Source organism: Chiloscyllium plagiosum, unplaced genomic scaffold (assembly GCF_037043375.1).
Source record: "Chiloscyllium plagiosum isolate Xiang-an unplaced genomic scaffold, Cpla_swu_hap1 HiC_scaffold_9, whole genome shotgun sequence".
NCBI classification, from domain to species: Eukaryota; Metazoa; Chordata; class Chondrichthyes; order Orectolobiformes; family Hemiscylliidae; genus Chiloscyllium; species Chiloscyllium plagiosum.
This window is the reverse complement of record NW_028270147.1, coordinates 23,664,593-23,786,488: the sequence shown is the minus strand read 5'-3', so window position 1 is coordinate 23,786,488 and position 121,896 is coordinate 23,664,593. Positions and strand designations below refer to the sequence as shown.

General features: G+C 43.3%; 1 protein-coding gene and 1 pseudogene across 3 annotated transcripts; one reads left to right on the top strand and one right to left on the bottom strand.

Moving 5' to 3' along the window:
• Window positions 1-1,500: 1,500 nt before the first annotated feature.
• On the bottom strand, window positions 1,501-91,826 carry LOC122554200 (choline transporter-like protein 3). Of its 3 annotated transcripts, none has more exons than XM_087990482.1 (15): window positions 91,709-91,826; window positions 82,948-83,052; window positions 71,625-71,767; window positions 67,784-67,920; window positions 64,349-64,442; window positions 62,068-62,237; window positions 58,722-58,811; window positions 52,369-52,493; window positions 49,029-49,215; window positions 39,412-39,577; window positions 35,863-36,019; window positions 28,943-29,026; window positions 9,145-9,282; window positions 4,495-4,731; window positions 1,501-2,283 (listed from the first exon to the last, which is right to left on the bottom strand). In XM_087990482.1, exons 1-15 carry the CDS (start codon window positions 91,730-91,732, stop codon window positions 2,152-2,154), a joined length of 1,989 nt encoding a protein of 662 aa, XP_087846608.1. In that variant the 5' UTR covers window positions 91,733-91,826; the 3' UTR covers window positions 1,501-2,151. The 3 variants fall into 3 exon arrangements, with proteins under 3 accessions (XP_087846608.1, XP_087846609.1, XP_087846610.1); XM_087990483.1 differs by lacking the exon at window positions 91,709-91,826 and adding an exon at window positions 91,569-91,657; XM_087990484.1 differs by lacking the exons at window positions 49,029-49,215; window positions 52,369-52,493.
• LOC148149101 (uncharacterized) lies at window positions 19,402-24,805 on the top strand (annotated as a pseudogene).
• Window positions 91,827-121,896: the final 30,070 nt, after the last annotated feature.

The window sequence follows — 121,896 nt, the reverse complement described above, 5'->3', positions numbered from 1 at the left end:
GAAAAGCATTAAAAAAATGTACATCATTTTCTTTAGTCCTGGGCTTTTCTGCTGTATGTCCACCACCACCACCATCATCACAGTCAGCCAGTGCTATTGTTTTTTGGATGGTGTTCTTTAGGGGATAGCTGTTTCATGTTATAGGTTATTGAGAGTACAAAGGATATGCAAATTAGTGTCAGGGTACCAATATTGCTGCAACAGTAGAGCTAGGACAAGAATGTTCTCTCATTAGCCTCTTCAATAGCTTTCTACATCTTGTTTTTCAAATATATACAAATGAGAATCATGTCCATTAGAAAATACTATTTGGGGATTCCATTAGATTGGACACTTAGATTTTACAATTGAAAAAATCTGTATATATCATGTAATCTGAAATTAATATGCATGCAATTTGCGAGATGGTTAAAACAAATCTGTTTAAGAACAGTGTTTTTCAACCTATTCAGACACTCGCCCTATATCTTTTGTATATGCAGCATAAAGCAGACTGACTTTGGTCCAACTGGCATTTGAATGTTAGTTTGTAAATTTTAAGAACTTACAATTCATCATCCAGTGCAATGATGGTAACTTTTAATATGACCCAAATTTAATTTTGCAAATAGATTTGCTGTAGTACAAAGTGTTTTAACAAATTGTTCTGTTCAATGATAAAAAGGGCTTCATTCAATTAGTATGAATTGGTTCTAAAAAAAATACATTACTCACTTGCATCTCTTAAATGAACTCTTGTAGTGCATGAATTGTAACGTCTTTGAAACGAAAGGCTTATCCATTGTTTCGTTTATGAAATGTAAAATCTTCAAATTATTCATACAAAATGGCTAACATTGGGTTACTCAATCTAGGAAAGCGCTTCTGCTCAATTGAGTGAAATTATTTGTAATGTAGACAAACAAATAGAAGTGACTCATTCATTAAGTATTAGTACCTAAGGCAGTTTTATAAGTGGAAAAATCTTTAATGTCTACATCTCACCAAATGTATTACTTTCTTGTTTAGGACTAGTAAGCACATAGGTTTGATGTCAATTTAACATTAGTGTCTTTAAGTTTGAATTACACACAATTCACAGTACAGACGTACCATTTTGCACAGCAGGTCAAGGCTGTTACAAGTTCTTCATGTTAATCTCATAGGAAATGTAAGAACAGGATTAGGCTATTCAGCCCCTTGAGTCTGTTTTGCTATTCTCAGATTGTGGCTGATCTGTAGTCCAACTGTATACCTACCTTTGGCCCATTTCGCATAATACCTCTTACTTAACAAAAATATATCTCAGATTTAAAATTAACCACTGATTTAGCATCAACAGCCATTTGTGGAAAAGAGTTCTAAACCTCTACCACCCTTTGTATGTATTTCCTCCCTTCACACAGGACAAAAAAAAAGCGCGCTGCTACAGTTCAAACAGGGATTCAAGACTTGAGCATTCACCTGACCAGGAGGTGTGGGAGAGTGGTGATGTTCATAGGGTTAGAAGGGATCAGAAAGTAATGTTAATATTTTATTACAATATTATATTACAGATACAAAGACTTCAATGTTAATCTTACAACTTTCAAAACAACTTTTTTAAACATTGAAGTCAGAAGTCTTATTTCTTGGATTTTTTTGAAATAGTGAGTAATGAAAGCATTTATGTATTTAATAGGATAATCCATGTTCTTTTTTATATTCATTCATGGCATGTGGGTATCACTAGCTGGTCCAGAATTTATTGCCTATTCCTAATTTCCCAAAGGACAGATAGGAGTCAACCACATTTCTGTGGGTCTGGAGTCACATGTGGACCAGTCCAGGTAAGGATGGCAGATTTCTTTCCCTAACGGACATTAGTGAACCAGATGGGTTTTTCATGATCATCATGAAACTTATTTCCAGATTATTATTGTCAATGGTTGGATTTGAACTCGAGTTCCAAGAACATTACCTCGGTCTCTAATAGTATAGCGTAGTGATAATATCACAAGGCCATTCTTACCCTATATTTGAAATCAATCCATAGATATGTTAGCTCAATTAACAACACATTTTAAAAACAGATAAAATTTTTATCCACCTCTTCTATAATATTTTAAATACATGGAATATACAACATACATCATGGGAGAGGATTTGGAAGTGAAATGTCAGTACAGCAGTTTAACATACTCTGGAACAATTTGCTACACTAACCATTGGCAGTAGTTGTGTTGCATTTTGATTATTTTCCAGGTTGTCTTTGTTATTTCGATCAATCCTCTTATACTTTTGATTGCTTTTGCCTATAAATTCCTAGAAAGCAGTAAAAGAATTAGAAAAAATGGAGTTCTTAGAACAATTAATACATATGGATTATTTCATGCTTATAACATGACAAAATAAACATGTAATTGTTATAGCAGCATGATGACCAGACACATACACAAACACACTCAATGCAGCTGCTCAATTATTAAATGGGCCTTCACCCCTGACATCTCTTTTCCTTGCAGAAAACCAACACAAATATTTCAAGGTCCTGAGGACTATCCTGCAGGGCATAAATCAATCATTTAATAAAAAGCAACTTCAGCAAAGTTGCTGATAGGATGCCTTGCCCCAGAAAGTCTCTCATTCCTCAAATTAATGAGCATGAGCTAAGTGCCGGTCATTAGTTACAGTTCATAGCACAGTAACTTTGTTTGTTTCTTTGAGTTATTGAAGTAGTAAGTCAGTGTTTACACATACAGCTGGTCTGATCATTCTTAATATGCTCATCTGGAAGGAATCCAGACAGCTACAGGAAAATTAGCTTTTGCACTTATTAAAAATCCAAGCAATTTCAAGTTGAGGTGAACTAACATTTCATGAAATTATAACTGGATGTTTGTGAGCTCTCAATGTTGCCATACAATATGCCTTTCTAAAGTGCAACATTTACGATGTTACATTGCATTCGATTTGTGAATGCATAATGGTTTTGAATAGCAAGTTAATATTTGAACACAGATTATGGGTATTTTGAGAGATTTTGTAGGGGCTACCATTTGGTAATTGGGGCTCCTTTTTCATTCTTATGAACGTATTAGGCTATGTAATCAATTAGTAGCAATACCTTTTGTATTTATGTTGACATGCAAGAAATTTAAACTCGCCTCAGAGGATGTTGGAATAAAAAGTAGTAGGAAAGGCTGAGACGCTACACGATCCTGGATCTCAGGCTTAAAACATTAGACAGCAGCTGAAGAAGTCTATTAGGGAGATGACTTGGAAATTTGCTTCTCATTGGACATAGCCACAAGTGCTAGTCATTGACTATATTACTTGTCAGCCCAAACCTGGATATTGTCCAGAACTTGCTACACCAAGCATGAACTGCCTCATCATCTGTGGAGTAGCGAATGGTGCTGAATATTGCACAATCAGCAGCAAACATCACCACTTATGACCATATAAAGGAGGCAAGGTCATTGATGAGTATCCAAAGGCAGTTGGATCTAGAACACTGCCCTCAGGAACTTCTACATCGATATCCTGGAACTTGACCTTTTATGACATACATCGTAGCCACTAGGAGTTTAAGTTGTGATACAAATACTTGTTCAGGATAATCTGGTTTTCAGTTCAAAAGAATAATTGCAGCTGTGCAGAACAGCAGGTCATTGGTGAAGTCTTCAAGCTGACAGAAATTAAAACAGGGTTAAGGCCATCAAAACTGGATAATATATTTTAGAACATGAGACTTGAAAAGGAATTCAAGCCATCTGAACTAAAAAGGGTTTATAGTTTTGTTTTACTTAACTGGCTAACATAAAAGTATTACTGCACTGGGACTGAGTATCTGTACAGAATACTGAAATAACTGACACACTTCAGTATACAAATACCCATTACCGTAGACAATTCTTCTAGCAATCAGTGAGGTCACAATTAATGCACTCCAACAGCTTATGGACAAAGTTGTAAAATTTTAGCCAGTTACTATCCTTCTACATCTCAATCTCAATTTCACATTTAAACTTAACAATCAAGAGTGTTCGTTATAATAGCATCCACATCATGATTTTCCGATATTGTAGCTTCTGAAAACTGGAGCCTCCACATTTCTTTGCAAGGAAATAATTACTTCACTGAATTACAGTTTCACCAGTTCCTAGTTAGCTCAGTATTTCTTTGTTGATCGATTTAAAACTGTCCTCTCTCTTTTGCAAGCCTCTCTTTCTTCCCCTTCTTTCTCCACCTCTATCAGCAACTAGTGTAGGAGAGAAAGGACTTGTGATTGGAGGAACAGTTCCACAGAAATTCTGACGGTTGTGCATGTTGCTGGTTTTTCTCTGATGAGTTACCCTGATCATTAGATTTTCCCAGCTGTTTTAGGGACTTTCGAGTCAGAATTCACCTGGCACCTTTAGGTTTTGAATGCTGCAGAAGAAGACAATATAACTCCCCTTGCCCTGCTTCATCTCCAACCCCACTTTGACTTATTCCAGAATGAGAAAGTGGAAATTTGTCTGTAATACTCACCATTAACTCCTTGTCCATGAAGTAAGGCTTTTCAGTTGACCCATCGTTTGTTGCCAGATCAACAGCATAACACATGAACAAGACATCCACCACCATTTCAAACACAGACAAGAAGCAGTGTGCCATCAAATAGGCAAAAAAGGACACCATTATAAGTGGGACTACCCAAACATTCAGATCACGATTGTAGTTAAATGCCATGAGGCCTCCAAAGACTGTGAAACACACTACAAATACCTGAAAAGAACAAAACATATTGATATATGTTACTTAGACAAACATCATGCAAAGTTCTGCTATTCACTGAAGATGACTATTTCACCAAAGATGATTTTGCATAACAAGGTTTGTGTGGAGTTTGCACATTCTCCCCGTGTCCTTATCCCTATTATAGTTGGTGCTGCTCTGGCTGGCTTAATTGTGATTGTTGTGATTGCTTATGTGATCGGTAGAAGAAGAAGCTATGCTGGATACCAAGCACTCTAACGATTTTGATTCTCCAAATCTTAAGACATGATTTTTAATTTAAAAGAAAGGGGCTGCACGGTGGTTAGCACTGCTGCCTCGCAGCGCTAGAGACCCGGGTTCAATTCCTGCCTCAGGTGGGTAAAAACAATGACTGCAGATGCTGGAAACCAGATTCTGGATTAGTGGTGCTGGAAGAGCACAGCAGTTCAGGCAGCATCCAAGGAGCAGCGAAATCGATATTTCGGGCAAAAGCCCTTCATCAGGAATAAAGCAGATCCAGATCCTGCCTCAGGCAACTGTCTGTTTGCACATTCTCCCCGTGTCTGCGTGGGTTTGCTCCGGTTTCCTCCCACAGTCCAAAAATGTGCAGGTTAGGTGAATTGCCCATAGTGTTAGGTGAAGGGGTAAATGTAAGGGAATGAGTCTGGGTGGGTTGCGCTTCGGCGGGTCGGTGTGGACTCGTTGGGCCGAAGGGCCTGTTTCCACACTGTAAATAATCTAATCTAAAGGTTTTATTGGCCAATTCATTTTCTCCTTATTGGGTCATAGCTAGCTGGTTGTACCTCACTGAAATGGCCATTTTTCCATGTGAGCTTTTACAGTAAATCTGTGGAAACTAAACTCATTGGAAACATCACTTCACATTTTTAATTGCGATGTGGAGGAACCGGTGTTGGACTGGGTGGACAAAGTTAAAAATCACACAACACCAGGCAGCAGGGTGGCTCAGTGGTTAGCACTGCTGTCTCACAGCGCCAGGGACATGGGTTTGATTCCTGCTTGAGCGACAGTCTGTGTGGCGTTTGCACATTCTCCCCGTGTCTGCATGGATTTCCTCTGGGTGCTCTGGTTTTCTCCCACAATCCAAAGATGTGCAGGTCAGGTGAATTGGCCAAGCTAAATTGCCCATAGTGTTAGGTGCCTTACTCAGGGGTAAATATAGGGTCTAGGTGGGTTACTCTTCTGAGGATCGGTGTGGATGTGTTGAGCCAAAGGGCCTGTTTCCATACTGTAGTCAATCTAAATCTAAAAAAAAAACAGGTTATAGTGCAACAGGTTTATTTGGAATCACTAACTTTCGGAGTGCCACTGCTCCTTCATCAGGTGGTTGTGGAATGGGATCATAAGACACAATTTATAGCAAAAGCTATAAATTCTGTGTCTTAAGATCCTGTTCCACAGCAACCTTATGAAGGAGCAGCACTCCAAAAGCTAGTGCTTCCAAATAAACCTGTTGCACTATAACCTGGTGTTGCGTGATTTTTAACTATGTTTAATTGCCAAGTGGATTTATCCAGTGGAATCACTTCAGATCATGAAGAGTTACTGATTTGACACCCTACAAACCTTCCAATATTCACCCCCACACCTCTTTGGTTTTTGTTGAGTTAGTTGATATCAGTCTGAGACAGCACTTGAATTGCTACATTTAACATGAGTTAGCAAGGGAAGGGCTCGCCTTTACTGACATATCTCTGTCAACTATCCAGGAAACACAATCAAGAAGGTTTTGGTTAAGAGCAGGATCATTGTGGAACCAGTCTTAATTAAGAGCAAAAACAAAAGCCAGGATAACTGGCAAACATGTGTCTTCCCTAAATTATGTCGTAGTAATTTCTAAAATTTACCTGAAATACTACAGACAGTTTCAATTCCTCACTTGAAGCAGACACTTCGGAGAATGTGACATTCCCTCAGGGCTGTAATAGTCTGGCCTTCAGGTTCTAGATTGTTATTGGTGATATAAATAAATTGCAATCCCAGGGGCCTATAAAGTAATCTTTCTCTGATTAGCTTTAAAAATGATCCAAAACATCCTACTGAAGAAGAATACAGCAGGTTAAAGCCAAAGAAGTTTACAGTATGGAAACAGGCCCTTCGACCCAACTTGTCCATGTCGAACAGTGTTTACAATTAATCCAGTCCCATTTGCCTGCACTGGTCCATATGCCGGATTAGTGGTGCTGGAAGAGCACAGCAGTTCAGGCAGCATCCGAGGAGCAGTAAAATCGACGTTTTGGGCAAAAGCCCTTCATCAGGAATTCCTTTTTACCTGGTCCATATCTCACCAACCTTATCTCATCCATGTCTATGTCCAAATGTTTCTTAAATGACAAAATTGTACTCCCCTCCACCACTACCTCTGGCAGCCTGTCCAGACACTCACCACCCTGGTCTGTGTGAAATAATTATCCCTGTGGACCCTTTTGTGTCTCTCCCCTCTCACGTTAAACCCATGCCTTCCAGTTTTAGACTCTAGTACTGTGGGGAAAAGCTGTTGGCTATCCACTCGATCTGTGCTTCCTATGATTTTGTAGACCTCTACAAGGTCACCCCTCAACCTCCTATGCTCCAGAGAAAAAAGTCCCAGCATATTCAGCCTCTCCTTATCACTCAAACTTTTCAGGAGAAAGTGAGGACTGCAGATGCTGGAGATCAGAGCTGAAAATGTGTTGCTGGAAAAGCGCAGCAGGTCAGGCAGCATCCAAGGAGCAGGAGAATCGACGTTTCGGGCATAAACCCTTCTTCAGGAATGAGGAAAGTGTGTCCAGCAGGCTAAGATAAAAGGTAGGGAGGAGGGACTTGGGGAGGGACGTTGGAAATATCTGCTGCACTTTTCCAGCAACACATTTTCAACTCAAACTTTTCAGTCCAGGTAGCATTGTAGTAAATCTTTTCTGCACTCTTTCTATTTAATTATATCCTTTCTATAGTAGGGTAACCAGAACTACAAGCAATATTCTAAAAGTGGCTGTACCAACATCAAGCTATATTACTTTACTCAACAGACTAATTTTACCATCAGTTATTGTTATTATAAATTGCTACACAACCAAAGAAAAGATGCAATTTACCCTAGGTTACAGTCCCATCTGGATTACAAACTGGACCATGATTCACAACAATATCCTGCTTTATAAGCAGCCTTTAATATAAAAATTCCAAAGCTTCTCATGTTATTAATATAAATTAAACCTGAGTCAAATGTATCACATAAGTGATATTGGATTAGTTTAGTTATCAAGTATTCAATGGGACATTGATTTGCCCAATATAATTAAAAGTTTTGAACTCTGAAGTAGTAGGGAATGTCACAATGATCCCAGTAAGAATTACACTTTGCCAACAGCGTGGGTTCAATCCTCACATCAGCTGAGGTTACCATGAAGGACTGTCCTTCTCAACCTCTCTTCTTGCTTGAGGCATGGTCACCCTTAGGTTAAATCACCACCAGTCACCTCTCTCTAATGACACACTAGACTATGACGACTTTACCATTTTACCGGAAACATATTCTTAGTTGTGAGAATAGCAAAGAATGATTCACAATAAACATCAATATTTAGCAAATCCCTTCACCGCTACAAACCTGAAAGGGTTCAGAAAAGATTTACAAGGATGTTGCCGGGGTTGCAGGGTTTGAGCTATAGGGAGAGGCTAAATAGGCTGGGGCTATTTTCCCTGAGCTTCAGAGGCTGAGGGGTGACCTTATAGAGGTTTATATAATCTTGAGGGGCATGGATAGGATAAATAGACAAGGTCTTTTCTCTGAGGTGGGGGAGTCCAGAACTAGAGGGCATAGGTTTAGGATGAGAGGGGAAAGATATAAAAGGGAACTCAGAGCCAACATTTTCACACAGAGGGTGGTGCGTGTATGGAATGAGTTGCCAGAGGAAGTGATGGAGGCTGGTACAATTGCAACATTTAAAAGGCATCTGGATGGGTATATAAATAGAAAAGGTTTAGAGGAATATGGGCCGGGTGCTGATAAATGGGACTAGATTAATTTAGAATACCTGGTCGGCATGTTTCCTAAATATCAAAAATTGTACTCGCCTGCACCACTACCTCTGGCGGCCTGTTCCAGACACTCACCACCCTGTCTGTGTGAAATAATTACCCCTGTGGACCCTTTTCCGTCTCTCCCCTCTCACCTTAAACCCATGCCCTCTCGTTTTAGACTCCTGAACCATGGGGAAAAGCTGTTGGCTATCCACCCTATCTATGCTACTCATGATTTTGTAGACCTCTATAAGGTCACCCCACAACCTCCTACACTCAGAGAAAAATGTCCCAGCATATCCAGCCTCTCCTTATCACCGAAGGGTCTGTTTCCATGCTGTCCATCTCTATGACTGCAGCATGGAAGTGGCAGCCTCTCAGTGGTATTAAAGTACTTACTTTGCCAAGAAACAGAAGAAAGTCTCCAAAGCAGTTGATCGCTGCCACATTCAGCGCATTGTTTACAATTAGAAAGAAAGCTTCCTTGGCTGAGGTGCAGAAATTTGTCCCATTGATTGCAGTTGCGATGTACGCATTCTGAAACACAAAAGTTACAACTGGGCTACATACTAAACAGTGATGCACCAGTTTTTGCAGTACGTTTAAAGCAACATGGTGAAAATTGAAGTTTTTTTTACCCCCTTTAATTCTTTTGTCCTTCCCATGAAAATGTATAATCTGGAATTACCCTCACTGCTTTACCCACACAACACCCATGCTCCCCCTTAACATCCTCTTGTTTATTTGCTGTTCAGTTCACATCAGTTTACCACACAAGTGCCCAATTTACTTGCCAGAACCAAGACAGTGAATATGATTGAACCAAACTGTGTCAGATATCAACCCTTGCATTCCTTGCTGGATATGTTCACTTTTCAGAAAGGGTCACTGCATAGCAGTCTGCAGTGGGATCCTGGGCTGACTATAGCAACTTCACTCTCAGAAGCACCATCAAGCAGGTGGTTCCCTAGATTGGGCTCAGAGGAATATACTTTCATCTATTCACTGTCAAGTAGAAAAGGTTAAATGGACTCTCCCCATTACGCCCAAACTGAATTGTTAGCAACTTAGCTCACATTAATTGCAATACTATTATTAAGTTTTATTAATTGTAATTTATAACTGGCTTCTGATAATTGTCTCTTATTGAATCTTACCCAAGACAGGGTCAGATAGAAACCAATACTAAGGCATAGTTTAAAAAAAAAATTGGAATCCTAGCCTTTTGCAACTGATGTGTTTAATCAAGTGTTTGTAATTGCAATCATAACATTTATTTTAAGGCCAAACTGACAGGTAATGTAAAGTGTAACTGACAGGTACTATTAAATGTAATGACAGTCGCAAAGTGGATACAAAATCTTCTGAGTGATTGGAATCAGAAAGGAATAGTCAACAGATTTTTTTAGGCTGGAGCAAGGTTTGTTAGAGAAAGGACCTCGAGGGGTCGCTACTCGGAGTCTGGTTTCTTCTGTTTTATATTAATGAACTGGATCATGGTGTGCTGGGGACAATTTCAAAGTTTGGAGATGACACTAAATTTGGAAGAATTTTCAATTGAGGAGGACAGTGTGGAACCCCAGAAGCTTGTCGTCAAGTTGGTGGAGTGGGCAAACAGTGGTAGATGAAGGTCCTAGCAGAGAGGTGTGACATGGTCACTTTGACTGGAAAATCAGAAAGCCAAAATAACATAGGGGTACAATTCTATTTGGGCTACATGAGCATCGGGACTGAGGCGAACATGGATACAGATCACTGGAGGTGGCAGGACAGGGGGAAAGAGCAGAGAATAAAGCATACAGTGTTTTAGCTATATTAATAGGGGCATAAAGTAAAGGAGCAGGGAGGTGATGTTAAACTTATATAAGACACTTGTTAGACCTAGGCTGGTGTATTGTCTACAATTCTACATGCCACATTACATTGAGAATGCATTGGAAAGAATGCAGAAGTGATCCAAAAGAATAGTTCCAGGAATGAGAAACTTCAAGAGGAAGAAGCAGGCTTATGTTGGGATGAGATGTGAAGGCTCGGTTAGGGCGCTTGAGAGTTACAAGTTAGCCAGGAAAGACCTAAAGAAAGAGCCAAGAAGAGCCAGGAGGGGACATGAGAAGTCGTTGACAGGTAGAATCAAGGAAAACTCTAAAGCTTTCTACAGGTATGTCAGGAATAAAAGAATGACTGGAGAAAGATTAGGGCCAATTAAGGATAGTAAGGGAAGTTGTGCGTGGAGTCTGAGGAGATAGGGGAAGTGCTAAATGAATTTTTTTTTGTCAGTGTTCACACTGGAAAAAGACAATGCTGTCGAGGAGAATACCTGAGTTGCAGGCTACTACTCCAGAAGGGATTGACGTTTTCAAGGAGGAGATGTTAGCAATTCTGCAAAGTGTGAAAATAGGTAAGTCCCCGGGGCCGGATGGGATTTATCTTAAGATTCTCTGGGGAGCCAGGGAGGAGATTGCAGAGCCTTTGGCTTTGCTCTTTATGTCATCACTGTCTACAGGAGTAGTTCCAGAAGACTGGAGGATGGCAAAAATTCCCTTGTTCAAGAAGGAGAGCAGAGACAACTCTGGTAATTATAGTCCAGTGAGCCTTATTTCGGTTGTGGGTAAAGTGCTGGAAAAGATTATCAGAGATAGGATTTATAATCACCTTGAGAGGAATAAGTTGATTAGGGATAGTCAACATGGTTTTGTGAAGGGTAAGTCGTGCCTTACAAACCTTATTGAGTTCTTTGAGATGGTGACCAAACAGATGGATGAGGGTAAAACAGTTGATGTAGTGCCTGTGGATATCAGTAAGGTTTTTGATAAGGTTCCCCATGGTAGGCTATTGCACATACGGAGGCAAGGGATTGAGGGTGATTTAGTGGTTTGGATCAGAAATTAGCTAGCTGAAAGAAGACAGAGGGTGGCTGTTGATGGGAAATGTTCATCCTGGAGTTCAATTAATAGTGGTGATATTTAGTGAGTCTAATGGTTTAAAAACCTTAGTTCAGGCATCTGAGCCTCCATTTGCCGAGAGGTGCAAGGGAGGAGCGAAGGACATCTAGGGAGGCTGAGGGGGATGCCGCCGATCGGGTTTACAAGATTCTGAAGGGGGAGGGGGAGCAGCCAGAAATCATGGTACATATTGGCATCAATGATATAGCCAGGAAAGGGATTGAGGATCTGAAAAGTGACTACAGAGAGTTAGGTTGGAAGCTGAAGACCAGGACGAGTACAGTAGTGATCTCAGGTTTGCTACCGGTGCCACGAGATAGTGAGATGAGGAACAGTAAGCGAATGCAGCTTAACACGTGGCTGCGAGGCTGGTGCAGGAGGGAGGACTTCAGATACCTAGACCATTGGGATACCTTCTGGGGAAGGTGGGACCTGTATATGAAGGACGAGTTGCACTTGAACTGGAGGGGTACAAATGTCCTGGCTGGGAGATTTGCTCGTGCAATTCGGGAGGGTTTAAACTAGTTTGGCAGGGGGGTGGGAATCGGAGCCACATGTCTCAGAGGGGGTCAGTTACAGACGGACAGTGACAGGATATATTGAATCTATCAGGAAGGTTTCTCACATGATGAAACAAAGGGATCAGTTAAACTGTGTCTGTTTTAATGCAAGGAGTGTCCAGAATAAGAGTGACGAACTTAGAGCATGGATCAGTACTTGGGGCTATGATGTTGTGGCCATAGCGGAGATGTGGGTTTCACAGGGGCAGGGATGGTTGCTTGATGTTCCAGGGTTTATAACGTTTAAAAATAACAGGGAGGGTGGAAAAAGAAGAGGGGGTGTAGCATTGCTGAACAGAGAGTGCATCACAGCTACAGAAACAAAGGTTGTTGAGGAAGGTTTGTCTGCTGAGTCAGTGTGGGTGGAAGTTAGGAACAGCAAGCCACTGTATTGGGGGTTTTCTACAGACCACCTAATAGCAGTAGAGAAATTGAAGATCTTATTGGCGAGCAGATTCTGGAAAAATGCAAAAGTAGCAGGGTTGTTGTTATGGGTGATTTCAACCTTCCCAATATCGACTGGAACCTCCTAAGTGCAGATGGTATGGATGGAGCCATTTTTGTCAGATGTGTTCAGGAGGGTTTCCTTACTTAGTATGTAGACAGACGGACAGGGGAGAGGCCATTTTGGATTTGGTGCTCGGCAACGAGCCAGGAGAGGTGTCAGATCTTGCGGTGGGAGAGCACTTTGGTGAAAGTGATCACAACTGTCTCGCATTTAGCATAGTCTTGGAGAGTGAAAGGTCCAGCTACTGAGGGAAGATATTTAATTGGGGAAAAGGAAATTATGACGCTATCAGACAGGAGTTGGGAAGTACAGACTGGGAGCAATTGTTCCACAGAAAGGGCACAGCAGACATGTGGAGACTATTTAAGGTGCAGTTGTTGCGAGTGATGCACAGATTTGTTCCATTGAGACAGGTAAGAAGGTATAAGATTAAGGAACCTTGGATGACGAGAACAGAGGAGCTTCTCGTCAAAAGGAAGGAGGCAGCTTACATAAGGTGGAGGAAGCAAGGATCTAACACAGCTTTAGAGGATTACATGCTTGCGAGAAAGAAGCTCAGAAATGGACTGAGGATAGCGAGGAGGGGGACACGGAAAAGGGTTGGCAAGAAGGATTAGGGAGAACCCAAAGGCGTTTTACTCATACGTGAGGAATAAGAGAATGATCAGGAGAAGGTAGGGCCGATCAGGGATAGCGGAGGGAACTTGTGCGTGGAGTCTGAGCAGATAGGGGAAGCGCTAAATGAGTTTTTTGCTTCGGTTTTCACCAAGGAAAGGGAACTTGTTGTAAATGAAAACATAGAGGAGCTGGGATATCGATCAAGATTGATGAAGATGATGTACTAGAAATTTTGGAAAACATTAAGATTGATAAGTCCCCAGGACCAGACCAGATTTATCCTAGGCTGCTCCGGGAAGCGAAAAAGGAGGTTGCTAAGTCGCTGGCGAGGATATTTGCCTCCTCACTCTGCACGGGTGTCGTACTGGAGGATTGGAAGGAGGCGAATGTTGTTCCACTTTTCAAGAATGGTAATAGGGAAATCCCTGGCAATTACAGACCAGTCAGTCTCACGTCTGTGGTCAGCAAAGTTGTGGAAAGCATTCTGAGGGATAGGATTTATGACTATTTGGCAAAGCATAGTGTGTTTAAAGGCAGTCAGCATGGCTTTGTGAGGGGCAGGTCATGCCTCACAAATCTTATTGAGTTCTTTGAGAAGGTGTCAAGACAGGTCGATGAAGGTTGAGCAGTGGATGTGGTGTATATGGACTTCAGCAAGACATTTGATAGGGTTCCCCATGGTAGGCTCATTCATAAAGTCAGGAAGTGTGGGATACAGGGAGATTTGGCTATCTGGATTCAGAATTGGCTGGCTGACAGAAGGCAGAGAGTGGTTGTAGATGGAAAATATTCTGCCTGGAAGACAGTGTTGAGTGGGATCCTGCAGGGCTCTGGTCTAGGGCCTCTGTTCTTTGTAGTTTTTATAAATGACTTAGATGAGGAGGTTTAGGGGGTTAGTAAATTTGCAGATGACACAAAGGTTGGAGGTGCCGTCGATAGTATAGAGGGCTACTGCAGGCTGCTGGGCGACATAGACAGGATGCAGAGCTGGGCTGAGAAATGGCAGATGGAGTTCAACCTGGATAAATGTGAAGTGATGCATTTTGGAAAGTTGAACTCGAATGCTGAATATAGGTTTAACGACAGGATTCTTGGCAGTGTGGAGGAACAGAGGGATCTGGGTGTGCAAGTACATAGATCCCTCAAAGTTGCCAGTTCAGGCAGCATCCAAGGAGCTTTGAAATCAACGTTTCGGGCAAAAGTCCTTCACCCGAAACGTCGATTTCAAAGCTCGTTGGATGCTGCCTGAACTGCTGTGCTCTTCCAGCACCACTAATCCAGAATCTGGTTTCCAGCATCTGCAGTCATTGTTTTTACCTCAAAGTTGCCACCCAAATGGATAGGGTTGTTAAGAAAGCATATGGTGTTTTGGCTTTCAGTAACAGGGGGATCGAGTTTAAGAACTGCAAGGTTTTGCTGCAGCTCTACAAGTCCCTGGTGAGACCACAATTGGAATATTGTGTCCAGTTCTGGTCGCCCTACTATAGGAAAGATACAGAAGCTGTGCAGAAGATGCAAAGAAGGTTTACCAGAATGCTGCCTGGACTGGAGGGCTTGCCTTATGAAGAAAGGTTGAATAAGCTCGGACTTTTCTCTCTGGAGAGAAGGAGGAAGAGAGGAGACCTGATCGAGGTGTACAAAATAATGAGAGGAATAGATAGAGTCAATAGCCAGAGACTTTTCCCCAGGGCAGGATTGACTGGTATGGGGAGTCATAGTTTGAAGATATTAGGAGGAAGGTATAAAGGAGACATCAGAGGTAAGTTCTTTATGCAGAGAGTTGTGAATGCATGGACTGCGTTGCCAGCTGTGGTGGTGGAAGCGAAGTCATTAGGGACATTTAAGCAACTGCTGGACATACACATGGATAACAGTGAGTTGAGGGGTGCATAGGTTAGTGACTATATTTTACATTAGGATCAAGTCTCGGCACAACATCATGGGCCTAAGGGCCTGTTCTGTGCTGTACTTTTCGATGTTCTATGGTATACCACAAGGATCTGTTTTGGGGCCACTTCTGTTTGTCATTTTTATAAATGAACTACATGAGGGCATAGAAGGACGGGTTAGTAAATTTGCGGATGACATTAAGGTCAGTGGAGTTGTGGATAGTGCTGAAGGATGTTGCAGATTTTACAGAGACAAAGATAAGCTGCAGAGCTAGAATAGTGATGGAAAAAGATAGACCAGAGCTAAAAGTTGAAGTTCTAAATTGGAGAAAGGTCAATTTTGATGGTATTAGGCAAGAACTTTCGAAAGCTGATTGGGCGCAGATGTTCGCAGGTATAGGGACGGCTGGAAGATGGGAAGCCTTCAGAAATGAGATAACGAAAATCCAGAGACAGTATATTCCTGTCAGGGTGAAAGGAAAGGCTGGTAGATATAGGGAATGCTGAATGACTAAAGAAATTGAGGGTTTGATTAAGAAAAAGAAAGAGGTATATGTCAGGTATAGACAGGATAGTGAATCCTTAGATGAGTATAAAGGCAGTAGGACTTTACTTAAGAGGGAAATCAGGAGGGCAAAAAGGGGACATGAGATTGCTTGGGCAATAGAGTTAAGGAGAATCCAAAGAGTTTTTACAAATACATTAAGGACAAAAGGGTAAATATGGAGAGAATAGGGCCCCTCAAAGATCAGCTAGACAGTGTTTGTGTGGAGCCACAGGAGATGGGGGAATATACTAAATGAATATTTTGCATCAGTATTTACTGTGGAAAAGAAGATGGAAGTTATAGAATGTGGGGATATAAATGGTGACATCTTGCAAAATGTCCATATTACAGAGAAGGAAGTGCTGGATGTCTTGAAACACATAAAAGTGGATAAATTCCCAGGACCTGATCAGGTGTACCCTAGAACTCTGTGGGAAGATAGAGGAGTGATTGCTGGGACTCTTGCTGAGATATTTGAATCATCGATATCACAGATGAGGTGCCGGAAGACTGGAGGTTGGCAAACATGGTGCCACTATTTAAGAAAGGTGGTAAGGATAAACCAGGGAACTATAGACCGGTGAGCTTGACCTCGGTGGTGGGCAAGTTGTTGGAGGGAATCCTGAAGGACAGGATGTACACGTATTTGGAAAGGCAAGGACTGATTAGGGATAGTCAACATGGCTGTGTGCATGGGAAATCATGTCTCACAAACTTGATCGAGTTTTTTGAAAAAGTAACAAAGAAGATTGATAAGGTCAGAGTTGTGAATGTGATCTATATGGACTTCAGTAAGGCGTTTGACAAGGTCCCCTGTGGGAGACTGGTTATCAAGGTTAGATCTTATGGAATACAGGGAGAACAAGCCATTTGGATACAGGCATTGGCTCAAAGGTAGAAGACAGAGGGTGGTGGTGGTAGTGAGCATAAGAGATATAAGTTAGTAAGTTTGCAGATGACACCAAAATTGGAGGTGTAGTGGACAGCGAAGAAGGTTACCTCAGATTACAACAGGAACTTGATCAGATGGGCCAATGGGCTGAGGAGTGGCAGATGGAGTTTAATTTAGATAAATGCGAGGTGCTGCAATTTGGGAAACCAAATCTTAGCAGAACTTATACACTTAATGGTAAGGTCCTAGGGAGTGTTGTTGAACAAAGAGACCTTGGAGTGCAGGTTCATAGCTTCTTGAAAGTGGAGTCGCAGGTAGATAGGATAGTGAAGAAGGTGTTTGGTATGCTTTCCTTTATTGGTCAGAGTATTGAGTACAGGAGTTGGGAGGTCATGTTGCGGCTGTACAGGACATTGGTTAGGCCACTTTTGGAATATTGCTTGCAATACTGGTCTCCTTCCTACCGGAAGTTGTGAAACTTGAAAGGGTTCAGAAAAGATTTACAAGGATGTTGCCAGGGTTGGAGGATTTGACCTATAGGGAGAGGCTGAATAAAATGGAGCTGTTTTCCCTGGAGCATTGGAGGCTGAGGAGTGACCTTATAGAGGTTTACAAAATTATGAGGGGCATGGATAGGGTAAATACACAAGGTATTTTCCCTGGGTTGGGGTAGTCCAAAACTAGAGGGCATAGGTTTAGGGTGAGAAGGGAAAGATATAAAAGAGGGGCAATGTTTTTACACAGAGGGTGGTACGTGCATGGAATGAGCTGCCAGAGGAAGTGGTGGAGGCTGGTACAATTGTAACATTTAATTGGCATCTGAATGGGTACATGAATAGGAAGGGTTTGGAGGGATATGGGCCGGGTGCTGGCAGGTGGGACTAGATTGGGTTGGGATATCTGGTCGGCATGGATGAGTTGGACTGAAGGGTCTGTTTCCCTGCTGTACATCTCTATGATTCTTTGATTAAGCTCGTGATTTCCAGGCAGAGTTATGTTTTTACCTGCTCCCCAGATAGGCTTCCTAATTATAAATTTGTTGACACAGTGATTGATGGATGTCGTCACTACAATAAGGAACGACAAGATGTTGGCTGCTGTTTTGCTAAATCACTCCAAGCCTTCTTCTAGAAGGTAATCTGCCTTGAGCATATCAAATTAAAAGGCATTCGCGCCAGTGGACTCAGCTGTTGCAATCTGTGAAAAGTTTAATGCTGGGGACTACTGCTAACAGCCTCTAGGCTCCAAGATAATCTCTGGTCCGTGGAAAGTGTTGCTGAAACTCAGTACATTCTTCCTTGACCGGCTTCCAGGAGTTCAAAATCTGGTCCCGCTGAACCGAATTGTATGAAAGCTGCAGCGATCCTTGACAGTTATTCATTCCTACTCATGTTAAACTGTGAAATGGGCTGTTCTTCCAGCTGTGCTGGGCCTCTGTCTCTGACAGGTGCCGACAGAAACTGCATGTTGCAAAGTTATCATCACAAAGGTGAAAGGCTGAACCAGACACTAATTGCAATAATTGGCAACTAGAACGTTATCCTAACTTTGAACTTTGAAACTAGGAATTAAGTATTTTCCATTCATATTATGAAGTTAATTCGAATAAAAGAGAATGCACAAAACAAGGAAGCTCTGCTAATCCTTTATAAATCGCTGGTTAGACTTCAATCTAGCATATCTAGCACCACATTATGGGAAGGACCTCAATGCTTTGCAGGGCTGCCAGATGAGATTTACTAGAATTGTACAAAGTTAAAAATCACACAACACCAGGTTATAGTCCAACAGGTTTAATTGGAAGCACACTAGCTTTCAGAGCGACGCTCCTTCATCAGGTGATAGTGGAGGGCTCGATCGTAACACAGAATTTATAGCAAAAATGTAAGCCCCCTGTGTTCTCTGTCTATGCCATGATGTTTAGATTGATTCTAATCTAAAAAGTAAGATAACGGAGTTTTACATAAATTCATGCAGTTTTTGAGCTCACAGTTCTGCATGAATGCATGCAGTTTTTGAGCAAAGTACAATGTACAAATTCACCCCACAACATATATGTGTGCATGTGGGTCTTTGTCTGTCTGTGTGTGTCTGTCTGTCTGGGGTGGGGGTTGTGAGTGTGAGAAAATGTGTGTGTGTGTGTGCTCAAACCGTCAGGAAATATATAAATGGCAGATTCATCAGCCGTACCAACAAGGTAGAGCAAAACATCACCCGTTCACAACGCAATGCCATCCAGGCTCAGAACCAATCACAACATTGTCATCAAACCTGCAGATAAAGAAGGAGCCATTGTCATTCAGAATAGAACAGATTACTGCAAGGAAATGTACTGACAACTGAACAACCAGGAACACTACAGGCAACTACCAGTTGATCCAACCAAAGAACACTCCTGAGAATTAAACACACTGATCAGAACTTTGGATCCAGTCCTTCAGAGCTCCCTATCTGCCCTCATCCCACGTACTTCTCGTGTAGGCGACTTCTACTGCCTTCCAAAGGTACACAAAGCCAACACACCAGGACGTCCCATCGTGTTGGGCAATGGGACCCTGTGTGAGAATCTCTCCGGCTATGTGGAAGGCATCTTGAAACCTATTTGTACAGGGGATCTCCAGATTCTGTCGTGACACTAGCGATTTCTTACAGAAGCTCAGCACCCACGGGTCAGTCGAACCGGGAACATTCCTCGTCACAATGGACGTTTCCGCACTCTACACCAGCATCCCCCACAATGATGGCATCGCGGCAACAGCCTCAGTACTCAACACCAACAACTGCCAATCTCCAAACACCATCCTACAACTCATCCACTTTATCCTTGATCACAATGTCTTCATCTTTGACAACTAGTTCTTCATCCAGATACACGAAACTGCCATGGGGACCAAATTTGCACCCCAATATGCCAACATTTTTATGCACAGGTTCGAACAAGACTTCTTCTCTATGCAGGATCTCCAACCAACACTGTACACCAGGTACATTGACGACATTTTCTTCCTCTGGACCCATGGCGAGGAGTCACTGATAAAACTACACAGTGACATCAACAAGTTTCATCCCACCATCCTCAAACTCACCATGGACTACTCTTGACTGTCTGTCTCATTCTTGGACACATGTGTCTCCATCAAGGATGGACACCTCAGCACCACACTCTACCGCAAACCCACAGACAACCTCACAATGCTACACTTCTCCAGCTTCCACCCAAAACATATTAAAACAGCCATCCCCTATGGACAAGCCCTACGCATACACCAGGTCTGCTCAGATGAGGAGGAACGTGACAGACACCTGGAATTACTCAAGGATGCCCTCACAAGAACTGGGTACGATGCTCAACTCATCGACTGCCAGTTCCGATGTGCCACAGCAAGGAACCGTAATGACCTCCTCAGGAGACAGACATGGTACAGGGTACCCTTCGTTGTTCAGTACTTCCCAGGGGCTGAAAAATTACGCCATGTTCTTCATGACCTGCAACACATTTTCAATGAGGATGAGCACCTCACCAAGACCTTCTCCCTACCTCCACTACTTGCTTTTAAACAACCACCAAACCTCAAACAGATCATTGTTCGTAGCAAGCTGCCCGGCTCTCAGGACAACTCCATACAACCCTGTCATGGTGGATGCCGCAAGACATGTCAGATTGTGGTCATAGATACCACTATTACGCGTGGGAACACCTCCCACCGTGTACATGGCAGGTACTCATATGACTCAGCCAACGTTGTCTATCTTATACGTTGCAGGCAGGGATGCCCGGAGGCATGGTACATTGGGGAAACCGAGCAAAGGCTACGACAACGGATGAATGGGCACCGCACAACAATTAACAGACAGGAGGGTTCCCTCCCAGTTGGGGAACACTTCAGTGGTCCAGGACATTCAGCCTTGGACATTCGGGTGACCATCCTCCAAGGTGGACTTTGGGACAGGCAGCAGAGAAAAGTGGCCGAGCAGAGGCTGATAGCTAAGTTCGGTACCCATAGGGAGGGCCTCAACCGGGACCTTGGGTTCATGTCACATTACTGGTGGTCACCATTGCACTGTACACACACACACAGATATTCCTACACACACACACTCTCACATACACACGGACACAGGTACACACAGACACGCACACAGACACCCACACACACCCTTATAGACACACACACTCCCACATGCACCCCCCCACAGACTTAAGACACTCTGCACTCACTACACACACACTTTCTCACACTCACAACCCCCACCCCAGACAGACATACACAGATAAAGACCCACATGCACACATATATTTTGTGGGGTGAATTTGTACTTGCAGGGTTACATTGTACTTTGCTCAAAAACTGCATGCATTCATGTAGAACTCCGTTATCTCACTTTTTAGATTGGAATCAATCTAAACATCATGGCATAGACAGAGAACACAGGGGCCAATACCTTCAACATATTGTCTAGCTATCACCATTGTTAACAGCTAACCTGAGAATGCAACTTTAAAAAAAAGGTTTTGTGATTTACACATGAAAGAAGTGAAACTATCACTGTATTCTAACAGATGAAAGGCTTAACAGACAATCAATTTTTCAATGTATAATTTCAGTTACATAACACTGTAAATTTTTGCTATAAATTCTGTTAGGATTGAGCCCTCCACTATCACCTGATGAGGGAGCGTCGCTCCGAAAGCTAGTGTGCTTCCAATTAAACCTATTGGACTATAACCTGGTGTTGTGTGATTTTTAACTTTGTACTCCCCAGTCCAACACCAGCATCTCCAAATCATGACTGCTAGAATGGTACTGATGAGGGACTTCAGTATATTGGGAGACTGGAGAAGCTGGAATTGTGTATCCTAGAATAAGCAAAGCTATAGGGAGACTTAATAGATTCAAACTCAATCTTGATATAGTAATTAAGGAAAAATTGTTTTCACTAGCTGAAGGGTCTGCTGCTAGGAAACTGAATAACCCCAGTAGGTAGAGCAACCTGTGGGGAGATAATTACTGTATGAAAACAAATGTTCTTATCTTGAAGGGACTAGCTGTCTGATAGTGCAACAAAAGCAGATTGAATAGTGTCGTTCAAAGAGAAATTGGACAAATACTTGAGAAGGGAAATGTGCAGGGTACAAGGAGCAAACAGGGTACAAGGAGAAAACAGGGTCAGGGGTCTACCTGAATGGCAGATTCAAAGACTCAGGGCAGCTAAGATTCATCGAGTTAACCCCTTCTGTGTTATGTAATTATAAGAAAGTTTGGACTGTAATGAAAACAATTTTCAGATCAAGAAACCTTTTCAAAACTGTCATTGTGAAGATAGCTGCATGTTTATACCTCCATCTTGGATGTTATTCGTGATCCCTTTCTACAAACATTGTGATTGGGTAAAATAATATTCAACAGGTTTCCAACCAAACCTGGTAAAAACAATGACTGCAGATGCTGGAAACCAGATTCTGGATCAGTGGTGCTGGAAGAGCACAGCAATTCAGGCAGCATCCGAGGACAGGCAAAATCGACGTTTCGGGCAAAAGCCCTTCATCAGGAATAAAGGCAGAGAGCCTGAAGCATGGAGAGATAAGCTAGAGGAGGGTGGGGGTGGGAGAGAGTGGCATAGAGTCTTCAGGGCTGAGGAAATGACCTGGGAGTTGCAATGAGAGAGAGACTCCCTGAGATTCTTGTAGAGAGAGGAGGAAAACTTCTTCAAGGCAGGCATCCTTGCAAGAGGATTCGCAGTAGGGTTAAAATCAACGAGGTAAAAACAATGACTGCAGATGCTGGAAACCAGATTCTGGATCAGTGGTGCTGGAAGAGCACAGCAATTCAGGCAGCATCCGAGGACAGGCAAAATCGACGTTTCGGGCAAAAGCCCTTCATCAGGAATAAAGGCAGAGAGCCTGAAGCATGGAGAGATAAGCTAGAGGAGGGTGGGGGTGGGAGAGAGTGGCATAGAGTCTTCAGGGCTGAGGAAATGACCTGGGAGTTGCAATGAGAGAGAGACTCCCTGAGATTCTTGTAGAGAGAGGAGGAAAACTTCTTCAAGGCAGGCATCCTTGCAAGAGGATTCGCAGTAGGGTTAAAATCAACGAGGTAAAAACAATGACTGCAGATGCTGGAAACCAGATTCTGGATCAGTGGTGCTGGAAGAGCACAGCAATTCAGGCAGCATCCGAGGACAGGCAAAATCGACGTTTCGGGCAAAAGCCCTTCATCAGGAATAAAGGCAGAGAGCCTGAAGCATGGAGAGATAAGCTAGAGGAGGGTGGGGGTGGGAGAGAGTGGCATAGAGTCTTCAGGGCTGAGGAAATGACCTGGGAGTTGCAATGAGAGAGAGACTCCCTGAGATTCTTGTAGAGAGAGGAGGAAAACTTCTTCAAGGCAGGCATCCTTGCAAGAGGATTCGCAGTAGGGTTAAAATCAACGAGGTAAAAACAATGACTGCAGATGCTGGAAACCAGATTCTGGATCAGTGGTGCTGGAAGAGCACAGCAATTCAGGCAGCATCCGAGGACCGGCAAAATCGACGTTTCGGGCAAAAGCCCTTCATCAGGAATAAAGGCAGAGAGCCTGAAGCATGGAGAGATAAGCTAGAGGAGGGTGGGGGTGGGAGAGAGTGGCATAGAGTCTTCAGGGCTGAGGAAATGACCTGGGAGTTGCAATGAGAGAGAGACTCCCTGAGATTCTTGTAGAGAGAGGAGGAAAACTTCTTCAAGGCAGGCATCCTTGCAAGAGGATTCGCAGTAGGGTTAAAATCAACGAGGTAAAAACAATGACTGCAGATGCTGGAAACCAGATTCTGGATCAGTGGTGCTGGAAGAGCACAGCAATTCAGGCAGCATCCGAGGACAGGCAAAATCGACGTTTCGGGCAAAAGCCCTTCATCAGGAATAAAGGCAGAGAGCCTGAAGCATGGAGAGATAAGCTAGAGGAGGGTGGGGGTGGGAGAGAGTGGCATAGAGTCTTCAGGGCTGAGGAAATGACTTGGGAGTTGCAATGAGAGAGAGACTCCCTGAGATTCTTGTAGAGAGAGGAGGAAAACTTCTTCAAGGCAGGCATCCTTGCAAGAGGATTCGCAGTAGGGTTAAAATCAACGAGGTAAAAACAATGACTGCAGATGCTGGAAACCAGATTCTGGTTCCAACCAAACCTATCTAAACAAAGGCTTCAGTGATGCAACATGACCTGACCTTACACTTGCATGTGGTAGACAGTGATGCTCAATTGACAGACACTGTGCTGCATTTAGCTCTATTCCCTAGGTGACTGATGTTTGTACATCCTGTTGGGAGTGTTCACCTTTCTCTAACAGTAAAACAATAAAGCCAGGAGGACAATTAGATGCTGTGGGGACACTCACATCAAATCACTGAGCCTGAAGCAGATACATTGCTCCCTCAACGGAAAGAGCAAAAGTGACTATGACTGAAGCTACCGAATGAACTGAAGCTTTTTGAAAACAAACCAAGAAAATCAAATATCAAATGGAGGAAAGAGAGTACAAGCCCTGTGGCTTCAGTTTGAAAAGTCCCCTCCTGGTTTCCTACAAAAGGTACAGGGATGAAGAGCTGTTGAATTGTAGGAGCTGATGTCCATTAAACTGCACTATTTGAAGCTGACCTTGAACAACATTCTACACTTTAGAGTGGGCGAGCTCTGTACTCAACATTTCCGTTTTAAAGAAAACAACTCACAGAATTATTAAACCAAGCTGTCCACTACAAAGTGGACAAAGATAGTTACATGATTTTAAAAAAAAATACTCCATTGTTTTCTTCCAAGTCTGTTTCCAAAAGAAACACCTTTGTCCACAGTCCAAAACTAGTCTCAAGAAAGCAGCAGCAGCCTTAGAAAAACTTACACCGTTGTAATTGTGGAAATTTGAATGATTATTTTGACTGTGAATTTCCTTAGCAAAAGTATGGTTGTTTATCAAAACTCAGATTTCTGGCCAGCCTCCAGCAATGACAATGGCAGCAGCTCAGCCAGTGAGAGTCATGAGAACAGGACTCCAGGCATTTTTCCAATTGCTTTTTTTCCATGGACTGCTTGCTGTGAATAATCAGCGCTTTGTGAAGCAGCTGAACCAAGCGGTAAAATGAGAGATGCACTACAACACAGGGGCCATGGAATGATGGTTGTCACGGCAACAACTGATCTCCTCTTCACAAATTTAGTGTTTGTACCTTGGAAATCGCACACACTGAGACGGAGAGGAGGCGCTCTGCTTCTCGTGGGCTTTGTTTTAAAAAAAGCCTTCCTCCAAAAGAAACTACGGCCCAACGAGAGAGTTAAGTCTGGATACAAAGATTCTGAGGCTGTCTTACTACTTTAAAGCTACTGCATTTCAGCAGCTTCACCACAGCCTTTAGCTTCAGTTTTCCAACAACATACAGCTAGACAATCTTACAGCTAATAGCACGTGGCTTAAAATATTCATTCCTCTTCCCCTTGTTTTTGAGAATGAAAATGCCATCACAGCAACGTAAACCTCACTGTTAAAGTGAACTGGAAAACACCACACAGAAAAGTGTATGACGAGAATCAGTTCAGCAAGGAAAAGCATTAAAAAAAAACTGCTTTTTTTTAGAAAAGGTACAGGGGAATGATAGATCATGAGACTAATTCGTTTAAATGAATGTTAATTCGTTTAAAATACAGATTTACCTAAATCAATCCATTTAAACAAGCAAATTATGGGACGGTATTCATAAAGCTGGTGTTAAACCTAAGTGTTCCTGTGGTAAAAAGGACATTCTTAAAACCTCAAACAGTTTATAACAAAAAGTATTTTTTACTTCCAAAAAATATTCTTTTAGCAAAGAAAACAAAAATTGGATGAATCGTCAAGAGTGGAATGCATTTTGTTCCTAAAATGAGAAATCATATCATTACAGCTTCATATCTTTTCTTGTTCAAATGATTCCTCTTTTTCCTGCATTTCTTTATTTCTGAGGAACCTCTGACCCTCTACCATTCAGGCTAGTGTCTCCCAACCATGAATAGCAGATCTGGATAAATAGATTGGCTTCATACACAATGCAAACCGTGGATAAAGGCACCTGGCCTTTAGGTTTTTAAGCAATGGCATACACATTTCAATCAAACAGTAGCCTTTGCTTTCAGTTCCACAAGGTAAGCGCATATTCTCCAGAGAACAAAGAATGCCTTGAATTTAAGGAGGGGCGGGCGGGGGGTTGCTTGTTCACTGTTATTTACATTGATAAGATCTTGTTCAGTAGGAATGATGTGGAGGAGCTGGTGTTGGACGGGGGTGGGTGGACAAAGTTAAAAATCACACAACACCAGGTTATACTCCAACAGGTTTATTTGGAAGCACTAGCTTTCGGAGTGCTGCTCCTTCATCAGGTGGTTCCGAAGGAGCAGCGCTCCAAAAGCTAGTGTTTTCAAATAAACCTGTTGGACTATAACCTGGTGTTGTGTGATTTTTTTTAACATTTATTAAGTCAACGTGAAAACTCCAGGCAACAAATTTTCACCTTTCCTTCAATAGGAGCTACTTGGAAGGATGCCTGAAGACATGTGCGAGTGTTTGAATGGGCCCTACGTAGCTTCCTCCCTCCCTCCCTCCGTTAGATGACCCTTGAGAGCTGTAAAATCTTTTCCTCCAGGTTCCCTGGACTGAAAGTCAGCATTGCACACACTGCCACATCAATACCCTAAAGAGTTTTCTAAACATATGAAACCAAAACAAATAATGGATGAAAGAACAAATGTAGTTTTTAAAACAAACAACTGCAACAGATTAACATGCTGGACTTTAACATCAACAAGTAACATCACTTAGTGAGAAAACTAAGAGGAAAATGAAAAATCTCTATCCCACTACTTGCTCACCCTTACAACTTACTGGGACAGTCATAGTTCTATAGGTACAACCATCTTCCACACCCATTGTGTTTGAAAATCCTATCAAACAATGCAGAGTGGCCAATTACTCCTTTGTTGAATTTAACGCGTGTTGCACAGTGGAATAGGAACCTATTTAAATAAGGCCACATCTTTTGGCACAGCATACACACGCACCATGCACTGCTTGAAAATTCACATGTGTTTACTGGAAGTAGAATGATAGAATCCTTACAGTGCAGAAAGAGGCCATTCAGCCTCTCAAATCTGCACTGACCCTCCAAACAACATCTCACCTTACCCCATCCCCATAACCCCGCATTTACTCATGGCTAATCCACCTAGCCTTTCCATCCTTGAACATGACGGACAGTTTTAGCATGGCCAATCCACCTAACCTGCACCTCTTTGGATTGCGAGAGGAAACCAGAGCACTGGAGGAAACCAACACAGACACTGGCAGAATGTGCAAGCTCCACACAGACACTTGCCCGAGTGAGGCTGGAATCAAAGCTGGGATCCTGGTGCTATGAAACAGCAGCACTAATCACTGAGCCACTGTGTCTTCTGTAGCACCAACATTTAAACAGGTTTGTTGCCAATATGATTAAATAGGAACAATAACTAACTTGAGGGAATGAGGCCTGAGGCTTGGCACAGTTATGTCTGAGACGTGGACAGTAGTGGGGGAGAGCTGTAAGTGGGAGGGAGACTGTGATTCGTCTCTCTCTATCACCATACTGCCCTAAGCACTCTCCATTACTGTCCTCCCTCCAGGCCCTCTTCTCCATCCCCCCCCCCCCCCCCCAACACTGGCCTCCTTTCACCTTTATTCTTCCCCTGCTTCCTCACTCTCTTTCCCAACACTGTTCTCATTTCTTCCTGCCTATCCTCACTAGCCCCCTGCTGAATTCTGTTTCAGGACTGTGTTTCCTTTCTGTGCATGCTCAGTTCCTTGGCATATGACATCATCACGATTCTACTTGGTGACATTGCATTGGTGGATTTGCAGACACTCACATTCCCACAGCCGTGTGTATGTGCAGCCAAAAGCCATATCAGGGGTCAGCAGATATAGGCTTTAAGTCATTCGGCTCCATAAAGATCGGCACCATGGTTTCGGATGACAAGATCACATGATACCTTCTCCTCTCTGTAATATTCTATTGTTTAATTGATCGGTTGATAATATTAGTCTGTTGACTGATCTATGTTCAGTGTGCTCTAGTGATTAAGCCTGATTGTAGCTTATGAGGTACAAAGTATAGAAAAGCTTCCAAAGGAAAGACCAAAGTGGCCAGAGCTCATGTGAGGAGACATTGTGTAATTGAAGAGATATTTTAAATTAAATTCATGTACTGAAAACAAGTCTCTCAATTGTTCAGAAGTAAATCAGATATATAAAGTCCAGAACAAACCAACAGACCTGAGCAGACTTGAGTGAGAGATTAGCTATTCCAGTTCCAACAAATGTCAGCAAAACTGGAACAAGTGGGATAACAAATTCTGGTCTCCACAACACGAGAAGCCCTTAATACATAATATGACCCTCACATCCTTCCTAAAACGTAAGGAACAGAACTGGATGCAGCACTCTAGGTGTGAGCTACCCAGAGCTTTGAAAATATGCAGCATAACCTCCCCACCTTTGACAGGGTAGGATCATTATTTCAGATTAAAATGCAATTTGAGGGTTCATGCTTCTAACTTTTTCAAATTTATACTCCATGACAAATTGCATTACCAATCTCAGAATTACTTTTTAAAAGTATCTTTCTCAGGTTTAAATGTTTATATTCTTAGATCTGACACCTTTCCCTTGCAAAGTGAGGGTCCTGTGGAGTGCTGTGTGCCTAGCATCGTAAGTGTACTCATCGTAGCCTACTTTACTGGGTCCGCCATGTGGTTTGTATTGACAATTCCTGTCTACTCTACCGCCAGCACAGCACGGACATCCCAAATTTAAACAGAGGTATATTCTGGGAACCAACCTCAGAGAGTGTAAACTGGATCCCGCTGGAATAAGCAATCTTGGGACAGACACATGTGGAGAAGTTTAAAGCAATTTCAACATTTGAGGAGAACGGTGTGAAAAGCAGTTAGGAAAATTGAGCTTGGCTCAAGGCCAATGTCTTCACCCGTTCATCCAACACTAATTTCATTATTTGCAATTGGTTATGCAAACCAAGTCACACGAGAAGACACCAAGCTAAACCAAGGTGGGGGGGAGGGAACAAACAGTCTTTTTAAGTTTGCTGTTTAAGTGAGAGAATCTATCCAGTACCTTCACCAAGTACAAAAGCTTTTCAATTCCTCCTTTTTGCACATTCCCCATTAGTTCATTAGTAGCTCTTACAGGACTGAAGTACCTGGTTTAAAAATTGCAGCCACTTTTCCAGACAGCAGAGACAGCACGCACAGCATTTAACCAGACATCTGGCACAGGCACCTTCCTAAAAAGAGAGACAGCAAAACACTCCATCAAATCCAAACACTGTCAAATCCAGCACACATGCAGCCCCATGTGAGTCTTGCTCATTATTCTTGAAAACCTTTGTTTTATGTTTAGGATGGCAATGCATTCAGTCTTTTTTTTAACTTCCAAGTTGAGAACCAAGAAACAGAGCCAAGGCCATAATTCAGGAAAACAATTTGAAAAATGTTACAAGAGGAAATAAGTTCTCAGTGTTACACTCTGCCATGTGCTTTAGAGAAATCAGAATTGCAAAACATAGGCAACAGTGTCGCAGGTCAGCAGTTAAGCAAAAGGTCAGGCTGGTCAGAATGGATTAGGTCAGAGCTTATGAGGCGATGGATAATTTCTCAGCAGCAGCTTCACAAATTTTGGAAGTGCCACACAAGGGCAATAGATTATTTGTGTTATAACAGCTACAAGGAGGTGGTGGAGTGAATGGTAACAGAGATTGCCTGGATATAGCACAGGGGTTTAAAGGCATGTATCTGGAGGACAATGGGAAGGAACACTACCACAAAAGACAGACCTGCAGTTCTGAGGAACTTTCATGACAACCAGCCCTCTTAAAATACTTCATATTCAATTAAATACTTTCGGAATGTAGTCTTTGCTGTAATGTGGATGACGTGGCGGCCAACTTGCACACAGCAATGCATATAAACGTCAATGTGATAATGACCAGCTAATAGTTTTTTTGTGTAATCTTGATGAAGGAGTATATATTGGCCAGGATACTGCTTTGCTACCACTTTAAAAGCAGATTTTATCTATGAGCGTAGGTTCAGGATGACATCACATGACCAACAGACACAAAAGGTTCAAGAAGCAGCATGTCAGATTAATGAAGTGTATATAAATTCATCTGAAACCACAAATTAGTAGTTTGCCTATGAAGTAAGCCAGTTTGAAATTTTCATGTTAATTGCACCCATGTTAATTCCCACTCCAGTTTGAGAGTGATAATTCTGTGTTAAGGAACATACAGCATTATAGATACCCAAGATAACTCCCCTGCTCTATGGTGGAATGGTGCCATAGCAGCTTTTACATTCACCCCAGAGAACAGACAGACCTGTAATTTAACATCTCTTCCACCTCTGACCTTGCACTCTCTCAGCACTGCACTCGGATGTCTGATGACTGATTTATAAAGGATAGGAGCCCCGCTGGACCACTGTGTGAGGTCCAGTGTGCACAATAACCCACGTGATGAATTGGTCTGGCAGATGTCACAAAATCAACTCAAGACTTTACATTTGTGTATTCCCTCTACTGTTCGAGCCCAATGTAAAGAGTGAGACAAAGGCAGTTGCATCAGATATCACAATCTTTCAAACAAGAGGTAACTGGCCATTACACATGGGGACAAAGAAAGTACTGGTGCCTTTTTAAATTAAATTCATGCACAGGATGAGGGCACCGCTGACTAGACCAGCATTTAGTGCCCATCTCTAATTACAGTTAAGAGTTCACCACATTGCTGTGGGTCTGGAGTCACATGTAGGGCAGACCAGTTAAGGATGGTTTCCTTCCCTGAGTGATGTTAATGAACCAGATGGGTTTTTCCTGACAATCGACAATGGTTTCATGGTCATCATTAGACTCTTAATTTCAGATTTTTTAAATTGAATTCAAGTTTTACTATCTACCACCGTGGGGTTCAAATCAGAGTCCCCAGAACATTATGTGGGTCTCTGGGTTAACAGTGTAGTGATAATAACACTAGACCATCACTCATCCTTTATATAAATGGCAGGGGGCAGGGGAATGGAATCTCATAGAAGCCTATAAAAATCTAACAGGACTAGACATGGTAAACACAGGAAGGATGTTCCTGATGACTGGGGAGTCCACAGCCAGGAGTCACAGTCTAAAGGCATGGAATAATCCATTGAGCTCTGAGCTGAGGAGTTATTTCTTTGGCCAGATAGTGGTGAGCCTGTGCAATTCTCAGCCCAGAAAGTAGGTGAGGCCAAAACATTGGGTGTTTTAAGGAGGACTTAGATACAGTTCTTAGGACTAAAGAGATCACAAAATGAGGAGAAAGTGGGAATAGGGTACCGTAAGACCATAAGATACAGGAACAGAATTAGGCCATTAGCAGTCATCAGCTCCGCCATTCGATCGTGGCTGATATGTTTCTCAACCCATTCTCCTGCCTTCTCCCTGTAACCCTTGATCCCCCTACTATCAGACTTGGCCTGTGTCGTCTTCTGTGGGAATGAGTTTCATGGATTCATGGTCCTCTGGCTGGAGAAATTTCTCATCATTTCAGTTAGAAAAGATCATCCTTTCACTCTGAGGCTTTGCCCTCAGGTCCCAGTCTCTCCTACTAGTGGTAACATCTATCAGCCCACTCTATCCAGGCCTCTTAGTATGCTGTAAATTTCAAATATGACCCCTCATCCTTCTAAATGCCATCGAGTACAGACCCAGAGACCTCAACCACTCCTGGCAGGACAAGCCCTTCATCCCTGGGATCAGTCTTGTAAACCTTCTCTGGAGTCTCTCCAAGACTAACACATTCTTCCTTAGATACCAGGCCCGAAACTGCTCACAATATTCTAAATGCGATCTGACCAGAGCATTACACAGCCTCAAAAGTACATCAGTGTTCTTGTTTACTAGCCCTCTTGAAATAAATGTGAACATTACATTTGCCTTCCTAACTGCCAACTGAACCTGCATGTTAACCTTAAGAGAATCCTAAAATAGGATTCTCAAGTCCCATTGTGCTTCAGATTTCCAAAACCTTTCCCCATATAGAAAATGTTTACACCTCCATTCTTCTTACCAAAATGCAGCAAGTCTCATTTTCCCACACCGTATTGCACCTGCCACTTCTTTGCCCGTGCTCCCAGCATCTCCAAGCCTTTCTGCAGCTCTCCACTGCCTCCACACTAGTGTCCCTCCACCTACCTTTATGCCATCTGCAAACTTAGCAAAAGTTCCTTCATCCAGATCTGAAATGGATTATGTGAATAATTGTAGTCGCAACACTGACCCCTACGGAACTCCAATAGGTGCTAGACTGGGTCTGCAGCAGGTGGTGAAGGAACCAAGAGGGGAAAACAAACTTGACCTCATATTCACCATTCTGCCTGCTGCAGATGCATCTGTCCATGACAGTATTGCTAAGAGTGACAGTATCAGTCAGAGCGACCGTTACACAGTCCTTGTGGAGATGAAGTCTAGCTTCATATTGAGAATAACCTCCGTCATGTTCTGTGGCACTATCACTGTGCCAAATGGGACTGATGTTGAACAGATCTAGCAACTCAAGACTGGGCTTCCATGAGGCACCATGGACCACCAACAGCAGCACGGATTGTACTCCAGTACAATCCGTAACCTCATGGCATATCCCCCACTCAACCATTACTATCAAGCCAAAGATCAGCCCTGGTTCATTGGAGAGTTGAGGAGGCCAGGAGCAGCACCAGGCATACCTAAACATGAGGTATCAACCGGATGAAGCTACCAAATAGGACTATTAGCATGCAAAACAGCATAAGCAGCAAGTGATAGACATATCTAATTGATCCTACAGCCAACAGATCAGATCTGATCTCTACAATCCTGTCACATCCAGTCGTGAATAGTGGTGGACAATTAAACAGCTCACTGGAGGAAGAAGCTCCATAAATATCCCCAACCTCAATGACGAAAGAGCCCAGCACATCAGTGCAAATGGTAGTGCTGAAGCATTCGCATCAATCTTCAGCCTGAAGTCTTAAGTGGATGATCCAGCTTTGATCCATCCAATGACCTCCAGACGAGACTTCAATTTCCCAGGAAATGCCTTCACAGTCTGCTACACTGGGGATCCCCAAATGCAACTTCCATCTACATTGGAATCATGACTGGCCAGTGGAAAATCCAGATCAATTAATGACAAAGGACAGAGGCACTGGAGAAGGAAGGCATTAAAATTCCAACAGAAGGAAACATAACAATGTACGGACAGGAGCTGGTTTTGGAGGTGGGAAGCACAGGGTGGGAGACAGGTTAAACCTTTGTTCACATTTTCCCAATATTTTCCGTGCTTCAATATTATCTACACCTTCACTCCCATGGGACTTTTGAGTAATAGGTTAATATCTCCCTAACCCTTCATCATCTTGCGCCAATGCCATCACACTGTTCCATTTTAAAGTTACAAATGAAGGGAATGTGGGATAACTTCACCAACACATTCCAGCCTGACATTAAATTTACCTGGACCATCTCTGACACCTCCCTCCCCTTCCTGGACCTCCCCGTCTCCTTTAATGATGACCGACTTGACACTGACATTTTTTACAAACCCACCGACTCCCACAGCCACCTGCATTACACCTCTTCCCACCCTACCTACTGCAAAAATGCCATCCCGTATTCCCAATTCCTCCGCCTCCGCTGTATCTGCTCCTAGGAGGATCAGTTCCACCACAGAACACACCAGATGGCCTCCTTCTTTAGAGACCGCAAATTCCCTTCCCACGTGGTTGACGATGCCCTCCAACGCATCTCGTCCACATCCCGCACCTCCACCCTCAGACCCACCCCCTCCAACCGTAACAAGGACAGAACCCCCCCCCAGTGCTCACTTTCTACCCTACCAACCTTCGCATAAACCAAATCATCCGCCGACATTTCCGCCACCTCCAAACGGACCCCACCACCAGGGATATATTTTCCTTCCCACCCCTTTCCGCCTTCCGCAAAGACCGTTCCTTCCGTGACTACCTGGTCAGGTCCACGCTCCCCAACAACCCACCCTCCCGTCCTGGCACCTTCCCCTGCCACTGCAGGAATTGCAAAACCTGCGCCCACACCTCCTCCCTCACCTCCATCCAAGGCCCTAAAGGAGCCTTCCAATCCAAAGTTTTACCTGCACATCCACCAATATCATTTATTGTATCCGTTGCTCCCGATGCAGTCTCCTCTACACTGGGGAGACTAGTCACCTCCTAGCAGAATGCTTTTGGGAACATCTCTGGGACGCCCACACCAATCAACCACACCGCCCTGTGGCCCAACATTTCAACTCCCCCAGCTGAGGACATGGAGGTCCTGGGCCTCCTTCACCGCCACTCCCTCACCACCAGACGCCTGGAGGAAGAACGCCTCATCTTCCGCCTTGGAACACTTCAACCCTAGGGCATCAATGTGGACTTCACCAGTTTCCTCATTTCCCCTTCCCCCACCTCACTCCAGTTCCAAACTTCCAGCTCAGCACTGTCCTACCTGCCTATCTTCTTTTCCACCTATCCACTCCACCCTCCTCTCTGACCTATCACCTTCATCCCATCCACCCATTGTACTGTTTGCTACCTTCCCCCTTCCCTGACCAATCACCTTCATCCCCACCCCCACTCACCTATTGTACTCTATGCTACTTTCTCCCCACCCCCACCCTCCTCTCACTTATCTCTCCACCCTTCAGGCTCTCTGCCTTTATTCCTGATGAAGGGCTTTTGCCCGAAACGTCGATTTTACTGCTCCTCGGATGCTGCCTGAATTGCTGTGCTTTTGCAGCACCACTAATCCAGAATCTGGTTTCCAGCATCTGCAGTCATTGTTTTTACCAGGGATAATTGCAAAGATCAAGTAACGCTTCATTTGAACTGTGTACATTTGGTTGGTGAGGAATAAAGCATTGAAACAGAGTCTAAGAAAATAGGGAGGTGATGGCTTAGTGGTATTATTGCTGGACTGTTAGTCAGGAGACCCAGGTATGTCCCAGGGACTTGGGTTTGTATCCCACCAAGGCAGACGTGGAACTTGAACTCAAAATTCTATAATTAAGAGTCTGATGATGACCATGAAACCATCATCAATCAATTCCAATTGTTGGAAAAACCCATCTGGTTCATTAATAACCTTCAGGGGAAATCTTTACCTGGTCTGGTGTACGTGTGAGTCCAGACTCACAGCAATGTGTTTGACTCTTTATTGCCCCCTGGCTAACTGGTGATGGGCAATAAGTACTGGCCTAGCTAGTGATACCCTCATCCCATGAATGAATAACCAAAAATCACTTCCTTCAAAGTGTTGTTGTTGCAAATTTGCCATGCTTATTTTTGAAATTGTAAAACATATGAAAAGCCAAAGAAAATGATGGGAACCAGGATAACACCTTCAGGATGAGCTGCATCAAAGAACACAGTCTCACTGAAAGAAAATATCTCGATCCAAGGGTGTGACCTCTCTTATGCACACCCTCTTTTACAAACATCAATAGATCTAGTACTGTCCAATCTAATTCAAAGATTGATTTGCAAGCAAGGCTCCAGCTTTGTGAATATCATTTTAAATAAATGTGGGAGATGACATTGTGAAACCATTTCAGTGCACAAGATTTTCTAATGCCAGGAGCAGATCACAGAGTGATTAGCAGGGGTCACCTCCCTAACACTGCAATCGATGACTCATCTCACTCAACTAAACACAGCAAACTGGAGAAACTCAGCAGGTCTGACAGCAGCTGTTGAGAGAGAAACAGAATGAACGTTTCGAGTCTGGTATGACTCTTCTTCAGAACTGAGCACCCTGCCAGTTCCTGGCCGTTACTGCCAACAGAATGACTGGAACAGGAATGAACTGCATAAAGGCTGAGCATTTAGAATTGAAGACAAAAAGACCTATTACTAGCAGTTGAATCTGACTAGACCCAACATTTTTTGTACAGAGTTCACAAGCACCTTTTGCACTTCAGTAAAGTGTGTTGCTGCTTATCAAGAGTCATAAGACCATTACTATAAATGGCGATGCTCCCTTTAAAACATCAAAAACACTGCAACTGAATCCCAAATCTGGCTCTTATCTTACCTTTCCCTTCAGACTGCTGTGAATGTACACCAGAACAATCCGTGGAATCCTGACAAGAGTGATTAGAAGTGAACCTTTAACAACCGTTCCCAGATGGTAATTAAAGAGCCTTGAAACAGAAGTGAGGATTGGATGGCTGGGTGGATTCTTTTTGTCCCTGAGGAAAGAATTCGGTGATTGTGAATTAGATTGAGCTCTCCAGCAAAGCAAACCAAAACAAATGTTAAATGCGAGCAAGTCATGGTGTGTAAATCAAGTCAGAGAGTCCAACATGTTCAACTGCTGATGGTGTTCGGTGAGGAGTTGCTGGGAGTCGGTGCTGGAATTTGGGGGAGGAGGAAGAGGGAATGGAAATGATAGAAAAGTTACAGTTCTGGTCCCAGTGAGGGGTTGGTGCAACAAGATCCTGGTGGTCTACTGCAGGGCAATCATAGAATCATAAAATCCCTACAGTGTGGAAGCAGGCAACTTGGCCCATCGAGTCCACACTGACCCTTTGAAGAGCTTCCCACCCAGATCCACCCCTACCCTATCCCAGAAACCCTGCATTTCCTCTGGCTAATCTACCTAGCCTGTATATCCCTGGACACTATGGGCAATTTAGTGTGGCCAATCCACCTAACGTGCACGTCTTTGGACTCTATGTCTATCTTCTCTCGGAAATAAGATTGAAACAAAAGGTAATGGAAGAAGCATGCTTGTGTGGTTGGAGGCTTGTAACCAAAGAGTTTTCTTCAAGTTTAGTATTGGTACCTCTTTTCCAGTTGCATACCACTGATCTGGAATTGTATATCGGAGATGCAATTTTCAAATAACATAAAAATTAGCCAGATCATTGACAGTGAGGAAGAAGTCTGTAGACTGCAGGATGGTCTAAATCCACTGGTCAGCTGGGGCAGAAAACCACGTGCTCAAAAGAAAACTAGGTTCATTCTCCACCCTTTCTCCCCTCCACAGGATCTACAGACCGCTGAGATAAAAGAATTCTGGAGATTCACTGCCCCCAGGAGAAGAAATTCCTCCTCATCTCTGTTCTAGCTGGGATTACTCTGAAATGATGACCTCTGGTTGTTAACGGTCCCATAACGGGGAAACAGTTTCTCTATGAACAACTTGTCCAGCCTCCGAAGAATATTTTCGGTTATTATGAGGAACTGAGTATAAAGGTACAGATGCTATGCTTTAGTTATACAGGAACATTGCTGAGACCACATCTCAATAATATGCGAGGCTTTGATCTCCTTATTTAAGGAAGATGTACATGCATTAGTGGTGGTTCAGAGAAAGTTTACTTACATTGACACCTGGATTGAATGAGTTGCCTCATGAGGAAAATTGTACTGACTAGGTTTATTTCCATGGGAATTTAGAAGAGAGAGGTTGCTTTGTTTGAAGTTTAAGAGATCCTGAATGCTTTTGACAAGTTGAATGTTGAAAGGATATTTCATTTTGTGGATGAGTCAGAGCTGAGGAGCATTCTAAATATTAGCAGTTGCCTTTTTAGGATCTCCTACAGAATCATATCACACAGATATAGATGATTGTGTTTTTTCCCTCAGAGCGGAGTAACTTTAGAGGTCTCTGCCTCAGAAGAGGTCATTGAATATTTTTAAGGTGGGGCAGAAGGATCCTTTTGAAGAGTCATACCAGTCTCCAAACATTACTTGGAGAAAGTGAGGACTGCAGATGCTGGAGATTAGAGTCGAGAGTGTGGTGTTGGAAAAGCACAGCAGGTCAGGCAACATCCGAGCAGCAGGAGAGTCGATGTTTTGGGTGAAAGCATTTCCTCAGGAATTATTACTTGTGTTCCTCACTCCACAGATGCTGCCAGACCAGCTTCTCCAGCATTCTCTTTGTTTTTTGTAGATAGACTCTTGTTAGGCAGGGGAATCGAGCGTTATCAGAGGTAAACAGGAATGCGAGCTTCAGAACACAAACACCTCTTATTGATGGCAGAGCATGCATGAGGGGGAAATGGCTCATGTTTGCTCCTCATTCATATGTTTCTATGGATCATTACATCAGTTCGGAGGCAAGATGCAGGAAATGAAAGGATCACCAATGTCAGAAGGATCAGTCTCCCATAAGGGCTTTTGCCAGAAACGTCAATTTTCCTGCTCCTCGGATGCTACCTGACCTGCTGTGCTTTTCCAGCACCACTCTAATCTAAACTCAGTCTCCCATACTCCTTCCCCAATTCCCCATGGAAATCTTTGGTAAACAAAGTCCATCCATCACCAGCAGGTTATAGGTCATCAGAACACACCCATTACAGAGAATTTATGCTCAATTGCACTTTTAGATTATTTCTAACCTATTTATTTAATGGCAATTTATATTTTCTCATGTACAAAGCTTGTTAAAGGTAGCAAGAAATTGCAGTGCAAATTGAGCTTAAATGCTGAGCTCTTTCAATTGAAAACCTCCAGTATAATGAATCATAGAATCCCTACAGTGTGGAAGCAGGCCATTTAGCCCAAGTCCACATCGACCCTCCAAAGAGCATCCTGCCCCCTAGACTATCCCTGTAAACCTGCATTTCCCATGGCTAACTGACCTAGCCTGCACATCCCTGGACACTACAGGCAATGTAGCATGGCCAATCCACTTAGCCTACATAGGACAATTGATTAGGAAACTCACACAGTCATTGGGAGCTGAATCGAACCTGGGTCCTTGGCACTGTGAGGCAGCAGTGCCAACCACTGAGCCACCGTGCCACCCCTAAATGATGTAAAGATTACCCAAGCACTAATGAATCCATCGGCTGACTGTTCAGAATCATCACCTTCCTAACTGAAGATCTTTTGGTCAACATTTGATCAGCAGTACATTGTTATCTACCTCCTGACTTTTGAGAGCTATTTTAACGAGCTCAAATTACTACCCAAGATCCTCATTCAGGGGTATCCACCCTCTAGTGATCAGAAATTCAGGACCACAATTTTCTGACAATCGAAATTGGACATTAGTTTTCAAAACTTGATAACTCTTTCCATTCAAACATATTGACTGGTGTCAACATCAAGGTCTTGCCGATCAGGCAGACCGTGGGTAAAATTGAGAACTAGATGCCTCATTTTCTGGCCCAGGGTATGCCTTAGTTCCAGAGTACCATTCTGTACCAGTAAATTTCTCATAGACAGATATAGGGCAGATGTTAGAGGTAGTTTCTTTACTCAGAGAGTAGTAGGGCGTGCAATGTCCTGTCTGCAACAATAGTAGACTCGCCAACTTTAAGGGCATTTAAATGGTCATTGGATAAACATACGGATGAAATTGAAATAGTGTAGGATAGATAGACTTCAGATTGGTTCCACAGATTGGCGTAACATCGAGGGCCGAAGGGCCTGTACTGCGCCGTAATGTTTTATGTTCATAATGTCTTACAGCCCAAAAATACTTTGGAAATGTCACGGTTGCAGTGGAGGAAGAACCAATATTTCTCGTCCTTGTAGTGAAGCCATACTGATTTGCAGGTAATGATTGAGAGATGAGATGTCAAAACCATTCAACACAACAGCATGGGTCTTCTTGACCAACTCCTACCTGTTGAAGTAGCAGCACACAACAGCCCCCGCAATTGTTATCTGCTGACATGCAACGAGAAATTCACTGGTCCAGATCAGTCCAATTACATGGTACCACCACATGTACCGTATGCCAGACAATGGTCTGTACTCAACCAGATTGTCTGCAGTAACATGAACATTACCTGGAGATTTATAAAAAAACAAAACATGAAATACAGAAACACAAAAATCAGAAAGGTACAACATGTTGCACTGACATAACATTTATTACTCAAGATCCTGGTGTTGGACTGGGGTGTACAAAGTTAGAAATCACACAACACCAGATTAAAGTCCAACAGGTTTATTTGGAAGCACTAGCGTTCGGAGCGCTGCTCCTTCATCAGGTGGTTGTGGAGTATAAGATCGTAGGACACAGGACTATGACCTGGTGTTGTGTGATTTTAAACATTTATTACATCAGCATGAAAACTCCACGCAAGAAATTTCACCTTTCCTTCAAACCGAAACTGATCAGCATTTGGTAACGAACAAAGTGGCTTGCCAAAGTCAAGAAGCAAATGAAATTATCAAGTCTCAACTGCATGGTAAAATAGGCTGCAATGATCTACAAGGGAAGACGAGTCGAGATTAGAGAGTGCTGGAAAAGCGCAGCAAGTCAGGCAGCACCCGAGGAGCAGGAAAATCAACATTTTGGGCAAAAGCCCTGATGAAGGGAAGACAGAGGGCCTGGTGGTATTTATCCAGAGGTCCAGGTAAGGTTTTGGGTTCAAATCCTGCCACAGTAGAATGTGACTTCTATAAAATAAATCTGGGATTACGATTTGATTGTCAGGAAAAGCCCATCCTGTTCATTGATGTCCTTCTTTAAGGAGGGAAACAGCCATCCTTACCCAGTCTGGCCGACATGTGACTTCAGACCCACAACAATGTGGTTGACTCTTAACTACCCTCTGGGACGGGCAATAAATGCTGGCCTAGCCAGCTATGCCCACAGCCTGAGAATTAATAAAACATAGCCCCTGAAGTATTTATTTCGAGCAGCAGAAATATACATCATTGAGGTTCTTGGGCTGTTTATTTCACTTTATATTTTTTAATTTATTTTCTTAATTGAGTCAAATGTTTGCTGCCTGAAACCTCAGAAGGAGCATCTCCCACCTCCTTCCACTGTCTGAAAGGCCTGAGTGGGGTATATCGATGGGTTTTAAGGAGAAAATTCATTCAATGTGTGTTCATCATTCACACCAAAGCCTGGCCAAAGGAAGATACATTTTGTGGAGAGGTGGGTAATGCCTTAACAAGTGCCAGCTTTCTGTGTTTTATTTGGTACATTTTCCAAAAGTTTGCAATCAAAATTCCTTCACCTTTACATCGATATTACACAGTAGCTTGTAGGTACAGGATTGAATTTCACCTTTGACAACTGCAATTCAGAGAAATAATTCACTGGTTATAAAGCACTGTTGGATGTCCTGAGGCAGTAATAGCTTGCTGAGTGCAAATGCAAGCACATTCTTACTTAAAGCTGGAGTGAATGTTGTAGTTATTGAAATATGTTAGAGCAGACAAATAACAGTCCTTTCCTCAAAGGCTCCTTTGCAGTGTTCAAACACAATAGGAAGCTTCCTCAACATGTTCTGATCTGGAAGAATTGCATTTTCTGTATTATCGAACAAAGAGACTATGGGGAGGGCGGGCCTGGATAGGGGAGCAAGGGGTACTTCAGCAAGGTTGGAGAACTGGGTGGGCTGTGGGTGAAGGGGGGGGTTAGAGGCAGGGCTGGGAGAGAAGGAGGGAAGGGCAAGACAGAGCTGAGGTCTGAGGTAATAGGAGGGGGAACAGATACGGAGAGAGACACTGACTGAGGGAGGCGAGAGAGACATGGGCAGGGAGTGCTGAGGAGGTGTCGGTGGAGGAGGAGAGATTGTGTAGGGCCCGAGGATTGGTGGTGGTGGTTGAAATAGAGGGTAGGGGAAACAGAGATGGGATTGTAGGGAGTGGGAAGACAGAGTGGGGAGGGAAAGCTGGACAGAGGAGAGAGATCTGAGGGTGTGGGGAGAGATCGAGTGATGAGAGGTACATGAAGGTGTAGAGAAAAGAAGTTGGCAGGGGGAAAAGAGAGTTGGGGAGTGGTGAATTGGGGCATTAAAAGGTTGGATGAATAAATGTTGGGAGAGAGAGAGAGGGTGGGGGGGAAGAGAGAGGGGAGAGATGGAATGCAGGGGGAGAGAGAAGGAGAAGGGGCAGTGGGGAGGGAGAGGGAGGGGGGTAAGGGAGAGAAAGAGGTAGAAGAGAGGGAGGGAGGGAGGGGATGGGGAAGAGAGTGGGGGCAGGGGAGAGAGAGAGAGGGGATGGATGGAGAGGCAGGGGAGATAGAGAGGGATGGGGTGAGGGGGGGGAAGAGAGGGGCATGGAGAGAGAGGGATGGAGGGAGAGAGAGAGAGAGAGGGCTTTGGGGGAGGGGGGCATTGGGGGGAAGAGAGGGGGCAGGATGAGAGAGTGGTGGGGGAAGAGATGGGGGCAGGAGAGGGGTGTGTAAGTGAAAAAGGAGAAGAAAGTGTAGAGAGGTGGGTGAGAAGGCTTAGGAGAAGTGAAGGAGGAATGAGGGGAGTGTGAGGAGGTCAGAGGAAGCTGACCAGAGGGAACAAGGTGTGAAGGAGTGGTCAAGAGTGGCGGCAATGGGGTTACAAATGGGACGAGCAAGGGGATGATGAGGGACAAGAGGAGATGAGATTGGGGCAAGGGTCCAACAGTTATAGCCCATTAGGAGAAAGATAGGGACTTTGTGGGCAAGAGGGAAGTAAGGCAAAGAAATGGTGGAGAGGGGACATTCTGGGAGAATGAAGAAAAGACAGAAGTGGGGGGGAGTAAAACAATCAGATGCTGCAAAACAAAGAGTTTTGGATTTTTGATGGGAATCGACAGCAGGAGGAGAGAAAGACAAATGTTATTTTACTTATGTTTGCGCAAATTCCCATTGCAAATTAGTTAGTTAATTAATAGCTTGTGGAAGACTAGAGGTAATGATTTACAACAACACTGGATGGTCACTTCTGATTTCCTGGAAACAAAGTCTGGGTCTGTTTATAATCAACAGTTACAGCTTTTGACAGGCAGTACAGAGGCGCCACCGTGTGATGGGTTATGGGAGGCACAGTAACCTCAGCACAGTCTTACAGCTGGCAAAGGATTTGCCAACCAGATACTTAACCCATCCTGGAGAAAAAGGATAAGCACATCGCTAGACCCAGTTGATTAAAGTAAAACTGACCCGAAATTCATTTTAAAATGAGAAAATGTTATCTGGCAGTGGGGCATGTTCCACTTCTGTTAGGCACATAAACTGTGTCACAACATCAACAGGCTTTAGGGCAGCTTTACTGCAAACACAATGCCAAAGCATGGTGGCTCAGTGTTTGGCACTTCTACCTCACAGCACCAGGGATCCTGGTTCAATTCCACCCTCATGTGACTGTCTGTGTGGAGTTTGTTCATTCTCCTTGTGTCTGTGTGGGTTTCCTCCCACAGTCCAAAGATGTGCAGGTTAGGTGGATTAGCCCATGGGAAACATGGAGCCAAGTTCGAGGGGTGGGTCTGAGTGGGATGCTCATTGGAGGATAGATATGGACTCAATGGGTCCCATGCGGTAAGGATTCCATTAGTGCTACATAGACCGACACGCTGCAGTTGGCTGAGGTCACATGTAGCTTTGGTGGGCTTTTGACACACTATGATTGGTAAACCCTTCTGTTCCCATCCTTTTAACAGCATCCACTTTTCCATCCAAGTATGGAAACCAGGGTTTTCGCTGACAAACGCAGCCAGCACATGATTCAACAAGCAGAAGGAGCACAGAGCAAGCTGAAAGGGTAGAGAAATAATGTACATGGATGGTGCCAGAAACGCATGGGTACACATACCAGGAAAGGACTGACTGACAGCTGGCTTTCCCTTCAGCTACAACAAGATACGGGGGAGGGGAAGACAGACCTGATGGAGGTCTGTAAAACTCTGAAAGGTGTTGATAGACTGGATGCAGGGAAACAGCAAAATTAATGGCCATTAATAGAAGATACTCACCCCCAAATCCAAGAAGGAATTTTACCTAAAGATCAAAGGAGGATGTGGCACTCGCCACCAGAGGGAGCACTTGAAGCAAACAATCCAGTGTAAGTGGAAAACTGAAAAAAATGAAGAGGGAGAAGAGAACACAGGGAGAGAGGACAGGTTTAGATCAGGAAAGATAGGAAGAGCAGGGAGGTTATGCTGGAACTGCAGTGAACTTTGGTTAGGACACAGCTGGAGTACCGTGTGCAGTTCCAGTCACCATGCAATAGAAAGGATATGATTGCACTGGTGAGGGTGCAGATGAGATTCACTAGGGTGTCCTCTGGGGATGGAGCATTTCAGCAATGAAGAGAGGCTGGATAAGTTTGGGTTGTCTGCTCTCGAGTGGAGAAGTGTGAGTGGGGACCTGTTAGTAGTGTGTAAGATTATAACAGCATGGACAGGGTGAATAGAAAGCAGCTATTTCCCTTAGTCGATTGGTCAATAACAAGGGGACTTAATTTTAAGTTTGAAGACATGAGGTTTACAGTGGATTTTAAGAAAATATTTTCTCCCAGAGGGTGGTGAGTCTGGAGCAGACTGCCTGGAAGGGTAGTTGTGGCAGGGAACCTCACAACCTTTAAAAAGTACTTTGATAAGCACTTGATGTGTCATAACATTCTAGCCCATGGGCCTAGTGTGGGCAAGAGGGACAGGTGTAGGTAATAGTACATTTCAGGCTCAGTGCTTTTGGAAGACCTCTTCTGTACTGTTGAATGCGATGAAACCTAGGCAATTCTAAACCTTTCCCCAAATGCCTTACAAAGTATACAAGGAGCAACAGGTACTGAGGAAAAAAGTAGGTCCACTCAAGTGGGAAAGGAGGGAATTTGTGGATGTAGGTTTGCTCGCAGAGCTGGAAGTTCATTTCCAGACGTTTCGTCACCCTACTAGGTAACATCTTCAGTGGGCCTCAGGCGAAGCACTGTACATGATTCCTGCTTTCTATGTATATTTTTGGGTTTCTTTAACATATAATAACATATAAATAGAAAGCAGGAATCGCACAGCGTGACGAAACATCTGGAAATGAAGCTTTCAGCTCAGTGAGCAAACCTATATCCAGAACCTCAACCTGAGCTACAAATCTTCTCAAAACTTGCTGAAAGAATTTGTGCATAGAGCAGAGGAACTGGGTGAGGTCCTTAATGAATACTTTGCACTGGTATTCACAAAGGAAAAGGACATGGTGGATGGTGAGTGTCTGGAGTGGTACGTTGATATTCAATATTTTATTCAATATAAAAAAGGTGTTGGGTGCTTTGAAAAGCATCAAGGTAGACAAATCCCAGGGACCTGATCGGGTCTATCCCAGAGTACCGAGGGAGACAAAGGAGGAAATTGTTAGGGCCTTGCGTGAAATCTTTGTTACCTCTTTATTCACCAGAGAGGTCCCAGAGGACTGGACAGTAGCCAATATCGATCTTTGTTTTAGAAGGGCAATAGGGATAATCCGGGAAATTACAGGGTGATGAGCCTTATATCAGTGGGAGGGAAATTATTGGAGAAGGTTCTTAGGGATGGGATTTATTCACATTTGGAAAAATGTGGACTTATTAGCAATAGGCAGCATGGTTTGGTGCAGGGAAGGCATGTCTCATAAACGTGACTGAGTTTTTTGTGGAAGTGCCAAAGATGATTTATGAGGGCTAGGCAGTAGATGTGGTCTGTATGGACTTTAGCATGGCCTTTGACAAGGTCAGTCATGGCAGACTAATACAGAAGGTGAAATCACATGGGGCCTGCAGTGAGCTGGTAAGATGGATACAAACTTCCTTGGTCATAGTGGCAGAAAGTAGTGGTTGAAGGGTGTTTTTTCTGACTGGAGATCTGTGACCTGTAGTGTTCCACAGGGATCTGTGTGGGAGCCCTGTTGTTTGTAATATATATCAATGATTAGGAGGAGAGTATAGGTGGCCTGATTAATAAGTTTGTGGATGACACAAAGATTGGGGGAGATGTGGACAGTGAGGAGGATTGCCAGAGGATACAGCAGGACATAGATAGGCTGGAGATTTGGGCAGCGAAACGGCACATGGAATTTCACCTGGACATATGCAAGATGATGCATTTTGGAAGGTCTAAAGCAGGAGTGAAGTATACAGTAACTAGCAGTACCTGAAGAAAGATTCACATACAGATTTATAGTTCCTTGGAAGTGGTAACACAAGTGGATAAGGTGGTCAAGTAGACATGGGGCATGCTTGCCTTCATTGGTCAGGGCACAGAGAGTTAAGACCTCAAGTCACATTGCAGCTGCATAGAACTTTAGGTAGGCCACATTTGGAATACTGCACACAGTTCTGGTTGCCGCACTATAAGGAGGATGTGGAGATTTTGGAGAGGGTACAGAAATAGTTTACCAGGATGTCGTCTGGTTTGGAGGGTATGAGCTATGAGCAGAGATTGGACAAACTTGGTTTGTTTTCACTTAAACGCCGAAGGCTGTGGGGCAATCTGACAGATGTTTCAAAATTATGGAAGGCATGGACAGAACGGATAGTCAGAATCTTTTTCCCAAGGTAGCAGTGTCAATTACCAGGGCACATTGGGTTAAGGTGAGTGGGGATAGTTTAAAAGAGATGTGAAAGGCAGGGTTTTCTTTACACAGATGGTGGTAAATGACTGAAATGGATTACCAGTGGAGATGTTAGAAGCAGATACAATAGCAACACTGACGAGACATCTTGACAGATACACAAACAGGCAGGGAATAGAGGGATACAGACCATATACAGGCAGAAGGTTTTTAGTTTAGAGAAGTATTTTGTGTCAGCGCAGTCTTAGAGGGCCAAAGGGCCTGGCCCTGTGCTGTACTGTTCTTTGTTCTAACATTAGCCCTTGACTCCTGTGTGCTGGCCTTCTCCAGAACCTCTTCAGCAAAGACTTGGCGTATTTCAATAAAATGTAACAACAGATGAAAGGAAGGTTTGCTGTGAAGCTGATAATGCCACAACTCCTCTGGGGGTTCTTAAGACCGATGGGGTATGAAAGCCGTGGAATGAAAATGGTACGAGTTGCTCATACTTTGACTTGAGCAACAAGTGTTCCCTCTGATGGCTTCTTGTAAATAATGATAATTTATGGACTTAAACCAAAATTTGTCCGAGAGTGGGAGAAATATGGAGGTTAAATCTCTTCTCAACCAAGACTATTTTAGGACAGGGAATAGGTCATTGAGAAAGCAGAATTAGAAAGGCCAATGTAGTGATTGTAATGAGGTCATATAGGTGGATCTCATAGAATAAGAGTTCCCTGATTGAGGCTGCTAACCCAGTTCCATCAGGGAGCCCAGGCTGACATATAAAGAGGCATGTCAGAGGTTTTGTTCTCCCTAGGAGCCGGCTCTGAGCTAGCTGGGTCAGTGTCATGTACTGTGCACTTATAGATAAAGGGGGACTTGATGATGGGGTACTCGCCTCTGTGCAGTTATTTCAGTTAGAACACACAGCTAAAAAAATAAACTGATCTGCTGCCAGATGATACAGAATGGGCCCGCTTTTTTAAAAAAAAAACTTTCTCCGAGCAAAACATCTCCGAGTCTTGGTTAGCCCAGCTCTCTATTGGCCAGAGGGAAAGATCAGGAGCTATCAAAATCTATCATCTTTGTACTTTGTTCTGTTGCCAGCAGGCCAGGAGTTCAGTAGCTCCAGAGCTTGATATTTTTAGTCAGATAGCTTTTGATCATTGTGACTATTGTACAATCAAGTTTACAAGCATTTTCCAAGTGATGAAAGGCACCTCCTCTGCCTCAATCCAGAAAATCCAACTCCTAGTGCAGCACTGTGTCATTCATCACACACGTGGGAACACATCAAGGTTTTAAAAGAATAATGTATTCTCAGGAGCTGAGTACCGCTAACAAAGCGGGCAGCACTAATTGCCTTTGAGCGTCTGGCAATGAGCTCCCTTCTCATGCTGCTGCAGTCCACACGCTGGCTGGAGATACAGAAATATAAGGTTCTAGACATTTCCCTTTGAAACTGTCTGGCACAGCATATGCCAAATGGCAGACAGCTGGAGCAACTCTGGCAAAATGGTGTTCTAGATTAGGTTAAGTGAACAATCTTGACTCTTGGTCTAAAGGACTCTTGGCCAGAAACCACTGTTGGCATCAAGTTTCATGAAAAGCTTGCTTATTGACAATTTTGCTCAACTATCATTGACAGACAAAAAAGGATGGACGTTTCTTCTCACTCCTTTGCTTAATGGATTAAGATCCTCACACAATCTTAGTTCTCCATTTGTCTTGAGAGCAGTTAGTAGCCTTGAGCACCATTGCATTGGTTCAACTATTCGTGATACTTCCAATCATGCTTTCTGACTGAGGTTTTATTTTTTTCTGTCAAACGATGAGGAATTTTCAGACAGATGAGTTTAGCAACTATTTACAGGGTAATGTAATTAGGCTGGTTCAATTTGTCCAAACTTTCAAATAGCTTTGAAACCTCTAGGCAGCCTTTGTTGTGAAGCACTGTATTGACGCCCTCTAAGAGGCTCAGATGAACGCAGTATTTTATATTTCACTGACATTTCACCTTCTTTGTCTAAACTTTGTGGTGATTTGAAAAGGTAGCCAAAGGTCTGGCTTTGGGTGTTGGTAATCTGAATGAAAACAAAAAACACTCCAAATGTTCAACATGTCAAGTAGCATCTAAGGGCAGGGAACGAGTTAGTTATCGTTCTTAGGGTTAAAGGAATCAAAGGGTATGGGGAGAAAGCAGGAACAGGGTATGGAGGTGGACAATGGTCATATTGACTGGCGGAGCAGGCTGGAAGGGCCAAATAGCCTACTCCTGCTCCTGTTTCTCTCTGTTTCTAGGTCTACTTTTGAATGCTCATCCTAGACTAATCTCTCTTACTGAGGTCAGTGGCATGTGATCAGTTCCAGCATCATCAGTGAAATGAGTCTCATTATATCATAATTACACTGTGTGATGTATTGAAAACAGTTGGTTTTAATGGAGATGGCAGCACAATGGTAATGTCACTGAACTGGTCATCGGGGGTGGGCCGCACTGTCACTCTGCGGACATAGGTTCAAATTTTACAACGATAACGAGCCAAATTTGAATTCAATTAATTCATATGGAAAATAGTTAACACCATTACTGAAACTATTGTTGATTGCTGTAAAGAACCATTTCACTAAAGTTCCTGAAGGAAGTAAATCCACCATCCATACCTGGTCTGGCCTACATGTGACTCCAGTACCCACGGCAACGTGGTTAACTTTAAACAGCTCCCTAAAATAGCCTGGCAAACCATTCAGTTCAAGGCCACTTGGGGTGGGCTGTTTCAGGGAGCATTTAAGAGACAACCACATCACTCTGTGTCTGGAGAACCTGTCACCATGTCTACATGCCATGAAAGAATGACAAAAAAAAGGGTCCGAATCTCTGAAACATGCAGCTTTTTACATGTATTCTAGAGAGGCTTTCTACAAGCTTGCTCAGATATTCGAGATTGAGGAACAACAATCGAATAGTTTGAGTAATGGTGCACAGTGCTACAGCGGCTCACCTGCAGTGCCCAGGCTTAGAAGAACAGCCACCCAGTACATCCAGAATAACGTGAGGATGATAAAGGTCCACAATGGCTGGAAGAGCAAGAGAGGGACACTGCCGAGTAGACTACTGGCAACCCGAAACAGCTGAATAGTCAAACTGATCCTCTTCCACATCACCAAGATCAGCACAACAAGAATGACCTGTGGGGGGTGGGGAGGGCAATAAATCTGTTAGCAAATAACTGGAAAGCAACTCGCAAAAGCAAGAGACATCCCCTAGGGGTGTGGGAGCGCCCCCTTCCCAGTGCAAATTGCACTGCAGAGGCCTGTTTGTAGAGTGCATAGATCCCTCCCCCATCCCTCTCCCCCCCCCACCCCCAACTCCCTGCTTTCGTTTTGCAGACTGATCTCCCGTGTATTAATGAAACTTTGCTGCCTTCAACGTAGAACCCCCAGTGTGGAAACAGGCCATTTGGCCCAATAAGTCCACACTGACCCTCAAAAGAGCATCCCACCCAGACCCATTCCCCTACTCTATTATTCTACATTACCCCTGACTAACACAAATAACCTACACATCCTTGAACGCTATAGGTAATTTAGCATGGCCAATTCACCAAATGTACACATCTTTGGACTGTGGGAGGAAACTGGAGCACCTGGAGGAAACCCATGCAGACACGGGGAGAATGTGCAAACTCCACACAGACAGTGGCCCAAGGCTGGAACCGAACTCGGATCCCTGGTGCTGTGAGGCAGCAGTGCTGACCACTGAGCCACCGTGCCACCTCAAAGCCACTGTGCTGTCCCATAACCAAAAGGATGCGCAGACTTCTCTCACTTCTTTAAAGGCCGCACCCCCCACCCCCTCGCTTCTGGTTCCATACCCTGGGGCGGACAGGCTGATTCACCCTACCCTACGGTTCTGCCTGTGGGGTGTTGGACCTCTGAGTGAAATACCCACAAAGCTTTCAATGTGCCGCAGGTCAAGCACAAAGAGTGACATTTTCAGGTTGGTGACCTCACAGAGTTGAAGGAAGCCGGAAATGCGTTAGATTTCGAACAGGGGAAGTGAAACGAAAGGGGAAGAACAAAAGGGAAGGTTCATGACAGGGTGGAGGGCAGGAGGGATTTAATGAAAATAACTTTCTTTCTGAAAAACCAGAAGAGAATGGGAATGGTACAGGTCAAGAAACAAAAAAGATCTCCCGAGCTAAGGTGTGAAAAGCAGGAGGGCAGTGTCTGATTGTAAAACAAATGGATTATGAAAAGAAGGAAATAAAATCCAGCAAAGAAAATATGAAACAAAATGGAGGCTGAGGTTACAATTTAAATTTTGAAGGACTAACTTTGGATCCAAAATGCTGTAATGTGCCTGGTCAAAAGAGGAGTTGCTGTTCACTTGAGTTTTGATTTGATTTGGTTTATTGTAGTCACGTTTACCCAAGTACAGTGAAAAGCTTTGTTTTGCGGGCAGTACAGACAGATGATAGCAAATAAGGACGTACAGATCATAGGGAACACCCTAGCAACCCAAGGACCGAAAGGTCAGTTCTGGCAAAGGATCACGGGGCTCGAATCATTAACTCTGTTTTTCTCTCCATTGCCAGACCTATTGTGTTTCTCCAGCAATATTTGCTCATGTGACTGAAAAATCAGAATAGGAGCGAGGTGCAGAATTGAAATGGTAGGCCAGAGGAAGCTTGTGCTCTGAATGGGGAAGGGAATCTGTATTTATACAGCTCCTGTCAGGATATCCTAAAGTACAAGACAGCCAATTACTTAGCTTGCATTTCAAAATCTTATTACATACACAAGCCACAGCAAGATCCCACAAATAGCATAGGGACAAGGGACCAGCGAGTTGTTTCAGTGGACTTTATTTACATTTACCTGATCTAGAGACAAAGTCTTTTACGTGGGGTGGGGGAGTCCAGAACTAGAGGGCATAGGTTTAGGATGAGAGGGGAAAGATATACAAGAGACCTAATGGGCAACTTTTTCACATAGAGGATGGTACATGTATGGAATGAGCTGCCAGAGGAAGTGGTGGAGGCTGGTACAATTGCAACATTTAAAAGGCATCTGGATGGGTATATGAATAGGATAGGTTTGGAGGAATATTGGCTGGGTGCTGGCAGGTGGGACTAGATTAGGTTGGGATATCTGGTCAGCATGGACCGAAGGGTCTGTTTCCATGCTGTACATCTCTATGACTCTTGGTCATATGACTGATGGTTTGGTTTACACCTGTCCTGAAGGATCATGCTTCCAAACAGAGAAAACTCCTTCAGCATCAGCCTGATCAGCCAGGTAAGATCAGGTCAGTATTCCAGCATGGGACTTGAACCTGTGACCTACTGCCACACAGGGGAGAACACTACCATTGAGCCATGCATGAAATGGGAATTACTTTAAAAGCAAAATGGAACACAGTCAATTTGGATCAAGTAACTCACAGTGCAGTCACATTACTAGGGCCCAAAAATAATTCAAAAATACCACAAAATAACCGATTGTCAGCTACTAACAGTCCTCATTAGCAGCTTCTCATTCTCCCAGGCTAATTCTTACACTTTCTTTTTCCTGTCCAACTGTTTTTATTTGTCTCCTAATGTATCCTTATGACATTTACTCCTCCCCATCCTCCCACCAATCTCTAGCATATAGACCAATCCTTTCCTGACTACAATCAGTTCTGAAGAGGGCACTGGACCAAAACTTTAACTCTGCTTTCTTTCCACAGATTCTGACAGACCTGCTGAGCTTTCCCAGCAATTTCTGGTTTTGTTCCTAATTTCCAGCGTCCACAGTTCTTTGGTTTTATTTTCTAATTATAATTCCACTTAATAGCCAGCAACACTGTCTTTATTTTTAAAGATCCATTTTACATTGACAAACAGGGCTTTCTAAAAGTAAAGTTTCAGGGGAAGCAGGAAATTATTGAAAATTCAGACGTTTTTCCTGAACAAAATATATTTAGATATGGAAAACCTCTTCATGTATATTGATTTAATGATCCGTTTTCATTGTAAACTATTTTTTAAAAAATTGAACCTTGGGTTCTATTCGAAGAGGTACACTTTGAGACAGTGGTTGTTCATTCCAGAGTGTTCCAAGTGTGTTCATGATCCAAAAGATAGAAGCATCTGAACATTGGGAAATCCCAGACCACTCAGTTCAGAGTTCAACCTCATCGCAGCACAAGGGAACAATTACAGGCCTGAGATTAGTACTGGAACCTGGATTATGAATATGACTCTTCTGCAAATTCTCAATTTCAGGTTACTAAATGTATCCCTTACCTCATGAATAAGTCAGGCATGTTTTTAAAACAATTTTTAAACAGCTTACCGATACGACGGTTGCAGTAATTGCAAATCCCAGAAGTGCTTTTGTGTTTTCCTTCTCCGTTTCCAGGACTATATTGGGATCATTCATGTTGTCATAATAGAGCCACCACAGAACACCTGACACAACTGAACAAACAAAAATTCCACTTTCACTCAAGAAGGAAAGAGCTTTCCAGAGGACGTAATGTCTGATATCTAACATCTGTGCAAAGTCTTGGGTGAAGGACTCCCGCCTACTCAATATATGCTGCTATTTGAAATCCAGACCTTTTTGAGTGAGCTTGTGTGCCTGTGTGGAAGGGGATGTCACAGCTATACAAAAGTAGCTTAGATGCAGAACCTCTGCACCAAATACTCAGGCCACTGGTGGAAACAAAAATGCCAAAGACTACAATTAGAGCAATCTAGCCTTGACTAGCAACTAACAAGAATTTGAGAGTTTAAAGCCAACATCGTGCCAAGAATTGTAAAGGTGGAGTGTGCATTACAAATATGAGGTTTATAAGATTATGAAGTGGGAATGTTCTTTTGGCATTTGGGTTAAAATGAAATAGGCGAGGCCAGATCACGTGACTCGTTTTGAAGTCTGCCTTACTGTAAGCCCGGCTGCTTTGATGGTTAGAGATGAAAGGAAGGCTTCGGTTGTTTTACTTGGAAGAAATTACAAGGTATTTATACTTAGTGAAAATGGCAGTGACCTGTGTGTTAATGGTGCAGTTTCTGAGTTTACTAAAAAGGTGACATTACTATAGGGTCATAGACAGCTGTGCTACAAATTGTCCATTTAATTCTAAGATCAGAGCAGGTTGGGATCGAGAATAAGCAGAATTTCTACCTGGGTACAAGATGTTGATGCTTCATATCTCCAGAGGGAAGAGTGGCGAAGAAACAATTATGATCAGGTTACAGTCTTCCCTATAAACCAACGCCTATCACAGATGGACAGTGGTCTTGTGTATTCAGCAAAAAGGAGAGGTTACTTGACATTGTAAACTACCACAACTAGATGCAAGAAGGAGATGTTCTTTAGTTGCAGACACACATCCTGCTGACATTTAAGATTTGACGATTGTAGGAAATTCCTTCTGGAACTATCAGGAGTGGCTCCGCCGCTGGTAGGAAATTTGTGGAATTCTTTGGAAACTGTGGAAAGCAGCTGCAAGCATTCAGCAAAATGTAGATACAGAAACCCACTGGAATGTGGGAGCAATTGTGGGCAGTTACTGCAAGGATTATAACTTTGTGGAGAGCGTAATATGCGATAATACAAAGAGGGAAAAATCTTTACTGTAGCTTAAGTTGTAAGTTGCCTATAAAAGGAAAACAGAGTGTACCCACTGGTGTTTTTCTTACTGTTTGTTACAGTAAAAGTTTTAATTTGTTTAAACCTTTCAAATAATAATTGGAAGTTCAAATCTTTGTTTTAAAGTTATGGGTTTTTACAGGGATCATAACACTTGCAATATTATGTAGCTTCATTCTGCTTAAACATAAACAGTACTCAAAGAGGGGATGGGAATTTGAAAAAAAAAGCAGAACGTCACTTAGAGAAAAAGTTCTTTATATGGCAAGAGCAAGCGCTAACCTGACGAGGGATTGAGTCCTTTAAGATTTCACATTTCCTCTTTAAACCCTTCATTTTGAGGAAATGGGGTTTCATTGTAGAATGGCTGAAGCATTTGCTAAGTAACAGCAGAGGAACATGCAACTGATTCTTCAGGAATCAAGGATAATGAGGAATGCAGACAGATACAGCCTTTTCAAACTATTGCGGTGTGAGTGTTTAATAACCTTGAGAGTTAATGAAAATGACAAGGGTTATGGGTAAACATGTTCATGCAGATTAACAACAGAACACACTGGGTAGACACAGCTGGCTACAGTTATTGTGGTGTGCCTGTTTTTCTGATGCTAAGTAAGTGTTGATGACAGTGATGTTGTCAATTTGTGGAGGCATTTCTTCCCAGCCATCGCTCCCACTGTGTCCCAGAGTGGGGAAGGAACCACTGCTGGTGCTAAACCAAGGGAGTGTACTAGGCTAATCCGCTTCTTTCTTTCCCGCCGTACCGACCAGTACCCTTCCACTGACACCCTCCTTCGACTGACTGAACTGGTCCTCACCCTGAACAACTTCTCTTTCCAATCCTCCCACTTTCTCCAAACGAAAGGAGTAGCCATGGGCACCCGCATGGGCCCCAGCTATGCCTGCCTCTTCGTAGGATATGTGGAACAATCCATCTTCCGCAACTACACTGGCCCCACCCCCCACCTTTTCCTCCGCTACATCGATGACTGTATCGGCACCGCCTCGTGCTCCCATGAGGAGGTTGAACAGTTCATCCACTTCACCAACACCTTCCACCCCGACCTCAAATTCACCTGGACAGTCTCAGATTCCTCCCTCCCCTTCCTCGACCTTTCTATTTCTATCTCAGGTGACAGAATCAACATGGACATCTACTACAAACCGACCGACTCCCACAGCTACCTGGACTACACCTCCTCCCATCCTGCCCCCTGTAAAAACGCCATCCCATTCTCCCAATTCCTTCGACTCCGCCGCATCTGCTCCCAGGAGGACCAGTTCCAAAAACGCACAACCCAGATGGCCTCCTTCTTCAAGGACCGCAATTTCCCCCCCGACGTGGTCGATGATGCCCTCCACCGCATCTCTTCCACTTCCCGCTCCTCCGCCCTTGAACCCCGCCCCTCCAACCGCCACCAGGACAGAACCCCACTGGTCCTCACCTACCACCCCACCAATCTCCATGTACAGCGCATCATCCGCCGTCATTTCCGCTACCTCCAAAAGGACCCCACCACCAAGGATATATTTCCCTCCCCTCCCCTATCAGCATTCCGTAAAGACCACTCCCTCCGTGACTCCCTCATCAGATCCACACCCCCCATCAACCCAACCTCCACTCCCGGCACCTTCCCCTGCAACTGCAGGAGGTGCAAGACTTGCGCCCACACCTCCCCCCTCACCTCCCTCCAAGGCCCCAAAGGAAACTTCCATATCCGCCACAGATTCACCTGCACCTCCACACATATCATCTATTGCATCCTCTGCACCCGATGTGGCCTCCTCTATATTGGGGAGACAGGCCGGCTACTTGCGGAGCGTTTCAGGGAACACCTCTGGGACACCCGGACCAACCAACCCAACCACCCTGTAGCTCAACATTTCAATTCCCCCTCCCACTCCACCAAGGATATGCAGGTCTTTGGACTCCTCCATCGTCAGACCACAACAAAACGACGGTTGGAGGAAGAACGCCTCATCTTCCGGCTAGGAACGCTCCAACCACAAGGGATGAACTCGGATTTCACCAGTTTACTCATTTCCCCTCCCCCCACCCTGTCTCAGTCATATCCATCAAATTCAGCACCGCCTTCCTAACCTGCAATCTTCTTCCCGACCTCTCCGCCCCCACCCCAGTCTGACCTATCACCCTCACCTTGACCTCTTTCCACCTATCACATTTCCGACGCCCCTTCCCCAAGTCCCTCCTCCCTACCTTCTTTCTTAGCCTGCTGGACAAACTTTCCTCATTTCTGAAGAAGGGCTTATGCCCGAAACGTCGATTCTCCTGTTCCCTGGATGCTGCCTGACCTGCTGCGCTTTTCCAGCAACACATTTCCAGCGCTAATCGCTCGGGATGGTGCTCTGCCACATTGGTCCCATGGCAGCTCTCAGAACACAAGGACACAGGGAAAATTCAGTGCGGTAGCTCAGATCAAGGGGACGGCCGAAGTTGAAGCAAGGGTATTGTGGGAAAAAGACTTTTCACTCTGAGTATGGAATACACAAGCTGGAAATGTGGAAGTGGTAGGTTCAATTGAGGCATTCAAAAGGATCATTGGATGATTGTTTGGACAGAAATAGTGTGTAAGGGTATGGGGAGAAAGGAAGAGATTGGTGAAATAACACCACAGAGGCCAGAATCCCAGCAGCAGGTCACCCTTTATTTACACAAGAGAAGTCCTTAACTTTATTACTGCCTGTTCAGAGTCAGAGTGACAGAATCTTTGACATTCCTCTTTGAATCTGTCAGCCAGGGTTCCCTGATTAGGGCTATTAATAGGGTCTAATTAGGGAACTCATATTCTAGGAAGTCCAGCTGGTTGACCTCGTTCCAATTACTAGAACAGGCACTCGTTAACGATGCTCACACTATTGTGATTGTGTGACTGGACAGGACATCAAAAGGAGCTGTTCCTCCAACCACAGCCTGGTTCTCTCCCATATTCACTGCTGATTGGGTCACCTCTGACCCTATCAAAAGCAATTGCAGGACAGAACCAGGCTATGAGGAGCACTGAGAAGGTACATGGCAGTGTGAGAAGGTGCAGGGTGAGGTGGATGTGATTTGGCAGGGATAGCGTCAGAGAATCATGGCTAGAGATGTGCAGGGTGTCAGTCTGGGTGGAGAGCGAGAGCAAGAGAGAGAGAGAGAGAGAGAGAGAAAGAGAGACAGACAGACAGACAGAAAGGGAAGCTGGATCAGTGGTGCTGGAAGAGCACAGCAATTCAGGCAGCATCCGAGGACAGGCAAAATCGACGTTTCGGCCAAAAGCCCTTCATCAGAAAGGGAAGCTACAGAGTTCCTAGCATGGAAGGTGTGAAAGATAGATACCTAAGTATATTATAAATATGACAGAGAGAGAGAGAGAGAGAGATGGAGAGACAAACAGACAATGAAGAGATAGAGAGAGAGAGCAGGAGACTACATGGGTTTGGGGTAAGTCTGCAGGAGGACAGAAGATAGATTGATGGGGTGGCTGCAGGGTTGGGGGGGACAGAAGATACAAAGAAGGGGCTGTATGAGATAAAGAGAGACAAAAAGATGGGGAAGGAGAGAGAGGAGACTGGAAGAGGTGGGGGGTTGGGTTGGGAGCAATTGGAGAGGAAGGCTGTGATTTCTCTACCCACCGATGAAAAGAATACTCAGCTAGGCAGGAGACAGGAAAACTGGAAATCACCGAGCTAATGTATTCCTTGCAAATGAGTGTGGAATCTCTCATTTACAGCTGCATATGTTCAGGTGTGAATATATACAGGGGTTTGGGGTAGAATGTAGAATGCCGATTGTTCAATTTAAATCTGAGATGGAGATTTGGAATGGAGTGAAAAGGCTGGTAAGGCTGGCTAAACTCCTCAAGCTTTGTTCAAATACAATAGAAACATGCTACCTGGGACCACATCAGTCTGTGGAACGGCTGTTATTCACTAATGCCTGTTGTGCCAATTTAAATAATGTGGTGTCTAAGAAATGAATGCTGTCAATAGGTGTTGTGGCTTTACATTTAGTGGAAGGTAAATAGTTATTGAGGATATTGTTGAATTCTTTCAATTCTGCCACTGTGTAATTCTAAGTACCCAATAAGTCAACACAGATGCAAAAGTAAATGAGTTAGTGACAATCATGGAATCTCTTCAGTGTGGAAGTAGGCCATTCAGTCCACATTGCCCCTTTGAAGAGCACCCCCTTTACGTAACCTCACATTTCCCATAGTGAATCTGCACATCGCTGGACAATATGGGAAATTCAACATGGTCAATCCACCTAACCTGCAAACCTTTGAACTGTGGGAGGAAACCAGAACACCAAGAGGAAACCCCCGCCAACACAGGATGAACATGCAAACTCCACACAGATAGTCACCCAAGGGTGGAATTGAACCTAGGTCCCTGCCACGGAATTCAGCAGTGCTAACCATTGAGTCACCATGTCAATGAACAAGCACCTCCCAATAATCAAACATGTCTCAATGGCTAATCTCAAGAAGAGCCTCAGATTCCAATTCTGCAGGATGTGAGGCTCAGGGTTAAAGGTTTGGGTAGTAAGGGGCCCAGAAACAGTCGAAGCCTCAGGCCCCTGATTTCTCTCCTGAACACAGACTATTTTCTGGTGTAGCAGCATCTGAAAAAGGGCATGTGAACTAAGTGGGTTGGGCACTGTTTGTCAGAATGGTTTGTTCTGATCTGAAGGCATTGTTCAGAATGTTAATCTATGCTTTCGCCTCTCTCATTAACTTGTGTGCATTTGTACATTTTCTGTTACTACTGTTTCAGATTTTGGATCCTTGGCTCCTTAATGCTTCATCATTACAACATTATAATCGGAGGCAAGCAAGGTGAAAAGAGGAAATCTAAATATTCTCTTCTGTAAACGCAACCTTCTGCGTCTTATCTCCTTACCCCAAGATTCAAACCATTCAGAAGGGCTGCATTATCCATCCAGCTGGATACTTTGGTTTTGGCTGTTCAATGAGATGGATTCGAATAGGGAATGTCCTCCTATTTGAATAGTGTGAATGACGAAACTGGCTTAAAATAGTCACACTTACACAGCAATCCAAAAACCACCAGAGCGATGAAGATATGAACCAATAACGTGACGATGAATCGGAAGAGTGCCACCATAATGAAGGAGAGGACTGTGGAATAAGAGAGAAAGAGTCATTATAATTAATACAATAGCTGAACACTGAGGATGCTGGAAATCTGAATTGGAAAAGAAAATGCTGGAGAAACTCAGTAGGTCCAGCAGCATCTGTGGACTCAGAAACAGGATTTCAAGTCCAAAATGACTTTTTATAACATATCAGATTTCAAAATGTTAACTGTCTTTCTCTCTCTACAAATGTTGCTCGACCTGCTGAGTTTCTCCAGCACTTTGACTTTATTTCATTACGATTGACGTTGGAATCTAGTGTATTCAAACAAGTTTGCATTTAATTTCAGTAAAAAACTAAATGCCAGGGGTGGCGCGGTGGCTCAGTGGTTATCAATGTTGCCTCACAGCACCAGGGTCCCAGATTCGCTTCCAGCCTCGGGCCGACGGTCTGTGTGGAGTTTGCACATTCTCCCCGTGTCTGCGTGGGTTTCCTCCAGGTGCTCCGGTTTCCTCCCACAGTCCAAAGATGCACAGGTCAGGCGAATTGGCCATGCTAAATTGTCCATAGATGTTAGGTGCATTCGTCAGGGAGGGGGGTGGTGTGGGTTACTCTTCGGAGGGTCGGTGTGGACTTGTTGGGCTGAAGGGCCTGTTTCCATACTGTAGGTAATCTAATCTAATCATATTTTCTAATCTTTACCCCACATTTATTTTTTTCTTAAAATAGTTCATAATTACTTTCATTCCAAATTTTAAGATTGAATCAATTCAGGTTTTCACTGCCCCATTTCCCACCTTTCATCCTCTGAAGAGAATTAGTTTTGTGTTTGCTGGTTGGTGAATCACAAACAGTTTCAGGATGTGAGAACGTGTCCAATAACTGTGGGCACACAGAATCATTGAGGGTAATTGTAACCATGGTCACCAGATGAATTAAGATTAGTGGAAAGGGTAATCGTGAGATTGAGGGACACTCAGCTCCCTAACATCCATCCTCCAGCTGGTAATAAAGGTAAAGATAACTCCAAGCGTATGAATCTACTTGAAGACATTAACATGTTAAAGCTCTTTAACCAGAAGGTTAATTTCTGAATGAACCATGGTGACTCAGTTCAGTTTATGTTCATATTCCTTACAGGGTGACCTGTTCCAGTCTGAATGAGTAGAGGCCAAATTTTAAAAAGGGACTTCTCTCTGCAATGTTTGTTGCCTGATTATTTGTCCAAACAGTGACCATTCACATTTATATAGTGCCTTTTGCCCCCCCCCCCCCCCCCCCCCCCACCACGCTGCCCCCAACAAAGAGTTCTTCGAAGTATGATCAGACCATCATAAACTTCATGTATTCAAGAGGCGGCTAGAATTAGCACTTGGGGTGAATGGGATTAAAGGTTATGGGGAGAAAGCAGGATTCAGCTATTATGTTGGATGATCAGTCATGATCGTGATGAGGGGCAGAGCAGGCTCAAAGGGCTGAACGGCCTCTTTCTGCTCCTATCTTCTATGTTTATAAGACACTGGGCCAAAGGACGATACATTAAAAAAGACAGCCATAAAATCTGTATAACATGTTTTGATGAGTGTCACAAAAGGAGAGAGGTGAATTGGCTTCACAAATAATCCTTAAAATGATATGTACGTTAGTACTTGGAGACACGTGGAAATTCACAGAAACACTGATGCGATCTTTATAGGTGAAGGTAAAGTTGCCATAGTCCTACCCATCATAGGTTATCTCTCATTAGTGAGAGATAACCTGAGGTAATTTAACCTGAGGGTTATCACATCTCAGACAAGGGGAGCGATTCACAATAACCTCATCTGGTGCAGAAACTGAATCCACACTGTTCGCAACACTCCATATTACAGACAAGTCACCAAGCCACCAAGTTAACTGACTCCATGTGATCTTTATACCTGTTTGGAGACACACCAGGGGAAAAGCTAGGTCAACTGACACTGTTGAGAATTTATAACTTTATTTCAGTAATGATTTTTTTAACCAGAAGGGGGAGCAGTTTTTAAAAATCTAAATGCTCCGGGCTGGACAAACAGCAATTTAGATTAGATTCCCTACAATGTGGAAACAGGCCCCTTCGGCCCAACAAGTCCCGACCGACCCTCCGAAGAGTAACCCACCCAGACCCATCTCCCTCTGACTAATGCACCTAACACTATGGGCAATTTAGCATGGCCAATTCACCTGACCTGCACATCTTTGGACTGTGGGAGGAAACTGGAGCACCCGGAGGAAACCCATGCAGACACAGGGAGAATGTGCAAATTCCACACAGACCGTCGGCCTAAGGCTGGAATTAAACCTGGGACCCTGGTGCTGTGAGGTCAGCAGTGCTAACCACTGAGCCACCGTGCCTTGGAATTGTAAAGCAAGAGCTGCAACACACCACATCAATCTGATCTGAAGCCCACCATGCTGCCCAATACAGCAGGACCTTCACAAACAATCTTTTAATGAACACTTCAACACTTTCAATGAAGTTTCAACACTTTTTTTTTTAAACAGTTTTATCCAATAACTTTTGCTGTTTCAAACATTTCTTTGGCTTCTCATTGGGCAGATCATTAGAATGTAACATGACTCAACAGAACCTATATGGTACATTTCTGTCTCAATTGTTGACTGGTCACTATGCACAGGATATAGTTAACACAGCTTTCCCTACTCTCTACATGTTTCCATTTCCTAAACAGACAAAGGATAATCTTCTATAAATTCATATTTATTTATAAATTTATAATCTTCTACAAAGAGTTCAGAAAATATTTACAAGGATGTTGCCAGGTTTGGAGGATTTGAGCTACAAGGAGAGGCTGAATAGGCTGGGGCTGTTTTCCCTGGAGCATTGGAGGTTGAGGGGTGACCTTATAGAGGTTTATAAAATCATGAGGGGCATGGATAGGATAAATAGACAAGGTCCCTGGGGTGGGCAAGTTCAGAACTAAAGGACTTCGGCTTAGGGTGAGAGGGGAAAGATATAAAAGGGACCTAAGGGGCAATGTCTTCATGTAAAGAGTGGTGCGTGTATGGAATGAGCTGCCAGAGGAAGTGGTGGAAGCTAGTACAATTACAGCATTTAAAAGGCACCTGGATGATTATATAAATAGGAAGGTCTTAGAGGAATAAGGGCCAAGTGCTGGAAAATGTATTTAGGTTATGTTTAGATATCCAGTTGGCACGGATGAGTTGAACTGAAGGGCCTGTTTCCGTGCTGTATATCTCTATGACTCTAAGTACTTCTATATTTTTTCAGTCCTTAGTAGGTGACAACCATTACCTACGGCGAAAATGCAGAGTCCCACGATGTATTCTTTGTTCGCCATAACGCCACCAATGATGCGTTGGAAAAAATCACTTTCCTTGACCACGTTAATAAGGACAGTGAGAAAATGAGAGTAACAGGCAGAGCTCTGAGGAACACAGCGATTGAAGAGTGGGAATGACTTGCTGAAAGAGAAATAACAGTTACTTTGTAAATAACATAAAGAAAGGATAAATGCATCAAGGGATGTTGGTCAGAAAATGGCCCTTCAGCCCATCGAGTCTGTGCCAGTCAAAAATAACCCCCTAACTATTCTAATACCATTTTCTAGCACTTGGCTCATAGTCCTGTGTGTCTTGGTATCACAAGTGCACATATAAATCCCTCTCAAATGTTGAGGGTTTCTGCTTGTACCACCCTCACATGCAGCGGGTCCAGCTTCCCACCTATCCTCTGGGGGAAGAAAAATGTTTCCTCACATCCCCTCTAAACCTCCTGCCCCTGACCTTAAACCTATGTCCTGGTTATTAATCCTTCCACCATGGGATAAAATACTTTCCAGTCTCTACTCTATCTATGCCCTCCAAAATTTTATACATTTCAATCACATCCGACCTCCAAACTCCCATCACCTGACACCCTGCCCTGCACCCACCCCAATCCCCAACCCCACACCCATCCCAGCCCCACCCCTCTGCACCCACCCCAGCCCCACCTACCTGCACCCACCCCAGCCCAACCCCCACCCCCTGCACCCAGCCCCGCACTCACCCCCTGCATCCAGGCCCTCCACCCATCCCTGCACTCATCCTCTGCACTCACCACCACAGCCACCAGCCCCTGCACCACCCCAGTCCAAGCCCCACAATCACCCCAGGTCCACTTCCCACACCCACCCCAAGCCCACCTCCCACAACCCCCCCCGCACTCACCTCCACACCCATCCCCTGCAACTACCCCTGCACCCACCTCCTACACCTACCCCGCACCCTCCCCAGTCCCACCCCCACTCCCCCATCTCTCTGCACCCACCCCACACCCCCCACCAACTCAGTTTCCTGTGCTCCAAGGAAAACAACCCCATCTATCTAATTTCTCTTCATAACTTACAGTCTCCAGCCCTGGCAACATCCTGGTAAATCTGCTATGCACTCTCTCCACTGTAATCACATCTCTCCGATAATGTGCATTCAAGAATTACACACAATACTCAAGTTGAGGAATAACCCACACCTTATACAGTTCCAGCATAACACCCCTTGCCCTTAAACTCTACGCTTCAGCTAATAAAGACTAGCATCCTAGTAATAAATTTGATAAATTTGCCTTAATATGGCGTCTCTCATCATGTCTCAATGTGTCTCAGCAGTAGTTGTTTCCTGAAGAAGGGCCTGTGCCCGAAACGTCGAATCTCCTGTTCCCTGGATGCTGCCTGACCTGCTGTGCTGTTCCAGCAATAAAGTTTCAACTTTGATCTCCAGCATCTGCAGACCTCACTTTCTCCTTGTGGGAAATTGCCTAATGAGCACATTAAGTTCCGCAAGCATGAGTGAGCTAAGTGACCAGAGAATCTATCTCATCGTGTTGGTTGCAGGATAACTATTTATCAGGACAGTTGTGTTATGGCGTCCTTTACATTCCCGAGAGGATTAGCAGGAGCACAGTCTAATATCAAGTTTCAAAGATGACACCCTCAGACTGTGCAGAACTCCCTCAGCACCGCACTGAAGTGTCAGCCTGAATTATGTGCTTAATTTTCTGTAGTAAGATGTGCATGGCAACTTCGGGCTCAGAGATGAGTGAGCTACCCACTGAACCGATATCGAAGGCCAATACCGTTTATTTCCATTACAAATCTATTGTATTTTTGTTTAAGAATCAACCCAAACTTGGTTGATAACAACATATTTCAAATGACTTCATACTTGTAGATTTCTGTCTCAGAAGATACGATTCTAATGAATGTGCAGTGAATTATAATTCCTGGAAAATGCCAAAATAAATAACACTGTTCAACTTTTTGCTGTATTTATTTAGCAGGGTGTCAATGGAGTGACACAACTGCAGTTCCCCTGTACAAATGATCATTGAGAACATTTCCCTGCTAATTGACAATTGACTGTCAATAACTCATTATTACAGATGTATAAAGTCAAATAAATTCAAAAAGATATAATCATGGAGGAACATACTGAGGTACAACTAAATTTATGGCTTTAACTTGTCTAGGCTGGATGTGTTTTTTTGAACTGTAAACAAACCATGATTATGAACTATAAATGATGAATAATCTCACCTTGGAGGGACTGGTAACTGGGGACAGAGGTGAGCTGCTTTTGAAGGTTTGGTGTAGTCGGAAATGTTTAAACTGTACACACACAAATAGGAACCTAAACAGCAGAACAAACATCAGTTTAATCAGACCTGACTTCAAAGATTGGGATCAGAAACTCAGTTCAAGGAGCAGTATTTAGTTGTTCGATTACAAAAAGGCAACCGTGTTGCAATTTTTCTTGTCTGCACATGCCTTTGACAGAGCTGTGCTGCTCAATTCTTCTCGTGTTATTGCACAATGAATCACAGATTACACTGGAAATTAACATACCTTCAGAATCCTCCATACCACCAAACAGATGTGCACATTTATATTAAATATACATACATGCACTTTTATCTTCCTTCAGGACAGGTGGCCATCGAATTAATTGCCCGTTCCTAGTTGCCCTTGAGAAGGATGTGGTGAGCTGCTTTCTTGAACCACTGTAGGCAGCCTCACAGTGCTGTTAGGGAGCGAGTGCAGGATTTTGACACTCAGGAAGTACGATATATTTCCAAGTCAGGATGGTGAGTGGCCCCGACAGGAACTTGAAGATCATGGTGTTCCCATGTATCTGTTCCCTCATACTTTTAGATTGTGGTGGTCATGGGTTTGGTATGTGCTACAGAGCCTAGGTGACTATCTGCAGAGCACCTTGTTGATGGTACACACTGCAGTGGATGTTTGTGGATTTCATGTCATTTAAGCAGCTGCTTTGTTCTGGATGGTGTCAAGCATCGAGTGTTGTTGCCCATCCAGGCAAGTGGGGAGCATTCCATCAGCCTTCAGACTTATGTTCTGCAGATGGTAGACAGGCTTTGGGAAATTAGGAGGTGAGTTACTTATTGCAGGATTCCTGTATGAATCACAAGCCGTTCCAACCAATTTCTTAAACAGCTTGAAAGCACCCACTTTAAAGTGATAGGAGGAATAAGTATGATTAGATTTATCTTCAATACTGTGCAAAAAGTGAACACCTTAAATATAGATCACTGGTATCAGATTTAGTTTTGATGGGGGTCTGGAAGGACACTGATCGTCAGAGTCATTCAAACATTGAAGAAGGCCATTCAGCCCACACAGGCTCTTGTCTGCTGCGAAGCATCATGTAGCCACAACATTGCACAGATGGGGGCCTTTTTAAGTTTTCATTCCATTTCTATGTCTCACTCACTCATTAATTGTCATATTGAGACAGACGTTATATAGAAAACAAAATAAGACCATAAGACATAGGAGTGGAAGTAAGGCCATTCGGCCCATCGAGTCCACTCCGCCATTCAATCATGGCTGATGGGCATTTCAACTCCACTTACCCACATTCTCCCCGTAGCCCTTAATTCCTTGTGACATCAAGAATTTATCAATCTCTGCCTTGAAAACATTTAACGTCCCGACCTCCACTGCACTCTGCGGCAATGAATTCCACAGGCCCACCACTCTCTGGCTGAATAAATGTTTCCGCTGAAATGGGCTGAATCTGGTAAGATCTGTTTGAAATCTCTTTTCCTCATTGAAATCTTAATGCTCTTCAAATTCAAATCGACTGTTGATTTGATAAACAAAATCTACTTTTCTTTTGATTCAATAAATTAAGAATACAAAACGAGTACAATTATTATTAGCAGCAATTACTGCGATTCCCAAATGTTCACCAAGATGTGGCACTGTTCTATTGTGATTTGATTTTCATTTGAAACATTTGCTACAATTTTATGTCTCACTGTTCTGATTGAACAGGGCTTTACAAGAAGAACAACCTGGACCCATGTTGGTTAAAGGTCACTTATGAGTTACCATGACTACAGAACATTGCTGCTGGACAAGACAGCATCAATGTAGTGAATACAAAGTATAAAACATGTACGTCCCCACTTTTAAGTGGCATCACTTGGTAAACATCACAATTCATGAGCTAACTTCACTCTCTTCAGAAGGATCAGGTCTGTATCTTGTTACTGCTTTACCTCTGACTATTGTTGTGCAAAGGCTATAGGACCCTAGACATTATGGAGTTGTTCCTAGTACAGAATGGAGTTAAGAGAAAGAGAAAAACGAATGTAAAGCTAGGAACAAGCCTGAAATCTAACCCGTGAATGTTAGGAACATGTGCAGAGAAACCTGTGGAGTACAGCAAGTATCTTTAGGCAGGAGAATTTTTGGGATTGCCTTTCAAAAATGTAACAGTAAGATTAGAAACAAAAATAGAAATTGCTGGAAAAGCTCAGCAGGTCTGGCAGCATCTGTGCAGAGAAGTCAAAATTAACGTTTCAGGTCCCGCGACCCTTCCTCAGAACAAATTAGAGCCTATTATATCTCTGAATACCATGTACTGAAATACTTATTCATAATATGTATCAAGAGGGTTATAAAGACACTCAAACCTAAATACTTGACCGTTCCTTTTCCTTGACCAGACTGTCTTGAACCTAAATTCAGGAATGTTGCATAAAGCCACACAACAAACGTATCACCTAAGTATTTCCTCAACTCTGGCTGTAATGTGGCTCAATTAAAGAGTCCACTACCACTTTCCTAGTGGAAACAAAAGGTGAGCAATAAAAACCCAGCCTCACCAGTGATGCCTAGGTTTAGAGAATGAATAATAAAGAAGTACATGGATGATGCTAACAGTAAAACTGTACTCCAAGGTGCTTAGTGATGAGGTGTCAAACTGTGAAATCTTAGTAGAGAATAATTCACCAGTCATTTAGACCAAAATGTCTAAATAGTTTTAATGCTGCAGGACGTTCAAGGAGATTCAGGACTGGTTCGCCTTTCAGTTTTATAAATTGATAGCATTATATTAGAACTGAAACAGCTACTACACATAGCATGAACTAATTAACATTGTGAGGTGAATGACACTCACCACAACATCTTTATGAAAGCTGTTTAAGTTAGATTGCTGGATCAATACAAGCAGCCTTCCAATGAGCTAACGTTAAGAACAAATATATTTTGAAAATATTTTCTGTTGTCCTTTGACGGCTCTGTTTTCCAAACTACAGACAAACGCATCGTAATCCTGACAGAATTTGACTCAAAGACTGACAATTATATTAAGCTAACTAGCAGAGGGGGAGGTTGGGGCAAACACCATTGATAGATTTTAGGGACATCCAGATAAGTACATAAGGGAGGAAGGTTAGATTGACAGAGTTGATAAGCAGAGGTGATAGAGATGGAAATGTGTTGCTGGAGAAGCGCAGCAGGTCAGGCAGCATCTAGGGAACAGGATGCTGCCTGACCTGCTGCGCTTCTCCAGCAACACATTTCCATCTCTGATCTCCAGCATCTGCAGACCTCATTTTCTCTTCAAGCAGAGGTGATATTAATGAGTGGGAAGAGGTCCATGGGATCAGGGGAATGATAGGTCTACGTTCCTGTGTAATTCTATGTAACTGTGCTTACCATTGTACTGAGCAAAATGTTTCAGCTCTTCTAGATCATTCAGCTGCTCTTGAGGACATCGAGATATACAAATAGACAATGAATTTATTTTATGATTCTTAATGTCCAAATTGCAGGTGTTGAGAAAAAATACGTGCCTATATGGAAACAAAACATCTTGTTAGCATTAAAAAAAAAGCAATTTTTAAAATAAAATCTAGGTCAAGCGCAGAAGTAGTTTCTCGTTAGTGAATGACCATGTCCACACATGTTTGGTCGAATCCTACCATCAGTTCAATGGACACAAAGATATGCTCGCTGGCTGTGGTAACACTCAACATGTCACACACTGGACAGATGTTCATACAAATGTACAGAGAGATTTCCTTTCCACTGGCTTAAACAATGTGGCTTCTGAAGGTCAGAATTTCTGTGAGCACAGCTTGGAGGAACTGCAGAGCAATAAATTGACTCTGGAAGGTTCAACTCACTCTCACACTGAATGCAGGTGCAAGCTCCTCATGGTTACTGTTAGAGGATGGTAGAGCAGATGTGAGCCAATGAAGAATGACGTGGCTGATCTGATAATTCCAAATCCATGTTTCTGACCCTGTGCCATAATCCTCAATTTCCTCATTGATTACAAACCTACCTCAGTCTTGAATAATGTCGCAGCTTCCGGTTAAAAATTCCACAGATTCACCAGCCTCTGAGAAAAGAATTTTTTTCTCATGTCTGTCCTAATTGGGTACTCCCTTACCCTCTGGTCCTAGTCACTCTCACAGGGAAGAATGTGACCCACTGCGCCAGATATTCCCAGCAACCTCTCAGTCAAATATTCACCAGGTCCAAATCTGCTTAGCTTCTGAGGTCACATGAGATTTGACGTTTTCCACACTAGAGGAAATTTAGTTCCAACACAAAACATTTTACCTTTCATCTGTTCAACTATTGTGGACCGTCAGAATTAAAATATTCAGCCAGTGGATTGTTCTACATGATGGTAACTTGTGTACTGGGAAATCTAACTGAAGGCACAAGACAGTAATTGGGGGGGGGGGAGCAAAGTTACTTTATCTGTCAACAGCAGGAAGTGGCAGATTATCTCCCATTCAGGGACACATTACACATTGAGTTCCTTCTCTAACCCATTCTACTGAGGCAGGGGACAGGTTTTACTAATCAGAGCCAGTGAAATAGAGTGGCTGGTCATCTAGTGGCATTTCACATGTAAACCCCTGCATCCACATTGCAGACTAATTCTTCTTGGTCTCATTGTGCTGCTAAAGAACATTAACTGTGTCAGCTGAGGTCAGAGAAACATTAACTTTTATTCAAGAACAGTCAGCAAGACCATGTCATGTGATTTTCCTGCCAAAGTTGGCAACCCTCATATTTTCCCACATGCTACATTTTTGTCAACTCATGCGCCTACCTATATCCCTTTGCAGAGCTTTTGTGTTCTCCTCAGAACTTGCTTTCCTACCTATCTTCATCTCATCACTAAATTTGGCTATAATACACTCATGCAGTTCCTTCAACAAGTGAGTAATGTAGACTGCAAATATTTGAGGGCCCAGCACTGCTCCCAGTGACTCCGCAGTTACAGATTAGCAAAGTGAAAATGATGTAGTTCACCCTATTTCCTGTAAATTAGCCAATCCTCGATCATGCTAATACAACTCCCTGAAACCAAATGGTCTTCTCTTGTATAACAATCTTTTATGTGGAACTTTATCAAATAACCTTTGAACTCCAAATACACGATGTAATAACTCAGGAAGCCTCTTTGGAAAAGAACATCACTTATCCCTGGATCTGCTTTATACTAGATAACTTACAGTGTGGAAACAGGCTCTTCGGCCCAACAAGTCCACACCGAACCTCTGAAGAGCAACCCACCCAGACCCATTCCCCTACACTCACCCCTTCACCTAACACTATGGGCAATTTAGCATGGCCAATTCACCTAACCTGCACATCTTTGGACTGTGGGAGGAAACCAGAGCACCCGGAGGAAACCCACGCAGACACAGGGAGAATGTGCAAACTCCACACAGACAGTTGCCTGAGGCAGGAATTGAACCTGGGTCTCTGGCGCTGTGAGGCAGCAGTTCTAACCACTGTGCCACCGTGCCACCCACAAGGGTTCAGGTGATGAGTTCCAATTGGACCGGCCATTGCCTGTTACCAAGAGAACTCATATCAACAAGCTCCACAGAGAGAGATCAAATAGTGATTCTCCATGGACTTTCTGGGGGTTATCACACACTACATCTTCTTTATCCTCCATGCTGGTTACATCCCCTCAATTAACTTCATTCCATGGTCAGACACTATTTCTCTTCCATGATGGCTACTTGACTTTATTATGATTTTCTATTTCCTTCATAATAAATTCTAGCATTTTCCCAATGATGGACTTCAGGCTTACTTGGCTTATAGTTTCCTGCTTTTTGCCTCCCTTTTGTAATAAAAGGTATTGTATTCATAGTTTCCCAAATATCTAGTGAATTCTGCAAGATTATATCCAATGGATCCACCTTCATTGCAGCCAATTATTTTAAGGTACAAGGATGCACATTCATGAGACTTGTCGATGTTCAGTCCCATTAGTTTCCCAGTACTTTTTCATTAGTGATAGCGATTATTTTAGGTTCCTTACTCCATTTTGATTTTCCACAATACTTGGGATGTCTTTATTATGTTCTGGGGTTATGTTGAATTATGCTCCGATAAGTCCTTGGAAGGACTATTGAAATGCCATCTTTGGATGACAATGACCAGTGGGTGTGCGAACATGAAGGTGACGACAGAGACAGCTGGTGTGCAGCAACAAGGAAAGCAACCCACGCGTTTGAAGCAACCAGACCCAAGGGGTGCTGACAAATACTTCGGTAATAGGAGGAATCGGGTTGTACTAGAGCCTTTTCAAAACAGGCGTTCCTGTGGCCTAACATCTCAAGTCCCCACAGATCAAGAACTGGTACTTTCAGGCACCTTAGATCTTGTCAACTGCTGCACAGATAGGCTTCCCATGATCATTACCTGTGAAAAATCTATCATGATACTGTATTATTAAAGAGTTAGTCATTTATGAACTGATCTTGCGTGTCTAAACAAAATTAGGAAACAAAAGAAAAGTTAGCATTTATTTTGCATTTTTGTGACTACTGGACACCAACAATGTTTATCTAAGTGTTGTAATGTAGGAAACATGACACCCAACATGCACATAGATGGCTTTCTACATACAGATAAGTGATAATGACCAGAAATCCATTTCTTGTGATGGTGGTGTTTAATAATGACGAAGCTGCCAAGGATTAACTCCTGGCAGATGGGGTCTTCGCTCCTTGACAGTGTAGCACTCCCTCAGTATTGCCCTGGGGTGTAGACTTGAATTTGTGCTCAAGACCTTCAGTAAAATTTGAGTCTTATGATTCTGTAGAATCTAGCTGATTACACTTCTAGCACTTAATTTGACTAAAAAGCCATATAGGAGGTGACAACAGGCAAAAACAAAAGCTTTGAAGCCTTGCTTGATTGGCTTACAACTTGGCAAGGTATCTCCCAGTTTTTCATGAATTGGTGCTAATGTGTTCCCTCCAATTTCACCAATGGTTAAAAATAATTTGAGCTACTCATTTGGTCAGTTTGTCTTTAATCAACCATCCATTTTGTGGAGAAAGTGAGGTCTGCAGATGCTGGAGATCAGAGATGGAAATGTGTTGCTGGAAAAGCGCAGCAGGAAAAGCGCATCCATTTTGTGGACTTGTAAAGTGCAATATTTCGAAAAGGTAATTTGATACAATACATACACAGTATATGTACACTGATAAATCATTTAAAAGGTACCCACTTCCTGGTGGTCATGTCTTGCCCCGACAATGAAGCACCTTTAATCGGAGAGTTTTTCTTTCCACAAATGTTTCCAAAGCTGTCGTACCCAAAGATGAGTCTTTCTGCAGAACCTACTGTCACAGAATAGCCAGCTATAAATATCTGGGTGGAGAGATAAAACAACCAGCCCACTGTCAGTAATGAGAAAAAAACCATCATTGTTGTTCAACAGACTCCAAATAAAGTTCCAAAATATTCGATACCTTCCTTCTCACTTCTTATTAGAGTTCTGTAAATTAACTCGCCCTGCCTTACTTTCTCCAACTCCACCGCCACATCCCCCCACTCCCTCAATGGATTGGCCAATAATGCCAGTGATCCCAACACAAAGGAATTTAAAAATCAAATGGATTAGTTGGAACTCTAAATCATAATTATGCAGATAAATATGACAGCCAAACTGTAAAATCGCACAAACAACAATTGAGATAAATGAGCAGCACTTTATTTTTGCTGGTGTTTTTGAGGAGGAAGACTTGTCTAGGACTGACAGACCTCCCTGCTCTTACTGTTAGAATGTCTGGATGACAAGGTAGCTTCTACCCTTCTGTGGTGAACCAAGAATTGGCAACCTCTGCAAATAACTCATGAGTTCTGCAAATTCCTATAAGTATTAAAAGCTCCTCCTTTTAGTGTCAAATTCTTCAAACTACATTTACTTTTCACAAAGGGACTCGAGACTTATAAATAAACCACATCTTCTGGCTCAGCTGCAGTGCATTAGCCCACCTAACCACTGGGAACCATCGGCAACGTGATTCCAATACCACACAGTTTAACAAGTATTCAAAGGTGCGTGGTTGTCGACAAAACAACCGAGGAATTCCAGTAGCAAGTGAGGATAGAGAGAGAAGCATTGGTGTGTGTGTATGTGTGTGTGTTGGAATTTTACTGCGGTGCCTTGACCTATTTCCTGAGACAAGAGGGAGTCAACGTACAAAGCTGAAAAATGTACTAGTTTCACTGGAATTCTGTGGTTGATAGTTTTTGGGAATGCAGACATTGAAATATACAAAGGGCACAAACCCTCTCCTGACCTCATAACACACAATGCTGTTTGCAGTGCTTGATTCTAGGGACATTTAGCAATCTTTTACACATAGTGTAATAAATTGAGGGAAATACATTATATAATGTACATCCTCATTTTCAGGAGATGATAATATTTGTACACCTACATTTCTGATGAATGGTAAAATTGCCCACAGGTACCATGCACAACCATTCACCACCCTGTATTTCAATCCACCATGTTGCTTTAGTTGTCCCAAGGCCAATGACTGAATGGGGAAATTGTTAAAGATGCAATTATAGAGTCAACAGCACGGAAACAGACCTTTCAATCCGACTCTGTCGTGTCAACCAGATATCCTAAACCAATCTAGTCCCATATGACAGCAATTGACCCATATTCTCTAACCCCTTCTATTCATGTAACCATCCAGATGCTTTTTAAATGCTACAGTTGTACCCACCTTCATCACCTCCGCTGGCAGCTCGGTCCATACACGCACCACCCTCTGCATGAAAAAGTTAGCCCTCACAATAATAGAGTCCCTACAGTATGTAAGCAGGCCATTCAGCCAATTGAATCCACACTGATTCTCTGAAAAACATCCCACCCAGCCCTCTACTCATGCGTTTCCCATGGCCAGTGCACATAGCCTGCACACCTTTGCACTGTGGGAGGAAACTGGAGTACCCAAAGGAAATCCACAGAGACACGGGGAGAACGTGCGAACTCCACACAGATATGCACCCAAGGGTGGAATTGAACCCAGGTCCTCAATGCTAACCACTGAGTCACTGTACCTCCCTAAAGAGTCTTAGTTGAATGTATATTGTAATGAATGAATGAATCAAACAAATATAGAGTCAGTTTGAAGGTGTAGTTGTCTTTAAGCTTTAAGTGGAATTAAGGGAAATATAACAGGAATGTTTCCAGAAGCGGCAACTTTAAACTACCAGAGAACTTTAATGTCAAAAACATTCAGGTTCACCACAGATGAGCTACTCTACGTAACCATGAGTTGTGATAGTGAGCTGTGCACTTGCTTAAGGACAAAGAGTCACAAAAAATTGCAATTTACTAACTTTCCACGCACTTGTTTGATTTTTTTCAAAAATGAAATAAAACAGATCCCCTTTAAAAATAGAAGATTTCCTGGGTAGCTCATTGGAATGTGAAACCAATTAGTTTAATTGTGAATTCAACCATACATCAGTAAATGGTGACTGCAATCTGTGCCTGGTCTTTGGAGATAATTATGCTTGTTTCTTATTCTGTATGGAAGGGTGGTTGACCTTATAATAAGCAGAACATGGAGTAGACAGTTCAAGCCCATAGTGATAAGATATACGTGGCGTACCACAGATTCATTTTCAGTCATACTACTTTTCAGTTTTGTATTTATAATGTTTTTGAGGAGGGCCATTAAGAAGAAGAAAATTTAGATCAGGCTTGATTGTACCCCACAATGACTCTCTGTACCTAATTAGCTCAGCATACTGAAAACAGTCAGATACCTCACACATCCATTCCTTCGTGAGTAACCTGATGGAAAAAATTAACAACGGGAACCAAAGAGCTTTAAGAATACTAGCTATGCTAAGAGCTCAAGTGGGTAAGTCATTGACCCAAGGGCTGCATCATCCAAAGCTGAATGTTGTAATTTACCTTTAGATACTAGCTCCATTTTTAGTAGCCTCAGGGTAATGACTTTCTCATAGGATATGGTTTGAGTTTATAAAGTATAGGTCATATTCTAAGAATATAATAAGCGATCTGAGTGCAATAACACAGCAACTTAGTGGCAAATAATTACTTAAAGCAATAAGACATCTTGAAGTTTTAGCAAAACTTCTAACTATAAGGTGCTTTCCTTTTCTTCAAATTATTCGTAGAAATCAGGGATTGCAATTGTAATGCTGGACTGTAATGTTCAGTAATAATATAATAAACCAAACAGACTGGCTGCAAATACAGGAATAGCCTTAAAAATCTTTCAATATATCAGTGACATAGTCCCTTAATTTTATGGAATTAGTTATTTCTTGGGTCCTTACCTAACATGGTGAATAGTGCATGTGAACTAAACTTACTTAATTAATGTTTCATCATATCCACAATGAATAAAAATTGACAAGGCAAATGTTTGAGAGTGATTGCTTTGCTTGGTCAGAAACCATTAGATTAATTCCCTCTCTCTCTCTCAAGAATTTCTGGTAATAAATAATGTTAATACTCCAAACGCAAAAATGTAAACCCAGTTAAACTGGATTTATTCATTTTCCTTTCATTTGTATAATTTGTTTGAAATTTAGGATGTGGTAATACATAGTTTTGAAACACAAACCAGTTTCAAAGAACAACAAAAGCTTTATATGTCCTTGACTTTGAGATGAAACAGGCTGTACTGAGTCAATATCCCGACAAGAACATTCATTAAGGGTTCCAGACAATTCCTTAACCCTTGGCTTGATCTCATCATCAACAAACTGGGTCCATCATCCTTTTATTTGACAATACCCTCCCATAGCTCTTCTGATGATCACATTTCTCAATGATCAGAAAACCACATTTCTCTTTCACTGAGCTTGACAATTGTTCATATATAACTTTGACAAAATTCACATGGAAATACTTGGATAAATTGAGCAAACCTTTGGAATATTGTTTGCAATTCTGGTCCCCCTCCTCTTGGAAGAATGTTGTAAAACTTGAAACAGTTCAGAAAGATTTACAAGGATGTTGCCAGAGTTAGAGGATTTGAGCTTTAGGGAGAAGCTGAACAGGCTGGGGCTGTTTTTCCTGGAGTGTCGGAGGCTGAGGGGTGACCTTATAGAGTTTTATAAAATCATGAGGGTCATGGATAGGATAAATAGACAAGATATTTTCCCGAGGGTGGGGGAGTCCAGAATTAGAGTGCATAGGTTTAGGGTGGGAGGGGAAAAATTTAAAAGGGACCTAAAGGGCAACTTTTTCACGCAGAGGGCAGTGCATGTATGGAATGAGCTGCCAGAGAAAGTGGTAGAGGCTGGTCCAATTACAACATTTAAAAGGCATCTGGATGGGTATATCAATAGGAAGAGCTTAGAGGGATATGGGCCAAGGGCTGGTAAATGGGACTGGAAATCTGCTGGGCATGGACGAGTTGGACTGAATGGCCTGTTTCCATGCCATCTCTATGACTTTACTCCAACTGAGTTTACATTAAAGGCAGGATTCCCTATAATGTGAGTAGATATGTTGCACATACAGTCCTGCCTCTCGGGTAAAAGACTGGTGTAACCACTTAACAGAAATGGCTGTTCAACTACCAACCTCAATGTTACCAGCACTGAAAGTACTAACACTACCTCTACTAAAATGCTCTCAATGTTTAACTATCTCATGACCAATTCAGTTTGCGTTCTTTGTTCTTCTGTTAATAGTACACTGGCAGCCTCTTGTGAATTTGTTCAATTCCATGGTAAACAAAAAAAGAATTATGCCCTAAGTCAGGTCTCAGTCTGTGATCTGACATGTCCAGCATTGTCATCAACAGGGATTGTAACACATACATTATCGGCTGAGCTTTGGTTATGGAGCATATGCTAAGTAAGAGTTCAACCACCTAATACACAATAAATATCAGCAAACATCCTTCCACCCTGTTACTAAGATCATTGTACTATGCCTGCGTATCACACTCATAGGTAAGACACTTTACAGGTCAATGGATCACAGAGTATGGATGATCCCATTGCACTGATTTAAGGATAAGCAGGGGAATTACCCAGGTATCCCTGACTACACCCACTAAAATAAATGTTGAGGGTGAATGGCAAAGAATAGTTTCTCCTTTACTACTGAAGACATTAATAAAATAAATTGAAAGCCAATTATCCCACTTTTGTGTGAGGAGATGTCAGTCCCCCCGTAAACAAGATAATGCTGAAGAGTAAAATACTTATCAACTTAGTAAGTTTGCAGATGACACCAAAATTGGAGGTGTAATGGACAGCTAAGAAGGTTACCTCAGAATACAATTGGACCTTGATCAGATGGGCTGGTGCACCAAGGAGTGGAAGATGGAGTTTAATTTAGATAAATGTGAGGTGCTGCACTTTGGAAAGGCAAATCAGGGCAGGACTCAATGGTAAGGTCCTGGGGAGTGTTGCTGAACAAAAAGACCTTGGAGTGCAGGCTCATAGTTCATTGAAAGTAAACTCACAGATAGACAGGGTAGTGAAGAAGGCATTTGATATGCTTGCCTTTATTGGTCAGTATATTGTTTAGGCCAGTTTTGGAATATTGCATTTAGTTGTGGTCTATCTGCTATCGGAAGAATGTTGTGAAACTTGAAAGGGTTCAGAAAAGCTTTACAAGGATGTTGCCAGGGTTGGAGGACTTGAGCTATAGAGAGAGGCTAAATAGCTGAGGCTATTTTCCCTAGAGCATTGGAGGCTGAGGGGTGAATCATAAAGAGGTTTATAAAATCATGAGGTGCATGGATAGGGTAAATAGACAAGGTCTTTTCCCCAGGATAGAAGGGTCCAAAACTAGAGGGCATAGGTTTAAGGCGAGAGGGGAAAGATTTAAAAGGGACTTAAGGGACAACGTTTTCACACAGAGCATGGTGTGTGTATGGAATGAGCTGCCAGAGGAAGTGGTGTAGTCTGATACAATTACAACATTTAAAAGGCATTTGGATGGATATATGAATAAGAAGGGTTTAGAGGGATATGGGCCAAATGCTGGCAAATTGGACTAGATTAAATTAGGATATCTGGTCGGCATAGATGAGTTAGACTGAAGGGTCTGTTCCCAATGACTCAATGACTCTATAACTTCCAGAACACAAATGCGTGGATTTAAAGACATGTAATTGTAATTGGAGGTGGCTTTACATGGAGGTGCAAACACTGTCACTACTTGATTAAATGCACTTATGCAAAATAGAATAGAATTGGACAGGATACATGCAGATGAAAATGAGGATCCCACTTTAACAAACAAGGACATTATACCAATTCATGGTGCCATTTCTTCCTCTTTCGAGGATAGTAACTTGTGTTCATGTTAATGGGATCGGAATCGCACTATAACCAACACAAGCTTTAAAAGTTTACACTTTAGAAACCATGTTCCCAATGTGTCAATTGCGTTACAGCAAATTCATATTAATGAAAGCCGTATTATAGCAGAACTGCATGCATAAACTGAGATGATTTTTTGATTGATTATTCCACCAAAAGGTATCAAGCCCAATCTGTCCTCACTGCACATCCTTATATGTCCATTTTTCAGTGGAGATAACTGACTAGAAATCCTTGCTGTTTTATGTCTCACTTCCATATGAAGATGACAATCCAAGGGACTCAACCAAGATAAGATAAGTGATGTAAGAAATTGAACTGGGGAGGTGAGAAGAATTGACTTTTCCACATAGTGAGTTGTTGCAATGTGGAATGTCCTGCCTGAAAGGTTTTGATATGGTTGAAGTGACAAGCCGAAACAGAACAAAGGGCGTAGCAATGAGACAAAGATGAATTAGTTATCATTACCATCCAGGCACGTACATTCCTCAAATACTCAGTGTACTAGAATCAGGTGACCAGCTGCTCAAAATTCCAGGGTTACTTGTCTTTTTGGTTAGAGCCTCACACCTTTCTGATTCTCTTTAAAATAACTACCTCACAAACTAATTAACGTTCTTCTATATTAAATTAATATAAGCTTTCGGTAGTGGGGGGAGGGGCGAGGGAACTATATAAAGACAGGAGATTGATTATTATTCTGAAGTAAACACCTTACAAAAAACAATGAACAACATCCACTAAACCTGCATTCTCAATGCTTCCTTGTATTTTTTTTGGCACAGCCAGTGCAGAAAGAATTTCAAGTGTTTACATGGTTATGTGAATAAACAAACCACAACAGCCCCTCTGAGATAAGTACATTACCTTTGCCCAAAACCTGAGTTGTTTTTGCCATGACATCAATTTTGACAGAATGTTTCATTTGTGAACAGTCTACAAAGAGAATGCAAGACAGGTGGAACACCTTAACTTCATTAAAGCAAAGGCTGGTGACAGTGGGGAGATGGGGTGTTGGTGCAAAGATAGGATGATTTCTCTGGGGGAGGAGTGCTCAGGTATGAAGGCAAAACATTCATGCCCTTCCTGGTGTCACAGAAATGTTTAAAACTTACAGGATCCATGAGGTAGTCTCCTGCTGATACTTCAAAGATTGAGGTCACTTTAGCTTGGTTGGATAGTTGGTTTGTGAAGCAGTGTGATGCCAATAATGTGAGTTCAATTCCCATCAGTGGCTGAGGTTTCCATAAAGGACTCTCCTTCTCAACCTCTTCCCTTCCCTGAGATATGGTGGCCCTCAGGTTAAATCACCATCAGTCATCTCTCTCTGATGAGAGAGCAGCCCTATGGTCTGGTAAGACTATGAAGATACAATATGTCACATAAGGCCATTTTAATATGGAGTTGGACTTCAATGGACCAACCATGTAAAACTGAAGCTGGGTCCACGTCCATCATGGAACCTCAATCTGCAAAGACTACCAATCCATGTTGGGGGGGGGTGGGAATTGCTGGATTATAATTAATTACCTAACTTGTATTCAAATAGTGTTTTAACATAGAATAACCGGCACAAGACACTTCATAGCAATGATAACAAACAAAGTTTGACACTGAGGCACGTAAGATGATATTAAGCCAGCTCAAAGCTCGCTCAAAGGAGTAGGTTTTAATAAGAGGCTCAAAGTGGGAAATTGGAATAATAGAACAGAGAGCTCAGAAGTGAAGGAATTCCATAACTTAGCTCCCCAGCAGTTGCAGACATGCCACAATGTTGGAATATCAGGGATGTGCAAGGCCAGAAATTGAGCAGCACTCCACAGGGTATGGGACTGGAAGAGATTGTAAACATAGGGAGGGGAGGGATTTGAAAAAGATGTTAACATTAAAATCAGGGCATAGGTTGACCAGTGGCTAGTGTTGGTCAGCGAGTGTAGGGTGATAGAGGAAGGAGTTTGATTTGAGTTAGGAAATAGAGGGCAGATGAAGTCAAAGTCCTTCACATCACATTTAAATTCATTTTGTAAGTACAGGCAAGGTCAGGAAACTAATTAAGTTTTGTTTTTGAAGGCCTGAGATTTTCTTGAGGGCAACTTTGTAATTGGAGGCCCCCTTCTGGCATTTTACTATCTTTTCTTATGTTTCTAGCTTGCTTTTTCTGTAATCTAATTTTTGTTCCTGTGTATAAATTAAATACCCCCTGCATCCCCAAAACACCATGATGCCTTTTTGTCATGTTCACGTTACTTCTTCTATATTCTGTCCTATCCTTCAACATTTGTCTGGGAGGTCATGTTGTGGCTGTACAGGTGATTGGTTAGGCCACTTTTGGAACACTGCTTTCAATTCTGGTCTCCCTGCTATAGGAAGGATGTTGTTAAACTTGAAAAGGTTCAGAAAAGATTTACAAAGGTGTTGCCGGGGTTGGTAGTTTTACCAAGAGGGGCCGAATAGACTGGGGCCATTTTCTCCAGAGCATCACAGGCCGAGAGGTGACCTTATAGAGGTTTATAAAATCATGAGGGCAATGGAAAAGGTGAATAGCCCAGATCTTTTCCCAGGGTGGGAGAACCAAAACTAGAGAGCATAGGTTTACAGTGAGAGGGGAAAGATTTAAAAGGGACCCAAGGGGCAATTTCTTCATGCAGCGGATGGTGCATGTATGGAATGAGCTGCCATAGGAAATGGTGAAGGCTGGAAAACTACAACATTTAAAAGGCGCCTGGATCGTTATATGAATATGAACAGTTTTGAGGGATATGGGCTAGACGCTGGGAAATGGGACTAGATTAATTCAGGAAATCTGGTCAGCATGGACAAGTTGGTCTGAAGGGTCTGTTTTCGTGCTGTAGGATTCTGTGACAATCTATGGTAATGTTCAGCCATATGTCTTTAATAACAGGAGGTCATACTTATGTATTTCAATTTGCACGATGAGTTCATCTGTTTTATTGTGAATGTTATTGCACATTCAGATACAGAGCTTTTAGTTTTATCATCTTATTTTGGAACCTCCATTCTTATCTGCTGATTTACCCTAGATTTCTAGTGTACTCTTTCCTAACATTGTCCGTTTATCATTTCCTCAATTAATACCTTTCTCATTTGCCTTGTTTGTATTCATTGAACTACCATATTTCCCCTAAAATTGAAACCTTGCCCCTCTGTGAAAACCTTCTCTACTTCCCCAGTTATGCAGCTCACTAGAACAATGCCCCTGCGTGGTTCAGGTGCAGACTGTCCCAAGCTGGTGGCAGTACCCCACGAACTGGAACCCTCTTCTCCCACGCCAGTCTTACAGCCACACATTTACCTCTCTAATCTGATTTGCCTTATGCCAATTCATAAGTGCCTCAGGTAACAACCCAGAGATGATCGCCTTTGAGATTCTGCTCTTCAGTTTGATGCCTAGTTTCTCATATTGGCTCTGCAGGACATCTTTCCTTGTGCAGCTGCATCATTGGTCCCTACAGAGATCACAATAGCTTGAATCCTCCAATCCAGAGCAGAGCTCCCAACCCATGGCACCGGGAGGACAACATGTTTCTTTGGCTCTTTGCTGCACAGAACATTGTCAAAACCCTTCACCCCACTGTCCCCCACTACCGCTATAGTCCTTTTTGCTGACCCCATTTGCATGACTTCCTGTACAATGGTGTTATGGTCAATTACCTCACCTTACTTTCAGCCCTTGTTCTCACAAGCTGAATGAACCTCAAATCTATTGGACAACTGCAAAGGTCAAGACTTCTGTCCTCTGTGTCTCTTTATGAGCCTGATTTGCAATCACACTCTCTATTGTCTGATCAGTGACCAAACCCGAAGACCCTCACATAAGGGATGTGACCTGCTCCCTGTACAAAACATTCAGGTAATTCTCCCCCTCCCTAGTGATGTCACAATATCTGAGGTTCAGCCTCCGACTCATGAACTCTTGAGCCAAAACCATTTGAGCTGTAAACACTGAACTGCTGACGTGTTTGTTGTGGATCACGCTGATGTCCAGGAGCTCCCTAACTACAACACATCACCTACCCTGCCCTGCCGAATAGTTTTAGTTATTTTATTAAATTATTTATTTTCCTCTGTTTTTAACATTACTACTAGTTCCTATAATAACTGAAACTATTAAAGTTAAGTTGGTCTTAACTACCAAGGTCAAAGTTCCACTGGGTGACTGCATAATTCAATGTTGTTAAAATTTTACAATTCACAAATTCCAGCAGTTTAATGCTTAACATACCTCACCAGTAAAACTAAATAATACTTCAAAAGACAGTACTCACTAGTTACTCTTGTTACTTATTGTGACTGCTTAATGTCTTATTCATTTTTTAGATTGAAATGTCCTAGTTTGGATAACAGTGAAATGGAAATACCCACCAGCTAATCGCTTACCTGATTTCCTCCAATATCACACCTTAATTTTACTTTCCAAACACACATTCCTCTCTCCTGATGTCTCTCTGCTGGATTCCTGCTCTTTGTTTAACTTGCTGTCTCTGGATTTGCTCAGCTTCTGTATCCCCCATTTCCTGTCTAATTTGCTCTCTCCCGACACATCGCTGCTGCTAATAATTTTTGCTCTCTCCTGTTCCCCCTTGTATGAACAAACCAACAAGCCAAACTAAACTGTTTCTCTACTCTGCATGTTCCCCCACTTCACAAAAAGATTAAAAATTTCATCTTTTAAAAAAAATGACATTGTCTTCACCACTCGCAATGGAAAGATTTTCAGACTCCTACAATGCTCTGTGCTTTAAAATTTGATGTTTGGATAGCGCCTTGCTTCACCACTGTGAGTGTAGGTAAAGTGGCTGACCTTGTAAAACAGGCATCATGGCACCAAATACCCATAATGCACACTGGCCAAAGGGGTAAGTGGATGAGTGAGATATGTCCAGGAGTTGTACCCTCTGACAGAGTGGGAAAAGATACTGGTTCATGGGTGGAGTGAACTGCTAGAGGAAGTAGCGGATGCAGGTACAGTTACAATGTTTAAAAGACATTTGACTAAGTACATGAAGTGCAGGTTTGGAGGGATATAGGCCAAGCGCAGACAGGTTGCACTAGTTTAGTTTGGGAACATGGTCAGTGAGAACTATTTGGACCGATGGATCTGCTTCAGTGCTGTATGACTCTCTGCTGATTTTGGCTGAACAATACATTTTTGCTGTCTGCTTGGATTGCAATATACTCACCATTCCACCCCAAAACAGACAGAAGATAATGAGCCATAGGAGATCTGTGCATCTCCGATAAATCTGTGGTCGCCATTCTCTATGAGATATACCTTCATCAGATACCTGAAATAAAACATCAATTTTAATACAAGAAAAGGCCACTGATTGATTCAAAACTAATCTTTTCTACAACATTTACTCTGAGCTTTAGTACATTTTGAGAAAATTATATAAACAATGGACATTGCACGTTCCCATGCCAACATTTCTGTCTTGGGCCTGTTGCAGTGCTCTACCACTTCCAGCCTCAGCATAAGTTCAATGAATAGCATCTCATTTTCCACTTGGGATCCTGGAGTCTTTACAACACAACATCGAGTTCAACAAATTTATAAACGGATTACATCCTTCCACGCTTTTTACCCACACCCACACCTTGGTCCTGTCATGACATGGCGAAAATGAGTACTGCAGATGTTGGAGATCAGAGTCAAGATTAGAGTGGTGCTGGAAAAGCACAGCAGGTCAGGCAGCATGCGAGGAGCAGGAAAATTGATGTTTTCAGGCAAAAGCCCTTCATCAGGAATCATTCCTGAAGAAGGGCTTATGCCCGAAATGTTGATTCTCCTGTTCCCTGGATGCTGCCTGACCTGCTACGCTTTTCCAGCAACACATTTTCAGCTCAGCATATTCCCTCCCATTTTAGCTCTCACTGTCACTTATTCAGCTTCTTTTCTATCCTGGGTTGCTACCAATAATCCCCTTGATTGCCTACCCCTTTTATCTCTCTCTCTCTCTCTCTCTCTCTCTCTCTACTTCATCTCCATCTATCTGCCCCCAACTCTATCTTCACCATAAATGCCACCTTTTCCTTACTGCTATCAGTTCCAATGAGCATCACCGGACTCAAAACTTTAACTCTGCTGAGTACTGCCAGACCTGCTGAGTTTCATCAGCAATTTCTGTTCTTGTTACAGATTTTCAGCATCCGCAGTTCTTTGTTTCATTTTATGCAATTTAGTTAACACCTGCAATGGTAACGAAAGGTACAGTGCCAGAACCATTTTGAAATTAATTTTTTATGTAAATCCATCAGATATTGTGTTGTTTGGAATCATTAACAATTCAAAGCGTTAGCCTGTTTTAAAAGTATGCAGGAAATCCTGACTGAATTTGCTGGAGTTGGCTAATTGGATGGGTTAGAGTAAGCTAAATTATTTGCCCACCTCACGTGTCAAAAATGTTACCTGCCTCAAATTGCTGGATGTGCAAGCTGATAATGGATTCCATAGGAGCTTGGAACCACAAAAGAGGTACAGCACAGATAGGACCATTCAGCCCATAGTGTCTGTCAGCTTTCTGTAAGAGCAACTCACTTAGTCCCATTCCCTGGCATTTTCCCCATAAATGTGTAAATTGTTTTCTCTTCAGATAATTACCCAATTTCCTTCTGAAAGCCTTGATTGAGTCTGCCTTCATTGCTCTCTCTGACAGTACATTCCCAATCCTAACCCCTTTCTGCATACAATAATTTCACATCAAGTCCCTGTTACTATTTTTTTTTAACTAGTGTTATGGATCAGACCAAAGCTCCTCAAAATATATTAAGAAGATAACTTAGACCCTAACTTTTTCTGCAATTCCAGCAGCAGGAAGAGAACCCCAGCTTTTAGCTATGACGGGGAGAGGAATAAGAGCTTCCACATCCAGCTTCAAGATCCCAGCAACTGCAGAATGCTAAAACTAAAAATCCTGGTTCTATGGGAGCTTAACTCCACCCATTCAGGCTGCTTCTATTGTTGCAACTTTTAAAAAATAGGCCAAGGCAATACAAGCTGTTTACTTTATTGGGTGGGAACAGAGTGCTCAATACCTCTGTCTCAATCTCTCTTCATTAAAAAAAGGACAAAATACACCTCTTATCATCACACAAGTCACTTTAAAGTAATATCCTTCCACCTACACTGTGCAGACCAACATGAGGATTTTTAGCACAGTGTCAGACCTCATCTAAATTGCCTCTCATCCAATCAGAACAGCCCCAGTTTCTCCAATCTAGCCTAGTTCCTCATCCCCAAATCTAATCTCTACATGCTCTTTAACGTCTTCATATACTTCTAAAAGTATTGGAACCAGATACAACACTCCAGTTGAGGTGAAACCAGGTCATATACAAGTTTATAACAACTTTCTTGCTTTAGATGTAAGAACACAGAGTACCAATGTCTAAGATACTATATGTTTTGTGAACTGCATTTTCAACCTGCCTTACCATCGTCAATGACTTGCACACACAGATCCCCAAGTTCTGCTCTTCCAACCGTCTTGCAATGTAAAATAATACAACTGTCTTCCTTATTCTTCCAAACAATCATTTCACCCTCCAGTCGCAATAACCGAGCCAATGTGTAGAAGTGACCCAAGCATGATGCCAAAATACAATGACTAATCTATGCAGCCAATCTTCTTGGCCATAGTTTCCAATATATTACATAGTCAGAAAGTAATTAAAAATAGAAAGTGCTAACAATGTTGAATTTTTTATCAACTAGAAACAGTTCTTTAACTCAGTTTTTTTCCACAGGCGGTGTTTGACCTGCTAAATATTTCCAACATTCACTGTTTTTGTTTCAGATCTATGACAACATCATGTAATTTGCGTAAATAGTAGCATATTCTGAAAGTTTAAGAACTTCTGTTGTAAATAAGTGCTTGTGTTAAAGAAGCATAATTGTTTGTGTGGAACACAATAATCCTGAAGCGGTCCTATTAACTTTCAAAAATCAGGATCTGTGTTTGTTTAACAACTTTGTCCTTTTCTATTTTGTTGTATTTGTTCTTAGGTAGGTGGGCATTTTGGGCAAAACTGGTATTTATTGACCATCTGTAATGGGCCTGCAAGAAGGTGGTGGTGAGTTGCCTTCTTGAACTGCTGCAGTCCACTTGGGTGCACTAATGCTGCTATTAGGAAGGGAGTTTTAGGATTTTGACCCAGCAACTATGAAGGAGCACCATTATATTTCCAAATTACGATGGCGAGTAGCTTAGAGGGAAACTTGCAGGTTGTGGTGTCATGTATTTGCTGTCATTGACCTATACCTACCAGCCTTTCCTTTCACCCTGACAAGAATATACTTTCTTTGGATTCTCATTATCTCATTTCTGAAGGCTTCCCATTTTCCAGCCGTTCCTTTACCTGCGAACATCTGCCTCCAATCAGCTTTTGAAAGTTCTTGCCTAATACCATCAAAATTGGCCCTTCTCAAATTTAGGACTTCAACTTTTAAATCTGGTCTGTCCTTTTCCATCACTATTTTAAAACGAATAGAATTATGGTCGCTGGCCCCAAAGTGCTCCCCCACTGACACCTCAGTCACCTGCCCTGCCTTATTTCCCAAGCGTAGGTCAAGTTTTGCACCTTCTCTAGTAGGTACATCCACATACTGAATCAGAAAATTGTCTTGTACACACTTAACAAATTCCTCTCCATCTAAACCTTTAACACTATGGCAGTCCCAGTCGATGTTTGGAAAGTTAAAATCCCCGACCATAACCACCCTATTATTCCTACAGATAGCTGAGATCTCCTTACAAGTTTGTCACCAACCTGGATGGAAGGGTGAGTTGTGAGGAGGTTGCAGAGATGTAACAGTGTGACTTGGGTAGACTGCTGCATAATGTGGATAAATATGAAGTTATCCACTATGATAGCAAAAATAGGAAGGCAGATGAGTATTATTTGAGTTGCTGTAAATTCAGAGAGGAGAATTTTCAGTGAGACCTGGGAGTCCTCGTGCACCAGTCACAGCAAATAAGCACAGACGTGCATCAGGCAGTAAAGAAGGCAAATTGGTTGTTGACCTTCATAGCTGAAGGATTCGAGTACGGGAACAAGGATGTCTTGCTGCAATTATATAGGGCATTGGCGAGACTACACCTGGAATATAGTGTGCAGTTTTGGCCTTCTTATACGGTCATATAGTGTGGAAACAGACCTTTCAGTCCAATTAGCACACACTGATCGTGTCTCCAAGCCAAACTCATCCCACCTGCCTGCGTTTGGTCCATATCCCTCCAAACCTTTCCTATTAATTTAATTATCCAAATGTCTTTCAAATGTTTTTAACTGTACCTTTATCCACCACCTCCTCTGGTAGTTCACTCCACACATTAACCACTCAGTGAAAAATGCCCCTCATGTCCTTTTTAATATTTTCTTCCCTCACCTTAAAAATACATCCCCTAGTTTTGAATTCCCCCATCTAGGGAAAAGACCCCTGCTCTTCAACTTATGCATGGTCTTCATGTTTTCATGAACCTCTATAAGGTTACCCTTCAACCTCCTAAACTCCAGTGAAAAAGGTCCCAGCCTATCTCGCCTAATTTTATAACTCAAACCCTGCATTCCCAGCAACATCCTGGCAAATCTTTTCTGAACCTTCTCCAGTTTAATAATATCCTTCCTATAACAGGGTGACCAGAACTGCACACAGTACTCCAGAACAAGCCTCACCAATGTCCTGTACAGGCTCAACAGGACCGAGCAATGAAGGCAAGCATGCTAAACACTTTCTAACCACCTTGTCTACTTGTAATGCAAATTTCAAAGAACTATGTACCTGTACCCCTATGTTACTCTGTTCTACAGCACTACCTAGGGACGTACCATTGATTGTTTAAGTCCTTGCTATAGAGGGAGAGCAGTGAAGGTTTACTAAATTGATTCCTGGATGGCAGGACTGACATATGAGGAGAGATCGGGTTGATTAGGATTGTATTCACTGGAGTTTAAAAGAATGGGCGGGGGGGGGGGAGCCTCATAGAAACACATACAACTCTGATATGACTGGACAGGTTAAGTGCAAGAAGGATGTTCTCAATGGTTGGGGAATCCAGAACCAGGGGGTCATGGTTTAAGATAGGGGATAAAGCTTTTAGGACAGAGATGAGAAATGTCTTTACCTGCAAAGTGGTGAGCCTGTGGAATTCACTTCCACAGAAAGTGGTTGAGTCCAAAACATGATGTGTTTTCAAGGAGGAGGCAGATATAACCTTCCCACTAAAGGGATCAGAGATATTGGGGGGTGGGGGGAGTTCGAGATTGCGATCTGGAGCCCTGATCAGCCATGATCCATTAGAAAGTTTGAAACTAAGAAAAGGGAGGTGATATTTTCAATGTCAAACTGTATACAGCTCACGAATAAAACCAGAAAATGTGGAGAAACTCAGCAAGTCTGGGAGCATCTATGGAAAGAGAAACAGCATTAACATTTCAAGTCCAGTATGAAGAACAGTCATATCGGACTCAAAAAGTTAACACTGTTTCCTTCTCCACTGATGCTACCAGACCTGCTGAGTTTCTCCAGCAATTTCTGTTTTTATTTTAGATTTCTAGCATCAGTATTTTGCTTTTATTGTATACAGCTCAACATCAAAAACAATTCAGCCAGGTTCTCAAGCAGCAAGTGAAGAACTAGTTCACTGAAAACAAAATCTTTACACAAGTAAGTTATTAACAAAGGGAATAAACTGTGCTAATATTTAAAATTAACCTACTTAAAAACACGCACACACCTATCAATCTTTTTTTTGGCAGGGGGGGAATAAAACAAACATTATCTAGAGAGCATTAACTTAAAAGTACTTTTGGCACAGAACTTGCAGAAAATAAAAGAAGTGTTATAGCTCATTAGGGCGGCACGGTGGCACAGTGGTTAGTACCACTACCTCACAGTGCCAGAGACCCAGGTTCAATTCCCGCCTCAGGGGACTCTCTGTGTGGAGTTTGCACATTCTCCCCGCGTCTGTGTGGGTTTCCTCCCACAATCCAAAAATGTGCAGGTTAGGTGAATTGCCTGTAGTGTTAGGTGAAGGGGTAAATGTAGGGGAATGGGTCTGGGTGGGTTGCACTTTGGCGGGTCGGTGTGGACTTGTTGGGCCGAAGGGCCTGTTTCCACACTGTAAGTAATCTAATCTCTGCAGCCAAAAACTTCCCATACAAGTTGTGACGCTGACATTTCTTCCTGGATCAAGTATGCCTCACTGAATTTGGTTTCTCTCAAGTGGTGATAAATTCACTTTGGGAACCTTCCACTTATGCTGATGAGTTTTTCCAGTGGGTTTAAATCTCAAACTTTGATGATAGGGATTTCGGAGAAAAGTAGAGTGGGGAAACACTGCCAAGGCCACTCCTCCAGCAAATTATCTCTTGATTCCATTCAAATCCACTATCTTTATTCACCACAAACTGGCTCATTTCACCTCTGAGGTTTACAGACTTGGTGTCTCCATTCAAGAAGCTTATCCCTTGCAAATATAACATTGTTGCTGTAGTAGCCAGTCTTTTGCTTTGGAAAGAGCCCTTTCCAAAATGTTGAAGATATGCGTATTTATGTCCAGTCAATTGTATTACAATCTTATGTTTTGCATAACAAATCTTCATGACACGGGCTTGACAGATGGACACAGTAAATGGGTCAAATGAAACAAATAAGAAATAAAGAGAGGGCAAACAATAGAATGGATCAAGAGAAAGAAAAATAATAAAAATTAGATTAGAATTTAGAAACCAAATTAGGAGTGAACTTTTACAATTTCAACTGCTTCTCTATTAAGCCTGAGAAGTTGCCAGAACTCAAATCTCTTTATTGAAGTTAAAAATCACACAACACCAGATTATAGTCCAACAGGTTTAATTGGAAGCACTAGCTTTCGGAGCGCTGTTCCTCATCAGGTGGCTGATAACCTGGTGTTGTGTGATTTTTAACTTTGTACACCCCAGTCCAACACCGGCATCTCCATGTCATTATTCTTTATTGAAAGGGTCCTGATATTCAGCACTCTCCCAAGGGCAGGTTTAATCTCGTTTAACTGCACAAATTCAGCCAAAGATGAAGTCACACAGTGGCCTCCCATTTGCAGAAGGTAAATAGTGGATTATCACAACTCGTCTATCACCATGTGGCAAAATTGCTGACTTACTTGCACACTAATCATGGTGCATGCATTGAGCTTGCTATTAGTTTCCCAGAAAGCTTAGGGCCCACATAATTTTGCTTTAATCTTTCTGAAGTTTAACGGGGGGAAACTCCAGCTCACGGATTCTGATAGAGGGTCTGCATGACGCCGGAGAGAGTTTGAGTTGTGTATCATTAACTTAAGGACACAAGTCTTCAGATGATGTTTCCAAGGGCAGCATATAGATGGAGGATAAGGATGATTCTTGGGGGACTCCAAAAGTACTAATGCAAAGTGCACAAAGAGACACCATTGAACCACACAAAGTTACATGATGAAAGTAGGTCACATCCATGGACAACAGTTGCAACTTTGGCAACATATATTGATTTTAGCAAATTGCTGGTTGTTTTACGATGAAGGTACAGGAAACTATTGACAAATTCCAATATCATATCAAATGTCAAGATGATGATAGGGTAACATCCAACCTTCTTGATGGTCAGGATAAGACACTACAAATAACACTAGGCAGGCAGATGGGGCCTTAGTTTGCTGTCACTTCTGCGGGATGGGACTTCTAAATAGTGCCACAGTCCTTCAGTATTGCTCCAGAACATCAGCCTTAATTTTTTTTTGTACCTAGTCTCTAAGCAGGACTTGAACTCAGAAGCTTCAGGGTCAGAGGACGCAGTGCTACCAACTGACCCAAAGCTGACTCAGAGAGCAGTACTCAAAACAAATGGGCTCAAGAGAGCATAAGTGGGGTCCAGGAGCCAAGGACATCGCAAAGGGCTTGAGGATTAAAGGAGAAAGGAGGAAATGATGACGGTTGAAGGTTGGAGCAGGCAGAGGCTTGGTGAGCAAGGACAATGAAAGGATGCTGCACTGGGAGACAATAGTTGGCCTCAATAATCTTCGCAAAAAAATCAAAGAGCTCCTCACACCTTAGGTGGGGAGTGGGAAGCAACAGAAGTGAGGGGCTTAGAGAAAACTTTGAAGATGACACCTTGGGGTTGCTTTACATTCTGTCTGAAATTGAATTGCTTTTTTGAATCAATGAGAAGTTACCCAAACCCTGAAAAAAAACCGTTTCAGAAAGACCTTTTATTTAAACTGAAAGCAAGGCCCCCCCCCCCCCCCAAAATCCCACCTTAGTCATGCTCCCTTCCGAATGAAACATGTGGCAGTCAATTCCAAAAAGCAAATTCACGTTAAAAATAAAGCAACCAATCTGCAAATGAACTAAAAAGTTTTATGAAAAAGTTCAGCGGGGTTCGTGGAAGCAGGGAAGACTGTATTTGTACAAGTGGATGTGATTGGAATTTCAAAAACCCACCCGGACTCTCTCTGAATTGCAGATGGGTTCAGGAGCAGTGTCCTCGGTCATGTGCAATTACTCATGGTTAAAGTATGCACCTCACCGGTTAACCAGAGGGATGAAAGATTTATTTGGTCAATTTCTCTTCCCGGGCGGATGCAAACTAACAACAATAAATACCGAATAGCAAAGACAGTGAAAACATAACCCCGGTGAATCACTTGCAGCTCTGTGTGCAATCACAGTCCAGTCAAATTTCAAAGCTTCTGCTGGCTGAAGCAGATGAGTGGTTCAATTTCTTCATCTGTAATAGACAGCAATTCCAAATAAGGACTTGCTGTGACTTTGAGTGAACTATTACCTTTATCTCGGCCAGTGCCTTTGCAAACAAAAGGCGAAAACATCGCAGCTTAAGCGAAAGAAACCTTCATTTCTCTGTACAGGCAGCAACGTCAGGGGGCAACTCCGGGTCAACAGATCTGTCCGGAATAACTAACTCACCTGGTACTGGCCACAGCAAGACATCCCCGGGGACCGTCTCCAGCAGATCTGACAACCCCCAAAGCAAGCGGCAGAGCGAAGAAAGTTTCTAAGACAGAGGCTGCACTGACTTCACCTGCACGGGAGGGAGAGCAAGATAGAGGGCGATAGTGAGCACCCCAACCTTTACCTGGTCTCCCAATCAGTCATGCACAGAAATAAGAAAATACCCATTTGCAGTGCTCCTGCCCTACCCAAAGAAATTATACATTTAGACTGAATGCTGCTCCCAGTCATATGTAATCTTCAAATTAACTATTGGATTGTTGTTAAAATAAAACCTCATTAGGGGAGGACATCTGCCACCCTAACCTGGTCTGGCCTGCAGGTGAATTCAGATTCACAACAACGCAGTCAACTGCCCTCTGAAGTAGGGCTGCCGAGCAACATAAAAAAAGCTGCAGATGCTAGAATCCAAGGTAGACAAGCAGGAGGCTGGAAGAACGCAGCATCAGGAGGTGGAGAGGTCAATGTTTCGGATGGAACCCTTCTTCAGGACTGGGTGTTTAAGGGAGCTGCAGACAAAGGGGGGAGGATTGTTGGGGGAGAGGGGCAGGGTGGTGAGAGAGGGATAAGTGAACACAGGTAGAAAGTACGACCTGGTTGGTCAAGGGGAGGAATGAATCCGGATGGTAGCTGGAAGGAAGGGGTTGATCAGAGGAATGGAACAGAGGAGGAGGGGCTGGAAGGGGAGACGGGGATTGGGAAGGGAGGTTATTTGAAATTGGAGAACTCAATGTTGAGTCCTCGAGATTGTAGGCTGCTCTGGTGGAAGATTAGATGTTTTTTCTCCAATTTGCACTCTGATTCACTGTGGTAATGGAGGAGGTCGTGGATGGTCATGTTGGAAAGGGAATGGGACAGGGAATTAAAATGGGCAGTGACTGGGAGGTCAGGTTGGCCCTTGAGGGCCTGGCTGAGATACATAACTCAGGGCATGTTTTGCTGAGCATCTCACCTCCCACAACAGTTCATTTTCCACCTGGGCAGCCTACAGCCAGGAAGACTCAAAATTGATTTCTCCAGTTTCAAATAACCTCCCTTCTCGTCCCCTGACACCATTCCCAGCTTCTCACCCTCCCTTCCATTCCTCTGATCGACCCTTCCTTCCAGCTACCAACTGGATTCATTCTCCCCATCGACCAACCAGGTCGTACCCTCTTCCTGTGTTCACCTACCCCCACCTCAGCACCCTGCCCTCTCCTCACCCAAAACCCTCCCTCTGGCACCCCACCCCCCGATCTGCAGCTCCCCTTACACCCACCCCCAGTCCTGAAGAAGGATTACACCCGAAACGTTGACATCTCCACCTCCTGATGCTGCCTGGCTTGTTGTGTTCTTCCAGCCTCCTGCTTGTCTACCTCTGAAATAGGCCTGATAATTGGTAAAGGTAATTAGATGGGTAATAAATGCTGGCCTTGCCAGTAATTCCCAGTGACAAAAAAAAAGTAGCCCTGGCAAACAAAACTCCATTCCTGTTACTTTATAAATCAAGCTTTTTGAAAGCTGATTTGCCCTGGAACAATGAATGATAATGTTGTCTGTTCCTTGGAAAGGCTTGGGTATGGAATCCCACTCAGTCTAACAAGAAATACGTTTAGACACTCTGATAATTTATGGGTCCTAAATGTAAGAACTTTGTACGATTGCCAGCCAAGCTTTTAATTGGCATCAGAAAGCTTCTACATCCTGCACTCTCCATCCTTAGAACTAAACCACATAAAATAATCTTTTTGCCTGCCACTTGATCCTTTGTGCATCAGTCACATGGCCTCTCCACCCTCCAATGGCAGCTGTCCTTTCAAGTGGTCAGGTTACCACACAGCAATGTCCTTCACCTTCCCCAAGCTTCTCTATATTCAAGGTCTCCCATTTTAAGACCTTCCCTTTGGAGTTGAGGGGTGACCTTGTAGAGGTTAACAAAATGATGAGGGGCATTGATAAGGTGAATAACCAAGGTCTTTTCCTCAGGGTAAGTGAGTCAAAAACTAGAGGGCATAAGTTTATGGTGAGCGGGAAAGATTTAAAAGGGACCTGAAGGCAACGTTTTCATACAGAGGATGGTGCATGAATGGAACAAGCTGCCAGAGGAAGTGGGAGAGGCAAGTACAATTACAACATTTAAAAGACATTTGGACAGGTGCATGAATAGGAAAGAGGGATATGGATCAAAGTCAAAAAGTGTGGTGCTGGAAAAGCACAGCTGTTCTGGCAGTATCCAAGGAGCAGGAGAGTCAACGTTTCGAGCATAAGCTCTTCATCAGGAACATGCTCTTCATCATTCCTGATAAAGAGTTTATGCTTGAAACATCGACTCTCCTGTTCCTTGGATGCTGCCTGACCTGCTGCGCTTTTCCAGCATCACATTTTTTGACTCTGATCTCCAGCATCTGCAGCCCTCACTTTCTCCCAGTAGGATATGGATCAAATGCAAGCAAATGGGACCACATAAGTTGGGATACCCAGTCAGCTTGGATGGGTTGGACTGAAGTGTCTGTTACTGTGCTGTGTGACTCTCTAACTCAATGACTTCGCTTCCTTATGAAACAGAAACACGATGGTATAGTGGTTATATTATTAAGGTAATGATCTGAAGATGTGATCAAATGCCACTATGGTAGCTTGGAACTTTCAATTCAACTTATTAAAAATATGGTTTAAAAAGCCAGTATCAGTGGTTAAAATTACCACATTGTCAAAAACTCTCCCCCAGTGCTGTGGGGATGCAATTATTACTTTTTTCTCAGGCTTGGCAGATAATAAAACCACTTGTCCATTCATAGAGGAAATCCTTGTGGCTGGCTCCTTCCTGATACTGTAGGTACAGGGTAACTACATTTTCATTAGAGAGAGAGGTAGAGGCTCATGATAAAAAGTACACAATTCTTTGTTACAGCCCACTGAAGAGGTTGAAAAAAAGGGACACAATTCATGTCCACCCACCCAGTCCTAACAAACTATTGTCAAAATACTCGAGTCAACATTGCTAGAAAGCCTGTTTCAATTACTCAGTGCTCTCAGTAAAACACAATCTGAGCACAGTGTTCAGTTCTGGTCACCTGAACACAAAGGAAAGTCAGACTCTGGAGTCGATTCAGAAGGTAAATCAGTCAAATCCCTAGTATCAAAGGAAGGACTAATGAAATTTGAATTTTAACCTTGAAAGCAAATGACTGAGAGATTTCCTTACAGGGTAAATAAGACTGAAAATCCAGAACACCACTCCAAACCAAAGTGTGTAATGGAACATGTTTTGAACAAGTGAAAAACAAACTTAGGGCTGAAACAAAAAGTTCTGATTCATGCACCTCGTAATGCCCACAGAGTCGACTTGAGAGTATTGGAAGTAATATTCAATTTCTATTCAACAGCCCATTTCCATTACACAGTCAACTTAGTTTAATTAATGAAGATGGACTTGCACTTTGAGTCTCCTGGTCATGTATTGAAAATGTCCCAAAAGCATGGTTCTGTCAATTTAATACTTTTGAGATGTGGTGTTTTAGAGAGGAATCTCAGTTCCCTGGCCAATATTTACCCTTTGGTCAGAGTTGTGCTACAATAATATAAAGTAATTTTATGAGAAATTGTTCAGGCCACAATTGAAGCAATGTGTTGTATTGGATGCCTGATTAGAGAATAGACATTAACGTTCTGGAATGCAAAGCATATATTCACTAGAATTGTTTCAACTATGGGGAAATATAAGGCAGTCAAGAGCAGAAACAAGAATTATTTCAAGTAAAAGAGAGAAGCTAAGAAGAGATTTAAGAGAGGTTATAATAAATTTTAAGTCCTGCAAGTTCAGTACCTTTCATGTCTTCTCAGATACTGAAACAGTCCATGTTCAAAAACAACGAGGTCTGGACAATATCCAGGCTTGGGCTAACAAGTGGCAAGGGTGAGATAGTGAGGACCGCAAATGCAGTCATTCCTGATGAAGGCCTTTTGCCCAAAATGTTGATTCTCCTGCTACTTGGATGCTGCCTGACCTGCTGTGCTTTTCCAGCACCACTCTCTCTAACAAGTAACATTTGCACCACGCAAAAACTACTCAATGACCATCTCCAATAAGAGACAATCTAACCATTATCCCTTGAGATTCAATGCTGCTACCATCACTGAATTCCCCAGTATAAACACCACGGGAAAGACCATTGACCAGAAACTCAACTTACCATATCGATACAGTGGCTACAAGAGCAGGTCAGAAGCTAGGAGTACTGTGGTGAGTAACTGACTCCCCAAAGCCTGTCCACCATATAGAAGGCACAAATCAGGAGTCTGATAGAATCCTCCCCACATGCCTGGATGGGTGCAGCCCTAACAACAAAGAGAAAGTGAGGACTGCAGATGCTGGAGATCAGAGTCTAGACTAGAGTGGTGCTGGAAAAGCACAGCAGGTCAGGCGGCATCCGAGGAGCAGGAAAATCTATGTTTCGGGTAAAAGCCCTTGATCAGGAATCTGGAGTCCATGTAGGATCAGTTGGTTGCAGAAGCAGGCACTGAGGAAGCAGATGTAGCTGTGGTAATGAGTCGGTTTCAGGACATGGCTGAAGAGCTTCAAGGCAGAGGAGATGACCTGGGGGGTGCAATGAGAGAGAGAGACTCACTGAAATCCTTGTAGATAAAGGAGGAAAACTTCTTCAAGGTAGGCACTCTTGCAAGATGATGCGCAGCAAGGTTAAAATCAACTAGGTGAAAGTGAGGACTACAGATACTGGAGATCAGAGTCTAGATTAGAGTGTACAAAGTTAAAAATCACACAACACCAGGTTATAGTCCAACAGGTTTAATTGGAAGCACACTAGCTTTCGGAGCGATGCTCCTTCATCAGGTGATTGTGGAGGGCTCGATCGTAACACAGAATTTATAGCAAAAATTTGCAGTGTGATGTAACTGAAATTATACATTGAAGAATTGATTGTCTGTTAAGCCTTTCATCTGTTAGAATATCGTGATAGTTTCACTTCTTTCATGTGTAAATCACAAAACCCTTTTTTTTAAAGTTGCATTCTCGGGTTAGCTGTTAACAATGGTGATAGCTAGACAATATGTTGAAGATGTTGGCCCCCCGTGTTCTCTGTCTATGCCATGATGTTTAGATTGATTCTAATCTAAAAAGTGAGATAACAGAGTTTTACATAAATTCATGCAGTTTTTGAGCTCAGAGTTCTACATGAATGTATGTGGTTTTTGAGCAAAGTGCAAAGTAACTCTGAAAGTACCAAAAAAATTCATCACACAAAATATATGTGTGCATGTGGGTCTTTGTCTGTCTGTGTGTGTGTCTGTCTGGGGTGGGGGTTGTGAGTGTGAGAAAGTGTGTGTATGTGTGTGTGTGTGTGTGTGTAGTGAGTGCAGAGTGTCTTAAGTCTGTGAGGGGGTGCATGTGTGGGAGTCTGTGTGTCTATAAGGGTGTGTGTGGGTGTCTGTGTGCACGTCTGTGTGTATCTGTGTCCGTGTGTATGTGAGAGTGTGTGTTTGTAGGAATATCTGTGTGTGTGTGTAATGCAATGGTGGTCACCTGTAATGTGACATGAACCCAAGGTCCCGGTTGAGGCCCTCCCTATGGGTACCGAACTTAGCTATCAGCCTCTGCTCGGCCACTTTCCTCTGCTGCCTGTCCCGAAGTCCACCTTGGAGGATGGTCACCCGAAGGTCCGAGGCTGAATGTCCTGGACCACTGAAGTGTTCCCCAACTGGGAGGGAACCCTCCTGTATGTTGATTGTTGTGTGATGCCCATTCATCTGTTGTCGTAGCCTTTGCTCGGTTTCCCCAATGTACCATGCCTCTGGGCATCTCTGCCTGCAACGTATAAGATAGACAATGTTGGCTGAGTCACATGAGTGCCTGCCATGTACACGGTGGGAGGTGTTCCCACGCGTAATAGTGGTATCTATGTTCACAATCTGACATGTTTTGCAGCATCCACCGTGACAGGGTTGTATGGAGTTGTCCTGAGAGCCGGGCAGCTTGCTACGAACAATGATCTGTTTGAGGTTTGGCGGTTGTTTAAAGGCAAGTAGTGGAGGTGTGGGGAAGGTCTTGGTGAGGTGCTCATCCTCATTGAGAATGTGTTGCAGGTCATGAAGAACATGGCGTAATTTTTCAGCTCCTGGGAAGTACTGAACAACGAAGGGGACCCTGTCAGTTGCAGCCCGTGTCTGGCTCCTGAGGAGGTCATTACGGTTCCTTGCTGTGGCACGTCAGAACTGGCGGTTGATGAGTTGAACATCGTACCCCGTTCTTGTGAGGGCATCCTTGAGTACTTCCAGGTGTCCGTCACGTTCCTCCTCATCTGAGCAGATCCGGTGTATGCGTAGGGCTTGTCCATAGGGAATGGCTGTTTTAATATGTTTTGGGTGGAAGCTGGAGAAGTGTAGCATTGTGAGGTTGTCTGTGGGTTTGCGGTAGAGTGTGGTGCTGAGGTGTCCGTCCTTGATGGAGATGTACGTGTCCAAGAATGAGACAGATAGTCGAGAGTAGTCCCTGGTGAGTTTGATGGTGGGATGAAACTTGTTGATGTCACTGTGTAGTTTTATCAGTGACTCCTCGCCATGGGTCCAGAGGAAGAAAATGTCATCAATGTACCTGGTGTACAGTGTTGGTTGGAGATCCTGCATAGAGATGAAATCTTGTTCGAACCTGTGCATAAAAATGTTGGCATATTGGGGTGCAAATTTGGTCCCTATGGCTGTTCCGTGTGTCTGGATGAAGAATTGGTTGTCAAAGGTGAAGACGTTATGATCGAGGATAAAGCGGATGAGTTGTAGGATGGAGTTTGGAGACTGGCAGTTGTTGGTGTTGAGTACTGAGGCTGTTGGTACGATGCCATCCTTGTGGGGGATGCTGGTGTAGAGTGCGGAAATGTCCATTGTGACGAGGAATGTTCCCGGTTCGACTGGTCCATGGGTGCTGAGTTTCTGTAAGAAATCCGTAGTGTCGTGACAGAAGCTGGGGATCCCCTGTACAATAGGTTTCAAGATGCCTTCCACATAGCCAGAGAGATTCTCACATAGGGTCCCATTTCCCGACACGATGGGACGTCCCGGTGTGTTGGCTTTGTGTACCTTAGGAAGGCAGTAGAAATCGCCTACACGAGAAGTACGTGGGATGAGGGCGCGTAGGGAGCTCTGAAGGACTGGATCCAAAGTTCTGATCAGTGTGTTTAATTCTCGGGTGTGTTCTTTGGTCGGATCAGCTGGTAGTTGCCTGTAGTGTTCCTGGTTGTTCAGTTGTCGGTACACTTCCTTGCAGTAATCTGTTCTATTCTGAATGACAACGGCTCCTCCTTTACCTGCTGGTTTGATGACAATTTTGTGATTGGTTTTGAGAACCTGGATGGCATTGCGTTGGGAACGGGTGATGTTTTGCTCTACCTTGTGGGTACAGCTGATGAATCTGGCATTTATATATTATATATAGATTAGAGTGGTGCTGGAAAAGCACAGCAGGTCAGGCAGCATCCCAGAAGCAGGAAAATCGACGTTTCGGGCAAAAGCCCTTCATCAGGAATTGCTCCAATCGTTGCCTGACCTGCTGTGCTTTTCCAGCACCACTCTAATCTAGATGCAGCCCTAACAACACTCAAGTAGCCTGACATCATCCAAGACAAAGGAGCCCGCTTGATTGGCACTACATCCACATGCATCCATTCCCTCCACCATCGATGCTCAGTAGCAGCAGAGTGCAGGATCTACTAGAACACAATCTGAAATTCACCAAAGTTCTTTAGTCAGCATCTTCCAAACCCATGACCACTTCCATTTAGAAGGACAAGGGCAGTAGATACATGGGGATATCACCACCTGCAAATTCCCATCTAACCCACACAGATTCCAGCATCTGCAGTAATTTGCTTTTAACCCATACACCATCCTGACTTGGAAATTTATCACCATTCCTTCACTGTCACTGGCTCAAATCCTGAATTGCCTTACTGACAGGTTAATGCACATCACCTGAACTGCAGTAATTCAAGAAGCCAGCTCACCACCACCTTCTCATTAATGGCAGCCAAAGTTGGGCAATAAATGTTGGTCAGACAATAATGTCCACATCTCATGAGTTAATAAAATAAAGAACAGCAATAGCCTATTTCCACTATTTGGGGATCTTGTAATTTAAAATTGTCATTGGGAGTAAGAATAAAGATTAGAGGGCATTCCCTGTGAGAGTTGTCGGTCAGAGTATTGAGTAAAGGAATTGGGAGATCATGTTACAGCTGTACAGGAAGTTGGTTAAACCACTTTTGGAATATTGTGTGCAATTCTGGTCTCCTTCCTACTGGAAGGATGTTGTGAAACTTGAAAGGGTTCAGATAAGATTTACAAGGATGTTGCCAGAGTTGGAGAATTTGAACTATAAGGAGAGGCTGAACAGGTTGGGACTCTTTTCCCTGGAGCGTTGGAGGCTGAGGGATGACCTTACGGAGGTTTACAAAATTATGAGGGGCATGGATGGGATAAATAGACAAAGTCTTTTCCCTGGGGTCGGGGAGTCCAAAACTAGAGGGCATAGGCTTAAGGTGAGAGGGAAAAAATATAAAAGAGACCTAAGGGGCAACTTTTTCACGTAGAGTGTGGTATGTGTTTGGAATGAGATGCCAGAAGAAATGGAGGCTGGTACAATTGCAAAATTTAAAAGGCATCTGGATGGTCATATGAATAGGAAGGGTTTAGAGGGATATGAGCCAAGTGCTGGCAAATGGGACTAGATTAGATTAGGATATCTGGGTGACATACACGAGTTGGACCGAAGGGTCTGTTTCCGTGCTGTACATCTCTATGACTCTATGTGGTGGCAGAAGTGATGAACCTTTGAACAATGGAAGAGACAGGACAATGGAGAGAGTGGGCGCTTAATTTTGAATTGATCAATGAAAGATCCAACATAAGCTCACTGCACCAAAGGTCTTCTGATTATGCTGTAAACACTGTGCCCTAAGTGTTTCTCTCTCATACTACATCAAGGATGCTGGATAGACAGCTATCGTGTGCAGTGTGGTAAACAGCTGCTTTCAATAACTTCTCCAGCAGGATCTTTGCTTGCCTTTGTTTACAGATTTGTTTTGCTGAATTGCACATCCACCAAATGTTTATTTTGAAGGAATGTTATTCCACCATGATCTGCTGTGCACTCTCGATGCAGACTTTCTTCTGCAGTGCCACTGACCCACTGTGTGAGTTTGGTGGGAAAATCACTGAAGGAGCCTTATTGTCTGAATACTTGATTACAGAATATGGCAAAACATTCAGTAAAACTGATACAGAGCACCTCCCTGATGTTGTGTGGGTTGTTTGTGGTTGGGGGGGAGGGGTTCATAGAAGGTGGTGCTGTTAAAAATGGAAGTTAAAGTTCCTACCAGTATACAATTTACATTCTTTACATTGAAAAGGCCAGAATGTGCTACCTCCATTTGTGACAGGCCATGAGTGACCTAACGAGAGAACCTTAACAAGTAGTTGGGTACTCTGACCTGTTACCATCCCATGTGCAATCTCTTCTGGTTCAGTTTCAAATCAGGGGTAGAGGCCATCAGTGTCCCAACCTCTCATGGACCATGAGCCACATTGTTTCGACCATGAGTTTCGACATTGTCTGTGAGAAGAGTGGCAGGGCAGTTTTGGAATCTGTGTGACAGCTTCCAGCAGACGGCAAACTCCTGGCCTCATTACCATTTCGTAATATGTCAGGCTCATAAACATAAGCTCCACTCTGTAATGTTAATGCTTTTGATCTAATCAAGTTTTCGTTTTCTCTTAATTCCTTTATGAAGATTACCCACTTTTAGGAGGCCTAGCTCAGACTCCTGGCCTCGAGGGGAAGCCCAGCACAGACTGTAATGCTGAACCTTTATTTTTGTTTTATTTTTCTGATTTATATCTTAGATTTTGTACCTAGGTGTCTTTGCACTAAAGACGGCAGTGGAAATGATGTATTTGTACACTTCTCGTTGTTCTTGTGTATCCCTGTGTTTGAGTACATGTGACAACAAACCTAATTCTAAAATTTCAATCACCTCACTTTACATATTGCTGCCTGACTGAATTCTTATATGTCAGGTAAAAAGTCAATTAATTGTAAACTGAAGCATGGCATTAATGAGTAATAAATGTAATAAATATCAAAGACAAATTTAACCCACCAAATAGAGGATGTACAGCTTGATTACGTTACAACTTGCGACACTAATGATTTCTGCTCTTAGTGATTTCTGCTGTTTCCAGTTGGGTAAGAACAGCCTTAATGTTGCAAACTGGCTTCTTGGAACCCACCTGTAACTTGATGAATAATAGTACAGAAACAGAACCAGCTTCTTTATTGTTTATTTTTGTCACTAACAATGTCCTAGCCATAGTATGGAGACATCTAATGAACTGAGATTTATAGGGATCAAATTAGGTCTTGTGTGATTTTGACAACAGAAGCTGGGTAATTAATACTGAATTAAGTCTATAGTATATCAGAGAAATCATTTCCCTGCTACTGGCGATCACGTTCTGAAGACAAATCAAAATGCATATGGCTGAGATTTTAACTTGAGATTTTAACTTGTTCATAACTAATTTGTTTGCACATTTAAAAGGAGGCCCACAGTCTTTACGGGCTTGGAGAGAAAATTCATTGATTTAGCTGTAAACGTTGATTTATATGGAACAAAGTTGCATAAAATACAAGCGTATGTCACTCTTCAAACGTGAGTCAAAATAAATTGCAAGGTGCTTGCATTCATATTCAGAACTGAAATGGATATTTCCCATTGCTTGCTTATCTCCTTCATGGTGTGGGTTACATTGTCAACTCAGGTGTAGTTATAGAAACTGGATCAGATTTCATCGTTGTCAGAGCAATCAGTAAGTTCAATGTGCACTCGCTGCTGGTGCACTCACTGCTGCAAAGTACAAAGATGACGTTAAGTAAAGAACAACAGCAAGACAGCAACCTACAGACTTGTCAGATCCACTAAGTAGGAAATTAAAATTCCGAATTCTGTGTTAAATGTATTGGGTTTAAAACATAACTCAATTTTTTTAAAAAACAGGCAAACTCTCGAATGGGTCAAGGAAGTAAAAATATAAATTTCTCATAGGTAAGATAATGAGGGAAAACAAATTACACACCAGCAGATATCTCATTACATTTACGGGATTAAATTGTATTCACTATTGATACATGTTCAATGATCATTGAGGTCAGCGCTACAACCTCAGCCGATAGGCAAACAATCATGAAATTAGCACTGGATCAAGGTCTTGAATTTATATAGCATTTTTAACATTGGGGCATCATAAAGCATTTCACAATTCTTGTAGGGAACTACAGAAAATTGGGTTCTTGGAGAAATACAAAATCCCCCAGATCATTCAAAAAATTACATACTAAAACTCATTGCTCTATTTTAGTTGCAGCACCGCCCCTCCCCCCATTATTCTACCTTCCTATTTCCACATTTTCTTGAACTCTCTGGCCAAAGACAAATCAAATCCATAGCACAGTGAACTCCACTATAGACAGCGCAAGGAGGCATTTCTTGATGAGCTGCCAGAGGATGTGGTGGAGGCTGGTACAATTGCAACATTTAAGAGGCACTTGGATGGGTATATGAATAGGAAGGTTCTGGATTAGTGGTGCTGGAAAAGCACAGCAGTTCAGGCAGCATCCGAGGAGCAGTAAAATTGACGTTTTGGGCAAAAGCCCTTCATCAGGAATACAGGCAGAGTGCCTGAAGGGTGGAGAGATAAATGATTCATTTATCTCTCCACACTTCAGGCACTCTGCCTGTATTCCTGATGAAGGGCTTTTGCCCAAAACGTCAATTTTACTGCTCCTCGGATGCTGCCTGAACTGCTGTGCTTTTCCAGCACCTCTAATCCAGAATCTGGTTTCCAGCATCTGCAGTCATTGTTTTTACCTATATGAATAGGAAGGGTTTGGAGGGATATGGCCCGGGTGCTGGCAGGTGGGACTAGATTGGGGTGGGAATTGAGGCCGCAATTTCCCTTCCCACGTGGTTAAAGATGCCCTCCAACGCATCTCGTCCACCTCCCGCACCTCCGCCCTCAGACCCCACCCCTCCAACCATAACAAGGACAGAACTCCCCTGGTGCTCACCTTCCACCCTACAAACCTCCGCATAAACCAAATCATCCGCCGACATTTCCGCCACCTCCAAACAGACCCCCCCACCAGGGATATATTTCCCTCCCCACCCCTTTCCGCCTTCTGCAAAGACCGTTCCCTCCGTGACTACCTGGTCAGGACCACGCCCCCCTACGACCCACCCTCCCATCCTGGCACTTTCCCCTGCCACCGCAGAAACTGTAAAACCTGTGCCCACACCTCCTCCCTTACCTCTATCCAAGGCCCTAAAGGAGCTTTCCACATCCATCAAAGTTTTACTTGCACATCCACTAATATCATTTATTGTATCCGTTGCTCCCGATGCGGTCTCCTCTACATTGGGGAGACTGGGCGCCTCCTAGCAGAGCGCTTTAGGGAACATCTCCGAGACACCCACACCAATCAACCAAACCGCCCCGTGGCCCAACATTTCAACTCCCCCTCCCACTCTGCCAAGGACATGAAGGTCCTGGGCCTCCTTCACCGCCGCTCCCTCACCACTAGACGCCTGGAGGAAGAACGCCTCAACTTCCGCCTCGGAACACTTCAACCCCAGGGCATCAATGTGGACTTCAACAGCTTCCTCATTTCCCCTTCCCCTACCTCATCCTAGTTTCAAACTTCCAGCCCGCACTGTCCCCTTGACCTGTCCGGACTTGTCCGACCTGCCTAGCTCCTTTTCCACCTATCCACTCCACCCTCTCCTCCCTGACCTATCACCTTCATCTCCTCCCCCACTCACCTATCGTACTCCATGCTACTTTCTCCCAACCCCCACCCTCCTCTAGCTTATCTCTCCACCCTTCAGGCTCTCTGCCTTTATTCCTGATGAAGGGCTTTTGCCCGAAACGTCGATTTTGCTGCTCGTCGGATGCTGCCTGAATTGCTGTACTCTTCCAGCACCACTGATCCAGAATCTGGTTTCCAGCATCTGCAGTCATTGTTTTTACCTGGGTTGGGATATCTGGTCGGCATGGCCGGGTTGGACTGAAGGGCCTGTTTCCATGCTGTACATCTCTATGACTCTATGACTCTATTCCAACCAGAACACATCCCCTGTGGTGTTGGCACCAGTCTACATCTCATGATATTTAGCCAACTGTACCAATAGCTCTCAGTCACTTCAAGTAACTGTGGCAAAATATCCGTTTACATGTATGTTGTGACCTGGAGATATGAATAATGATGGTAGATGCGGTCATTTCTTTCCAAGATATGTATGACAGAAATCTTACTCTTAGCTTTATGTTTAGGTTTAGGTTTTACTGTCACACATACTTAAGTATGGGGACAAGAGTATCATGAAAAGTATAGAATGTCCACAACACACACGCCATCTTAGGTACAAAGCACCTAGGTACAAAATCTTAGTCACAGAAATAGAAAACTAAGGAAACAAGAAATTTCAGCTCTCCAGTCTTCTTAGTAAAAAAGGAGAAAAATAAAGAAATAAATTTAAAAATCAAACCTTACAGTCCCTCTACTCTTACAGCCTCCCATTGGCATATATTGGAAGCATTTTCAGATTGATAGTCACCCTGTCAGCTATTTTATGAATACACCTTTTACAAAGAACAAAGAGAACAAAGAACAAAGAAAATTTACAGCCCAGGAACAGGCACTTCGGCCCTGCAAGCCTGAGCCGATCCAAATGTACTGTCTAAACCTGTCGGTCAATTCCTAAGCATCTGTATCCCTCTGCTCCCCACCTACTCATGTATTTATCCAGACGCATCTTAAATGAATCTACCGTGCCTGCCTCTACCACCTCTGCTGGCAACGCATTCCAAACGCCCACCACCCTCTGTGTGAAGTACTTGCCGCGTGTATCCCCCTTAAATTTTCCATCTCTCACCTTGAAAGCGTGACCTCTCGTTATTGAATCCTTCACCCTGGGAAAAAGCTTGTCTCTATCTACCCTGTCTATACCCTTCATGATTTTGTAAACCTCAATCAGGTCCCCCCCAATCTCCTTTTTTCTAGTGAAAATAAACCTAACTTACTCAACCTTTCTTCATATCTAACACCTTCCATACCAGGCAACATCCTCATAAACCTTCTCTGCACCCTCTCCAAAGCATCCACATCCTTTTGGTAATGTGGCGACCAGAACTGCACATTCCAAATGCGGCCGAAGCAATGTCTTGTACAATGTTAACATGACTTGCCAGCTCTTATACTCAATACCCCGTCCAGTGAAGGCAAGCATACTATATGCCTTCTTGACCACTCTAGCCACCTGTGCAGCAACCTTCAGGGTACAATGGACCTGAACTCCCAGATCTCTCTGCCCATCAACTTTTCCCAAGGCTCTTCCGTTCATTGTATAATTCACTCTAGAAATAGTCTTGCCTAAATGCATCACCTCACATTTGTCTGGATTGAAACCTTATTGAATGCTTTAACTGGTGAATTATTGAATGTAATATATGATTTCCTCAATTGAGATTTTGAGTCCATTACTAACTTATTCACTATACTACAATATAATACAGCACTATTTTACACAGAATATGCATTTTTACTTTTTGTTTGTTCGTAAAACTGCAAGTTGAAAGCAGTATCTCAGTGTGTTTTAATTGCTGTCAGCTCTTTGTTTCCTGGTTAATGAATGATGTTAAGTAAATATACAAACGTGAAGTACATTTACCTGTGTTGTTAGAGTGTGTATGCAGTATTTTGAATTAGAATTAGTGCATCCTGCCGAAACAGCCTCATTATAGCCACTCCTAATGCTAGTAGTTAATTGTGATTGAGTAATATTGGGCTTAACAACCCTTAATCATTCTTTGTAAACTTTGTCGGAAGCCTTCAACAGGGCTTTTGAAACAATACATATCTAACAATGTTTGGAACATGCATTTTCAGCCTTAAAAACCTTTATAAACAACATTTAATGCGTGTTCTTATATTCCAACATAGTGGACTACTTGAAAGATCTGCTGAACCCTTTTATAAACAACACAGTTAAGAATATAACATTGAAATTTGATACAACCATGTGAAAAAGGTACATAGAAGAATATTGTTTCCATAGTATAGCAATAGATTATTTGGCCGTTGAGTGATTGGACAACATGATGTTCATTTAGAAACTCATTAATTTCCACATTATTACTTTGACCTGCTGATGAACAAGTTCCAACTGGTTGCACTATTATTTTGAAAGTAGGGGTTATGCAAACCTTCAGTTAATGAATGGTACATTTGACTTCTCATTTTCCCAATAAATGCATGAATCGAATCACAAGGTAAATAACCAGATCACATGTAAGCACTTGTCACAATACATGTGGGCGGCACGGTGGCACAGTGGCTAGCACTGTTGCCTCACAGCGCCAGAGACCCGGATTCAATTCCCGCCTCAGGCGACTGACTGTGTGGAGTTTGCACATTCTCTGCGTGGCTTTCCACCGGGTGCTCCAGTTTCCTGCCACAGTCCAAAGATGTGCAGGTCAGGTGAATTGACCATGCTAAATTGCCAGTAGTGTTAGGTATAGGGATAAATGTAGGGGTATGGGTGGGTTGCGCTTCGGCGGGTCAGTGTGGACTTGTTGGGCCGAAGGGCCTGTTTCCATACTGTCATGTATGGGGGATGATCCCCTCCCCCACTCACCTATTGTACTCTATGCTACTTTCTCTCCACCCCCACCCTCCTCTAGCTTATCTCTCCACGCTTCAGGCTCTCTGCCTTTACTCCTGATGAAGGGCTTTTGCCCGAAACGTCGATTTTACTGCTCCTCGGATGCTGCCTGAACTGCTGTGCTCTTCCAGCACCACTAACCCAGAATCTGGTTTCCAGCATCTGCAGTCATTGTTTTTACCTGAGGAAGAAAAGTGGCCTTGTTTCTAGAAACCTCTGAAGTTGACTTCCCAGCCATATGTCTGGCCAGTTTCCCTGCTGAATTCCACATCAACCATTGTTTGAACTCTTGAAAAATCCTAAAAATTATAAGCAACAAAATCAGAAATTGCTGGAAAAACTCAGCAAGTCTGTCAGCTTCTGTGGAGAGAAAGCAGAGTTAATGTTTTGGGTCCAGTGACCCTGCTTTAGATAAAAAGCTTTGACAAAGGGTCAGTTAGACTCGAAACGTCAGCTCTTTTCTCTCCTTACAGATGCTGCCAGACCTGCTGAGCTTTTCCAGCATTTTCTCTTTTGGACCCTTCTTTACAACTGATTGTGGCTAAGAAAAGGGTGGTACATATGCTGAAGATTGGGTGGGGGGAATGGGAAGAATAAATGATAGGTGGTGAGGGAGCTCAGAGAGAAGACAAAGCAATGGATAAGGGTTAACTGGGGAGAATGAATAGTGGCTAATGGGGACAGTTAGATTGCTGACAAGGGGTTGTTAGTGACCTGGTGTGTGGGGAATCGATTGGGGTAAGGACATGGGAGTAAATGCTCAGCCCTATATTATCAACCTCGATATTAAATCCAGAAGTCTGTCAAGTTCCTAAGTGGAAGATGAGGTGTTATTCTTCCAGTTTGTACTGGAGCACTGTAGCAAGCCGGAGATAAAGGTGTTGGTCAGGAAATGGCAGACAACTGGAAGCACAGGTCAGGCAGCATCCTAGGAGCAGGAAAACCGACAATTTGGGCAGGAGGCCTTCATCAGGCTTTTCGGGCTTTTGCCCGAAACACGATTTTCCTGCTCCTCGGATGCTGCCTGACCTGCTGTACTTTTCCAGCACCACTCTAATCTAGACTCTGATTTCCAGCATCTGCAGTACTCACGTTTGCCTCCTCATTTTATTCTTTGCTTATTCAGAATAATAAGCACTGATTATCTTGTGCAGAAACTGCCAGAGACAAAGCAGCTCTACTGAAACACATGCAAAAGGTGGAGAAAGTGGGAACTGCAGATGCTGGAGATCAGAGTCAAGAGTGTGATGCTGGAAAAGCTCAGCAGGTCAGAGCATCTGTGGAACAGGAGAATTGATGTTTTGAGCATAAGCCTTTCATCATGAATCCTGTGTCATTTTATTATTTATTAAAAGAGAGATTGAAATTCATTTCAACAGATTTATATGGATTGCTCCCATTAGGTGCTAATAGCTGACTATTGCAAATATTATGATTTTTTTATTGTTATAGCAAGCAGTTACATCAAGAAGCCTTGTGTAGGGAACAGTGACAATAGCTTTCTCTCAACAGTTCTTTTCTTCAAACTAAGTGCTTATCGCAGTTGCATTTTAGAATACATCACAGAGTTGGAGAAATCTAAATAACACAGACTTGAAGTGCCAAGGCAGTCACTCTGGAAAAACGATAAATTGCAGTAGGAAAGAGATTTTTCAGAAAACAAAGCTAGCTTGAATCAGCCACAATGCTCCTGGGATTTCACAATCACCATTGAAGTGTATATTTCTTTTTCACTTATGGATTTTAATATTCTTTCAATTGTGTCTCCCCAGTCATGTGTGTCTGTGTGAGTCTATATAATGGGATTTAAAATGAGGTCCTACCTTTTTAAAACGTTTTATACTTTAGTGTGGTTCACAATAAAATTAACTCCATATTTTTGTTAGCTCAATAGGTCTGGTTGGAGCATTTCCTTACATAGCAAGTACATACTGAATAGAGGAAAAAACAATTTTAAAAATAAGTTAAAATGCTATTATAACAAAGTGAAATGAAAGGTGAGTTTATTCACACCACTCTACCTGTTCATAACAGCATGTTGCTCTATCATGTATGGTAACTGGCTTGATGATTATACCATGAACTCATTACATTTCACTCAATTAATGAAGAGTTGATCAAATGTGGAGCTGGCAAAGCACAGCAGGCCAAGCAGCACCAGAAGAGCAGGAAGGTCGACGTTTTGTGCAGGATGAAACCTACTTTGGATCAGAGGGAGAATCATTGTGAGTTAGATACTGGGATGGAGAATTGTCATGCATTGGATACTGGGAGAAATCTGGTATGGATTAGTTAGTGGGAAGGACAATTGCCAGAGATTCCATTTTGACACAATTTCTTAATGAATAATAGGTTTTCACAGCACAGTGAAGGACTTCAATGTTTTGAATACAATACTGAATATGATGTTAGCGTTTCTGTAAATCTATCATTATTTGTGTAACAGAATCAGAATTAAAATTAGGTTTGTTACTGCTCCTCAGATGCTGCCTGAACTGCTGTGCTCTTCCAGCACCACTAATCCAGAATCTGGTTTCCAGCATCTGCAGTCATTGTTTTTACAACTTGAGTCCAGTGAAATGTTTATAGGTCTCCACTTATGTAAAAAGGTAAAAACAATGACTGCAGATGCTGGAAACCAGAGTCTAGATTAGAGTGGTGCTGGAAAAGCACAGCAGTTCAGGCAGCATCCGAGGAGCAGGAAAATCGATGTTTCGGGCAAAAGCCCTTCATCAGGAATAAAGGCAGAGAGCCTGAAGGGTGGAGAGATAAGTGAGAGGAGGGTGGGGTGGGGAGAAAGTAGCATAGAGTACAATAGGTGAGTGGGGGAGGGGATGAAAGTGATAGGTCAGAGAGGAGGGTGGAGTGGATAGGTGGAAAAGAAGATAGGCAGGTAGGACAAGTCATGGGGACAGTGCTGAGCTGGAAGTTTGGAACTAGGGTGAGGTGGGGGAAGGGGAAATGAGGAAACTGTTGAAGTCCACATTGATGCCCTGGGGTTGAAGTGTTCCGAGTCGGAAGATGAGGCGTTCTTCCTCCAGGCATAGGGTGGTGAGGGAGCGGCAGTGAAGGAGGCCCAGGACCTCCATGTCCTCGGCAGAGTGGGAGGGAGAGTCGAAGTGTTGGGCCACAGGGCAGTGTGGTTGATTGGTGCGGGTGTCCCGGAGATGTTCCCTAAAGTGCTCTGCTAGGAAGTGTCCAGTCTCCCCAATGTAGAGGAGACAGTATCGGGAGCAATGGATACAATAAATGATATTGGTGGATGTGCAGGTAAAACTTTGATGGATGTTTGTAAAAAATGTCGGTGTCAAGTCAGTCGTCATTAATAGAGATGGAGAGGTCCAGGAAGGGGAGGGACGTGTCAGAGATGGTCTGACCTTAAATTTACCTGGACGATCTCTGACACCTCCCTCCGCTTCCTGGACCTCTCCATCTCCATTAGTGACAACCGACTTGACACCGACATTTTTTACAAACCCACCGACTCCCACAGCTACCTGGATTACACCTCTTCCCACCCTATCTCTTGCAAAAATGCCATCCCGTATTCCCAATTCCTCCGTCTCCGCCATATCTGCTCCCAGGAGGACCAGTTCCACCACAGAACACACCAGATGCCCTCCTTCTTTAAAGACCGCAATTTCCCTTCCCACGTGGTTAAAGATGCCCTCCAACGCATCTCATCCACATCCCGCACCTCCGCCCTCAGACCTCACCCCTCCAACCGTAACAAGGACAGAACGCCCCTGGTGCTCACCTTCCACCCTACAAACCTCCGCATAAACCAAATCATCCGCCGACATTTCCGCCACCTCCAAAAAGACCCCACCACCAGGGATATATTTCCCTCCCCACCCCTTTCCGCCTTCTGCAAAGACTGTTCCCTCCGTGACTACCTGGTCAGGTCCACGTCCCCCTACGACCCACCCTCCCATCCTGGCACTTTCCCCTGCCACTGCAGGAACTGTAAAACCTGTGCCCACACCTCCTCCCTCACCTCTATCCAAGGCCCTAAAGGAGCCTTCCACATCCATCAAAATTTTACCTGCACATCCACTAATATCATTTATTGTATCCGTTGCTCCCGATGCGGTCTCCTCTACATTGGGGAAACTGGGCGCCTCCTAGCAGAGCGCTTTAGGGAACATCTCCGAGACACCCGCACCAATCAACCAAACCGCCCTGTGGCCCAACATTTCAACTCCCCCTCCCACTCTGCCGAGGACATGGAGGTCCTGGGCCTCCTTCACCGCCGCTCCCTCACCGCCAGACGCCTGGAGGAAGAACGCCTCATCTTACGCCTCGGAACACTTCAACCCCAGGGCATCAATGTGGACTTCCTCATTTCCCCTTCCCCCACCTCATCCTAGTTTCAAACTTCCAGTCCCCTTGACTTGTCCTGACTTGTCCGACCTGCCTAGCTCCTTTTCCATCTATCCACTCCACCCTCTCCTCCCTGACCTATCACCTTCATCTCCTCCACCACTCACCCATTGTACTCTATGCTACTCTCTCCCCACCCCCACCCTCCCCTAGCTTTTCTCTCCACGCTTCAGGCTCTCTGCCTTTATTCCTGATGAAGGGCTTTTGCCCGAAACATCGATTTTGCTGAAGCTCCTTGATGCTGCCTGAACTGCTGTACTCTTCCAGCACCATTGATCCAGAATCTGGTTTCCAGCATCTGCAGTCATTGTTTTTACCCAGGTAAATTTAAGGTCAGGGTGGAATGTGTTGGTGAAGTTGATGAATTGCTCAACCTCCTCGCGGGAGCACGAGGTGGTGCCAATGCAGTCATCAATGTAGTGGAGGAAGAGGTGGGGAGTGGTGCTGGTGTAATTACGGAAGATCGACTGTTCTACGTAGCCAACAAAGAGACAGGCATAGCTGGGGCCTATACGTGTGCCCATGGCTACCCCTTTGGTCTGGAGGAAGTGGGAGGGTTCGAAGGAGAAATTGTTAAGGGTGAGGACCAGTTTGGCCAAACGAATGAGAGTGTCGGTGGAAGGATATTGTTGGGGACGTCGGGAGAGGAAGAATGCTGTTTGGGACGTCGGGAGAGCCACTCTAATCTTGACTCAGGTCACCACTTATGGCATTACCTTTGGTACTAAGACACCTAGGTACAGATTATTAAGTAGGAGGTAGTGAGGACTGCAGATGCTGGTGAGTCAGGGTCGATAAGGTGTGGTATTGCAAAAAGCACAGCAGGTCAGGCAGCGTCCGAGGAGCAGGAGAGTCGACATTTCGAGCAGGATCCTTCATCCTGACACAGATTCTTAAGTGCAAATCCTTAGAGGAAAAAAATTAGATAAATAAAGAAATAAAAAGTCCAGCAATAAATTAGAAATATAGAGAAATAAGGGTTCACAATAACAGTTCTTCCAATTCAGGCCACGTGGGGCTTCATCTCGAGGGCGGGAGTGCCTGGAGTCAGTGGGGCTGGGTGTAGATTCATTTTATCTCATACTTTATAAAAACTGAAAAAAACTATAGATGCTGTAAATCAGAGACAAAAATAGAAAGTGTTGGAAAAGCTCTACAAATCTAGCAGCATCTGTGGAGAGAAATCAAAGTTAACGTTTCGGTTCAGGTTGATGTTTCCTCAGAATTGATGGGAGAATGCTGGTTTCTATGCAGCAGATAGGGTGGGCGGAGGGGTAAGGAATAAATGATTGGGGAGGGGAGAGTAATAGAGCCCAAATAGAGAGAAGGGCAGTTAGAAGACTAAGGAGGGGATAACGGCCTGGCTAGGAAGGTGAATACTTGTTCATGGAGACTGTTAATGGCTAATAATGGGTATTGTGTAATGGTAGATTATGTGATAACAAGGCCTAATTGGGGGGCTTAGGGTAAGTACATGGGGGAGTTCAAGCCCTAAACGTATTGAACTCAATATTGAGTCAGGAGGGCTGGAGAGTCGCCATGTGGAAAATGATTTGCTGTTCTTCCAGCTTGCACTGAGCTTCACTAGAGCACTGCAACAAGCCTGAGACAGAGATGCTGGCCAGGGTACAGGCTGGTGTGTTAAAGTGTTAAGCAATTAGAAGTTCATGGTCATTTTTGTGGGCAGAATGTAAGTGTTATGTGAAACAGTCACCCAGTCTACATTTCATTTCCCCAGTGTAGAGGAGACCACATTGTGAGCAGTGAATGCAGTAGACTGGACTGTGAGAAGTGTGGGTAAAGTGAATTCAGTATCCAAGGGTCCAAACACACCTTCCAGGTGAAGCAACACTTTACCTGCACTTCTCACAATCCAGTCGACTGCATTCATTGCTCACAATGTGGCCTTCTCTACATTGGGGAAACGAAGCACAGACTGGGTGATCACTTCACTGTGCACTTACATTCTATCTACAAAAAAAAAGACCCTGAGCTTCCAGTTGCCTGCTACTTCAACACACCACCCTGTTCCCTGGCCAACATCTCTGTCTCAGGCTTGCTGCAGTGTTCCAGTGAAGAACAGCACCTCATTTTCAACTTGGGGACCCTGCAGCCTTTGGGACTTGATATCGAGTTCATAGAACATAGAACATAGAACATAGAAGAATACAGCGCAGTACAGGCCCTTTGGCCCTCAATGTTGCACCGATCCAAGCCCACCTAACCTACACTAGCCCACTATCCTCCATATACCTATCCAATGCACGTTTAAATGCCCATAATGAGGGAGAGTCCACCACTGCTACTGGCAGGGCATTCCATGAACTCACGACTCGCTGAGTGAAGAATCTACCCCTAACATCTGTCCTATACCTACCCCCCCTTAATTTAAAGCTATGCCCCCTTGTAATAGCTGACTCCATACGTGGAAAAAGATTCTCACTGTCGACCCTATCTAAACCCCTAATCATCTTGTACACCTCTATCAAGTCACCCCTAAACCTTCTTTTCTCCAATGAAAACAGCCCCAAGTGCCTCAGCCTTTCCTCATACGATCTTCCTACCATACCAGGCAACATCCTGGTAAACCTCCTCTGCACCCGTTCCAGTGCCTCCACATCCTTCCTATAGTATGGCGACCAAAACTGCACACAATACTCCAGATGCGGCCGCACCAGAGTCTTATACAATTGCAACATGACCTCAGTACTCCGGAACTCAATTCCTCTACCAATAAAAGCCAGTACGCCATATGCCTTCTTCACCGCACTATTTACCTGGGTGGCAACTTTCAAAGATTTGTGTACATGGACACCAAGATCTTTCTGCTCATCCACACTACCAAGTATCCGAGCGTTAGCCCAGTACCCCATCTTTTTATTACTCTTACCAAAATGAATCACCTCACACTTAGCTACATTGAACTCCATTTGCCACCTTTCTGCCCAGTTCTGCAGCTTATCAATATCCCGCTGCAACCTGCCACATCCTTCCTCACTGTCTACCACTCCTCCGACTTTCGTATCATCCGCAAACTTGCTCACCCAACCTTCTAACCCCTCCTCCAGGTCATTTATAAAAATGACAAACAGCAATGGTCCCAAAACAGATCCTTGCGGAACACCGCTAGTGACAGCACTCCAAGATGAACCTTTGCCATCAACTACTACCCTCTGTCTTCTTCCAGCCAGCCAACTCCTAATCCAAACCTCCAACTCACCCTCAATGCCATACCTCCGTATTTTTTGCAGTAGTCTACCATGGGGAACCTTATCAAACGCCTTACTAAAATCCATATACACCACATCTACTGCTTTCCCCTCGTCCACCTCCTTAGTCACCTTCTCAAAGAATTCAATAAGGTTTGTGAGGCATGACCTGCCCTTCACAAAACCATGCTGACTATCCTTGATCACATTATTCCTATCCAGATGTTGATAAATCCTATCCCTTACAATTCTCTCTAAGATTTTACCCACAACAGAAGTGAGACTCACCGGCCTATAGTTACTAGGGTTATCCCTACTCCCCTTCTTAAACAAGGGAACCACATTTGCTAGCCTCCAATCTTCTGGCACTACTCCTGTAGACAACGAGGACATAAAAATCAAGGCCAATGGCTCTGCAATCTCCTCCCTTGCTTCCCAGAGAATCCTAGGATAAATGCCATCAGGCCCAGGGGACTTATCTATTTTCACCCTTTCCAGGATTTCCAACACCTCTTCTCTACATACCTCAAAGCCATCCATTCTACTTAATTGTGACTCGGTACTCACATCGACAACAATGTCCTATTCCTGAGTGAATACTGACGAAAAGTATTCATTCAGTGTCTCCCCAATCTCTTCAGCCTCCACACGCAACTTCCCACTACTATCCTTGACTGGACCTATTCCTACCCTAGTCATTCTTTTATTCCTGACATACCTATAGAAAGCCTTAGGGTTTTCCCTAATCCTACCAACTAAGGACCTTTCATGTCCCCTCCTTGCTGCTCTTAGCTCTCTCTTCAGGTCCTTCCTGGCTACCTTATAACTCTCAATCGCCCCAATTGAACCTTCACGCCTCATCTTTACATAGGCCGCCCTCTTCCATTTAACAAGGGATTCCAATTCCTTATTAAACCACGGCTCCCTCACACGACCCTTTCCTCCCTGCCTGACGGGTACATACTTATCAAGGACACTCAATAGTTGCTCCTTGAACAAGCTCCACATATCAATTACACACTTGCCTTGAAGCTTACTTTTCCAGGCCACACATCCTAAGTCATGCCTCACCGCATCATAATTTCCCTGCCCCCAGCTATAACTCTTGCCCTGTAGTGCACACTTATCCGTCTCCATCACTAGAGTAAAAGTCACCGAATTGTGGTCACTGTCCCCAAAGTGCTCACCTACCTCTAATTCTAACACCTGGCCTGGTTCATTACCCAGAACCAAATCCAGTATGGCCTCACCTCTTGTTGGCCTATCTACATATTGTGTCAGGAAACCCTCCTGCACACATTGGACAAACACTGACCCATCTAACGAACTTGAGCTATAGCTTTCCCAATCAATATCAGGAAAGTTAAAGTCCCCCATAACAACCACCCTATTACTTTCACTCTTCTCTTGAATCATCCTCGCAATCCTTCTACGTTTCTAGGACTATTAGGGGGCCTGTAAAAAACTCCTAACAGGGTGACCTCACCTTTCCTATTCCTAACCTCAGCCCAAACTACCTCAGATGGCGAGTCTTCATCCATCGTCCTTTCCACAGCTGTAATACTATCTTTGACAAGCAATGCCACACCTCCCCCTCTTTTGCCCCCACCTCTGACCCTACTAAAACATTTAAACCCTGGAACTTGCAACAGCCAATCCTGCCCCTGTTCTACCCATGTCTCCGTAATAGCCACAACATCGAAGTCCCAGGTACCAACCCACGCTGCAAGTTCACCTACCTTATTTCGTATACTTCTTGCATTGAAGTATACACACTTCAAGCCACTTCCCTGTTTACAGGCACCCTCCTTTGAAAATGATGCCATGTTCCTAACCTCCCTACACTCCAGGTCCTGCACCCTAAAGCTACAGTCTGGGTTCCCATGCCCCTGCAGAGTTAGTTTAAACCCCCGCCAAGAGCACTAGCAAACCTCCCACCAAGTAACTTTAAGGCTTGAGCTGTCCCATGTCCTTACCCCAACCCCTCTACACTCCAAGCCTTGTTATCAAATACTCTATCATTACACATTACCCATTGTTAGTCGCAAACAGTCCCCATTAACGGCTATTCATGCTCCTAGCCAGATTGTTAGCAACTCCTTTGTCTGTCCAATTGCTTTTCTCTCTCTTTGGGCTCTATCCCCACCTATCATTTACTCCTTACTTCCTCTCCTAACCCTATCTTCTGCATATAAACCGACACTTTCTTAGCTACCATCGGTTCTAAGGAAGGGTCACATGACCTGAAACATTAACTCAGCTTTCTCTCCACAGATGCTGCCAGACCTGCAAATAGAAATTTTTCCAGCAATTTCTATTTTTATCTCATACTTTGTTTAGTTTTGTAGAACACAGGTCTAAAATTTTGAGACTTCTTGTGAAGAAAGATATTTCGAATATTTAGTTATGGTTGTGATTCTTGGAATTTTGGCAAGCTTTGCTGATCTGAGCTTCACGTCAATTGGGCATTGCACCCAGAAACTGACAGGAGAAAGTGAGGACTGCAGATGCTGGCAACCCAGAAACCGACAAGTTTGACACAAGATAAAAACATTCGGAATAAAAGTCATTCAACCCGAAATGTCAACTTTGATTTCTCTTCACAGATGCTATCAGACCTGCTGAGCTTTTCCAGCAACTTCTGTTTTGGTTGGTTGAAGCTTGATACAAGGTTAACTTGTGGACACTGAGAAGCCGAGACATGGACTGAGGGAAATCATTGATGAGAAGAATAGAACTCCAACCTCAATAAGGTATTTTTGAATCAGCCAGGTATAGAGGTCTGAACTTCCAGCCTGTACTTTGGGAATCTTGTCATGTCCAGACCATGGCCTAACTGTCATGACTCATTGGGCTAGCAAACTGGAAATCAAGCCCTACTATTCTTGAGTTGTCACAAAAGCTACAAAATGCCAAAGCTACCTAATTATCAGATGCAGGTTGATGGAAAACATGGGCTAGTTTCTGTACTTAACAGGAAGTTGCTATTTATTACAGATAATTAGATTCTAGCTGCAGGTAAACAATTGAACTAAATTAAGTCACTCTAAAGATTAACACTCTAAACCTCTTATAAACTCCCCATTACATACACCAACATAAACGTGATTAAAAAGCCTCAAGGACTGATTGAAAACTGGAAGACCATTCTGTAGTCTTTGTTCACAAAATTTGGTCCTTCCTGATTTGAAAATTCCTGTTTGGCCTTCCTACTTCTGAATGTTTTTGCTGGTTTACAAGAAATGCAGCGCATCTCGTTTCACTTCTGAAAAGTCTCTGACTTATCCTTATCGACATCACAACACGCAACATTTGCTGAAGGCAAGATGAGCTCATTTTCTTCAGGTTTAAAGTGGCCTACTGCAGAGCGCTGAGGGGCTGCTGCAAATCTGCTGGTTTCTCTTTGGGGTCTTACCCTGACTTCCTCACAGCCTAACCTGTTCAGCCACCAGGCGAGCAATCACCTTGTTGACAGGCAGAAGATCTTTGTCATTCCTTGGACGCTGCCTAACCTGCTGTGCTTTTCCAGCACCACTGTAATCTAGACTCTGATCTCCAGCATCTGCAGTCCTCACTTTCATCTAGTCCTCACCAATCAACATTCACTTATAATCATCCCCCTCAGCTCCAGTTTGTCTGCATATTGCTAGATAAGGGGTTCACAAAAGGGTTCAAGTTCCTTGCTTTCCAAAACATGCAGCGATCCTTATAAATTCCTGGGTCTCAAACATTTCTTCCTCATTTCAGGAGTTCGGTCCCCACTCAGAACTGAGGGTCATGGGAAGGAGATGAGAACTAGGTCTAGAACATGATTTTAAAAAGTGACCAATAGGCTTTAGTAGCCTTGCCACTGCCTGGAGGAATAGCACAGGCAGGAAAGTGAAGAATTAGCAGCAGTACTCTCATTCTCACTTGTTCTGCTCAAGTGTTGGCAATTTTGAGTCACTACATGAGCATCTCAGTCAAACTGTTCTATAGTGTACAAGATGGAATGGGACAGCAGGTGGCAATGGTGTAGGAGGCTGTCAAGGAATTGAACTGACCCGCTCTGGAGAAAATGGGGTCTTTTGGGGGAGGGAGGAAGAAGAAGCAGACATGCAAAGGATTCCTCAACCCACTTTGAACCAGAAGTTTCATTCTATGTAAATACTGCAAATAGAGTCATCGAGATGTACAGCACGGAAGCAGACCCTTTGGCCCAGCCCGTCCATGCCGACCAGATATCCCAACCCAATCTAGTCCCACCTGCCAGCACCCGGCCCATATCCCTCCAAACCCTTCCTATTCATATACCCATCCAAATGCCTCTTAAATGTTACAATTGTACCAGCCTCCACCACGTCCTCTGGCAGCTCATTACATAAACATATCGCCCTCTGCGAGAAAAATTTGCCCCTTAGGTCTCTTTTATATCTTTCCCCTCTCACCCTAAACCTATGCCCTCTAGTTCTGGACTCCCCGATCCCAGGGAACAGACTTTGCCTATTTACCCTATCCATGCTCCTCATAATTTTGTAAACCTCTATAACGTCACCCCTCAGCCTCCGACACTCCAGGGAAAGCAGCCCCAGCCTGGTCAGCCTCTCTCTATAGCTTAAATCCTCCAACCCTGGCAACATCCTTGTAAATCTTTTCTGAACCCTTTCAAGTTTCACAGCATCTTTTTGATAGGAAGGATACCAGAATTGCACGCAATATTCCAACAGTGGCCTAATCAATGTCCTGTACAGCCACAACATGACCTCCCAACTCCTGTACTCAATACTCTGACCAATAAAGGAAAGCATACCAAACGCCTTCTTCACTATCCTATCTACCTGCGACTCCACTTTCAAGGAGCTATGAACCTGCACTCAAAGGTCTCTTTGTTCAGCAATACTCCCAAGGAAAGATTTGCTTTCCCAAAATGCAGTACCTCGCATTTATCTGAATTAAACTCCATCTGTCACTTCTCAGCCCATTGGCCCATCTGGTCAAGATTCTGCTGTAATCTGAGGCATCCCTCTTCGCTGTCCACTACACCTCCAATTTTGGTGTCATCTGCAAACTTACTAACTGTACCTCTTATGCTCGCATCCAAATCATTAATGTAAATGACAAAAAGTAGAGGACCCAGCACAGATCCTTGTGGCACTCCATTGGTCACAGGCCTCCAGTCTGAAAAACAACCCTCCACCACCCCCCTCTGTCTTCCACCTTTGAGCCAGTTCTGTATCCAAATGGCTAGTTCTCCCTGTATTCCATGAGATCTAACCTTGCTAATCAGTCTCCCATGGGGAACTTTGTCGAACGCCTTACTGAAGTCCATGTAGATCACATCTACCGCTCTGTCCTCATCAATCCTCTTTGTTACTTCTTCAAAAAACTCAATCAAGTTCGTGAGACATGATTTCCCACGCACAAAGCCATGTTGACTATCCCTAATCAGTCCTTGCCTTTCCAAATACATGTATATCTGTCCCTTAGGATTTCTTCCAACAACTTGCCCACCACCGAGGTCAGGCTCACTGGTTTGTAGTTCCCTGGCTTGTCCTTACCACCCTTCTTAAACAGTGGCAACACGTTAGCCACGGTCTTCCATATCCTTTTCCACAGTAAATACTGATGCAAAATACTCATTTAGTATCTTCCCCATTTTCTGTGGCTCCACACAAAGGCCGCCTTGCTTATCTTTAAGGGGACCTATTCACTCCCTTTTGTCCTTAGTGCATTTGTAAAAACCCTTTGGATTCTCCTTAATTCTATTTGCCAAAGCTATCTCATGTCCCCTTTGTGCCCTCCAGATTTCCCTCTTAAGTATACTCCTACTGTCTTTATACTCTGCTAAGGATTCACTCGATCTATCCTGTCTATACCTGACATATGCTTCCTTTTTATTACCAAACCCTCAATTTCTTTAGTCATCCAGCATTCCCTATACCTACCAGCCTTTTCTTTCACCCTAACAGGGATATACTTTCTCTGGATTCTCGTTATCTCATTTCTGAAGGCTTCCCATTTTCCAGCCGTCCCTTTACCTGCGAACATCTGCCCCCAATCAGCTTTCGAAAGTTCTTACCTAATACCGACAAAATTGGCCTTTCTCCAATTTAGAACTTCAACTTTTAGATCTGGTCTATCCTTTTCCATCATTATTTTAAAATGAATTGAATTATGGTCGCTGGCACCAAAGTTCTCCCCCACTGACACCTCAGTCACCTGCCCTGCCTTATTTCCCAAGAGTAGGTCAAGTTTTGCACCTTCTGTAGTAGGTACATTCACATACTGAATCAGAAGGTTTTCTTGTACACACTTAACAAATTCCTCTCCATCTAAACCCTTGACACTATGGCAGTCCCAGTCTCTGTTTGGAATCCCCTAGCATAACCACCCTATTATTCTTACAGATAGCTGAGATCTCCTTACATGTTCGTTTCTCAATTTCTCTGACTATTAGGAGGTCTATAATACAATCCCTTTCTTATTTTTCAGTTCCACCCAAATAACTTCCCTCGATATATTTCCAGGAATATCCTCCCTCAGCACAGCTCTAATGCTATCCCTTATCAAAAATGTCCCCTCCTCTCTTGCCTCCCTTTCTGTCCTTCCTGTAGCATTTGTAGCCTGGAGGATTAAGCTGCCAGTCCTGCCCATCCCTGAGCCATGTTTCTGTAATTGCTATGATATCCCAGTCCCATATTCCTAACCATGCCCTGAGTTCATCTGCTTTCCCCATTGAAATAAATGCAGTTTAATTTATTAGTCCTACCTTGTCCCTGCCTGCCCTGACTGTTTGACTCGCTTCTGT

Bases quoted from the DNA above. Each gene is read 5' to 3' on its own strand.
- LOC122554200 (XM_087990482.1), bottom strand. From the start codon at position 91,732: ATGTCTTGCTGTGGCCAGTACCAG. The intron at 67,921-71,624 runs GTGGGTACCTTT...GTTTCCATATAG, and splicing joins CAAGACATGACCACCAGGAA to GCACGTATTTTTTCTCAACA. The intron at 64,443-67,783 runs GTAAGCACAGTT...TCTGCTGTTTAG, and splicing joins ACATTTTGCTCAGTACAATG to GTTCCTATTTGTGTGTGTAC.